Source organism: Plectropomus leopardus, chromosome 6 (assembly GCF_008729295.1).
Source record: "Plectropomus leopardus isolate mb chromosome 6, YSFRI_Pleo_2.0, whole genome shotgun sequence".
NCBI lineage: Eukaryota > Metazoa > Chordata > Actinopteri > Perciformes > Serranidae > Plectropomus > Plectropomus leopardus.
The window spans coordinates 17,751,122-17,854,065 of NC_056468.1; the positions used below are offsets into that span (position 1 = coordinate 17,751,122).

At 38.4% G+C, this 102,944-nt stretch overlaps 10 protein-coding genes across 13 annotated transcripts; 1 reads left to right on the forward strand and 9 right to left on the reverse strand.

Annotated features, from left to right (window-relative positions):
- Positions 1 to 2,552: 2,552 nt before the first annotated feature.
- Positions 2,553 to 7,197, reverse strand: cfap73 (cilia and flagella associated protein 73). The gene is made up of 7 exons (XM_042487495.1): positions 7,112 to 7,197; positions 6,872 to 7,004; positions 5,297 to 5,389; positions 5,015 to 5,206; positions 3,041 to 3,262; positions 2,769 to 2,927; positions 2,553 to 2,681 (listed from the first exon to the last, which is right to left on the reverse strand). Exons 1-7 carry the CDS (start codon positions 7,147 to 7,149, stop codon positions 2,553 to 2,555), a joined length of 966 nt encoding a protein of 321 aa, XP_042343429.1. The 5' UTR covers positions 7,150 to 7,197.
- A 3,412-nt stretch (positions 7,198 to 10,609) lies between these two features.
- iqcd (IQ motif containing D) lies at positions 10,610 to 12,706 on the reverse strand. Its single transcript, XM_042489076.1, has 4 exons — positions 12,020 to 12,706; positions 11,639 to 11,860; positions 11,467 to 11,538; positions 10,610 to 10,891 (listed from the first exon to the last, which is right to left on the reverse strand). Exons 1-4 carry the CDS (start codon positions 12,644 to 12,646, stop codon positions 10,610 to 10,612), a joined length of 1,203 nt encoding a protein of 400 aa, XP_042345010.1. The 5' UTR covers positions 12,647 to 12,706.
- Positions 12,707 to 13,807: 1,101 nt separating this feature from the next.
- tpcn1 (two pore segment channel 1) lies at positions 13,808 to 38,512 on the forward strand. Of its 2 annotated transcripts, none has more exons than XM_042487678.1 (26): positions 13,808 to 14,445; positions 17,649 to 17,785; positions 19,936 to 20,112; positions 20,202 to 20,315; positions 20,504 to 20,634; positions 21,083 to 21,171; positions 22,320 to 22,354; positions 22,469 to 22,527; positions 22,726 to 22,825; positions 22,919 to 23,035; positions 23,141 to 23,265; positions 23,349 to 23,397; positions 23,488 to 23,551; positions 24,216 to 24,260; positions 24,347 to 24,403; positions 24,490 to 24,543; positions 24,658 to 24,730; positions 26,371 to 26,478; positions 26,576 to 26,737; positions 27,138 to 27,253; positions 35,685 to 35,731; positions 35,836 to 35,904; positions 36,120 to 36,216; positions 36,462 to 36,601; positions 37,342 to 37,422; positions 37,508 to 38,512. In XM_042487678.1, exons 1-26 carry the CDS (start codon positions 14,355 to 14,357, stop codon positions 37,652 to 37,654), a joined length of 2,484 nt encoding a protein of 827 aa, XP_042343612.1. In that variant the 5' UTR covers positions 13,808 to 14,354; the 3' UTR covers positions 37,655 to 38,512. The 2 variants fall into 2 exon arrangements, with proteins under 2 accessions (XP_042343612.1, XP_042343611.1); XM_042487677.1 differs by lacking the exon at positions 13,808 to 14,445 and adding an exon at positions 16,127 to 17,513.
- Positions 37,581 to 48,131, reverse strand: slc8b1 (solute carrier family 8 member B1). The gene is made up of 15 exons (XM_042487679.1): positions 47,614 to 48,131; positions 45,687 to 45,839; positions 45,127 to 45,179; positions 44,648 to 44,705; positions 44,391 to 44,496; positions 43,454 to 43,621; positions 42,562 to 42,675; positions 42,402 to 42,476; positions 42,178 to 42,308; positions 41,923 to 42,064; positions 41,684 to 41,805; positions 40,316 to 40,469; positions 40,132 to 40,212; positions 39,967 to 40,031; positions 37,581 to 38,865 (listed from the first exon to the last, which is right to left on the reverse strand). The coding sequence occupies exons 1-15, from the start codon at positions 47,767 to 47,769 to the stop codon at positions 38,674 to 38,676; spliced, it is 1,770 nt and encodes a 589-aa protein (XP_042343613.1). The 5' UTR covers positions 47,770 to 48,131; the 3' UTR covers positions 37,581 to 38,673.
- Positions 48,132 to 49,172: 1,041 nt separating this feature from the next.
- On the reverse strand, positions 49,173 to 56,486 carry LOC121944344 (acyl-CoA dehydrogenase family member 11-like). Of its 2 annotated transcripts, none has more exons than XM_042488103.1 (15): positions 56,440 to 56,486; positions 55,247 to 55,542; positions 54,038 to 54,261; positions 53,831 to 53,930; positions 53,342 to 53,459; positions 52,950 to 53,092; positions 52,690 to 52,842; positions 50,994 to 51,088; positions 50,738 to 50,837; positions 50,511 to 50,651; positions 50,338 to 50,430; positions 50,152 to 50,259; positions 49,884 to 50,055; positions 49,565 to 49,631; positions 49,173 to 49,475 (listed from the first exon to the last, which is right to left on the reverse strand). In XM_042488103.1, the coding sequence occupies exons 2-15, from the start codon at positions 55,523 to 55,525 to the stop codon at positions 49,361 to 49,363; spliced, it is 1,908 nt and encodes a 635-aa protein (XP_042344037.1). In that variant the 5' UTR covers positions 55,526 to 55,542; positions 56,440 to 56,486; the 3' UTR covers positions 49,173 to 49,360. The 2 variants fall into 2 exon arrangements, with proteins under 2 accessions (XP_042344037.1, XP_042344036.1); XM_042488102.1 differs by lacking the exon at positions 56,440 to 56,486 and adding an exon at positions 56,036 to 56,409.
- Positions 56,487 to 56,956: 470 nt separating this feature from the next.
- Positions 56,957 to 70,385, reverse strand: morc2 (MORC family CW-type zinc finger 2). Of its 2 annotated transcripts, XM_042488502.1 has the most exons (28): positions 70,296 to 70,385; positions 69,547 to 69,700; positions 67,754 to 67,807; positions 67,599 to 67,633; positions 67,443 to 67,511; positions 67,079 to 67,169; positions 66,865 to 66,973; positions 65,575 to 65,734; positions 65,243 to 65,354; positions 65,006 to 65,131; positions 64,842 to 64,921; positions 64,658 to 64,740; positions 63,998 to 64,083; positions 63,617 to 63,757; positions 63,371 to 63,525; positions 63,006 to 63,134; positions 62,797 to 62,902; positions 62,498 to 62,630; positions 62,325 to 62,408; positions 61,554 to 61,817; positions 61,150 to 61,404; positions 59,890 to 59,988; positions 59,496 to 59,553; positions 59,261 to 59,399; positions 59,006 to 59,170; positions 58,806 to 58,899; positions 58,052 to 58,240; positions 56,957 to 57,902 (listed from the first exon to the last, which is right to left on the reverse strand). In XM_042488502.1, the coding sequence occupies exons 2-28, from the start codon at positions 69,612 to 69,614 to the stop codon at positions 57,834 to 57,836; spliced, it is 3,153 nt and encodes a 1,050-aa protein (XP_042344436.1). In that variant the 5' UTR covers positions 69,615 to 69,700; positions 70,296 to 70,385; the 3' UTR covers positions 56,957 to 57,833. The 2 variants fall into 2 exon arrangements, with proteins under 2 accessions (XP_042344436.1, XP_042344437.1); XM_042488503.1 differs by lacking the exon at positions 59,890 to 59,988.
- Positions 70,386 to 71,317: 932 nt separating this feature from the next.
- Positions 71,318 to 75,460, reverse strand: zgc:158398 (uncharacterized protein LOC568894 homolog). The gene is made up of 7 exons (XM_042488359.1): positions 75,319 to 75,460; positions 74,198 to 74,385; positions 73,383 to 73,638; positions 73,186 to 73,285; positions 72,910 to 73,051; positions 72,673 to 72,813; positions 71,318 to 72,528 (listed from the first exon to the last, which is right to left on the reverse strand). Exons 2-7 carry the CDS (start codon positions 74,357 to 74,359, stop codon positions 72,508 to 72,510), a joined length of 822 nt encoding a protein of 273 aa, XP_042344293.1. The 5' UTR covers positions 74,360 to 74,385; positions 75,319 to 75,460; the 3' UTR covers positions 71,318 to 72,507.
- Positions 75,461 to 76,532: 1,072 nt separating this feature from the next.
- plbd2 (phospholipase B domain containing 2) lies at positions 76,533 to 84,213 on the reverse strand. The gene is made up of 12 exons (XM_042488958.1): positions 83,980 to 84,213; positions 82,387 to 82,480; positions 82,123 to 82,281; positions 81,924 to 82,024; positions 81,606 to 81,820; positions 79,704 to 79,798; positions 79,401 to 79,561; positions 78,939 to 79,034; positions 78,026 to 78,097; positions 77,773 to 77,925; positions 77,519 to 77,681; positions 76,533 to 77,412 (listed from the first exon to the last, which is right to left on the reverse strand). Exons 1-12 carry the CDS (start codon positions 84,198 to 84,200, stop codon positions 77,242 to 77,244), a joined length of 1,701 nt encoding a protein of 566 aa, XP_042344892.1. The 5' UTR covers positions 84,201 to 84,213; the 3' UTR covers positions 76,533 to 77,241.
- Positions 84,214 to 84,366: 153 nt separating this feature from the next.
- On the reverse strand, positions 84,367 to 92,828 carry rbm19 (RNA binding motif protein 19). The gene is made up of 24 exons (XM_042488051.1): positions 92,699 to 92,828; positions 92,423 to 92,605; positions 92,222 to 92,335; positions 91,220 to 91,261; positions 90,701 to 90,926; positions 90,137 to 90,354; positions 89,984 to 90,043; positions 89,802 to 89,880; positions 89,612 to 89,683; positions 88,978 to 89,187; positions 88,765 to 88,895; positions 88,503 to 88,627; positions 88,274 to 88,370; positions 87,085 to 87,195; positions 86,785 to 86,985; positions 86,616 to 86,685; positions 86,368 to 86,519; positions 86,216 to 86,276; positions 85,867 to 85,946; positions 85,721 to 85,776; positions 85,249 to 85,365; positions 85,036 to 85,141; positions 84,811 to 84,931; positions 84,367 to 84,697 (listed from the first exon to the last, which is right to left on the reverse strand). The coding sequence occupies exons 1-24, from the start codon at positions 92,732 to 92,734 to the stop codon at positions 84,615 to 84,617; spliced, it is 2,751 nt and encodes a 916-aa protein (XP_042343985.1). The 5' UTR covers positions 92,735 to 92,828; the 3' UTR covers positions 84,367 to 84,614.
- Positions 92,829 to 94,689: 1,861 nt separating this feature from the next.
- slc2a11b (solute carrier family 2 member 11b) lies at positions 94,690 to 98,583 on the reverse strand. The gene is made up of 12 exons (XM_042488742.1): positions 98,506 to 98,583; positions 98,306 to 98,404; positions 97,866 to 98,026; positions 97,647 to 97,771; positions 97,374 to 97,503; positions 96,811 to 96,959; positions 96,293 to 96,480; positions 96,044 to 96,154; positions 95,447 to 95,548; positions 95,227 to 95,302; positions 94,997 to 95,124; positions 94,690 to 94,884 (listed from the first exon to the last, which is right to left on the reverse strand). The coding sequence occupies exons 1-12, from the start codon at positions 98,575 to 98,577 to the stop codon at positions 94,690 to 94,692; spliced, it is 1,536 nt and encodes a 511-aa protein (XP_042344676.1). The 5' UTR covers positions 98,578 to 98,583.
- Positions 98,584 to 102,944: the final 4,361 nt, after the last annotated feature.

Below are 102,944 nucleotides of genomic sequence, written 5' to 3' on the forward strand. Positions count from 1 at the left end.
TCTGCTCATTTTGTGCATGTGTCTGCATGTGTATGTGTGTGTACACATGACACACATTTACATCAGATGCATTTTTCTGGTTCCGCTGCTTTAACTGTCAGCATCGCCATTTTCGCCACACCTGGCAATTATTGTGCAAAAATAACAGCACACAGCATTTCCATTAAGCACGCTAATGGCACCTCCCTCCATCACCATGTTGCACCGTGCTTCCAGTACGAACATGTAATGTCAGATTACCATGACCTCAATCCTGTATGGTTCTTACTTACTGCAAAGGTGATAACAAGCCTTTGAAGATATTTTAGGTGTGAAGAAAGCCATGAATGTTGTGGTGATATTCATTGCTTTGTGATTAATATTACTAAAGGCAAAAGAGACTACTAGTTTTGGACTTTTATAGACGATACAACCATGTCATATATTCTTCTAAACTCATTGCCCAAAAATGTATCAGAAATGAGTCAAAGACTGTGGCCCTTACTTGAGATCTCTACCACAATACACCAGATAAACACGTGTCGTCATTATTTAATTGTTGTAAGGACACACACTTTGCTACCTGGTCTCTTTCAACTTGCAAGAAGTATGGAATACCAGTATTTTTTTAAAGCTTTTCCCATATTTTTCATATTTTTGTGTCTGTGTGACTGGGAGACAACATTTTTTTTTAAATAGATTCCACATTGAGGTCCCACACTGGGAGAGATTTCTTTCATTTCTTTGTAGGGTTCTTTCTGTAAAGTTGTCAGACATTTTTAATAACAATCTGAGCCTGTCATTGGCAAATACAAGCACTTTTAGTTGTTGGCAATCAACATTTTGTTATTGTTAAGATTTCTGGCAGACACACTGTTCTTGGTATCTATAGCCTTTTTTACAATGCCTGTTCAATGTGGTGACATTGCTGCGTTATCACAACTCATAGTTACAGTCTGGTCTTGCCTTTAAGCTCCCACAGGACATAGTAACAACACCTAAATTGTATAAACAGGACAACTGGCAGGATGAGATCATAGGAGGGACAGTGTGACATTTTAACTGTGTGTTATGTGTGTGACCCACTGCGGGAGATTTAGAAAGAAGCTGTTAGTGGCTAACTCGAAGAAAAAGAACAGCTGATGTAAATGTGCACAAATGGGGAAAGCAATAAGATCCAGGAGCTCCTTCACCTCAGAGCAGAGAATGAGATCATCCGCCATATAACGGGGACAGTAAATGGTTATCATTGCCATGCTGTGTGATTGTTGTTTGTGAAGCGCTGCCGACATGTATATTGTCATACTACAAGCTGACGCTGTTGTGTTAAACGTCATGTCCATTAGGCCTCTTTGTATTCTGTAATGCTGGCATGCTGTCTAAAATTACACACTGGAACAAACTGATGCTGTTGTTGTTTGGTTCTCTGTGAAAATACAAAGGAGGCATAAAGAAGGGACTTCATAGCAGCCTTATAGCACAATCTCTCTGTGGAAAGGGCTCATGAGAACATTAGGGTTTTTCAAATATAATGTAAAAGACATTTTGGAAGCTTTTGGTCGCACTTGTGGTCCAGAGGTGTATGATGTTGTGTAGTTTCCCTGGTTTGATGAAGGCTATATTTGTTACATGTCATGTTCATCTTTCCCCCCTCACAACGCTTACAGAAATTAGGCCTACATCTTTTGATCCGAAGTAGCCTTAATAATTTCACACAACTGATCTCGTTTCTGACATGTTTACAGCACAGTGTCATAATGTTTGCCTGTGTCTGTCACTCTAGTGTATGGCGAGGAGCATGGTGTGTAACCACGTGCTTTGCGTGCACTGTCCGGCATCATTCAAAGCGTCAGCAACAGAAAGGTGTGACATTGAGTGTGATTTTTGTGCTTACAGTGAAAAAATCACACATCTCCCTGTGGTAACACCTGTCAATCAAACTTCTGAAAGTCATGTTTCTGTGGTCACATCACTGAGCTTCATGCTGTGCGCACATTTTCAGTTGATTTTTAATCCTGTATGGGCAGTTTAAATGGACAGATTATGAGACTATGGGCCCCTGAGAACACACGCATGCAGAGCCGTGATTCTTGTAGTTTTGTTTTCAAATTTTGCAGCTTAATAACAAAGAGGAGCTCAAAGAGGATCCTACAGACCACTCACTAAACTTAATACGTTTATCAAGAAACAATGGTAGATTATTAGCATACTTCCCAGCATGCAATATTTTTAGCCTGAACTCTCTAGAAACCCAGTCTGTAGTTTAAATACAGTACATTTAGTATTACAGTATCTTTGATAGATTTCCATGTTTCTTTGATCAGCCAAAGATCTTTTTGCTAAATTCTGAACGAAAAAACCTCAAACCATAAGGTGATGTAAAATCAGATCAAACTAGAACTCCATCTCAAAATGATAAATTAGTTGTGTCATTGATTTATTGAAGTTCATTGTCTTCAAGTTTACAGTTGAGTTTTACATTAGAACTCATAACCAAACTTTATATGAACTGTTTAATGCTGTTTTAGTGAATTCAGCTTAAAAGCTGCTGGAAACTTAAATTTAGGGTTAAACTAAGCAGTTTTTTTAATATTAGTTGCAATGCGCTTTTTGGACTTTTCTTTTTTCTTTCCATCTTGCTTCTGCAAGGGAGTCTGATGTTGTTTCACTATGTCCTGGTGGTCTTTGATGAAAATCTTGGCCTAAAAAGAAGACAGCAGGAAAAACTGAGTTTTCTGTTGCTCTGGCTGTTTGTCTGCATGTCTGCTCTGTCGGGGGTCGGTACATACCTTGTCCAGCTGTTTCTCTGTGTCATTTATATCCACAGACTCCTCTCCCTCTACCTTGTCGTCTATCATTTCATATAGGTTGAGGGTTGCCATCTTAATCTTCCCGAGTGTTAGTGTTTTCTTTGCTGCTGTTTCCTCAATGTGGGTCCACTCCCTTCCCTGCGTGAAGACGGGGACAAATGAATGTCACACTGAAGGCAGTAATCTTTAAGCAACATTTGATTTGTTGTTAGCTCCGATGCTGGACTTTGACCCGGGGTCATGCATCTTACCCATATAAGAGCCTCAGAGCACGTCTTCTCTAGCTCAGTCTGGAGCTGGGACAGCTGGTTGTTTTTTTGCAGTCGCAGCAAGCGATGCTGGTCCTCTAGTTTCCGAAGTTCTTTCCTCTGCTGGTGGACCTGCTCCTGCGCCTTAATCTCTTTCTGATAGAGATGGTCTCTGAAGTGAAGAAGGCTCTCTAAATGACCCGTGAGCTCCTGCACATTATCAAACTGTAACACACACACGTTCAAGGTGAAGCAACCAAAGCTGAAGTTGATTATTTACTTAAAACATGTCCATGAACACCTCTGCATGCATCATACAAACTATTGCACTTTTCTGAAATAAAACTGTAGGGAGAAAGAGCCAGAGGTGTTATTTTACATAGCAAGGCTAATAAACAAAGTGAATGCAGGGTGTTTACGGGTGTCAGACATTAAAACTGAATGGTTTTAAAGACATTTTTCACATGCTTATTTAATTTACATTTTGCCACAGGTAAGTGCAAGTATTAAGTAAAACGACAGTGTTAGGTTCAGTGGCAGGTTTTAAAGATTTGCAACAATCAGAAATGTAGAGTTTGATTCATTTTGATAAAAAAATAAATTAAAAGATGGATGAATTACATTAAAGGACCAGTGTGTTTAGGGGGATATAGGAGATATTTTGGCAAAAATGGAAGTGTAAAAATCATGTTTTCTTGAGTGTATAATCACCTGAAAATAAGGACTGTTGAGTTTGTGTTACGTTAAAATGAGCTGTTTATATTTACATAGGGAGCGGGTCATTTATGGAGATCACCATGTTGCACCACCATGTTTCTACAGCAGCCCAAAATGGGCAAACCAAACTCCAGACTGATAGAGCCATTTGCGTTTTTGTGTCAACCACCGTAGTAAGAAGCTCATCCGCAAAGCGCAACGCTGGAGTTACACCGATTTGAAACTGCTTTACTGTTTCTAGTGGATTCCTCTGCGGATATTCCGGTTGAAACCTCCTGAACATCTGGATCTCCAGTTATCAGAGGAAAAGGTGAGCACACATTAGCATGCATTGGATGTGCAGCCTGCATGCCAAACAGCATCAGAAATGCATGATATGTAACATGAAACTACTTTATTCTGTGTTTCCACCAGTTTAAATCACTGGGTCCCTTAATTTTGGAGTGGAAGAGACCTCAGCAAATAATCTTGCTCTTGGAAAAAAAACCTCCTAAACATCTGGATCAGATATAAGGTGAGTACACATTAACTTAGCATAGAAAAGGGGCTGTCACACGATGTGGTGGGCGAGCCACTCATCTCTGCCCAACAGCGTCTGAGATACACTGATCTGTAACGTGAAAGTGCTTTATTTGTTTGTTTGTTTTTACTAGTTTTAATCACCTGTTCCATTTATTTTGGCGAGGAAGAAACCTCAGTGGATTATTATAAAAACCTCCTTAACAATTAACACTGAGGCCATTATGGCCGAGAGAAGTTAGACTATTAAAGGCCATGAAATCCCCTAAATCTTGCATACTTCACCTTAAAATTAGATCAAATGTATGTAGCAATTAAGACCCACAAATTCAAATTAAACAAAAAATTAAAATTAAAGGGCTATTTTTTTTACAAAACTGAATTTAAGAAATTTTAGGACTTTCAAGAGCCTGAGTGAATCTGTTTATTGTTTAGGACATCATCAAGAGTCAAGGTGAGTCAAGATTTAGGATAACAGTTTATTCACGCAAAAAAAGCTTTGGAGTAAACTTTCTCTTACAAATGATGTGTGTTATGCCAAAGGGGTTGCATGGAGGAACCTGTTAGCATTTTATGCTTCTAAAGCATCAAAAAATCAAATTTAACGTTTATAGTTTGGAAGTACAGGAGATGAGATGTTGGGTGTTTAAAAAAGGCTTAGTACTAAATGTATATTTTTATGATGGATAAAATTAAGAGTTAGTCATGTGCTTTTCTGCCATGTAAAAATCTATGCATTACCTTTGTCATTTTGACCACACACTCCATGAAGTCTGGATACACAGAGTGTCTCTGCACCTGACGCTGTAGCTCCTGTTTCATCTCTATCAGTTTAGCATGCTCCACCTTTAGCCTCTCCATCTTTCCAGCCAGATGAAGCCTCTCTGTCCTCTCCCTCTCTGCTTTCTCAACAGCTCGATCAGCATCTGCATCCTGCAGCGAGAGAAGGAAAGTTTGGTTAATTTAATAATATCTTGCTACAGTCTAACACAGGAGTCGTGTGACAAATCGTCCTCACTGTACCTTGAGCAGAAAATCACAGCTGGAGTGTAACTCCTTTACTTTTTCTAACTTCTTCTGCAACTCAACTTTGCTCTGTTGCACACTCTCCAACCTCTGCATAAAAACACACACAGCAGGCAAAAACAAATGATAAATATTTATGATGCATGGTCAGTCAGGACAGTGAGCATTAAGACGTATAATAACATAAACATTTTCACTCTCTGCCGTACTTCTCTGCCGTAATGTATGTTTGAATGTTCCAACTAGCAAATGAAAGGTTGAGGTCTCGGCTATAAATAAACATTTTAATGTACACAAATGTTTCCAAAATTTGGTGATTTGTGTTTTAAGTCATGTTTTGCAATTGCGCCAAACAGCTCCATCATGGGGATGATTGGCACAATAGTCACAAAAAACCCCCCAAAGCAACCAATAAAAACAATTACAACATTTAATTCAAACAACACCAACAACAACAACAAAACAGTAACAATTGAGTAACAATATAAATCACGATGTGATTAAGGTCTGTACATAATGCACTATTGTTTCCTTTATTATGTTAATCGCTGGCTGACATTACAGTCTTTAAGAGGCTATAGCGGGTTTTTAAAGTAGAGAAATGATATTGGTATATGAAACTAGCTTCTCAGGAAAAGGGCTGAACAACACTCCAAAGTAAGGCTAAATTTTGGGGATGGAAAATCGGCATGGCCATTTCACAATCGTTCCTTGACCTCTGACCTCAAGATATCTGAATGAAAATGTGTACCCATCAAGCCCCAAGAAAGTGCATGAAGCTCTGATGCAAAATGTACACAGTGGCCAAAAGTGTAATTACACTGTCTGGGGCGGTCATGTGATGCCCACTGGCCTAGAGAGACTTTGAGACTTGACATACATCGGGAAAGAGATGTCTGTAAATCAGTCAATAATTTTTTGTGAGTGTCAAAACCCCTGTGAAATGACTCATTTCACTATCTAGATTCAAGCCACGCAGTTTGATAGCATTTGGAAAGTCTAAAAGAACCACCAGCAGAAGTTACCCGCTCAGGCACTCTCAGCCACGCTCGGCCGCAGTTAGTCTCCAGTGTGCATGCCTTATGGGCCAGTACATCCGGGTATTTTATACCCACAGAAAGATCTTTTTTGCTTTGAGCGCCAATGAGCAGCTCTCATAGAAATGAATAAGGCCCCTCCTCCAACACTGTATGCAGACTTTTTTTAAAAAAAAAACCAAAACATCCTAATCCAGACAATATGGACTTCATAACTGGTTTGTAATGCTTAATGTAATGTTTAATGGTAATTAACTATTGAAATTTAGTGAATAATTATGAAAATCACAAATTGCAAAAATAATAATAATAATAACAATAACAATAATACTAATCGTTTGATAGCCCTAATATATATATGGTGGCAAGGCATTTTTTTAGGGCTGGCAGCAACTGCTGCCCAAATGCAAATCCCAGTAGATTTGCTCCTGCAAAGGACCAGAAAATAGCTAAGTGCAAACCAACCCCGGTCTCCCCTATAAGCTGCTAGACGTTAGAGGTGAGAAGTTATGATGGCTAACAGTTATTTCTTCACCTGTTTGCGCTCCTTGAGCTTTGCGTCAAGCTCTTCCTGCTCCCGGCGTTTCCTCAGCAGATCAAAGTGGGCAAAGCTCGTGTTATGTGAAGGTCCTCCTGTCACCACACCGCTTGCCCCCGCAGGCGACCTCCTGTTCACACACAAACATAGTAGAGAGTTATTAACATTGACCGCTCGCATTGATTCTGGCCCGGCTTCACACGCTCCTCCAGCGAGAGCCGCTCCGCACAAACTCACTGTGGACACCGCTCCTCTCCGCCGCTCCCACCGCTCATGCTGTCTCTGCAGCTTTACACGCAGATTCAATAACTGTCTGTAACTTTTAGCGGACTCTTCCTCCTGATGCAGTTTGTAAACTTTCAGCTGGCGCTCGGATCCACCTCCCACCGTTTCTATGGTAACACAAACCAGGAACTTTTAAAGGCACAGTCCGTCATTTCAGTGCAAAAGAAAAAAACAAGATTTTTATTTCAATTTAATCCGTAAAACAAACTCGTCTTCGAACGGAAACGATTGGAAGAAGGCCGTTGTATTTTTATGACCGGGCCATTAACCAGCTGATTAACAGAAAATGAATCAATAACAAGTGGTGGATGAAATAGGCTACATAAAAGCCTCGCTTAAGTGAAAGTGGCCTACAGAAAACGACTTTGGTTGAAGTTAAAGTCACCTTTTAGATATTACTTGAGAAAAAGTCTTAAAGGATCTGATATCTACCGTATTTATCCTTGTAGCAAATTGGTTCGAATTATTTCAAAAACATGGGTAGAAAAAAATGAGCAACTGCACAAGACTTGGCTTAAAAATTAGCAGGACATCTGAAAATAAATAAACAATCCAAATCAACTGAAAATATAGTTTTTATTTATTTATTTAAAAAAATGTAGTTTTTGGGTCATTGTTACCTTCTACTAATTTCTTGCAGTATGTGCAGTAAGTGTTTCACTGCCTTTTTCTTAATCTTTTCAAAAGAAATCAAACCAATTTTCTCAGGGTTCAAGGGTTAAATAGCTTGTGAAAGGCATCTCAGCACAGCACAATAAGAACCAATGTCCATCCATGTTTCAAAGGGTTAAGTATCATATGTAATTTTTAAGTATTGAAAGTAAAAGTACTAGTAAATGCAAGTAATAAAAAACAAGCAGACAGAATTCTGAGAATTATTAAGGTTAACATGCACACCATATTACACTTATTTGATGGATCTTGAAGGATGTAAAGAACAAAATCCAGTTTTCCCTTCCCTCCCATTTCATTCCCCTTCATTTGTCTGTTTGTACTCTCCTCCCTTCATTCCCTACTTTGTTGCAAATAGAGAGGTTGGGAATATGTCATGGGGCAAAAGTAATACATTTTATATACGAAATGTAATGAACTAAAGGTGAAAGTTGACAGAAAGATAAAAACTCGAGTAAGTACAGATAGTCCCCCCAAAAAATGCTTAAGTATGGTAACAAAGTATTATTACTTCATACATTTCACCATTGTCAAAAACTAGAATTTTTTTTATTTACTTGAACACAAATAAAACCAGATAATCCAGATAGATCCAGATAGTTGCCTATTAAATAAATGATAAGCTACAGGCTACTCTCAACTTAAAGGTAGGCATTAAGGCGAAGGATACTCAGTTTACATTGCACAGGGGCCACTTTTGCCCAATGACAGGAAGTCCATATCACAATTTTTTGCTTGTTGTTCATCTTTTGAGCTTTGTTGTCCCAATGCATCATTGCCAAGAGGCAGATCAGTGCAGCAGCTCCGCACAGGTCATGTGTATACAGTCAGATGTCACCAAATCCTACACACTGACCGTTTTCATCTATAGGTCTAAGTCAAACTCAATTAGAACTGAAAAGATTGGGCCATTTATATTTATCAGTTTATTAGCAGAAAATGAATCAACTAGATTTTGTTGTGCACACAGTAAAATTGCCTAAAATCCAGATAGTGAATAAATAATAATATAAGTGTCAGAGGAGGACAAGAAGCCACAGGCCTAAACAATGGACCTCCTCTATAGTTAAAGAGAAAAACAAATGATTCCTCAAAAAAGAAGTAAATAATTCAGGATGGGAAGTACACCAAGCAGAAAAATGAACCAATCAGCAATGTTGGGAAGCAACTAGTTAAAGGTAACTAGTTGCACAGCCTACATTCATTTACACTGAACATACACAGTCTCAAATGGAACAAAAAAAGAAAAAAAAAATTCAAGAGAAACATTTTATAACAGGTCCTTTGTTCTGTTCCTTAAAATGACCATGGAAAATCTTGCAGCACTTATCCAGCACTGGCAGGATTTTCTGTGGTTACCTTCTTTATGTAAACAGAGATGTTTTTTTTTTTTTTAGCAGTTGTCTTTTTTTTTTTCTTTTTCTTGTCAGTAGCATTCTGAAAAAAATGTGCTGTAATTTTGAATTAGACCAGGAGTTGAATAAAATTTAAAATGCACAAAATTCCCTTTCTTTAACATGTAACTAGTTACATGTTAAAGAAAGGGAATTTTGTGCATTTTAAATTTTATTCAACTCCTGGTCTAATTCAAAATTACAGCACATTTACTACAGTTATTAATTATAATGTTTGGTGATTACAAAGGGGATTGCATAATAATATATATTTTTATATATATTATTTTTGGTAAATGATTTATATGGAGAATAAAGCAATTATTTTGTTTCTTTGCATTTTATTGCCATGCAGGAATACCTTATTTTGGCATAGCTGATTTCTGGACTTTTTTTTTTTTTTTTTAATGTAATAAGTTACTTTACTTGATGAAATAATGACAATCATTACATTAATCAATACTTTTGAAACAGGGTAAAGTAATCTGTGACCCATTAGCCTACATTTCAAAAGCAACCTTGCCATCGCTGCTAATCAATTAGTGGATTAATGAACTGACAAACAAATTGGTAATCAATTAATCAGAGATCCCCTCCAGTTATGTTTCGAGGCATGAAAATACTAATTGTTAGTTGAAGCCCTAACATTAATACTCCTACACTATTAGTGGATTGAGCCTTGCAAAGTTTTAATATCAGACAATTTAGCAGCCGTCCTGGCTCCCTCTGTACAAATAAATGAAATGTATTATTGACAATTGATCATCAGAACATGAGGTCCTGTACCGCCACCCTGTGGTCATAAAAGAAAACTGCAGCTGGTACACCAAATGAATCCTTTGATAAGTTATTTCAGCTGATTAGACCTGTTTTTAGTTTTAAATTGAGTTGAGCGATGCTGGAAACGTGTTAAGGTCATTAAAGTCAGTGTGTTAACAAAAATTATAACAGTGATCCAAAACAGGTGACAGGAAGCTGACAGAGTCACAGAAACGTCACCAGGTCTGTGCACTCCCACAGAGTCCAGAGAAGACGACTTAACCCTCAAACAATTGTCTGGATTTCCACTATAAAAAATGTCATCATCTACTGCTATTTCAACATTTATGATTATTTTGATAATGTCCACAGCAACACGGTATTCAAATATTATATGTTGTTCACAAAGAGTTAAAAAGTGCTGCAGGTCTTTATATTATGTTTCTAAAAAATATTCTAATTACTAGTTTAAAACATGAAATACTTCATTAAAACAGCACAAAAATGATAAAAACATACAGAATATTGAGTATAATAGTGTTTGCCCAACAGGCTCTTTTTCACAAAATCTTTCCAAAACATTCATACTCAGCAGGTTAAGTGTGTGTGCCTGCGTGAAACTGGTTTATTTATTCTTCTTGCTTTTGCCTTTTTTGGCCTTCTTGCTTTTGCCCTTGTTCTTTAAGGCTTTGCGAGTGCTGTAGCCTCTCCACCAGGCTTGGGCCATTACAGCAGCTTTTGTCTTTAACTCTAGCTCCCTCAAATCCTCCTTTCTCTTCTCCTCTGCCAGACGACGCTTTTCCAGGATCTGGTTGCACTCCACCTCTAGGTCAGAAAAAGGTTTCTCTAGCTTCCTCAGCTCCTCCATATTTCTTTCGTAATCCATTTCAACCAACTCCAGGTTGGCCTGAGACAGGTGATGGTGGCAGTGATGGTGTTGAGGGGTGAAAGGATGGAGAGGAGAGAGGAAATGGTGGATAGTGATGAGTAGTAAAAACAAACAAAATTAGAAGATTAAACAAATGAAATCAGAGATGTTTTTCTCCAATCTAGAAATTTATTGTTAAAATTGTTTAATTAAATAAAAAAGGCAAACGTTCAATGATTTCAGCTTCTCTAATGTGATTTCTGATTTTCTGTGTTTTATTCTATTATATTTATAAACATTGTTCTGAATGTATTTTTACAGAATCATCTCAACAGATGCTCCTCTTCAGCTCATGGACTGACAAATCACCATCAACCGGTGAAGGCTGTGAGATGCAGGTGAAAGCTCTGGAAAAAGCTAGTAAATAGACCTTGTGTTCAGATTATTTGGTTAAACTACCCTACAAGATCAAGAACAGACTGCCATGTCAAACACCTTATTGACTTAGCCTCAATAGAACCATGAATGAATGTAAAGAGTATGCATGCATAATATGTATTTTTTTCCAGTTTCTTTTGGCAATTTGTGGTGGCATCTTTGTCTGAGTTTTGTACCTGGTATTTTTGTATTTCATCATCAAAGGTTTGGAGCAAGTATTCAATTTCTGTTTCCACTTTTTCATTTTTCTGCCAGGAAAAAAACATAAACAGTGACATGGGATTTAATTAAATTTAAATAGGCTGTGTTAATGCCTTTACTGTGAAATGTTCGAGATACCACACTGACCTCTTGGATCACTCTCTCTGTCTGCCTGTCTTCAAGGATCATATTGTTGAACTGACTGGTCAGCTGATTGATGTCCTGTTGCATACTGGCGTGCTTCATCTTTGCTGACTTGATGTGTATCTGACACTGCTTGTCAGCGAGAAGCAGCATATCCTCTTCTTGTCTGTTGTCCCCTTTCAGGGCACTCTGCAAATTTTTGATATCAGCATTTGCCTGAGAAATCTGGGATACAAAGGCAAAAAGAGGAAATGTGAGATACAATGGCTTAAATAAGAAATCTCTGTCTTTTTTCTTCTCTAACTGCATCCAGGCAAGTTATGCATGAGGTAGGTTTCTCTTGTAAGTGAGGGTCTTTTTTTTCAACATTTACTTTTAGTTCACCTCTGCATCTATTTCCTTAATGGCTGCTGCGACTCCTTCTTCCAGTGAAACCACGCGCTCCAGATCCTGGGCAAAGGATGAAGACACCTGCTTGTGGAGAATCAGCTCTAGCTCCTCCTCATCCAGATTGGTGAGCAGCAGCTTTTCTTCCACATGGCTGTGAAACTTCTTGAGCCCTCTGATTAGTATGTTCTCACCTTTCCCTACTTCCACACCTGGCTCTGACCTCAAGCCACATACTGCATGTGGACGGGCTTGGATGATCCTGAGCAGATCCCTGACAGAGTTCTTGATGTCCGTCTCAAGCTGAGCCTGTGCTCTCATCCTTGCTTCCCAAACTTCTTCTTGTCCCTCGCCTGACTCCTGCTTGAGACCCATGAGCGACTCCAGCCTTTCATGCAATATTTGGTGCTTCTGAAGTGCCCTACTCAACTCCTTGTCCACAACACTAGACATACTGTTAAGGAGGACAGCTGGAAGAGTGGCTGCAGTCTCAACTTGACTGATGCAGTTTTTCAATATGTTCGAGATGTGTTGAGCCTCAGGAGAGAGCAGCTTCCTCTGTGACAGCTCTTGGATCTTGAGAGCATCTTCTGGCTGGTTCTTGGCCAGCACTGTTGCAGACATACTGACACTGTGATGGCAGGAAAACAGTCAACCATGACAAAACATTAGTGTTGTAAAATTTTGAGACTTAAAAATGCAGTGTTTGTCTGTATTTACTTACAATATTATCCTCTTCCTTCACTTCTTTGCTTTCAGTACAGCTAGTTTAGTTCCATATAAATGTGCCTCTTTGTGCTCCCATACCAATCCACTTGTGCTTCTTTTAGGGACTGTACTTTATCAGTTTATTTTGTTTATTTTTGCAAAATCTTTAATTTCCTTTGGTTTTAAGTCAGCGTATTGTTTACATTTTGTAAAATAAAACTGAATATGTGGCTACTGGTAATGTGTGGACCTTGAATTAATCTGGACTAAGGAGAAATCTGACCCTATGACAGGACCAGTTAGAAATCACTGGTTTACAGGGTATTATATAAATACAAAATAAAATAATTTCCAGTAGTCTTAAGTTATTCTTAAACAAATATTTGATAAGCCTCCCCCTTTTTACACCAACCACTCCCTCCTCATAATTGATGAATAGCACCTTACATTAAGCAATATAGCTTGGAAATGTAATATTATGTAATACAGGCTACAGTAGCCTTCAGTCACATTGACACATTAACTACATTTGTCATTAGTTAAACTATTAACGACAGTATGCAGTCAAATTACATTGAATGAGATAGCATTAATGTAAGTTAGTAAGTAATAATATGTAATATGTAAGTAACATAAGTAACATATATACACTTACCGGTAAGTTACTTAGTTTTAGTTTTTTTAAGAAAATGTTTTAAGTTGATGAGGAGGATGACTTTACCCTGTAATATTTTAGATGTATATTATAAGATAGCGTATGTCGACTCGTACGTTGACCGCAAGCAGAACATGTTGACATTTGTCCTCTGTTGCTAAGATACCACGGGTGACAAATGAGGCATAAAAATAATGTGGACATCTATAAATACATTTATTTTTTAAATAAATGAATAGATAAATAATACATGAATCTGACAGAATGAGAAAAAAGAATGAGAAAGACGTTTTATATCGATGGTGGCTGCCCTCAATTAAACGGATTCACAGCATTATCTAGTATCTAGACCTTTATTTTGAAAAACTGGTACCGTTGACTCAGCCTGCCGTCAATTGCTTCAGTGTCGCAAATGTTTGTTGATCCATCTGCACTCTGTAGAGCTTTTGTAGTGGCGCTAATAAGTGTCCGGTTCAGTGTCTTGCGGGAAGATTTGATCCAGATACAGAAGTGGTGAACTTAGTTATCGGTTGAATGATATCAGAACCGGCACAGCGTCTGTTCTCCAGCAGAAAGCCGTGTGTGCGGTGACGATGCGGTGATGGACACAGACGATCAGTCTCAGCTTGTTATGCCGAGTGACAGCGAACCAGTTGATTTCGGTGACAGATGCCGTCTGTGACAGGACAAAGACCAAATCTGCAACCGACAGGCCTTGTGCGCAACTCGAAAGCCACCCGTTCCTATTTTGCATTTAAAGAGACACTTAAACTGGTTGTTAGCTCTCATCCCAGCAGCCTAAAAAGTATCGGTTTGTGTGCCCAGGACTAGCTGTGAGCACCAAAGATGTGCAATTGTCTTGCTGTTTTCGGAACTAAACGCGTACTTATTTAGCAAGTTGGTAGCTACGATTATTTCTAATTAAACGTTAGTTAATCGAGGCTGGTTGCAGCTTGTTTATCTGCAAGTATGGAGTCTGACGACGATGTGCCTCTCATCTTAACCTGGGACGAAGCAAACAGCGGGCTGCTCAACGAGGAGACTGAGAGAGGAGACGAAAGTAAGTTGTCATGTCCTCGTCCTCAGCCACAGGGGAGTTATGTAAACTGTATGTATGTAAGGGGAGGCCCGTGAATCATTGGATGTACAGTTAAAGCAAAAATCATTGTGATCATATCTTCTCGGTTAGGTCAAAGTAATGCAGTCTAATATTAACAACCTTGCAGCAAATTCCACCTTTTGACTGACTGATTGGTATTTATTTCCGACATGTCAAACAAATAAAACACAAAAAGATCAAAATAAAACAAAATAAGAGTAACTGAAATGGATGAATGTTCAAAAAAAGGAGGAGTAAGAAGTATAAACTTACTGTTTCCTACCCCTTCTCAGTGACTCCTCAATTAATTAATTATTAACTCGCGTGTGCACACGCACTTACATACATACAAGTATACACACTCATACACATATCCATATACACATACCTGCATGTAAACAGTCCTGTCATAATTTTATATTGAAAATTACATAACATAAAAAATATAGTGAAATATATAAAATAAAAACATATTTTTTAAGGTAATTTTGTTGTTTGTTTTTGTATTTCATATGTACTGTATATAACATAAAATATAACATATATAAGATTAACGCAAACTACAGCCTCAAGAACGACATCAAAACGAATCAACACCTCTTTAATAAGTTTAAATAAAGTTAGTTTATGTGAGGTTTTACCAGATAAACTGGCAACCAAATGTAGGCTGGTTGGTTGTTTTTGTATGAATGAAGGATCAAGTGCACAGAGACCAACAAAAATTCTCATTAAGCCATGCTGTAGCTCACATAAAGGTATATGTTTTTTAAAATGATTCTTGTCTGAGAGTTGATCATCTATTTTTGACTTTACAATTTATTGTTTTTGTTTTTATTTAAATAAATATTTATAGTAGTAACAGAATAGTATTTTGTATATGATAATATAGCTTTATAGTTTATGAGATTAAGTTCAAATTTTGAAAGCCTAACAGGGATAGGGGTTGCAAATTAGCCTTGGCTAGAAACCTGTATGCATAGCATCTACTTTCTTATGAAGGAATTTGTCATGCATTTGTCCTTGCCAAATAAACACATAAGAAGAATGCTCATCTACTCACCAGATATGCATCTGCAAAATCTGAAGCTATTTCATGTTGTTGACAGTCAGACACATACAAGCTGCACGTCCAGGCCACACTGCTTTAATGGAGAGCAGAGATTGTCTACCACGCTCTGACATCACGTGTGTGTGTATGTGTGTGTGTGTGTGTGTGTGTGTGTGTGCTAGGCGCGCAGTACGTATGGGTATCCATGCATCCACTCAACATAGTAATCCTGCTGCCTTTGTATTCCTCTCATATAAGCTACAAAATGACCCGTCTGAGAAACTGCTGCCTCAGCAGACCGGGTGCACCCCCTCCGCCCCTCCCTAGTGCTCATGGGCTGCATGTGTGTGTGTTGTGTGTTTGAATGTCTGCAGCCGGTGTGTAAGTGTTTCTCTGTGTGTAAGCGTACTGGATCATTTTGTCTGGCTCTGGAGGTGAACAGGAAGAGGAGAGGAGTTTTTTTCCTCAGGATACTTGGGAGTGGTGGACATGGGGGAAGTATCACACTGTTCTTGCTGATTGCTGTTGGAGCTTTCTGGAAAGAGAGGGAGTTTGAACCTTGACACTGAGAAAGACAGCTGCTTTGTATCACCTCAGCGACAAATCACATGCTTGGATAAGAGTGTGGTGTTCGGCTTTACTGCTGGTGGTCAGGAACCTTTAGATCACCACAAAACTAGATTTTATTTTTCCTGGGAGAAACGGTCATGATCCTGTTTGTGTTTCTGTGAGCCTGACCCCGCCGTGTTTTTGACGGAGAGCTCCGAACATGTTATTGTTCTCAAACAAATGAAGGGTTGGAGTGACACACGGCAGACACGGGGTGTGCTTCTGTCAGGATAACAGCCAGGCTGCCGCTGGACTGGAATTTGATCTTCGCACTTCAGATCAATCTGCTGCTGTCACGGTGGATGGAAACAGTCTGTGACTGCATCTCAGAGACTCATATGGTCTCCACGTTGTTTTATTCCAAGGAGTCATGCCTGAAGCAGAAACATGTGATGTATAGAACGTGGGAAGAGCATCCAGATAGACTGAACCATGCAGCTGCTGAGAGATACACAGAGAGATTGCCTATTCAAGAAAGATGCTGATTTATATGTATGAGGGATCCTGTGTTGATCTGTAATTTGAAGCTGTTAGAAAATACTTAGAGATAACCTGGATTTCATCTTTTTCAGTTGTACTTTTGAGTTAATTGGAAGACTAATTGTTTCTTAAAACTGCACTATCTGTGTTTGTGTTTTGTCCTTCAGTGGCTTATTGCTTTTTCATTGTTATTAGATATCTAGATGGCTTCCCTGTCTTTTGAAGTTAGTTGCTCTTTGTCGTGTCACGCAGGATTAATTCCTCCTGTGGTTTAACTGTCTGTCTCATGTCTGTGGTAGGAAGGCGTCACTGTAGACAATGTGACATCAGTGCAAACACGCAACTTTTGTACGGACAAGGTTCAAAGAACAAACTCTGCGGCAAAGCCAGGAGGCTAATGCGTGCAAGTGTTTAAGAATCTCTCATCAGGGCAACTGTAAGAGACACTTCTTGCCAAAAGACACATCCGATTGTCAAAGAAGTACTGAGCCTCATAAGCATTGTCAGGAGTTTTGAATGGTGCTCTGTCTCCAGTGTCACTTTGATCCCCCAGTTCAGCCTGAATGTTTCTGGATCTGTAAGGACTTGCATCCGGACTCTGTTTCTGGAGTTTGCATCAGGCCCGAGTGGAATGTTTGGCCATCTGTATCTCCAGATGTGTGTGGATGCTGGACCAAGACCAGAGCACCGTGAATGACACACTTACACACACAATTGTGCTGTGGACTTCAGGGATCTTGACTCATTCACACAGCTGGGACACAAAACAATCCAGACTGATTAATGGAGTGCATATGCAGACAGGCGGCTGGTTCCCATGATGAACAGATCCACAATGGGGGTCCAGTAGTGATCTCCTCCTATGCCCTCCAGATAGAACTAGACTGCACTGGTAGGCCCATAACCGCTATGTGTGTGACTGTGACCTGTATATAGACATATTAAAACACAACTAGTCATGCAGTTAGTTGTTCTTTTCCACATAGGCACTGTATCAGTACACTGACAATACCATGTATTCTTACAGATGGAGGAGGAGGCAATTATGACATAGTGAGCAATGCTGTGATCTCCACACCTGGGCCACAAAACCACAGAGCCCAAAATGTGTCCTTACGTCAAAGCTGGGAGATGAACTACCAGGAGGCGGCCATCTACCTGCAGGTACACAAAAGCAGTGGATTATGGTATTTGTTATTAACTGAGTGTACAGGGCAGCTGAGTCCACAAGGTCATATATTGGTTTTTTATTACACCCTCCACACTGTAGAGAGGGTTAAACTTTGTGCTCTGTCATTGAGTCGATGTTTACGCCATGAACAGCTGCTGGAAGTAATAAATCAGATAAGATATGAGGTACTTTAAAATAAAAATGAAAGTAGGGAGTATGTCTCCCAGCTGGCCTGGGAACGCCTCGGGATCCCCCGGGAAGAGTTGGACGAAGTGGCCGGGGAGAGGGAAGTCTGGGCTTCCATGCTAAGGCTGCTGTCCCCGCGACCTGACCCCGGATAAGCAGTAGAAAATGGATGGATGGATGAAAGTAGGGACGCACAAATATGGAATTTCTTGGTTGATAACTGATCTGCTCACAATTAATACAAGAACGTTTATTTGTACAATTCATGTGTAATGATGGTAAAGGTGTTGGGGTTAGGGTTATCTAACAGTTTAAGGTTATCTTTCAACATTCACATTTTCTTACCAGTATGCATCATGTGTATCCTTAAGACCTGATAATGTCTTGCATGAATTTCTGAGTTTTTCGAAATACTATAAATTAGGTTTTGTTTATATTAATACTTGCAAGCACTTCTTTGCTGCCTTTTTTTGGTGCATGTCTTTGCACATTACTTTTACCAACTGGTGATCAGTGGCGTTGCGTGGATCTGGCAGTAGAAATATTTTTGCTGCCGTCATATACTTGTGTATGTCCCTCAATGTGTGTGTACACGATGAAAAGAAAACAGGGACTTGCTTGTGAAATGATTGCTCTATAGCACCAGTAGTAGTCAGAAATTCCACAGGGTACTTTTAAGAGAAGCTACAATTTTGTTGATAGAAAACATTTACCACACTTGAGCACACATGAGCATTGTGAAAGGATAACTCGCATTTGGTTACTTTTTGCGGTAACACTATATGGTAACTTCTAATTATTATTTTTTACATTCAGTACAAGAAAATTTGTCACTGCGTCAGTATGTCATTTTTAATTTATGCTAATGCATTATGTTTCTCAGACCACAGTTACTGCTCCATAGTGGTGCGACAGTCATTGCATTAGCTGAAATCCAGTAAATCCAGTAAAGCTGCAAACAGCGATAAACAGGCCCTTGCGCCTTCCGGCAGGTCAAAGGTACTAGCAGGGCGATTGTTGACATGGTCATGCATTTCCGTGATTGTCAGATTGCAGGAATGAGGAGTGTAGATGTTATTTCCTTCTTAAAGTGTGTGGCACTGGAATTGAGGTATTGCAATCTTTGTACTGTGTCCACCATGCAAAGCTAGAAGACTGCCCACCAAACACACATTTTGTTGCTGTATATCAAGTGTAGGCTACACAATGTACATTTTTTGTAAACTGAATTATGTTTGTCACACAAAACCTACTTCCTGCCGCCAGTAGGTGGCCAGATTACTTTGACTCAATGTTGGCATGTAAATGTCCTCAGGCCAAGACTCTTATTAAGTGTTAAACATTTGGGCCAGATTAGACAATATGCATTGAAGCGACAGGAATTTCCTGTTTCATGTTAGTGCATGCAAAATGACCACCACACCATGACAACAGCGTTCCACAAAAACTTAAACAACTTTCCATCATTGAGTTACAAAGATAGTACTGACCAAATTTGAAGGTGATGTTATTCATTCTTTAGGGGGAGTGTGCTATAGTACAGCCGTGAAATGTACCAAAATACACTAAAACTGCAAAAAAAATTGCTTACTTGGTCTTAGGTTTGGGATATGACTCCATTAGTTGTTTTTCAAGTCTTGGGGTATTACAGTACATGCGCCTCCCAATTTTCATTTATCTAGGAGAAACGTACCATGGTTGCTACCTTATAGAAATTTTACGGTGGGTGCAATCAAGCCAAATGGTCATGCACAAGCATAAAAACATTTTTTTCACCAGTTCTGATGTGTTTGCACAATTTTGTGAGTTTTCAAGCTATCAAAAATGCAGTTAATTGGCATAAATAATAATAATTTCTTTCATTACAAGGGTTCTCGCACCAGTTAGTGCTAAGGCTCTCAATAAAAGAAGGCTTACAGTGTGTGGTTTGTATATGTGCTTTTAATTTCATGTACAGGAGGGAGAGAACAATGATAAGTTCTTCACGCACCCTCGAAACCCAAAGGCGCTGGCAGCGTACCTGTTTGCACACAACCACCTGTTCTACATGATGGAGCTGCTGACAGGCCTGCTGCTGATGATGCTGTCGCTGTGTGAAGCTCCCGCTGTGCCCTCACTGCGCCTGGACGTTTATGTGAGTAAACCTATGCACAAATACAAGCTTATGTAAGCTTACACATACAGGTTCCTGTAAAAGCACCTGCGTATTTGATGCCTCTGCAGGTTCATGCCACTCTGGAGCTGCTGGCTTTGGTTATGGTGGCATTTGAGCTTTGCATGAAACTCCGCTGGTTAGGCTTCGACATCTTCATACGACACAAGAGGACCATGGTGAAGGTAACTGATCCATGATGGATACTTTCTTATGGCATAACAGTCACTTCAGCATGCTGGTTGCTCACTCTTGTAGGTTTTGGTCCACTGAGGGAAGGCTGTCACCCTGCTGTCCACAGGCCCGATGTTATAGGCTGGGATCCAGCTTCTGTTCCTGCACATTGCTAATGGTGTCTCTTCTTCTTGTTCAGACATGCGTGTTGCTGCTACAGTTCGTAGAAGCCATAGTGGTTCTGATCAGACAGACGTCTCATGTGAGAGTGACCAGAGCTCTCAGACCAATATTCTTGGTGGACTGTCGATACTGTGGTGCTGTGCGCAGGTACATAATGACCTAAACAAACATACAGATTCACACAAATCCATAGCCAAATAGATATGTCAGCCTCCTCAATTTTAAAAGATTTCACGACAGTCTTAACCCTATCCTCTTTGTATAATGAAAGACACCAGAGAGTATAAAAGAAAGATTATTCAGAGCCCTTTCAGTCTCCAAAACATAATTCTTCTCATATGAACAAAAAACAGTTATGCTTCTTGGTAAGCTTGCAAAGCCAGACAAAATCTGGCAGGCATTAAGATTTGTGCTCCGTTTGAGCCATCAAGATGTCTTTGACAGTGTCTAAGAGTGGCAAGCATCTGGATTTTTTTGGTCTCTTCAAAGTTATTGTCCCCTTTTGTAGTATTTTATCCCACTCTTTGGAACATAAAGCCAGTGATTTAACTGTTAAACGCAGTCATCCCTGACAAGATTTCTTTCCTCCAATCAGAAACTTACGTCAGATCTTCCAGTCCCTCCCACCTTTTATTGACATCCTCCTGCTGCTGCTCTTCTTCATGGTTATATTTGCTATCTTGGGTAAGAATGCTTATTATTTTTAATCTATAATAAAAGGGAAAGTTCACATTTTTTGAATTGGGGTTTTTATGAGGTACTAATCCATAGTCGGTGTATCACCTACAGTAGATATCTGTCGGCATGCTCTGAGTTTGGAGAAGTGCTGAAGCTAAGCAATGTACTGCTGTGGGCTACAACAAAACAGATTTATTTTTTTTGTCATTTTAGCCTTTATTAGATAGGACAGATCAATAGTGTGAAAGGGGGCAAGAGAGTGGTGATGACATGCTGCAAAGGGCCTTGAGCGGGAGTCAAACCCAAGGCTGCTGTGTCAAGGACACTGATTTTGGGGCGCCTGCTTTATCCACTCAGCCACCAGTGCCCCAACAAGATTGTTTCAGCCACCTAGAATAAATCCCACAAAAAAATCTAAACCAGATTACGTGTACACTACATTGAGAGTATTTCACTGCTTTACCTTGCTGTCAGAAAGCCCATTCCAACAGGGAAGCTGTTAACGGCTTCAGTGACTCATTTATGCTCTCGTCAAAGCCACCATACTTCACTGAGAAAACAGCGATTTAACATCCCTGAACACATGAGACGCTTCTCTGCAGCTGCCACAATCACTTAGTTATTTTGTGTTATTGTGTGTCTTTGGTGAATCTAATGAAATCACTTTAAATGACAGTGCCACAATAACACAAACAAAGTGACTGATAGAGGCAGTGATAGACCAGCAGTCTGATTTTGAAGACGGCAATGCGGCGGCTTCACTTTTCCGTTGGAAATTGCTGTCGGACATTAAGGGTAAAGCTGTAAGACAAGAGGCAACCTTTCATGCTCACAGTCACACCTACAGGCAATTTAGAGTCACCAATCAACCTGACCTGCCCAACCTTGTTCCAACCTGGTATTGAACCAGGAAACCTCTTGCTGTGAGGCAACAGTGCTAACCACGACGCCACTGTGCTGCCCATGCCCACACACATGCACACATAAACAAATATACATTTTTTAGGTGGATAAAATATGTTTTAAAGGCTACTTCTTCCTCTGCCCTCTTTAATGAAAATTAAAAAATAGTTCAGGTTCAATCATCTGTCTTTGAAAGGAGCAGGGTTTTTTTGGTACTCTCAGTGCTTGACTATCTTGTTATCTTGTCCCAGGTTTCTGCCTCTTCTCTCCAAACACTGCTGATCCGGTATGTTGACTCTTCTGTGCCGGTCATTAGTTTGTGTGAGTTATGTAAGTTTTGGGGGATTTTTTTGTGTCTGTAGTGGTCACATTTCCTGATTCCTGTCCTCTCTCACCGCAGTACTTCAGCACTCTGGAGAACAGCCTCGTCAGTCTGTTTGTGCTGCTGACCACAGCAAAGTAAGTACAGCAGTGCATGTACTGTTCTGTTTTCCGTTTCATGTGTACACACACGGCATGCAAGCAGCAGTACTTCCCACTTTTAGAGCCCCTCACAAATGTAGTTTTTTTTCCCTTCACCACATGCTTAGGCCGATTCTACAATTTTTGGTTTTTATCGCATGACTTGTGTATCTCCTGCTTCCTTCTTTCTTATAGTTTCCCTGATGTGATGATGCCATCGTACTCCAAGAACCGCTGGTCCTGTGTTTTCTTCATTGTTTACCTCTCCATAGAGCTCTACTTCATCATGAACCTGGTACAAATAGCCTTGTCTCCACCACTTTGAACATTTCATTGCTATTGAAATAAACATGATTGCTCATCAGCTTCACTTCTCTGTTCCCTCAAGCTCCTCGCTGTGGTGTTTGACACGTTTAATGACGTTGAGAAGATGAAGTTTAAATCACTTTTACTTCACAAACGCTCTGCTATTGATCACGCCTTTCAGCTGTTAGTTAGCCGGCAGGTATGACCTCAGGGTTATGTCTAATTTTTGGTACAAATTATTCATCTTATATGAAGCACTCACAGCATCTACTTTGTGTCTGTGCTGATGTTGTTTCCTCTCCAGAGGCCGATGGGCGTGTCGCTGAAACAGTTTGATGGTCTGATGCGATTTTACAGACCTCGGATGTCTGCAAGGGACCGCTTCCTTACTTATAAAGCTCTTAACACCTCAGGGGCTCCGATGCTCAGGTTACTGCCCGACACACACCTTTTCATTTAAAATCCTTCTGCACTGTATCGCATTGTTACATTTTCTGTTTGCTGTGCTTCAGTCTACAGGACTTCTATAAATTCTATGAAGTGACTGGTCTTAAATGGAAGGTAAGCAGTCTTGCATTTGTACTGTACAGTTATATTTCACTCTAATTTGGTTCCTTTTAATGTAAAAATACTGCATATGTGTGTGTTTAGGCAAGACGAAGTGGAGAATATTGGTTTGATGACTTACCACAAACAACCTTCCTCATTTTCAAGGGCAAGTTCTCTTTTTCCCTTCTTTTCTTGTTCAGACTAACAGGCCTCCCCTGGCATTCAGTTAATTAATTAAAAAGCTGATAACACTGATTGATAACATCTATTAAAAAAAAAAAAACTCGATACCTCTTGCATTAATGTGACACAGATCAGGATAGCAGAACCAAAAACACTCATATCTGTTTCACAGCTGTCTGAAAGCTAGCTCTCCCTGTGTCCTGGAAGACATGAAGAGGTGCAGATTCATTGAAAACTGTCTTTGTAACCAAGATTTTGCAGCATGGCTGAAACCAGTACACAGCACTGCATAAGAGGCTGGGTGTACTTTCAACATGTATATGTGTATGCAAAAATTTTTCAAACTTGGCATGGTGGGAATCAAGGCAGTGAAATCACACAGTGAGAAAAACAAAATGACCCTGAATCGCCTCAGAGAACACCAGTTCTGTTCTAACCTTGCCTCCGCCATGAGATAGAAAAAAATTAATGTTACAATAAAATGGGCCCAAGCTGTAAGTAATTAATGCCAGTTCATAATTTTGTTTTTTGTAAAATTGTGGCATTAAAAAGTCTTAAATCTAACTTACCTTTGGAGGAGCTTTGGCCTAAACAAACCTGTCTCTGAAGTCTTTGTTCTCAGCACGTTTTTTTCTCTTGTTTAATAGGCATCAACCTGCTTGTGAAGTCAAAGGCCTTCCAGTATGCCATGTGTAAGTGAAACCATTTACATTCTCCCTGAGATACCAAGGCAAAGTCTCGCATCGTAAACTTTTTTAACCTTTTTTTGTGGCTGCAGATGCGGTTGTGGCCATCAACGGTGTGTGGATCCTCGTGGAGACGTATACACTGAATAGTAAGATCTTTCCTGATGACATAAACGTGTGTGACTGAGGGAAGTGTTTTGCATGACAGATTTCTTAACTTCCTGTTCTCATGCAGGTGGATTTTCCTGGTCCAGATTTGTCCCCTGGAGTTACATTGTTTTCCTGACCAGTGAGTAGAAAACCATCATATGCTATGAAATTGGTAATAGAGGGTGTCAAGAATTTAAGTTGTTTATATGCACTCATACGTATATTAACTCTCCCTCTGTCCTTTCACTTTTAGTCTATGGTGTAGAGGTGTTATTGAAAATAACTGGTTTGGGGCCAATGGCTTATTTCAGCTCTGGGTGGAATCTGTGAGTAATAACATGGATACTGGGTCACTGATGTATTGAAAGAGTACTGACTCCAAAACTTCAGACTTGTAGACAGGGTTGTATCGAATAGTTCAAAGCTTAATTTATGACATCGACATTCAAATTTCTAAGTCAATGTACGAATGATTGTACGAATAATGTGTAGCTTTTGTTTGCATGTCTATTCATTTTTCTTTAAACCCAGTATTGCTGGGGCAGCCTCCAGCTCATCTGGTAGGGTGTGCGCCCCATATGGGCTAAGGGCTTTGCAGCAGATTAAGATTAGGCTACACCAATATTGTTAGTATTATACTGTGTGTGGTAGGGATACACGATAATATTACCATGTCATTGGTATTGGTCGATATTGGCTTTTAAATGAAATATCAGAATCGACCAATAGGCTGATTTCATTTCATTTTCTGTTCATTTATTTATTTTTGTAGTGAACATGTACAAATCATACACTGAAAAGAGTTGTATTTTATGTCACCATCTGCTGGTGGGTTATCATGATAAGAGTATGCATAATATGATTATTAGACTACAGAGGGGCCTAGATGGTCACTAAAATTAGATGGGAGAAATAAATGGATGTATTGATATCGGCAAACAAGCCAATGTCATTCATCCCTAGTTTGTAGCATTAAATTCGACCAGCTTCTGTGTGGGATCGTTTCAAGCTTGTTTGGTCCAAAACATTTCCAGTAACTCCAGAGCTTTGTAAAATCCATAAGTCAAAATTTGTTGAAAAAAGATAGATGTAATGATTGTCAAAATTCACAACATGTTTTTTTCTCACAAAATATCTTCAGTCAATGTTTGTTGGAGTTTAGTTTAGTTTCAAAAACAACATTTTCACTTTGGTCGAAAAACATTTTGCTCTTCTGCTCCCTGAAACAAAAACAGAGCACACACCTGTCTAAATTACATTATACTGTACATTAAAGGTTCTGCATGTAAGATTTAAGGGGACATATATTGGCAGAAATGGAATATAGTAAGTGTGTTTTCTTTTGCATATAATGACCAGAAAATAAGAATTGTTTTCATTACCTTAGAATGAGCCGTTTATATTCATATATGGAGTGGGTCCTAGTCCTAGGAGTCTGCCATATGGCACCCCCCTATTTCTACAGCAGTCCAAATCAGACAAACCAAACACTGGCTCTTGCTATTAATGTTTTTTTGTTGGTTTTCTTAGTTCTACATGCTAGGCACATGGGAGAAGTTTTAGTCGGCTGTAATCTGCTACCGTAGCCACTAGATGCCACTAAATTCCCCACACTAGACCTTGAAAGCAAGTTGATTTAATATAAAATGCCAACTCATTTAGTCCAATAAGAAACTATTTAAATTTTGGATTTTGTTTCACCTAAATACATAAAAATGTTACGACGGCCACTTTAAAAAGCTTCATTTGAAAACCTTAATAGAGGGTTCAAATACAAAAAAAAAATAAATTCATTTGGTACATCCTTTATCGAGTCTGTACATTTGGATTCAGTACTCTAAACTGAAACTTCAGTAATTGTAATATATATTTTATATTTGAAAATACATCTAAAATTTATTTCAGCATGTACCAAACACTGGCTCTGTGTTTTTGGTGTTAATGCTCCCTGTCCTCATCTGTCCAGGTTTGACTTCTCTGTGACAGTATTTGCCTTCCTGGGCCTGATTGCCCTTGCCTTTGATATGGAACCATTTTATTTTATTGTAGTTCTCAGACCACTGCAGTTGCTACGGTATGCTTCTATTTCTTACTGTTAAGAGTATAATGTATATCTACAAATATTTCATATCGTGATTTATGTTAAAATGTTGCTCTGTTATCTTCCACAGGTTGTTTAAGATAAAGCAGAGGTATCGGAACGTGTTGGACACCATGTTTGAGCTCTTCCCCAGGATGGCAAGTCTGGGATTGACCTTAATCATCTTCTATTACTCATTTGCAATCGTTGGGATGGAGTTCTTTGCAGATGTGGTTTACCCCAACTGCTGCAAGTGAGTCAAACTTATTCAATTTATTAAGCAGTTTTGTACATATTGGCCAGTGGTGGAATATAACTAAGTGTATTTACTTAATTACTGCACTTAAGTACAAATTTGAGGTACTTTTACTTTACATGAGTATTTTAATCTCATGCCACTACAACAATACACTTCAGAGTAATATTTTGTACTTATTACTCTCCTACAATTTGATAATTTTTCTACCATTTTCTTTACATATCAAGATCTTTGCTTACAAACCATATGAAAATATACAAGTGCAACTGAAATGATTAGTCAGTTAACCAGTTGACAGAAATAATATTACCTGGTAAAGCAGTCTGGTTCCTCTTGAACTCTGGTCTTCTGCATTTTTTTTTGTTTATTAAACAACCGATTTGTTTTTTCTCAGCACCAGCACAGTGGCAGACTCCTACAGACTAATCAACATCACCCATGGAAACAAAACAGTGTTGGAGGAAGGCTACTATTATCTCAATAATTTCAACAACATCCTCAGCAGCTTTGGTAATTCCTCTATTTTTTTAAAGGATAAGGCTAGCAATATTCTATTAAAAACAGAAAAATCCCATAAAGAGACCAAACTCAAATATGCGTTAATGACCAGCCACAACAAGAACAATAGTTCTATTAATAATGAAAAAAGTATAATTTTAAAAATGAGTGCAGAGTGCTTCGTGCCAATGTTTGCAGAACGTTATTTTTTTTTTATCTGTGTAGAGTATAACATTATAACTGTAAGTTATTGTTTTTGATGTAAATGGCAATGTTGTGAATATCAATATTAATATATATCAATATATATCAATATTAATATAGCATTAACAACCATGTTATAGCATACAGTGTTAAAAAAACATCCAAAACCAACGCAAAACCCCATAAAATAGCAAGTTGAAAAAATGACCAAAAAAGCAAGGCTATATAAAATGTCAAAAAGAAATTACACGTCCCAAAAACAGCTGACAGCAATACAAAACCACCTTGAATACAGTTCCAAGATGGGCCATAGCACAAAAAATGGAAAAAAAAATTATGTAGCATGTCAAAAAAATGGCCCAAAATGCAAGGCTATAGTAAGGCAAAAATGTCAAAATTTGACACGTCCCAAAAACAGCTGAAAACAGTTGAAAACCATCTTAAATAGCGTTCTGAGACACGCCATAGGAGAGACAGTTGCAAAAATGGCCAAAAACACCATAATATAGCATGTTGAAAAAATGACCCAAAATGCAAGGCTATAGTAAGGCAAAAATGTCAAAACTTGACACATCCCAAAAACAGCTGAAAACAGTTGAAAACCATCTTAAATAGTGTTCCGAGACACGCTATAGCATAGACAGTTGCAACGATGGCCAAAAACACCATAATATAGCATGGTGAAAAAATGACCCAAAATGCAAGGCTATAGTAAGGCAAAAATGTCAAAACTTGACACATCCCAAAAACATTGAAAACAGTTGAAAACCATCTTAAATAGCGTTCCGAGATACGCCATAGCATAGACAGTTGCAAAAATGGCCAAAAACACAATAATATAGCATGTCGAAAAAATGACCCAAAATGCAAGGCTATATATAGTAAAGGCAAAAATGTCAAAATTGGACATCCCAAAAACAGCTGAAAAACAGTTGAAAACACTTAAAATAGCGTTCTGAGACACGCCATAGCAAAGAAAGTTTCAAAAAAACGGCCAAAAAACACCATAATATAGCATGTTGAAAAAAAAAATGACCCAAAATGCAAGGCTATAGTAAGGCAAAAATGTCAAAATTTGACACGTCCCAAAAACAGCTGAAAACAGTTGAAAAAACATCTTAAATAGCGTTCCGAGACACGCCATAGCAAGACAGTTGCAAAAATGGCCAAAAAACACCATAATATAGTAGCACGTCAAAAAAATGACCCAAAATGCAAGGCTATAGTAAGGCAAAAATGTCAAAATTTGACACGTCCCAAAAACAGCTGAAAACAATTGAAAACCCACCTAAAATAGCTGCCATGACACGCCATAGCAAAGAAAGTTGCAAAAATGGCCAAAAACACCATAATATAGCATGTTGAAAAAAATGACCCAAAATGCAAGGCTATAGTAAGGCAAAAATGTCAAAATTTGGCACATCCCAAAAACAGCTGAAAAACAGTTGAAAACATCTTAAATAGCGTTCCAGAGACACGCCATAGCAAAGAAAGTTGCAAAAACGGCCAAAAACACCATAATATAGCATGTCGAAAAAATGACCCAAAATGCAAGGCTATAGTATGGCAAAAATGTCAAAATTGACACGTCCCAAAAACAGCTGAAAACAGATGAAAACATCTTAAATAGCGTTCCAGACACGCCATAGCATAGACAGTTGCAAAAAATGGCCAAAAAACCATAATATAGCATGTTGAAAAAATGACCCAAAATGCAAGGCTATAGTAAGGCAAAAATGTCAAAATTTGACACGTCCCAAAAACAGCTGAAAACAATTGAAAACCACCTCCTAAAATAGCTGCCATGACATGCCATAGCAAAGAAAGTTGCAAAAATGGCCAAAAACACCATAATATAGCATGTCTAAAAAAATGACCCAAAATGCAAGGCTATAGTAAGGCAAAAATGTCAAAATTTGACACGTCCCAAAAACAGCTGAAAACAGATGAAAACCATCTTAAAATAGCGTTCCGAGATACGCCATAGCATAGAAAGTTGCAAAAATGGCCAAAAACACCATAATATAGCATGTTGAAAAAAATGACCCAAAATGCAAGGCTATAGTAAGGCAAAAATGTCAAAATTTGACATCCCAAAAAACAGCTGAAAACAGTTGAAAATCTTAAATAGCGTTCTGAGACACGCCATAGCAAAGAAAGTTGCAAAAACGGCCAAAAACACATAATATATAGCATGTCGAAAAAATGACCCAAAAAATGCAAGGCTATAGTAAGGCAAAAATGTCAAAATTTGACACGTCCCAAAAACAGCTGAAAACAGATTGAAAAACCATCTTAAATAGCGTTCCGAGATACGCCATAGCATAGACAGTTGCAAAAATGGCCAAAAAAACACCATAATGTAGCATGTCAAAAAAATGACCCAAAATGCAAGGCTATAGTAAGGCAAAAATGTCAAAATTTGACACGTCCCAAAAACAGCTGAAAACAATTGAAAACCACCTCAAATAGCTGCCATGACACGCCATAGCAAAGAAAGTTGCAAAAATGGCCAAAAACACCATAATATAGCATGTCGAAAAAAATGACCCAAAATGCAAGGCTATAGTAAGGCAAAAATGTCAAAATTTGACACGTCCCAAAAACAGCTGAAAACAATTGAAAACCACCTCAAATATAGCTGCCATGACATGCCATAGCAAAGAAAGTTGCAAAAAGGCCCAAAACACCATAATATAGCATGTCCTAAAAAAATGACCCAAAATGCAAGGCTATAGTAAGGCAAAAATGTCAAAATTTGACACGTCCCAAAAACAGCTGAAAAAATAGTTGAAAAACATCTTAAATAGCGTTCCGAGACACGCCATAGCATAGAAAGTTGCAAAAAATGGCCAAAAACACCATAATATAGCATGTCGAAAAAATGACCCAAAATGCAAGGCTATAGTAAGGCAAAAATGTCAAAATTGGCCCGTCCCAAAAACAGCTGAAAACAGTTGAAAACATCTTAAATAGCGTTCTGAGACACACACCATAGCAGAGACAGTTGCAAAAATGGCCAAAAACACCATAATATAGCATGTTGAAAAAATGACCCAAAATGCAAGGCTATAGTAAGGCAAAAATGTCAAAATTTGACACATCCCAAAAACAGCTGAAAACAGTTGAAAACATCTCTTAAATAGCGTTCTGAGACATGCCATAGCAAAGAAAGTTTCAAAAACGGCCAAAAAACACCATAATATAGCATGTCTAAAAAAAATGACCCAAAAAATGCAAGGCTATAGTAAGGCAAAAATGTCAAAATTTGACACGTCCAAAAACAGCTGAAAACAGATGAAAAGCATCTTAAATAGCGTTCCGAGATACGCCATAGCATAGACAGTTGCAAAAATGGCCAAAAACACCATAATATAGCATGTTGAAAAAATGACCCAAAATGCAAGGCTATAGTAAGGCAAAAATGTCAAAATTGACACATCCCAAAAACAGCTGAAAACAGTTGAAAACCACATCTTAAATAGCGTTCTGAGAGACACGCCATAGCAAAGAAAGTTGCAAAAACGGCCAAAAACACCATAATATAGCATGTCGAAAAAATGACCCAAAATGCAAGGCTATAGTAAGGCAAAAAATGTCAAAATTTGACACGTCCCAAAAACAGCTGAAACAGATGAAAAGCATCTTAAATAGCGTTCCGAGATACGCCATAGCATAGACAGTTGCAAAAATGGCCAAAAACACCATAATATAGCATGTCAAAAAAATGACCCAAAATGCAAGGCTATAGTAAGGCAAAAATGTCAAAATTTGACACGTCCCAACAACAGCTGAAAACAATTGAAAACCACCTCAAATAGCTGCCATGACATGCCATAGCAAAGAAAGTTGCAAAAATGGCCAAAAACACCATAATATATAGCATGTGTCGAAAAAATGACCCAAAATGCAAGGCTATAGTAAGGCAAAAATGTCAAAATTTGACCCGTCCCAAAAACAATCAAAAATAGTTGAAAACATCTTAAATAGCGTTCCGAGACACACCATAGCATAGACAGTTGCAAAAATGGCCAAAAACACCATAATATAGGATGTCGAAAAAAATGACCCAAAAATGCAAGGCTATAGTAAGGCAAAAATGTCAAAACTTGGCCCGTCCCAAAAACAGCTGAAACAGTTGAAAGGCATCTTAAATAGCGTTCTGAGACACGCCATAGCAAAGAAAGTTTCAAAAACGGCCAAAAACACACATAATATAGGATGACGAAAAAATGACCCAAAATGCAAGGCTATAGTAAGGCAAAAATGTCAAAATTTGACACGTCCCACAAAAAAATCAAAAATAGTTGAAAACCATCTTAAATAGCGTTCCGAGACACGCCATAGCATAGACAGTTGCAAAAATGGCCAAAAACACCATAATATAGCATGTCTATAAAAATGACCCAAAATGCAAGGCTATAGTAAGGCAAAAATGTCAAAATTTGACACACAGCTGAAACAGATGAAAAGCATCTTAAATAGCGTTCCGAGATACGCCATAGCATAGACAGTTGCAAAAAATGGCCAAAAAAACCATAATGTAGCATGTCAAAAAAATGACCCAAAATGCAAGGCTATAGTAAGGCAAAAATGTCAAAATTTGACACGTCCCAAAAAACAGCTGAAACAGATGAAAAGCATCTTAAATAGCATTCCGAGATACGCCATAACATAGACAGTTGCAAAAAGTGGCCAAAAAAAACATAATGTAGCATGTCAAAAAAATGACCCAAAATGCAAGGCTATAGTATGGCAAAAATGTCAAAATTTGACACATCCCAACAACAGCTGAAAACAATTGAAAACCACCTCAAATAGACTGCCATGACATGCCATAGCAAAGAAAGTTGCAAAAATTGCCAGAAACACCATAATAAAGCATGTCGAAAAAATGACCCAAAATGCAAGACTATAGTAAGGCAAAAATGTCAAAATTTGACACGTCCCAAAAACAGCTGAAAACAGTTGAAAACCATGTGGAATAGTCTGCCAAGACACGCCATAGTAAAGAAAGTTTCAAAAACGGCCAAAACCTCCATAATATAGCATGTCGAAAAAATGACCCGAAATGCAAGGCAATAGTAAGCAAAAAATGTCAAAATTTGACACATCCCAAAAACAATGGAAAACAGTTTAAAACTACCTAAAATAGCCTGCCAAGACATGCAATAGCATAGAGATGCAAAAATGGCCGTAAACACCATTGTGTACCATGTCAATAAAATGACCCAAAATGCAAGGCTATTGTAAGCCAAAAATGCCAAAATTTTACATGTCCCAAAAATAGTGGAAAACAGTGGAAAAGTTGAAAAAGCATCCAACTTGCTATTGTCCCCCCCCCCCCCCAAAAAAAATAAACAAAGAAGGAAGGCGAAAAATGTTAAAATTTGACAAACAAGGCCAATAATGTCATGATTCAACATGTTGAAAAAATGGCCAAAAAGTAATAGTATGTTGAAAAATTAAAAATTTTGACGTGAAAAAAATGGCTGAAAACAACATATTACAGCTTGTAGAATCACGTAATAGTATACAAAGTGGGGGGAAAAAAGGCCAAATTTAAGCATGTTGAAAAAATGGCAGAAAACGCAATAGTGTAGTCGAAAAATTTCAAAATTTTGACAAAAATGTCTGAAAATGATGTATTAAAGCTTGTAGGGTCACATCATAGCATACAGTGTCGAAAAAAAGACCATAAACTTCATAACTAGCATGTCGAAAAGATTGGCTAAAACCGTATAGTATAGTACAACGTTTTTATGCTTCAAATTTTGACATTTAAAAAATATGGCTGGAAGCGATGTATTATGGCTTGAAATGGCATTAAAATAAAGTGATACTATAGTAGGTCACCCAAAATACCATAACAAGTCATAACAAGTATAGTATGTTGTCCAAACTTTTGTAAAAAAAAAAAAAAAAGACATACTATAGTGTCGTCCAAAATATCATAAAACAGTCATACTACAGTATGTCATCCAAAATATCATAAAAAAGTCACACTATAGTAGGTCATCCAAAATAGCATAAAAAAGTCAAACTATAGTATATTGCCCAAATTACAATAAAACAGTCATAGTATAGTATGTCATCCAAAATAGCATTAAAAAGACATAGTATAGTATGACGCCCAAAACAGCACAAAAAAATAATGGTATAGTATGTTGCCTAAAATAGCGCAAAAAAATCATAGCATAGTATGTCATCCAAAAAAGCATGCAAAGTCATACTATAGTATGTCGTCCAAATTAGCATAAAGTAGTCATAGTAGTATCTCGTTCAAGATAGCATAAAAATAGTCATAGTATAGTATGTCATCCAAAATAGTATAACAAAGTCATAGTAAACTATGTCGTCCAAAATTGCATAAAAAAGTTATTCTTTTTGTTCAAAATAGGACAAAAAAGTGATAGTTTAGGATGTCGTAGTAGTCAAAAGTCATCGTATGTGACCGTATAGCATGCCGACAAAAACTCAGAAAGCATGTCAAAAAAGCATAGTATAGCATTGTGAAACAACTGGGAAAAGACATAGTATAACATGTTAAAAATGTCATAGTTCAGTATGTAGAAAAAAACTGAACTGAAGATATATTTAAGTATGTAAAAACTGATAAAATGTTACAGCATAGCGTCTTGAATTTTTTTTTTTAAATTCATTTCATATTATGACAACTTGATGAAAGTCACTGTATAAAATGTAAAAAAAAAAAAAAAAAAAAACAAATTTAAATTATAGTGTGTAGAAAAAATTCTAAGAAAAATGTCAAGGTATTGCATTTCCAAAAAACTAAATGCTGAAGTATGGTGTTTCAAATGAATTGAAAAAAAAAAGTAAACCATTTTAAAAGAATGTCATTACACAGCATGTCGAAAACAAATGAGAAAAAGTTTTGGAAAAGCATGTCAAAAAAGCATACTAAAGCATAATCAAAGTAGTTTTGGAACAACTGACAAAAAGTCATAGTACAGTGTGTGGAAAAAAAACTGAAAACAAGTCATAGTTAAGAATGTAAAATAACCTTTAAAATGTCACAAATGTCACAGTGTAGTTGTTTGAAAAATGTTTTTGTATAGTGTCAAAAAAAAAAGAAAAAAAGAGTCATAGTATGTTATGTTGAAAAACAAAGAAACTTAATATACTGTGTCAAAAAACTAAAAAAGATACACAATAGTATGTTGAAACAATTAAAGAAAAGTCATAATTTAGCATGTAGAAAAAAAATATTAAAATTATAATATAGAAATGACTTTAAACTATTATAGTGTGTTAAAAAATGAAAAAAAGGCATAGCAAAACATGCAAAAAAATGTTAAAGTGTGTGTCTAAACAAATGTTATGGTGCAGCATGTCAAATAAAGGGTATTAAAAAAAACTTAGAAAAAGTCCTGAAATAGCATGTTGAAAAAAGGCTTAGTGTAGCATTTCTAAAACATAGCAAGTATAGCATGTTGAGAAAAAATTAAAAAAGGTCATTATATATTATTTTGGATAACTGAGAAAAGTCATAGTATAGCATGTTGAAAAAAGCTGTCATTAAATAGCATGTCAAAAAAAGGCATAGTATAGTCCAAAAAAACTAATAGTATAGCATGTTGAAAAAAAATGTGATGGTAATGGATGTTAGAAAAACATCATAGTATAGCATGCCCAAAAAACTGACAAAAATGTCACAGCATGTCAGACAGATATATCATTTGAGAGGAAAATATCATAGTATAATCAGTCAAAAACAGTCACAGTGTAGTATGCATAGAGAAAAACCCTCAATTTAAGATGTCAATAAAAATGTCACAGTATGGTACGTCATAAAAGCCATAAAAAACGCTGAAATATATCACAGCATGTTGACAAAAAGACTCAGTTTATCATGTTGAAAAAAGTAATCTTATAGTATGCTGGAACAAAATTCATAGTATATCATATCAAGTGTGAAAAAACTAAAAAAAAATTAGTGTAAAGAGTAAAAAAAGCTGGAGAAAGTCAAAGCATAGCATGACGAAAAAATGGGAAAAAATATCATAGTTTAACAGGCCAAAGACACCTGAAAGACAATCATGGTATTATATGTAAATATTTTTTTAAAAAGTCATATATTAACAGTACTGTATGTTAAAAAAGGCTGGACACTGTATTTTTTAGAAAGCATTACTCCAAGAGGAATTAGTGGTGAATATGTGTGGGACTATTTAGTTAAATAGTAATTAATTAATTGCTTGTTTTGTTTTTCCTCCAGTGACGCTGTTTGAACTGACTGTGGTCAATAACTGGTACATCACCATGGTAAGATCAGGTCATCTGTCTGTGGTCTTTAATTAATGGCCTCTCTGCAGTCATTGATCAGTGGGTGTTGCTGTTTCACTGCTGCTGTGTTTACTCTGTCACAGGAAGGAGTGACCTCTATGACCACCCACTGGAGTCGGCTCTACTTCATGACCTTTTACATAGTTACCATGGTGAGGCCCGTGCAGTCAGATTTGTTTGGGTCAGGTCTGCAGAAGTACGCGCTGCATTCTGCCCTATGCTGTTAATGTGATCGTGTGTGTGTGTGTGTGTGTGTGTGTGTGTGTGTGTGTGTGTGTGTGTGTGTATGTATGTGTGTGTGTGTGTGTGTGTGTGTGTGTGTGTGTGTGTGTGTGTGTGTGTGTGTGTGACATTTTTATCTCTCCAGGTGGTGATGACCATCATTGTGGCATTCATTTTGGATGCGTTTGTGTTCCGCATGAACTACAGCCGCAAGAACAGGGAACCAGTGGAGAACCCAGAGGGTGAGACAGAGTGTGTGTGTGTTTGGGTGCATGCATGGATGTTGTGTATACATTTACAGAAAAAACTAAAGCACTTAAGAATAAAAGCCTTGTAGCGATAAATATTTTCAGTGTTCCTTGCACATATAATCACATCAGATCACTTTTGATAAATATTTGGCAGACAGTAAGGTGTGACAGGAAGTGTGAAGTGTGAATTAGCGTTCAGTGAGTTACTTTGATGTCCGTGTGTGCGCATGCTCCAGATGAGAATGGGATAGTGTTCGAAGTAGAGGTGAGTCGTGATGAAGCTCTGGCCACTCTGGAGCTGTACAAACAGACTTGCCCGGGACTGTCTTCCCTCAGCTCTCTACAGGGAGTCCTGCAAACGATGGACAGAGGAGGGGTAAGAAAAGACGAACACACACACACACACACACACACACACACACACACACACACACACACAATAAACTCTTAGGCCATATCCACAAGACTTCTTTTCACTTTGAAATGGCTTTTTAAAATGCAATGTTTTTGTGAGTGTTTTTTTACGCTGTTTCAGAAATAATCTCTGTCTATACTAACGCACCTGAAAATGTGTATCACATGACCATCAATACACACTGGGCATATGTGTGTCAGTGTGAACAGAAAGCGGTTGTCTACTCTGCGGTTGGTTAATTACAGAAAATACGATAGAAATTCAGAAAAGTAAGACTTGAGATCTGTTTGCTCGGATCGATGATGAGGTGGAGCCGTTAATGACAGGAGTATAAATCAGATGCAGATAGCCGAAAACACATTTGAAATCATTGCAAAGCTCAGATACTTCTTGACACTGGGTAATTTTGGTCGATTACTTAATGGTATCAAGCACTGATAAACAACCCTAGTGGTGACTGATCAGAGCCAATCAGGAAGGGAATGCGGATGTCTGCGTCACCCCTTAAAAAGTCTGTTTCTTCCAGTCCAGACTAAAATGCAACCTCAAAGTTTTCTAACCAAAATGAGTAGTGTGGACGCTAGGTGAAATTGTAGCAAATTTAAAAAAAAAAACTTTTAAGTGTGGATGTGGCCTAGAGTCCTCTGCTCTTCACAATAGGTCCCACTAACCTGCTTTTCCTCCTGCTTTGGTCTGCACAGCATTCGTCTCTGGTGTACCTTGGTCGAAGATCTAGGACAAAAAGTGACCTCAGCATGAAAATGTACGAGGAGGAGATACAGGTAAGCAACAGAGGAAATAATCCTGATTATCACGACAGCAGTTGGTCAGTTGGAACTTCCTCACCTTGTCTATGTCTCATCTCAGCACGAGTGGTATGCAGAGTATTCGAGGGAAAACCTGCCTCAGCAAGACCAAAGCCTGGATCGGGAAATGGACAGTCCCAACTCCAACCCGTCTTCCTTCCCAGAGCCTCAGCTCAACTCACAGACTGGACCTCACAGCGTCAACTAACGCACAGTTTGCAAGCAGTAAATACACACCATCATCTCAGCGTTTTTAACAGCAAAGAAACTCCCGTCACTCCAGGTCTTCTCCAGTTCTCCCATGCTCCCTGTCACAGTGAGAAACAAGTCCAGGGCTTTTTGGACTGATGTGAGAGTGAGACGAGTTAATGACTATTCTTTGTGGGAGCCACCGCCACAGACTTAAAGACAGCAGTGCAGGTCTGTTGCCCGAACAGTGAAGTGTTGCCCTCTTTTGGCCTTTTCCAAGACTGCAGCAGATAATAGGGGGGAGCTGGTGCTACTACCGGATGTTGTGTACGTGTACTGCTGTAGGCCTTTTGTGACCTCTTGTAAATCATGTAGTACCTAAACCAGATGCCTTAGTGAAATGGCTCATCTGATCAGTATTAATAGACATCTAAGACCAAAACACTTACACTCCTTTAAGCTAAACCCAACAAAACAATTACACAATATTTCCTGACTAATGTCTCAGCAGACTCAAAGTATTTAACTTTTATATAACTTCTTATTCTGTAATGTTTTTGAGTTCCAATTGTCAAGTGCATTTATGTATTTTGCTGTACTATCATACAATTAGTAACTGCTTATTTACTTATAATGTATAATTTAACACACCAGCATTATGAGGACCTGTAAAAACAAGTACCAAACCAAAATTATTTAATGCCCCAAAAGCAGCTTTGTACATTTTAACATTTTGATTTACAGTACTTTTAGTTCTTTCGCAATGTTTTAAAGTATAAATTTCTACATCCTGTGTTTTCCCTCTGGACTCACAAAGTGCCATCACAGTTCCAGCACAAACAAGAAGTTGAATAAAGGCACAGTGTGATCAGTTTCAGCTCTCCCTGAGCAGTCTGTCATTCATTTGCCAGAGCAAAAAGTGTACTGTTGATTCTTCGTATGAGCAGTGTATTAATATTATGTGCAGAATACGGTGCAGTTCTGTTCCAGTCTGTCGTGTTGCACGTCCCTCATTTCAGACTGGCCTTAGAGTCCAATCTATGTCACGTGGATCTTGCCAAACTCGGTGAGCAGCGCAATGAGAAGGAAGATGGCATAGAAGACCAGGAGGAAGATCCCATATGTCCGACCCAGGTGGAACCGGCTCAGTGGAACGATGACAAAGGACAGGGCCATGGACAAACCCAGAGATCCTGCAAGAATCCACGTCAGCAAACCCTCTGATTCAAACTGAGGAGGAGAAAGAGACAAAGATGCATAACATTCATGTTTTTATGTATCTGCGATTACTATATTTCTCTTTAGCCAGAATTATAAATGAATGACTTTTCAAAATTTCTTTATATTTTATAAAACATTTCCATAAAAGGCTTTAATTTATTTTTTTTTTAAAAGGCCTTAACTGGTATTAATATGTCTTAAGTTAATCTTTCAAAAGTCTTAAAAAAATGTTAGAAGATAGATATTAAGATATTATCTTTTTTCCAGATGTTGCATCATACAATTTTAAAATAATTAGTAATATCTATCTATTCTTTTACAATAATTTACAGAATTTAACATCATGCAGATCTGGACAGAAAAACCAACAAAACTCAGATTAACAAGCTCCAGTCAAATATAAATAAACACGATTTTCTTCAAGGAATGGATGCATACATATATGATATCTTATGTTCATTGTTTTCTACATGTTTCAATTAACTTTTTAACTTGACCCAAAAAAATGCTTTATGTTTAAATAAAAATTCGGGGAAAATTGTCCTTAACCCAAGTAAATGATGTCAGTTCATGTTTTATTTTTCTTCAATTTGGGGTATTTTAAAATTGGTCTTAAATTGCATTCCCTTTGGAATTAAAAATAAATAAAAGGCCTAAATCTAAGTTTCTTAAAGCTGCAGGAACCCATTATTTAACACACATTTTCCCTGACATTTGCAGATAAGCAAACTGCTAACACTTGCTGACTTTACTCGCTCGTTTCATTTTCCTGTTTCACTTCTGACGTGATAACAGGTTTAGCACTGACACATTGCTGGTCTGGTCTGTGTGTATCATGTGATGCTAGTCACATTTAAATGGTCATACAGCTCAATACTAGATTTCAAATGAATACTACAAGGAATGTGTTTTGCGTAATGTTAGAGATTTTTAAGGGGATTTTTTTATGAACAAATTTTCAACAATAGACAAAACAATGTGTATCCAAACTTTTAGCTTGTTACCAATTAAGGCATGCAAAACAGTTTCTTTTATAATTTCATAACTTTTAAACTTTAATAATAGCCATGGGAACCCTGAAATTCTTGACTGAATGTTTGAGGAGATTACCTGCACTTCCGAGTGTGTTTTAACCATCTGCACCAGACATCCTAAACCCACTCCAAACAGCATGTCTGAAGAAAATACAGTCAAGGACAAAGCCAATAACAGTTACACGTGTCCAAAAGTGGGGTTTTTATACTGACACACACACTCATATAAAAGTAAGGATACTGAAAATGATGCCTCCAAAGCAGGCAGATATGGCCATCCGTGGGTAACCCTGCCGGGCGATGGTGATGTCAGAAAAGCAGTCTGGAGAAAAAAGAGATGCATAAAGATCATGCGCTTAACATTTTAAGTACAAGCATAGATTTCTATATGTTTTTTTAAAAAGTACTAGTTTCACAAATATCACCTCCTATGCTGTTGCCCCAGGCCAACAGAGTCAGCCCCAGCACAGTGTTGCTGAGACTCAGCACCACACCGAGCATGTGCAGAAGACTGACCACTTCAGAGGCCACTGCGCTGATCAACACTGCGCTGACCACAAAGCCCAACAGAGCAAACAGCTGGAGGGGGAAAGAGACGAACTTAGAATCACATAAACAAGCACAACAGAACATTTCATCATCACAGCAGGAATATAACATCAATCCAGTTTGGTCAAAAAGATTTTATACAAGAGCAGTGATTCTAATGGTGAATGAACTGTGATGAATGTATGCTAAATGGCAAAGATTCACTTTACAGACTTAAATGTCAAAACACTTTTTGGATGGATTACCACGAAATATTGTACAGACATTCATGGTTCCAAGATAATTTATCCAGTTGACTATGACGTAGGGCCGTACCGAATAGTTTGAAGTTTTGTTTAAAACTTTGATATCCAAGTTTGAAGTCAACATTTAAATGGTGCAGATTTTGTTGTTTTTTGCATGTTCATTCAGTCTAAACCCAGTATTTCTGCACCGTTTTGTGATCCAAACATTTCAATAACTCCAGAACATGTCAAAATGTACTGAGAAATAATAGATGTAATTACTTACAAAATTCACACAATGTTTTTATCTGACAAAATGTTCTTTATCCGTATTGGTTAGCATTTAGTCTTTCAAAAAACATTTTTACTGTAGTCAACAAAATGTTTTCTCTCTCGCTTTCCACACAGAAATTAAGGCACACATCTGAATTACGGAGGAGGTATTAACATTATAAATAAACCATAAATGAACATTTATTCATCAAACAAAAGACTTTAGAAAAAGACTGATCTAATCTGATGAATAGCTTCATTCAAATTATGGGTTTTTAAGACTTGTGTTTACAGTGATGAAGTCATAAAATATGAAGGACAGACTTTCAAAGCTTCATTCAATAACCTCAATAGAAGCTTTGTATGTAAAAAAAATAAATTAATAAAATTTGGTACAGCCCTACTTTAATGATCCTGTGACTTTTCATTTAGTGCCACCATTGGGTTGCATTTTTTTACTTGTCAAGTATTTAACCAGAATCAGAACTACTTTATTGATCCCCGGGGGAAATCTGTGGCCAAATATCTGAAAAAAACGAAGGATATTCCCATCAGCCTCAGTTGAACTTAATGTTTGCATGTTAGTATTGTCATTGTAGGTCAAAGCACAGAGCAGTTTGAATGACTGTAGACTTTTACTGTTGTGAAAATTGGAAAGATTGCATCCTCTGATGTACACCCCCAACCAAAAATGGAGCATATTGTGTTTATATTTTTTGTTTCTTTTTAATCTCCATAAATGCTTACTGGATGATATTTAGGAGGACGGTCATTGGTGGTGGTGCAGAAGACAATAGCAGACAGGAAAAGTCCCAGAAGAAGCATCAGCAGCCAGAGAGGAAACTCTCCCTGTATCATATAACCTCCATCTAGACGTCAGTTATGGAAAAAAAAAGATGGCAATAAAATACATATAAATTAAGTTGATTATTTTACCATATATTTTGTCTATTTATGGCTGCTACAGCATGTCATGCTGCACTTACACAATCCAGACTGGAGGGTGAGCACACACACCAGAGGAGCGGTGATCAGATGAAGGCAATTCAGTGGACGACACCAGTTCCTGTCTTCTTTATCAGGGTCGACCACAGGGATGCAGAGCAGCAGCAGGAACTCTACAGGGGTCTGATGGGTGCAAGACAGTTTAAAATAGCTTTTCACTCTTTAGACGTGGTATACCAACCAGATTCAGTCAGACACTGAGCCCACTGTATCTGTCTACCATCACACACACACACCTTCAGTACTTTGAGGACTCTCCAGCTCCATGATTTCCTCCTCCACTTCCTTTGGTCCACCGGGTTCAGAGAACGCAGCAGGACCTTAGTTGTGGACTCTGAGTAAGGCAGAAGCGGCCTGTACTCCGACTCTGAAACACACACATACACATGCATGATATGGTCCTGATTATGCAGAAAAATCCAGCTGTACATTAACTTTGTGTGGTTTACAGAATTCCTACCGTACTCCTGTTGGATGGTCCCTCCATTCAGGTTGGGAACATCATCATCAGACGAGTCAGACGAGTGAAACTCTGCTGCAAAGACAAAAATATCATCACTTGAAAATGTGGAAAACATATATTGTTTAAATTCACCTGTGTGTGTATTTGTCTCTCTAACCTGGAACATGTGGAGTGCTCTGCACACTAGAGTTCACTGAATGTTTCTGCCGGTTGTAGATGTATGCACTGATGATAACGGTCAACACATACACCACATAGAGGCCCAGGTACCCTAGAAAAAGAAAGTGAAGCAAAATGAAGCTAAAAATATCCCAGTCTGTGTAAAAACACTTCAGACATACACAGTAAACTCTATACAAAGTCTACTGTTTGTATGGAAATATCTAAAAATGGGTGTGTTCCACCAGAGAGTAAGGGATTTTGCAAAGAAGTGTGGCTGGGTGACTCTTCAAACCGCACTTTGGGGTTGTTTTTAGTCAGAAAATAGCTGAGATTGCAGTCTGAGGTGTAGATTTTGGCAACAGAACAAGAAAACACTCAGACACACACCACCCTGCGAGGCTCTAAATCCTCTACATGTTTAAGTAAACAAAAGAGATTGTTCAGATGGAAAATCAAGGAGGATTTGTAATTGAATATAAAGATTTTAGATTTTATGAAACAGAGAAAAGCAACAATACAACGGCAAAATTGGAACTTGTCTTTGTCTCTGGGTTTATGGCCTAACCTTTAACTAAACTTATTGAAACCTGTTAACAGATAACTAAAGCAAACAAGGAAATGGATCTGACACAAATTTGCCGAGGCTGCAAAAGACTACCAGTAACACTGAAGTGAGTTACATGTGGTAAAATATTATTTAGAAGAATCAATCTTTAATATGCATACTGAACTGTTTATTCACAAATACACAATGCAAATACCTCATTAAAATATTTCCCCAATAAGGACCAATATGCGACTACCACTTTGATCAAGGAAGGCAAAACTTTCACTCAAAGAAATGAGTGTCTAAATGTGTGTGTGTGTGTGTGTGTGTGTGTGTATACCCAGTGTTTCTCCAATCGTTGTGGTTCCTCTGTACAACATGAGGAAAGTCCAAAACACTGCCACCATATAGAAGATGACATCGCGCAGAAATGGACGGGAGGCCACAGCGAAAGGTTTGACCAGCGCCACGCTGCCTGCGACTACTGTGGTGACAAATATGCCAGCTCCTGTGTACGGAGGGAGGGACAGAGATCAAGCATGATTAGGCAAAATGACAACTACGTGTTCATATTGAAAAGCCTGAGTTTAATATGGTGTGTGTATGTTTGTGAGCGTAATCTGTGTGACCAGATATCTGAATATGTGTACTGAATCTTCTGGTTTCAATTTGTAGTCCCAGGAATGTTGACCAATCAGGTTTCAGCGGCAGGTAAATAGTCCAATGCGTTTGGCTGTACAGAAGTGCAATCTCAGAACTTGAGTTAGCAAAATATAAGATTTTCACTTCACAAATATCATGGCCAGAAGGCTTCATGATAACAATATTATTGCAATGATTATAGAAAATATGAAGAAACAAAAGAATCGCACAAAAAAATGAGTTTCGGAAAGTGGAGAGAGTGTGTTATCACAACTGTACAAAACCATCTTAAAACAGCAATTCAGGGGGAGGCAGATAAAGTAAGAACAAAAAGAAACAGAAATGAATTAAGGCGCTGGATTATTTACACAATAATATCATATCTGTTTTATTAACACAATATCAATATTTCATGTTTAAATACCATCACGTCAGCACTGGTGTATCATGAAATCCTTACTGGGAACCCATCAGTTATTGTCTATTGAAAGGTAACGCTTTTTTTGTTGTTGTGTTTTTCTCCCAAAAAGAGGATCTGTATTCATATGCAGATATCTGAATATTGCCCGTTGCCCCTGGAGGCTTTTAGTTGTCAGACCAGTGTCTGTCGATGGTGTGTGTGAGACTTTGCCTACCAAATAGAGCTCCGACAGCCAGCCCAGCGGTGTGTGGCCGAGAGAAAGCTACCACGGCACTGAAGATGTCAGGAGCTCCGTTACCAAGAGCCAGAAACGTCACACCCTCGGCACAAACACCAGTCAAGGAAAATAATCTTCACTAAAAGATAATTGAACAACATGAACAGAAATCCAAGAAGTAGAAGAAAAATCACACACAGCGGAACAAAATGAGAGCTTCTGGGGGAAGTACAGAGGGCGCAGATAAAGGATACAGCCACGTTATGAGTGAGGTGCAGACTGGTAGAGATGGCTGACAGGTTTGGACAGAAACTGGGGAGAAACAGCGAAAAACAAATGAGAATGCTCATAAGAAATGCATTTTATATTAAACATCTGACGGCTTCTTTACCATTGGCATCATTAGTGTGAAAAGAGTTTAGTGTGTGAAGAGGGGGAGTAGAAGAGCAGAACAAACTGTGCTTCCTTTGAGGAAATCTTACAACTCAAGTGAAACAATGAAGAAAAACGCGCCACAGTCACGTGATTCTTCATATGACTTTTAAGCTGACCGCACAGCGGGCATGTATGTGTGTGTGTAGTCTGCACATGAGAGCTAGTAAACATGCTGTAACACTCTCTAAAGCTGAAACGAATCAATGAAAATGGATGATTTAGGCTCGCAGGCATGACCCACATAAAGGGGAACTTGTTGGACGCACATAAAAAAACTAGCAACATGAGAGACACTTACAACTTAGACGCTGTGAGTCCAAGAATGACGAACAAAAACAGCAGCCATATAATCTGTGGAGAATCAGAAAAAGTTAGAGTTTTCTTAACACACACTCAGAGGAGACAGGAGTGCTGCTTGAGTCTGTCACACTCAGACAAATGCTCTACAAACAAAAAATTCGGTTGAACAAGTCAACACTAAAAAACACGTCCTAGTTTGACCACACTGATCCTCTTGTTCTTAATCTGTAACACAAAACTATTTATCTCAAATGACAGGTTTTGCAAAATCTCACTTGTTTTCCCCACAAATAATGAGCTTAATGCTGATTATTGTTACAGTTTGTGTTGTTGCCTTGCAAAGAGGGAAATTTAGGAAGTTTCTTCACTTCTTTCATTCTTACAAAAATCCATTATTTAGCAAAGAGTGAAATGACAGAGCATGGTAAATCAAGAAGTATGATACAATCTCTCACAGCAAAGTCATCTTCCTCAAAAGATTAGCTGATGCCGAGCTCTGGGGTTTCATATCATCCACACCCAAGTGCACACACACATACACACACACACTGGTCTTACACAGAGAGTGATGGTGAGAGGGGTGAGATTGGGAGAAAGCAGACAGAAGGCCACACGGAGGTAGTTGATGAAGCCATCTTCCATGTTACAGTCTGGTGTGTTCTTCACAAACGTGCAGCGGTCTGCAGAGCTGACGTTCATCACAAGGTCACACTTAGTAAACAAAGAAAGACATACAGATATCAGTTCCCTAATTACATGTCAAAATGTCACAAATTATTTTTTAAAACAAAATGTGACCATCTCTCTCGACACTGTAGTGATTTATCAGAGATTCATAAATTCAAAATAACGTGGAAGAAGTCACTATGAATAGGACCAGGATAATATCCCTTCAGGGCTCATGTAAGTAATATCATCCCAGAGAAGGAACTGAGGACAAATAGATAATATTCCAGGTGTTTACAGGGGTTACAGTTTATTTTATGTTTTTTTAGTTTTTTTTCCTAGGTTATTTTCCTCTTTTTTACATTCTTTCTGTGAATATTAATGTAAAATTTATTTTTAGTTAATTAGAGCATAGGTTTAAATCAATCAGTAAGCAGTTAATTGAAAGTACAATTAACTGTCTTTTCGGAAAGGGATGGGATTAAATAAATTTGTACTTTTTCTAACTCTTTTTCAAATATGTACACCAAGTAATCATGTGTTTGACCATTTCTTTTGCTTTATGTTTTCATTGTTTGTAAATATTACTTTTTCTGTCCATCTGCTTGTTTGTATTATCATTTCTCTATTTTCTTTTACATGTTTAAAATAAATGAATAAATGAAATAATATAAATGCTTGACAAAAATAGGAACTTTTTTGCTTGTTGCAAAAAAAAAAGACAGAAGAAAACATAAATAGACTATAGAAAACAATGACCTAATCTAACCACAGATAATAAAGAAATCAATATTGTCTCACAATATATGCACTTCATTGTAAAATATAATGCACTCCGATACAAAAGCTCAGCCATAATTTCTACTGTTACAAAGATAATACTGCCTGATTTTGATTCTCGCTGTCAGAGAAGTATTTCTTTTATCGATATGTTCATTTTGGGGGATGCTTAAAAAGTTTTCAAATTAGACTAAGACACAAGGCTCCCTTACAAGACAGGGCCAACTCAACATTGGGAAAAGTTTAGATCCTGACTTAACCATTTTTACATTCCATTTGTTTAGCTGACGCTTTTATCCAAAGCAACTTACAATAAGTGCATTCACCCATGTGGAAACAAACCCCAAACTGCAAGAAACACGCAAGTACACTGCATGCATCAGGTGCAAAAAACACATTTTTTATACTTTTGGAAACAATAAGAAATAAAATGTCTCTTATTCTTTTTCATTTCAGCTTATATTGTGCTTTAGTGATGCATATTCCCCAAAACGGACACACAAACTAACTGTTACAGAGGACCTGGGTCCTATGGGGAAACTGAGTATCCACAGCCTCTGGGCAAAAGTCAGCATTGCCTGGTTTACTTTAGTCTGTATGAAGTCTCTGTGATGGGAATTTCTTGTTATTTTTAAATAAATACTAGATTTATTTTAAAAAGGAAAAAATAATAGAGACCTTCACGTGACTGAGAATAAAGTTGTAAATACTTACATTGTTTTCAGTGACACTGTGCATCTGGCTCAGTGTAGAGTACACACAGGCCATCAATATACTATCTGTACACCTGTATCTGGGGGATCTTGACATCTGCCCTGATGTGAAAATGCACGTGCCACCTTTGACAGAGCAGTTTAACTTCATTCATGAGACCACACCAATCATGTGACAGCTGGAAAAACCTGCTGACAACCTGCCAGCCTCAAACCAAAACTGTACATCAATATAAACCAGTTAACACAGAGCACACACACATGCACGCGACAGGTCAATTTCAGTAACATTCACATGTTAATTTGATTGTTTAAATCTCACCGACCTCATCGCTGCTGCTTGCAAACATCACGGCTTGTGGTGTGTTTGAAGACGGCCCGGGTAATCCGAAACCAGGCTGCTTCCCGAGGACATGTGAGCCCGACGTGACCTGCTGGTGAAACAACACCAGCAGAAGTGAGAGGTAAACATCACGAAACATGATTCACTTTATCCTGGAGCCGCTGCGTCCATGCTGCTGGACAGCACTGCTGTGGGGTTTTCTCTCCCGAAATCCACAAGTTTCACCTTAAACGATACCAGACGAAATGTTTCAAATAAACGTAATTTTTGTTGTAGCAGTAGCTTCACTTCAACACTTGTAAATGTTTCTTATGGCCTCTTTCAAATGCTGTTTGCTCAGACTCAAGGTCCGCGTACACTGTGTACACCTTCAGCTGAAACCCCACCTACTGTTTTTCCAACCAGACGTGTGCCGCCTTCACGGACTCCTCGTAAAAATCAGAATTTCTTTGTCCAAAATAGGGATACTGAAATACGAATTCTAACACCCCTCAAAAAATTTTTTTTAATACAATCACACACGTACAACAGTTACAAATATGGATGTTATCCATGTCAAGGTTATGTTGGGTAAGTATTTTTATTTTTATTTTTTATTTTTTTTGGGGGGGGTTCTTTGTTTGTTTTTTGTTTTGTTTTTTTAATATATTTATTATTTACTTTATTTATTTATTATTTACTCTATTTTTTCTCTTTCCTCTATAATTACTTGCTTATTTATTTTTTCTTTTCCTCTTTTTTACTCATTTCCTGCCTGCTTCCACCGTTAATACTGTTGTAAATACTTGCAGCTGTCATTATTGTAGTTAGCATTGTTGTCATCGTTTTCATTGTCGTTGTTGTTGTTATTGTTGCTGTTGTTTTTGTTGTCTCTTGTGTCTTCCCCTCCCCTCTGTGTCCCCCAACCTCTCTCTTTTCTCTCTTCCTATCCACTCTAACGTTGTGCTGTCCGGTAGCCTTGCCAATAAATCTCAGTACGGACTGCAACAGGAAGAAGTATGTCAAAAAAAAAAAAAGCTGCTTTCCATCACTTGGTAACTCAGCATTATTTGCACTCATTTCATTAAAGATATACAAATTGGCGCAACTAAACATTATAATACAGTAAACACTTAAGATCATTAATCCACGTGTTGTTTTAAAACAATTACGTGGTATAAACACTAAGAAAACTCGCAATGTTCACGTTTTTCATGGTATTGAAACTAACGCATGCAATTTCTCCCACAGTACCAGAAGGCAGCATGTGCTCAGTCCCTCCCTGCTCCTCTTGCTTCAGACTTGTGCTCAAGTAAATAATGTGTTGATCTTTGCCTGCACTTGCTTTGAAGTCTAAAACTGTGGGAGTAGGAATTTCAGTAAATGTGAAAACCCTGAGGTCATGTTTTATTTCAAACATGTCAACTTTACACTTTTTTAACTAATCCAGGCCTCCAAAATGAGTTGTATACTGTAAAATTATAAATCTATAGTTTGATATCATTGCAAAAAAATATGGATTTTAGATACCAAGATATAAAAAAATCAAACAAATGTTTCATATAGAGTGAACTACACTGTATTTGAATTTTGATTGAGAATTGAATTGTGTTTGATTTCTGTGCTTATACAGTAGTGGATTTTAATATGGTCATCTACATAATTAGGAAAAAAAAGGTAAATAAAGTGGGAATACAGTAATTAGATGTGCCACAGAATTAGAGTCCGTTAAATCCATTATCAGTGAACATTCAGTCTTGGGTCGGCCGGTCATACACCAACGCAGCATCAAGTGGCGCTGTGCTGGAATCATAGCAGCCTCTTGCTTGTCTAGTCGCCATAGGACACAGGTCTTGTTCACACCACCTGATAAAGGAACATAAACATTTTCTTGTATTTTTTTTCTTTTTAACAAAAAAGAAGAAGAAATTTGACCTCTCTTTTCTCTATTTTACCTGAGAGCTGCATAGGTGTCGGATGAAGAGGCTCCTTTCCAACATGCATGATCGATGAGAAGGGCACCTGTTAAGAGTTGAAGGGGAACTTCAAGGGTTTTATACACTTAAGTCTTTACATTAAAGCCTTGGGGAGTAAATGGATGGTAAATGGACTTGCGCTTGTGTAGCAAAAAAGACAATATCTCTGGTTCTGCGGCATCAATTTTGATATATTTTTTACTGTCCGTTGAGAGTCAGACAATGTTACAGGAGTGCAACTAAATCAGTGATGTACTCTTTTAATGGAGAGGAGTGTACATGTGATTTTGGTGCCTACCTATGTAAATGCGAGCCAGGCTGTACGCCATGTCTCTGGCTGCTAGTTCCAGGTAACCAGGTGCTCTCGTAGCTGCCAACCGAACAAAGTCCTCCAATTCAGACAGAGCACCATTTACTGCTTTCACTGCCGGGGCCAATGAGGAAACACCTGATGCACCTGCAAGCAGGGACTACAAAACAAGGAAAACAAGTGCACATCACCTTCCTGTTCAACTCATAGATGAGTTACTGAACTTGTTTGACGGGATCACTCCCTGACTCCTCACCTTGACATGGGTGAAGTAGGCATGAAGAACCATTCCTGAGCTACGCGCCACACAGCGCAGCACATCAAGAGACAGAACATTTGTGGTACCTTCCCATATGCTCAACACCTGATATTGAGAGATATAAGTGAACTCCAATATTGTAAAAACTGTAAAACATTGTTTATTTTTCTATACTGACTTCACCTGAGCATCACGAAGTAGACCAGGCAGACCAGTATCCTCGATGTAGCCCTGTCCACCGAAGCTTTCCAAACCCTCCGACACCACAGCCACCGCCTGAGAAAAAAAAAGAAAACCTGTTAAGAGTTTCTATCTAAACAGTGAGATTACTATGACATTTTTTACACACTATGCACCTGCTTCCCAGTGTACAGTTTGACCACAGGAGTGAGCAAACGCAGCAGGTGTGCATCAAGCTGCGTCGCCATGCCGCTTTCTTCTCGGCCCAACAGACGACACACATCCATCACAAGAAGGAACGCTCCACGAGTCTCCACCTGTCCATCAGAAGGAAACATGAGTGAAGCATGATGGGAAACTTTACAAATTGTTTGTGTAGTTTGTTCAGCCCTTGCAGGCTCACCTCCATCCTTGCCAGAGTCTGCATGTGCAGCGGGTGGTCTTTAAGAAGCTTTCCAAAGGCAGTGCGGCGAGTGGCATAGTCACGAGCTAGCTGGACCACCCTGTGAAGAAAAAAAAAAAAAAAAAAAAAACCCCCCCCCACACACACACACACACACACACACACACACACACACCCCATCATGAATGGGCTTATTTATAGCATGTTTTTAGAAATCAGAGCAGGATTTCGGGCTGTAGCATGAGTAGTTTCTTGCCTTCTCATTGCAGCTGCTGCAGAGACGCTGTTGTGGATGCGGGTTATCGTCAGCATGTTAGCTATGGAGGCTACTCCTCTCCCTTCCTCTGATAGCTGTAAACATAAAAAAGGAATAATGGTTTCCATTATCCCATAATTATCATTTTTGAACTGCCAAAATCTGTTCAAGTCCACTATTTTTAATGGTACACAATGCAGGATTGTCAGTTACTGTTTGTAAACACACTTGCCAGCGAGGGTGGAGGATAAAACCGACTCATTTGGTATTTTGCCTCCCTATAATTGTGTTGTTTCGGCACGATGTCTATGGATGCCTTACAGCCTGGCACCTAGTCACTACATTTTTACAATTCCTGACCTCACTGAGTTCTGTGTGGTAAATGTTCAAAACACAGAAAATATAAAAAAAATAAGAAATTAACAGGCAGATTCTCTGCAGAAACATACACCAACACACGCTTCTAGTGGGTCATAAATGATGATTGAGAGAGATTACTTCTGTGTGAGTCTATATATATTGTTTTTATTTTAGGAAAATCCTGCATAGTGTATCTTAAAATCTCTCCAGTCATAATAGTTGGTGAAAATAATTCCCTCTATGAACAATTTGAATTGTGTTATCAAAGGCTGAAATTAAATTCTGAAATATCCTTCTAATTAAAGCACAAATCTTATTTTTTATGAATGTGTAGGAGGAAAATCCTAAAGTGAATGAAAAGTATGTAATTTCAAGATGACAACAACACGCCATAATTAAAATGCTATGAGCCAAATGTTTTACTCTTGAAGAAAACCAAGCCTACACTGGATGGCTTTATAGCTACTTTTTATAGGACATGGCAACCATTTCTGACATACATGAAGATGCTAAAAAATGTGTAGTCTGCATTAACTGTTCCTTATTCAGAGCAAATTACAATGGTTATAGACAACTGTGACCAATGTATACTGTATCTGTCTGTATGATTATGTGTGTGTATTGGCAAAAGTGGAGTGTAGTGGCCAAAAAGGGCTACATGTAATTTTTGGGGATCTTTTCAAATTTTTTATCCTGTTTATTTTATTTGAGAATATGTGGGCATTTCTTTGTTTACATGTTGCTAGCGAATGTAAGCTTGGTAATTTTCATTTATTTTCACAGCAGCATTATTACACGTGTGTCCATGGATGGGACGTATTATTTTTGAAATATAATGTATAATTTGGAATATAATATATAAGGAAAAGTCACCCTTCCTCCAAACTGTTTTAAAGCTCAATAAACACAGACAGTATTTGACTGGAATTTCCCCCATAAGTGCGGGACACTGAAATCATCCAGGACAAACGGACCAGCATCAGTTATTTAACAAAAACCCTTGAAAGAATAAAGGTGTCAAGGATTTTAATGTTAAACAAGCTAGCATCGTCTCCACTGAAATACTATAGCATAAGGAAAGGGAACTCCGTCTCTTGTTTCCATACAATGTTGTTCTGTATTTCCAGATAAAAATGGTTATTGATGAGACCACTGTGAATTTTCTACTTGGCAGAATAACACCAGAAACATTCGGCTTCTTCCCAAAGCTTCTGCATAAACAAAGCCAGCTGTAACTGATCCAGCGCAGGTTCGCTCTAACACAGGCACTGATCATATCTGCATAAAAGATGCTACACTTTATCATTCCTTTAACAAATGATGACGTGTAACTGACCCTGTGTGCCGGCAGGCCGTCCAGCAGTAACTCAGCAGTCGGCATCTGTCTTGTGCCCAGCTTGTCCTTCAGTCTCTGAACCTCTATACCCTTCAGCCGGCCATCGTCATCTCTACTCACCTCTGCGTAAAACAAAGACAAACCCCTGCTGCCCTGTGGGACAGAGACGAGCACACACAAAAACACACACGGTACAATGAAATCACCTTGTAAGTCATTCAAGAGGAAGGATGACTGATGTTAGAGCATGTCAGCGGTACCGGAGTGGTTGCTCCTGTTCTGTCCTGCACTCTGGCCAGCGTGAGAGTCATGTCTGCGTCTGTTGCGGATGTGAACCACTTGAAACCATGTAGTCTGTATGAACTGTCTGTCTGGGGAACAGCAACTGTCTCTGTGCCACTGGCTGAGGAGATGGAAGACAGGGAGAGGAATCTCGTGATAAATTCTGAATGTCTTGTTCTGCACAAGAGAAACTGTATATTTAATTAAAATTGTTCAACAGATAATTCAAGTAATAACAGTTAATTATCACTGAGACAAATAGAAAATGGATAGTTTACCATTTAGTAACACTTTCTGAGTTTTTCTGAATGAAATCTAACCAACTGTCACAAACTCTTTTCAAATACAAACTGTGAGTGTCAGTACTGACCAACGTCAGATCCTCCCTGTCTTTCTGTCATCCACTGTCCAGACGTCCAGAAAAGATCAGGCTGACGGGTGGTCAAATGACTGTAGGCTTCATCTACTGGCCACGAAACACCTATGGACTTTATAAACAGAGCAGATAATCACTCGCCGTGTTTACAAGCTCAGAGAAGGTTATTTGGACATTTACTAACAGCTTACTCTTCAGCTGTAAAAACATAGGCATACAACGTCTAATTTTGGACTGAATTTGGATATAGCTAAAACAGGATGTTTCACTTCATCCTCCGTTGCCATGTTACTGTCTGTCATGCACATGTGCTCTTGTAGAAAAACAAAAGAGAAGCAAGCAGGCATCTTGTTTACATTAATGAAATATAGGTTACTTTCCTGCATGTAAACACAGCTACTGTTTAAAGTTAAGCCACCAAAACAGTGATGGTGCTCCTTTAAGAATGTAATATTAGTCATATAATTTATTTTTCTGACACACCTGGATGACTTTAGCAGCTCCGTCAGTCATGGCCAGAGGACAGGTGTAGAGTCCAGAGGAGGGAGAGAAGATGTACAACTTGCTCATTTGGTACACACGACTGAAACACACACAAAATCTCTCCTTAGTTTCTCATTTAGAACATCTTATCCTGTTAGACACTGCCAAAAATGTTTACTGAAATGGAAAAATGACAGGAAAGCTAACCTCCACTCTCCAAATGACCTCTCATAGCCAATGGCAACCAGCCCTTCCTGTGCCGACAGGTCTTTCATACGTTTCCAAGCTGAGGAGGTCACGATGTGATCCACTCTGCGACCCCACGGGTCAAAGTGCAGCAACCGTGGAGGAGAAACCTCGCACTCTCGGCCCCACTCGTCCACCTCATTTGCCACTCGCTCTCCAAATGCACACAAGTCTGAGAAAACTGCCTGTGAACGAGTTTATGTACAAACGGTGACACGAACAAGACCTCAGCTTGACAAGACAGATTCTGTCTTCTCGATTCCTCAAGTTGCCAAAAATTCACATGCTTTTTGTTGGAAATAGGAGTAACATGGATTGTGGAACAAAACTTACACATTAATGGCTGCTGCTGTGATTTAGTAAATTAGCTACTTGATGTTGCAGCAGCAAAACTGCATTGTGCAGACTGCATTAAAAATTTAACAGGTTCTTTACCATGCTTGCATATGCTTAACTGTTTTTTGCAGCACATACATACCAAAACAATTTGTTAGTTTAACATCAAACAATTGCATTTTAATATAGTAATATACCCCCTATACATACTTAAAGGTCAATTTTGTAGACTTTAGTGGCATCTAGTGGTGAAGTTGCAAAACTGCAACTTCACCTATGTGACAAGCATGGGTGTATGAGGAGATCTGGATCCAATCCCGACAAAGAAACGAGTCATTTTGCGGGGGTCCTCTTGGGACCATCACATGAAAAGCTCATAGGTGGTAATTCCTGAGTTTGGCCACTACAAAAATTGTGCCTTCAATGCCCAGCACACTTCCTGATCACCTGGTGTAGCATTTAGGAGAGTTAAGGTGGCCGAAAACACAAATGGCCTTATTTAGAGCCAGTGTTTGGTTTGTCCATTCTGAGTTACTGTAAAAACAGCATGACATTTCTAAACCCTTGGTTTCAGCGAATTAGAGGTGTAGAAAATCCAGAAATTACAGGGAATTATAAAATAATGACAACATGGTTTTGGAAGTCCCACTTCTGCTAATAGATGCCCATAAAGCCTACACACTGGACCTGTCACCTTCTGCTCTTTGCATCTAAAACAACTAATATGTTATTTCTCAGGTGTTACCAAAGATCCAACTGCAGCACAGTATTGCTTCATTTCTGTCTAGTATAATTAAATCAGCAGCTGAAGGAACAGGTTTGCTCCCTCCTCACCTCTTGGGGCACGTGTCTCCTCAGGTATCCTCTGAGCAAGGCATCTTCTAGAAATGGGTTCTTCAGCACTGGCCTTTCTTGAAAGAAAGATCCTATCTTGGCTCTGGAGAACGGCAGAGAGCCTGCTGCCTCCCAGAGCTGATCTTCATCAGATCTTCTTGTGCCTGGCTCAGCTGCACTGGCTGATCTGATGTGGATGAGAGGTCTTGGAGCGCCACACAACACCCTGCAGCAGCCTCCAGCTACACGTCTGCTCAGTAGGGCTGAGCACAGTGACATGGCTCAACACCTGCAGCCTGAAATAAGAAAAGGGAATCAGCACAGAGCCACCAGATGATGTATTCAGCTGTGTGAAAGCAGGGAGAGAAAACACGTTGGGTTCAATCTATTCAGCAATTTACAGCATTAATTACAATGCAAAATATCAAACATAAATAAAAGCAGAAATATACAGTATGCCTTTGCTCTCTCACATATGATGTTACTTAGAAGAAGGCTATATTTTAGTAATATTTCGGCTCTAACGCAATTTTTTTTCAGGGAAATGACAAAGTGAAGTTTCCAGTGAACTTGCTGGCTTTTGAGGGGCAAAAATATATTTTTGACATACAAACATAAGTGCTAAAATGTCCACATATTTCTTTTACAAATGTAGCAGATTACAATCTTCTTAAAAAGCGAGTATTTACCGTTAACCGGTTTAAGTGATATCCACCAGTACAAAATAAAATTTAATAAATAAATAAAATTTCTAGTAAAAAAAGAAAAAGAAAATAATAAGCAACTTACTAACGTCCTGACTGAGGATCACCAAAGTGGGTCAAAGTTCACAGTACTCAGTACTATCCTTTTTGTGCAGATATTAGCTTGTCAGTATTTCATTTTGATTTAATTACAGCCTAATGGTTAATCCAGTCAATAAACTGTCAACAAGATTATTAATTTAGGCCTTCATCTAACTGAAGAGAAACCTGAAGTGAACCGAGCTCTGCAACAGCTACAAATTGGCAAGTTAACGTTAGCTAACATGTATCAGGCTTTTCTATTTCTATATCCGTGTCCTTGGCGCTTTTGGTCGTTTTCCATCGATAGCTACTTTAATAATATTCAATCGCCTGCATGTAAAACTCATGAGCATCAAAAAACGTACGAGAAATCAATCAATCATTGCTTGAGAAATGGGACAGCCTTACCTGCAGTTAGCCCAGCACTGTTTACATCCACCACAGCCGCAACTCACGCCTTCAAAATAAAAGTCCCGTTCCCCGTTAAAGGGTCCGTTCAATCAAAATACACAAAAACACATTAAAGCATAAACTCTGTATAAATATAATCTTTTTATACAGTCTGTGCATTAAAGTGGTATGCTGGCAAGAAATTCAAAATTATTATTCAAGAAATAGTGTCTGTTACTCTGGGCCATCCATAAAAATGGACTATTAACAATTTTCATAAAAGATAACTGTTAAATTGAACAAATGAAATTCAGAACACAGAAATAATTTTTTTCTTTCATTTTACCAAAATGAGATTTAAATCATCTGATAAACTGACCCTTCCAGAGCTGTTTTTATGAAAATGAATGCTTAATTGATTGCTTTTTAACTTTTACTGAAAAATTTAGTTCGATTTTAAAATTAAGTATCCCTTAACAAATATTTTATTTTGCATGTAATTATGTATCAAAATAACCATATATTTATAAAAAGGTGTTGCTGAACCTGTTTTATTGTTTGAAGTAAAGATTTGTCAAAAATACAGAATCCTTTGTTCCAATCAGAACAAAAAGACTGAAAGCATGCACCGTTTAATAAAACATTTCCATGACATGTTAAAAATCTGTTCAAAAGGAAGAACACAGGCACTGAATTATGAACACACAACTTTTGCATCTAAATGAGATTTCTTTTCTTCCAAAATAAAACACTGAACAGTCATAATGTAAATGCAGGAGGGATATGAGGGAATAATCATACTGATAAAACCCAGTAAGTAGTTTTTGTTTGTGGGTGCGGCACACCACCCAACCGTAAAATATTAACCTGGTTTTCTTCTCAGACCAGGATGGAGGAAGGTAAGGGGCAACACTGACGTGTTTTTAGTGTACAAAAATAAAAGTTAATGTTTAAGTACAGGCTGCAATGCAGCATACAGCCCAGTCACTTGGTGCTTCCAAATCTCACCTTATGATGGACCAAAACAAGGAACAAACGTAGTCTGCAGCCGTCACAGCATTAGCTGACTATATAAAGGGAGCATAAAGGTATTAAACCTACACAAAGTATTTTAGAGGTCGATCAGGATAGGATGGCTTAAACATAGATTAACATATATAAGCAGGTATATAAAAAGGACTAAAGAGAAAACTACCGGCTACCCAACAATGTAGAAACACCAGAGAACCTGCCCGAACTCAAAGACCGAACTGCTGCTGACTGAACGCGATCAAAATCAAAACAAAACTCATGACAAACTTATCAACAGCCAACTCTGCACATGAGCATGAGTCCTCAGGTAGACGTCGGCAATTAATGGCTGGAATGAAAACTGCCAGTCTGTTAATGTGCGTGTACTCTGTCTGTCTTCTTTAATCACCCTTAGTGAGGAGGTCTTCTATGTAGGCGTCAAGCTCGTCATCTGTGTTTATGTCAATGTCCTAAAAGTGTAAAAAAGGTTATATTACTTACTGCAAACAGCAGCAATTACATAACAAAAATTCATGGACAGCTAAGAGGGAACAGTGTATTTTGTGATAATATGTCAAGTTTCTTGGAGGCTTGCTAAGTGCAGAGGAAGCAATCTTACCTCTTGTACTTTTTGCAGGAGTGCTACAATGTTTGTTCGTAGTTTCTGTAGTTTCTCGTCGGCCTCCCTCAGTTTCATTTCATTGCTGTTGCTCTTCTCTTCCACAGCTTTGGCCCTGGCATCAGCTCTGCTCTGGTACGAGTTACACAATGACTGGAGACCTGATTCATACTGTTGGAAATACTCTTTCTACAACAAGGAGGAGAAATACATCAATACAAAGGCATTCAATACTCCAGAAAGTTAACACATTCCTAGATCTGATATGAATTATTTCACCGAGTAGTAGGGCTGCGTGATTATGGCTGCATGCAGCACAGAAACAATTTTTTTTATACACTCTTTGCATATGACTTGTTCACATCTAAATTCAAAATACATCCAACTGTTGGATGATAAAGGATGATGATGGATGATTTCCATTTACAGGCTGCTGCTGCAGGGTGTGTACGCAACAAACACCTCTTTAAAAGTGGAGGCTGCTGTTATTTTAAGAAGCACTTGATTTGATATGAAGCGGAGGTTCTATGAGAGTCCTATGAGTTCTATTGTGTTTGTTTATTTGTGGGAATCTTAAAACTTAATCCTGATTAATAATCAATTCATTGTGTAGCCCTAATGCGTACTGTTGCTAGACAACCAATTTTCCACCAGATACAGTTCTGCATTCTCTAATATTTCAATTGCTTTCAAATTAAAACTACTTTTTGAACCCTAAGGATCAATCTATTAAAACATCTATGATTTATCTCACCAAAGGAAAGCCCACCAACTCCTCAGCCGTCATGCTATTAACATCGTCCTTTGGGATCCGAAAAGCAGGAGGGAAGAAGTAACGCAGCATTGTCCTGGAAAAACAAACGGCGCAGTGAACACACCACAGTGCTATGAAACTATGAGCCCTGGCTGTCATAATTTACACTGTGTGTGCTAAGTTCATAGCCATCGGCTCACCTCAACATGGTGACCAGACTGTCAGTCACCTCGCGACTGGTTCCCGGTTGAGTAGTGTCAGGCTCCATGGGTGCTGGCCCCTTCTCACCCTGTTGGGTGTCAGGCGTCTGAGAGATTGGAGATGGCGGCCGCATCAACCGGACCTCATCACTACCCTTGAACACCCTTCACAGACACACACATACAAGTATAAGAAACAAATTAACTCGTAAAGTCAAAAAAATATGCCCCGAATGCTGCAACACAGTTTCTTACCATCTGTCTTTAGGGGTGGATCTGGGTACGTAGTCAAACTTCACTTTCCAGCGAACACTCTTTTTATTTGCCTCTACAGCAATGACTTTGCCTGTGTACCACTCTTTGTTCACACGGACTTCAACCAGCAGGCCCTTATCTGTATGAAATAATACATAGGTAGAAACTCCTATTCGAGTGTTTGTTTTTCAGTTATATGTGTGACACTTCGGTGTGGAGCAGTCAATCATCTTACCTTTCTGAGCATTTTTAATGTTGATCTCTGGTTCCTCCTGTTGGGGCTTCTCAGATGTCTGCAAAAACAAAAAAAAATCTAAACCCCCACAACACTGAGACACGCTGTTAAATAGTAAGACAGAGTGAGGCTGAAAGAAGCGATGTGCATCCCTGTTCATGAGAGAAGTGGAAGTCCCATAGTGATCTCAGGCGTTGAGTGAAAAGTCATGCATGATTGCGGCTGTTAGAAGAGTACGACTTCAGTTTTAAGAGGATTGTTAGAGAAGAGAAGGATAATCTGACGAAACCCCCAGATCAGCTGAAAGGTTAATTTGTCATTGTTAGAGGGTGTGCAAGACAATGCAGCCAAGCGTTACATGAGGGTAGTAGAGAGAGGGACCGAGCAAAACTACCTTCGCTTTAGCCCCATGCTGTTGCATGGAAACGGATTTAGGGGTAGGGGTTGGTGTCTGCCGTATAGGAGCAGAAACTCCTTTCTTCTGGGTGTTAACCTGCAAGGTCAAGAGCAGAGTAGCTCTGATTGGAGTTTCAACCACCTACTTAGCCATCCAGCAATGCCAGCATTTCCATGTTTTCTTCATGAAATGAGCCTAAAACCAATTTCGGCGTCATCATCTTGCCATCCAAATACTGCAGGACGCTAATTAAGCAGTGCTCACTGTGGTTTATCATCACTTCGAATGAGCTTCGATTATCTGTCATCATATTTTATGTTGTCGTCATAACCCAACTAAAAAAATGATATAAAAACATCCTCAATTCCTTGAATGAGGTGATTCATCAGATCAAACAAGTCTTCTATTAAAAGTAACTTTCTTTACTGAATGAATTTAATTTACGGTGCTGCTAAACCGTCAGTTTTTGAACATGGTGAAAATACTGTTTTTGACAGGCTAAACGGCAACAAATATGGATAGAATGATAATATTTTGTTAGATAATAACATGCTGTGAATTTTATCAAGCTCATCAAATTTTGACTTTTGCACTTTATATCACTCTGAAATAATTGGAAATGTTTGGATCACACAAGCTGGAAGCAATCCTAATGGTAAGAGTGTAGCCTAATCTTTATCTGCAACTGTGCAGAAATACCAGGTTTAGACTGAACAGACATGCAAAAAAAAAAAAAAAAAGTAAAAAAGCTGCACAGTATTTGAATGATGATTTAGAATTCAAAGGTCAACATTAAACTTTTTGATACAGCCCTACTTCAAAGTCTCCTGATATAAAGATCTGCAGCCTTTGTAACCCTCTTTCCTGATTATCTACTTGATTTATATCTGTGACACTTCATCTGTTATGGAAGAACTTCTTTGGTGTTGTAAACAAATAGCTGCCCCAAATCTGTTTATTTCTGTCTCCTCTCCTTCACTTTGTCTCCTTTACTAACTCATTTCCAAGAGGTGAATCCCTTGTGAGCGACAAGTGTTTCTAAAGCAGGAAAGGCAGCAAGCTGCAGAAAACAGACAGCAGCACACGACATTTCAGCGCAGTCCTCACAGCTGACACAGCGGCACACAGCTCATGCTGCCATTTCATTCTGTATGTTGAGCGGTAGTAATGAGATGCACCATTAAACATCTGAGCTACAATCTCTTTGATGTGATCTTGAGGAAAGCCTGCTCGAACTGTATTCTGTTGTACGTTTACCTCTTCGTACTTGACGCGTTTAGGAGGTGAGGCTTTCTCCACTACTTTCCCACGGTTACCAGCTGCTGCAGCCATCTTAGATTTCTTTATCTGTGGTTCTTCCTCTCCACTCTCCTCCTCACTCTCGTCCTCGCTGTCCTTCTCCTCTTCTTCTTCCTCCTCTTCTTCCTCCTCCTCCTCACTGTCCTCCTGCTGTATGATTCTCTTGCGTTGTCCAGCAGAAGCTGGTTTGGCTGATGATGCTTTGACAGATGTCTAATCAAGGAGAAAGATATCACTGTTTCACACAGTTTTTTGGGCGTTTTCTATGTAAATGCAGCCATATTAAATAGTTGTATCAACCAAAGCTTCCTTTGTTTTTTTTTGTGGTATTGGTGGAATATTTCCTAAAACCTGTTACTTACCCTGGAGCTGCGGCTGGGTGGGGGTGTTTTGGCAGTAGCTTTGGGTGAAGGCTTAGCTGCAGACGGAGGAGGTTTTGCTGCAGGTGTTGGTGGTTTTGCTGCACTTCTGGACCTGGATGGCTCGACTTTAGGTGGTGGAGGTGGAGGGGCGGGTGTTCGGGTGGGGCGCTGAGAAGCTGCACGAGATGGAGGGGGGCTTTTTAGGTGAGCAGGGAGCGGAGGGGAGCGAGGGCGTGTTATGGACCTTTCAGAAGATCTTGTTGCCTGAAGGAACAACATGTAAAAAAGGAAACACAAACAAACAAACACTTCAGTGAGATACAGAATGAGATCTGGATCACCATTAACTGCAGTGTTGGTCAGCTGCTGTGTGCTTAATTTGTTGGCCAACATGTACAGGCACTTCGATGTCTGTATTGAATGGCTTTGCAGCACAATCAAATGCTGTCAAGCAGGTTACTGATCATACACAGTAAAACTGATTATTTATAGTTCTTGTTTGGAAAAGTCTGTGAAATTCGCTGTGACTCACTTTCATTAAATGGCAGCATAATTCTGACATTCTAACACATTTTAAATTTTTTTTTTTTTTAATACCTGTAATACATTTTCTGTTATTGCTCACATTTCCAGTGACATTGCAATAACATTTTTTTAATGATGCCAAGAGTTTAAGAGATAAAAAGCAACTGAGAGTAGTTTGACGGAAGTATTGAGAAAAAAATCACAAAATTAGATACCAACAAGAAGCACAGCGTAGGGAGTTTGTACCTGAGACGAGCTCTCTGTTGGTTTCATGCTGACCTCCAGCGGGAGCTTCTTTACATCTGCTGCAGATTTGATGGTGCTAGTTTTCTGATAAGATAAAGTACAATTTATTATGTCTTGATGTACTCAAAACAAAGATCGACACAATGAGAGAGAGATAGAGAAGGGTTAGATACCTGCAAAGCTTCTAGTTTCTCCTGCTGCTGTTTGATTTTCTCTGCTAGCTCTTTCTGTTTGTCCTCAGCTGTCTGTTTATCTTTCTTTAGAACACCACATGGCAAATTCTGTTTCTGTTCGGCAGCGTCACACCTGAAAAAACAAAATACACAATATATATAGCATGTAGGAACAATACGGCAATATCATGACAATGAAAACTGACATGCAGTACATGTTAGATGAATAATTCAACTAATACTACAGCGTGAATTGCAACATTAAAGCCATATCCTATAAAACAGTATTCTGTGTGGACCTGTCCTGGGTGCCGTCAGGGTTCATGAGACAAACCCAACTGTCTGGGTAGCGTTTGTCCACAGCATCCATCTGGAATGGCAGTGTTCTCCACTTTAAACATTTATCTGAAAATAAATTGCAGAGTCAGAGAGTCAGTGTGAGCTTGTAGCAAGAAGTTAGTTCGTTGAGATATAGCATGCGTGTTTTGTGTGCATATCTGAAACTTACCACACTGAATAGTTAATGGTATCTCCATAGCGCGACGTCTCTTGTATCTCTGCTCTGATGACGGAGGTGCAGACCAGCTGGCAGACAGGTATCCAAACTCATCCCAGAACTTTACTATGCCTTTCTGAGCTGCACAACACACACAGACACTCAGTTTTTCCAACAATATACTTACAGCAATATGTTATTTATTCTTAAAAAAATAAGTTATTCAACTGAATGTTTAAAGTGGGCATTACTGCAGTGAACACAAACCCTCTTTTTCCTTACTGCAGCTGTGCAAATCTGTTTTGTTTTGCTTTATTTGAACTGTGTAGGTGAAGTGTTGGCGACAACTGAAAATCCATCAGTAAAGAGAAACTCACCAATGTTACTGTCCTTCCAGTATTGAGCTAAATGTTCCCCCATGGATTTCAGTAAATGTCGATACTCCTTAGCATCTGCAAAGTCCTGTTTGTTGTGAGTGGGCTCCAGAATTAAATATGGGACATCCACTACTCCGACCACACCTCCACAGGCCCTAAAACACACAAAATCACATAACTATAAAATGTTTATTTAATCATTTAAACACTGTCACTTCTACATCTCTTAGTGCATATATTACTCACATGCCTCCCTCCAGCTGGGGGCCTGTTTTCTCATACATCTTGATGAGACGAGAGCAGTTGTAGACAAACATCCCATCCAGGTCCCTCTGTTCAATGTTTACTCCGAATATAAAATTCAACTCCTTGGGCTCCTTAAGTGCTCTGAGGAACAAGATAGTGTCTGAGACTTGTATTGGGCTTTCTTTTCAAGTAAGTATTCTACATTATTTCTATGCGTACAGAACTCAGTTTACAGGTGTATACATAAATTACACAGCAATTGTTTTGATCAACACATATTCCAACATTATTATACATTTCTTAAAATTTAAAACTTTATTCTAAATGATTGTAAATCTATGAAAAGGAGAAATAAGGTTTTTACAATGTTGTCTATCATACTTTTGTTTGGCTTCGAGAATCCTTTTCTTCATGTCATAGTCCCGTCGAAGCATCATGGCTGAATCTTGAACCTTCCTCAGAATTGCCTGGAGGAAGAGAGAGCGGAGGGAGACATCAGTCGAGACACAACAACAACCATAGATTTAGGTAGAAGTTTCTGAATATTGTCAAGTTCTAATGTAGAAACAGGCATGTTTTTGCTTAGACCTGTTATTATGAAGAAGGTGTTAATTGCACAATAAAATAGCAGCAGAATATCACTGGTGTTTGGATAAGTTCCCTTTAAGCCTCCCTTTCACTATGAAATTCTATCTGCCATCAGGTGCAGTCTTCCGGGAAAATGAAGACTCAATTTACGGCACAAAGAAAACTTTCTGCCACCAATAGAAAAAAAAGTACAGTGCATTTGATTTCTCCAGCAGCTATCTTTTGGTATACCCAGTTACCAAAGACAATTAATGTACATTTTTTGCAGTTACTATCGAAAGCTGCGCCAACAATAATACCAGTTAAAAAAGCTAGTGGAGGAAAGGCTAAAAAGTTATTGGTTTACACTTTAAGACAGAAATGTTGTAACTGTTTCAAATTAAAAACTTGTTTAGATAATTGCATTTGACAAATTATAAATTAAATACAAATTAAATATCCTCTTTGGCTTACCCGCGAATCTTTTGACAGGTCATCTCCTAATCTGGCCTCCAAAGCTATCTGCTTACTCTCCGCCTCTCTGGCTTTCTCTTCCGCTGAAATGGATAGCAAAGTTGTTAACTGATGTGTTTGAGGTAGTCATAACAAACATCATGGTAAAATGTAAACGAAAACACAAATGTCAACACTGACTCACCAATCTTAGCAAGGTGATCTGCTTTCTTCACTTCTTGCTCAGCACGAGTTTTGAAACGAGTCGATGTGTATTTATAAACCCTGTAAAAAAACAAAAAAAAACGGTAATGTAAGTCTCATTATTGGACTAAAGCAGCTGCAGACACACTATAGTTATCATATCACCTTGGTTTATATAAACAGCAGGACAGTCTCTTGGTCCTGACTTTATGTCCCTGGATAAAAATCCTCATGCGCGGGTCGATGTACAAAACAGCAGCGTATGCTCTAAATGACCTCCTCTCTGGCTTCCTGTGAGATAAGGAAGGGCGCAGCACAGCCATCAATAAAATCAACTTAAACAAAGGTTACAAAATGCAATTCCTTTCATCATGGGTTAGATGGTTAAATGGAGTCACTCACACTCCTTCAACAGGCGTCCCAGCCATCAGTATGTCCTGGTGATCTGTCTCTACATCCAGCTCTGGTTCTCTGTTGTCCATCAGCTTCAGATTATAGATGATCACAAGAGTGCCTTTCAACAAAATAAAACATAAAAGTAAGCATCACAATATCAACCCCCTCCACAACAATAAAAATGAAAACAAAAATCAATGTTAAAAATAATATTGACAGAGTCTAGCTTTATCCAGAGACATCTGAAGCATCACTTTCAGGAAATGCTTTACAGATCATTTTTACAGTGATATGAATTTAACATAAAGTCTTCACATGGAAGTGTTCAGCATGCTTACCACTGCTACTTTCTATTTTGTTGAACTGCTCCATCAGCTGCTGTTCATTTTTAAAAGGCGAGTATTTGAAGATCAGCTCTGTCTCTATGGCGTACTTCTCTGGATCAGAGGTCAGCGGTTCCTTGGTCTTCAGATCCCAGGAGGGGAGGGGTACAATCACCTGAAGAGAGACAATTGAAAGAAGTTTATAGATACCTGACAGGCTTCAAGTCTAACAAAAAACTCTCACTAATTCAAATTGAAATTGAAATTCCCTCAAGGCGTCCTTGAGATATTGTGTTTACAAGAATGGGCTGGATGGATGGACAACCCAAAAACACGATGCTTCAGCTATTGCCGGCGTGGAGGCATGAAAAAAGACCCATAACGTAAGCTAGAACTAATCAAATTTAATCACTTACTTTTCTCTATCCATTTGATCTTTTTAGAAAGAAATTGCCAATCTGCCTCACTGACACCGTTGTGAGCTGGGATAATTGAATAAATGTGTACATGAACATTTTGTATAACCTACTCTATATTTCTGCATGCTGTTATGTGTACATTTTGCTTTTTGTATATTTCTGGATGCCGCTATGTACTGGCTGTGAAAACACATACCCCTCTCGGCCAAATAAATCTCAATCTGTTCTATTGTTGCTGACTGAGATTCACATAGGTTGTCTAGCATATAGACTTAGCGATAAACTATTAAAAAAATCGTATCTAAAAATGAATTGCTCACTCTTTCACTTGAAGAAAACAGTATTTATCATTTAGTTGTATTGTCAATTAATTGAGGGGTTTTTTTGAGTATGTGGCAAGTACCTACATATCATCAAATATTTTAATAATGCACATTTAGTTTCACCATCACGTCACTTATCACTAAAAAATCTACCATCTATGTCACAGCATTGTATAAATACTACTGCCTTTCTAAGTGATCCGTGTCAGCCAGCTTTCTGTGTTCTGTGTCAGTTAGTCTGCGTTTAGTCTTGTCTCTGTCTGGCCTGACCCGAACGCTCGTCTTTGTTGTCTTAATTTCTCATCTTTGTTGTACTATTTCATCATTGTCTAAGTTCGTCGTTTTACTCATCTTCATTTATGTTGTACTCATTTATTGTACTCGTATTCATTATAATTGTAATCAGAATTGTATACTCATACTTTTGCTTGTATTAAACATTTCCTGTTTGAAGCTTCAACCAGTGTCTCCACCCTTCAGAATTCATCACAGAAAACTCATACTATCACTAACAATGGCATCCTCTGTTCAACAGCTCTATCTATCAAACAGTTGACTCTGACCTCATCTAGTCCCTCCTCTTCATGGAACGTCCTTGACAGGAAAAGGCAGGTCAGCGTGTTGTCCTTTTTTGTGAACAAGATGAAGTCTTTCCCAATACGCATGGAGCCGCTGTGAACACCAAAATGTTTTTAAATGATACGTGATATGATTGGAACACTATTGTACCAAATATACAATTTTATAATCACACAAGAAGTAGGTGAAATGTCTTACGATTTCAGTCCGTTTCCATACTGGCCAATCTGAGTGGACTCAGGGGATCGTTTACTTGACTTTCCAAACTGAATCACATGAGTTGCCTCATCTAGTAAAGGAAATATGTTCATTATCATCATTCACACACGATGTGGAAAAACTAGTCAATCTTCATTCTGACTGAATAGAAATGAAAAAGAACCCGCTCCCTCTGTAGATATGAAGGACTTAATCTAAACCAATGAAAAAACACATCTCTTAATTTTAGGTGATTATAAACTAATGAAAACACAGTTATGAATATTATCTTCCAGTCCTGCCAATAGATCTGACTAAATCCTACACACTGGACCTTGAAGTGATTTCATAAAGTAGCACTTACGAGGGTCCATTCCAATACCGTCATCCAGAAAACAGAGCATGTAGCCGCCCCGCAGCTCTGGTCTTTTTTCTGTCAGCAAAGCAGAAGGGGGAAAAGACAATGATTGAATGTGCATGCTTCAGTGTGTGAAAGTGGGTATGTTTTTCTGAGGTGTACCTGAGTAGATGTCTATTCGCGTGGCATTGGCATCTCTGTAAAAGAAATAAAATCAACTATGAGATGTTCTACTTGTAACAGAAAGTATATCTAGCTTTTTTAGACTTCATTATTTGTCAACAACAGTATGTTTTGTTGCTAATCATTATGAGTACCGTGAATTGTCCACAAGCTCTGCCAAGGCTCCAAATAAGAACTCGTGGGTTGTCCTGAAAACAGATCATTCATTTAATTAAATCACAAACTTGAATTTTAAGAGGGCTTTAACTTGAGTTAACAGAGCGAACTGGTCATAGAAAGAGGAAGAAGAGGAGATAGTTGCTGCCAAAATCTGATCACCACAAATTCTGCGTGGGATTGTTCTTCAGATAAACAACCTATATTTCCTTAAGTCTATTGAGGGATACTGTAAATGACAGTGCAAATAAAACAGAGGATTGCTACATGTATTTACTGGTTCTCTATAAACCACTCACATGTGTTTGAGCACTTATTCATAAAGTACACAGAGCCTCTTAGTTGGTACTAAGTACCACTTGATGACAACATCTTGTGATAAAACAACAATGAAGACGGTAACTGTGTCATGTGATTATAACTTACACCTATATTAAGTATGTAATACTAGTATAAAAGTCTCTTCTCCATGAACATTTAATATATATATAAGATATAATACATATTCTTTGCCAACCCTAGTTAATTGTTACTCTATCAAGTGTCACATGTAATGACAAATGCCCACCAAAAGTTCACCAGCTATTTTTAGTTCTATTAACAAGACTTAATTGTTTTAGTCCTTCTCTGGTGGTTAAACCCTTCCTTGATCTGTCCATAATCCCTTAGCAGTGGATTTGAAAATGAGCCCAGGATGTGATATCATCTGAGTTTCTAAATTTGTTGACTGATGAACTAAAACATGTTAAACATGGCCCGTTTTTTCTAGTCGAGCTACAACACAAGAAAATGTTTTGGTCTGCTTGTTGTAGCAAGGAGGACTGGATCCATCTTTATGGACAAAATGCAACTGTCTTTTCATGACAGTGAATACTGTGAACCTTTTTTTTTCCAGAATAACAATGAGTGCTATTCAGTGAATTTAGTATTATCAGACAGGTTTTAAAGTCCAAATAAGTCATGACACATATGGTTGTGAACAGAAAGCCATAATTCAAAAACACAATTCACTCAGACATGAACTGATATTTTGGATGACAGCAGCACCGGAAATGAAGATGTACCTGAGACTACTGATGACGGCAAAATTTGGTTTTGTGCGATTTATTTATCATATCACAAAGCTTAATTAGAGAATGACAAAGCCAGCTCAGATGACATGAGCTCTGAAAGTGACAACCTGTTAATCTTTCACTGCAGGTAAAAATGTCACAAATGGCAACATAAAAAATATATTGCAGTTAGTAGTTCTTAATAAACATGCACAGGAAATATTGTTTTATGGTATGTGCCGGGTATGTAATAATGTTAAAAAAGACCATTTTAAACTGCAGGAACAATTAATGCTGTAAACAAAAAGTACATGTTTGTAATTTCACACTTTATACACACAGACAGACGAGTTTAGTTAATGTTAACTAACAGTCATAATAACAAGAATCACATAACTGACATAATTAAAAAAAACAATGTTCCCTTCTCTTCTATAATCAGATGATCAGGTTTAACAGGATTTAACCTGTTTCTCTATTCAAATAAGATTTTAGCTTGGATTAGGGTAGGTATACAGAATATTTATAGTTGTGAGGTGCATCTGTACAATCAATATTGGGCGTTGACCTGTTGTATCCCTGCCACCCATGTGTGAGTACAAAAATGATTACATGGATGATCTGGTAGTCTAGTTGGTGGTCTGTAGTATTTTCAATCACAATTATGTGTAATCCCAAATGCACAAGCACATATTAATTTCCAGCAAGGAGGTACTTACGAATTTGTGTGCAGGTACTCAAATGTGAGCTGAGCCCTGCTCAAGTTGCTGTAGTTAGAATAGGCCATGGCCACGGAGAATTATTCCTGTTTCCTTTCGGATTTCCTGTTTATCTTCTTCCTTTCCAATCCACCTCTAGTCCAGAGCTTTCATCCTTAAGAGGACAGAAAACCATCTTAGGTCTTGTGCATCTACATATAATGTGCCTCACTCCATTAACTCACACCACGGACATGATGTGACAGCAGCCAATGTGGACACTTTACAACAACACGTAGGGTTCAAGTTAACACCAGCACCTTAATAAAAGCCTGTCCCCGTGTGATGGGGAACCACGTGAGAGGCCTGCTTGCTGTAAGAACAAAATATTATGGCAGAGAGCGCCTTTGGCCACAACCTTAGCTATGAACACACTGCAGCTTCAGCAGAAGACAGGTCTTGGTCCAGCTATTTCACAGCAACGTCAGAAAGACCAAATCATGTTTGGTGAAAGCATATGATATAAAGGTTTAAGACATTATGCCTCAACTGCCACAAACGTTTAACGGTAGGCTAACATGGGCTAACGGACATTTAGGTCTTTTTGAGTGTTTATGAGATAACGCTAGCTTGCTAGTTAGCTTCACCCTGTGGAAACATGTTAGCTAACGTTAGCCCCAGCGACTCATTTTCACCGACTTTGCAGACCGTTTGCCACTGTGTAACGGCTTCGCGTTGGTGTAATAATATGTCCAAAGAGGAATACATACTTTGTAACGTTATGTTTCCTTTGCCCTGGCAATAAACGATTCACAAGGCCGCGAAAAATCCAACCACTCCGACGACGTTAGTTACTTGGGCATCCTCCGGTCTACAGAAATCCCGCCTCTATTTTTCTGTACTCAGCCAATAGGAAGGCAGCTTGTACAGATTCTTAACGATGATTGGAGGAGAAGTCTTGCAACGTAACATACCAGTGGTGTCTCTCACTGAATTTATTTTTTCGGTCGGTTTTATGAAATGACAGGTTTAAAATGAATATATTCACCAGTGACAACACACAGTTACTGGAGAAAAATCTTTATCGTGTGTTTGTCAACCGATCATAATTAGCAATACAGACATTTTAACAGCAGGTCTGCTATTTAAAAAAAAAATATTTCCACACAAATAGGTCATTTTAACAACACCGAACCAGGCATAATGTTCAACTTTCAGAGATTTTAAAAAGTAAAAATAAAGAAAATACTCATTGGTTCCTCTAGGCCGTTTCAAAGCACCATTGCATCCTATGTGTAATCTTCCACATACCAATGTCAGGGTGGATCTTAGGTGGTGTTTTAATTTTTCTTGTTCTTATGGTTCACTCATATATTAACATACTTTTTGGTCATTCCTTGTAATAACTTATTTTTGTGGTATTTTTGTGTTTTTGTTTTTTTTTTTTAGTTGTACATTTTGATTTTGTATTCTTTGTTCTATGTTGTCTGTCTGTAACTTCTGTTGCTGCCTGTCTTGGACACTTTTAAAAAAGGATTTTTTTTTTTTATCTCAAGAGGGTTGTTTTCCTGATAAAACAAAAATAAAAATTCAGAGTCTCTGCAGATAGACAATCAATTATTTGGCAACATTAAACAGTAATGTATGTTTTACTTGCTCTCTTTTTGTTCTCCAGAGGGGAAATTTGCCAAGTTTGTAAGTGTTTTTTAGTCCACTGTCCTTTAGATCAGTAACCGCAAAAGTTTATTATTACCAGTATTGTGTATGCGTGCATCAGGTCAAGCCTAAAGAGTTACATTAATAGCTTTTATTCACTTGGGAGAACCACAAATGAAACAGACATGACATGTAAAAAGACACTTAATGCCAAGTTCTTCAACTCCCCAGTCAGAATCCAGAAAATGCCCCATATTTATATTTTTCACTAATAATGTTTAATTCTGGCTGAAACTAGGAAAATAATGATGGAAAACACAATGTTCCTGGTGAGACTCAGTTACTCATTGGTTTGCACAAACCTGACCACACTTTGCTGTGCTTACTGTCCTGCTGACTCTTTGTTATTAAGCAAATATTACAAACACCTTGCATCATAACAGCAGATCTTACATCCCTTTTATTTTGCTTAAATAAACACTGCCAATTGCTTAGAAATTTAATTAGGCGCAAGAGACATTTGTGTGTTCCTTCAACACTCACTTCTATAATGTGTAAGAAGTGATGTAACACATTGTAGGTGGATGCAAGAATATTTGTGGATCTGTAGATCTGGCACCTGGATTCAATGAGCTCTCAAAGCCAGACATGTAAATTAAAGTGGTAAAGCAGACAAAACTAGCCTATGGCCAAATCATCTTGGTCCAGCAAAATTTAGAGAAAATACGCATGCTGATAGGAATACAGTACATCATACCACTACCTTCACAGTTTAAAAAAATAAAATAAAATTTACAGTTCTGACTGGAAAAACACTTCACGTTCAGCTCTCACCCAGCTGAAAGTGACAAGTAAACGACCACTTTTCACAGATTATTCTGAGAAATATGGGACCTGAAGTAAACATGGCACGCACTGCACATAACAGACTGGACAGTGAATGTATGACCAGTCAACAATGAAGGTATTACCAGTTGGGGAACTGTTCCCATTACACTGTGGTCCCATTACAAAATATTCTCCTTAAAAGATGGATTAAAAATGTTGAGAATCCATGCAGCAGAAGCTTAAATTCCTTCACCTAGGATGCTACATAAATATTTACTTTCAATACCAAGCTGAGATAACCCTGATGACATCACCAGGGTTAGTTTCTCTGGCTTTTAACAAGCTCCCTCCTGAGCAACAGAAGACAGTATACAACTGTTTTCACAGGCTGAGTAGTACTCCCCGTGGGATGGGATGCAAAAAAAGCAGTGACATATATCGCTCTTCTCTCTCCACGACAAGCAGCTGATTCTTTTGGATGCAGTAGAAGAAACATGTTCAGCTGTCAACCAAGGGCTCCTTCAATTAAAGTAAAACAGTTAGGTTAGGTTAGAGTAGTATTTGCACATTTCACACCATATGTAGAGTTTAAGATATCTAGATGTTACTTATCAGTCAGAGACTCAAAAACAAAGTGGTATGGTAATAAAACAAGATACTTACATTTTGTAGATCCAGTCCATTCCAGTGGTAATGGCGTGTGAGTGACTGTGTCAGACTCGCAGCTACACACAGTATCAAACAGACTCCTAGCAGACAAAAACCGACTTCCAACAGATGTCGCACTGCCACAATCTGCTCCTCCTTAAGAGTTAAAGTAGAGGATGACTGACAGGATGACAACACAGTATTTGTATTACGACTGAGCAAGTTATGTTGTTCATGTGTGACTCACTGTACCTTTGTTAACATGACAGTGAGTGCTGGATCAGTCTCTGAGTGAAGACTGTAGCAGGTTTGTGATGCAGTTGGCAGCTGGTTACTCGCTTCCATGTGGATGGGTGAAATATTTTTCTCCGATGCAGGGCACTCTGGCGGAAGTCTTCATTAAAGTATATAGTATATGCAAGAAGAAAAACACTCATTGTGAGCTGATGGACATTTTGTTGATGTAAGTAGTTCGTGATTTAAATTAGGGGAGCTTAGAGACACACATTTGAGTGTGAATTAACTTACAGGCTCATAGGCAGGAGGTTTGTTGGAGCACTTATGGTGAGGCAAGTGTAGGAATTATTTCCAGAGAAAAAATCTAGCGTCACATTAACAGTCTCATTGCCTGGGGAGTAAAACAATTGGTCAATGAGAATTCATGGCAATATACACAAACACTTTTATTTTATTTTACAGCAAGGCCAGTGCACTGCAATACCAACCTCCAAGATGTAACTGACTGGCTCTCAATGCAGTGTGTAAACCCAGGTCTGTCAGAGAGCCACTGTCTGAGTCTGTACTCACAGCCAGAGGAACCTTGAGATGCAAAGTGGTGAGAGAAGGAGTCTTTGTGGAGTTCAGTGAAGTATTTGTATCCATCATAGGAGAGGGGGCTGGCGAGACAAGCTCAGATAAACTTGCATTGGCTTTCACACACAGCTGGAACTGTGATAAGGAGGATAGTAGATGGTTCCAGTCCTAAAACAAGAATAGTATTTTTTTTTCAGTCATCACACACAACACGGCAAAGACAAAGAATACTTACAATATACACTCTAAACTTATATTAAGTATATACGTTTTTGATAACAGCATAAAGTAAATAATGTATGGGAATAACTGAAAAGGTATTGGCAGAGGCAAAATGCTTATATATGCCTACCCTACATAAAATCCTGCATTAAATAAAGCTACCCACCAGAAAATTATAATAAAAATGAGAGAAGAAAAAAAAAAACAAACAGCCAGACAAACAAAAACAAAAAAAAAACTATTTCAATGTGTAACTCTCAAAAATAGCCTTAAAAGCTATTCGTTTAAAAATGTATATGTGAATATAAAAATATGAATATGAATGAAGTGTATGATTAGTAAATCAGTATGAGCTCAGGACATACAGAAACACAAGCATATATCCAGTCACAGCCAGCACGTTATGATTTATTTACACATAAAAACTCGTATTGTGAACAGATAACATGGTAGGATATAAGACAACTTCCATTCTCCAACATGAATTTAATAAGTGAGTCCTTACCTTCACTGTGTCAGGGTTAGGCAGAGTGTGGGTGTAGCCATAAGAGCTGAGGCCGATGAGGGTGGTAGCCAGGGTCAACAGACACAGGAAAAATGTAAATGCTGGAGGATTCTGGGATATATAATCTTTAAGGTTGGTCACAGGTTGCCAAAATCCCATCATCAGGCTCCAAATACACCTGCACAAAGCTGTAGACAGAAGTCAGTTACTGTAGTTTTACAGTCATTGTCTACAGTGATTTTGGTAGCTACAGTGGGACCTTTTCATGTAGTCAGTTGTTGTAACAGGGTCAATACATGTATTCAAATATTCTTTAAGCACTGGGGAGGGAGTTGTGTTTTTTATTTTGGCTTAGGGGAGGAACATACAACTTTAAATGGTTGTCTTTTGTGTCAATTTAAATACCAACTGAACCCTAAAACAAGCCTGTAGGTTTGAAGCCCATTTTTTTCTTTATTTTCATACAGTTTTTTTTTTTTTTTTTGTTGTTGCATTGACTAAAACACCTACATCTGTGTGAATATATAAAACATATGGTTAGGGCCTGTTTATAGGAAAGGCCATGCACGTACCCCTAGTCACTCAGGGAGGCTCAAGGAAAAAATATTTGTAGTTTTGGATAAAGTCAAGATAACATTTCTAAAAAAGTGACACTCCAGCCACTCCCCTCCTCTAATAAATTAATAACAGCCCCTAAACCAAAATGCTCGATACAGTGTCATTAAGACACTGATCATTTGTGATTCAGAAGGATTTAACAATCTTCATATCTTTCAGACGTGTTTGGATGAATCTACCTCTTTTTTTCAGTATAATGACATTCAAAAACAAACTGCAATTTAAGCTCTCAGTTGCCATATGCTTTGAGACTTTGTAGATATACAAAAAACAAGGCACTGACGGTTAACTTTTATAACTTTTATATATAACCGGAAAACCAACTTTCCACCGATGCTTACAGTACGACATATGTTTAACTACTCCAGAATAATCACAAAGCGATAGGAGACGTGTAACTTGTCCACCGTATCAGCTAACCAGCCTCACTGATCAAGTACTGCAACGTCAGGTTACTGTCGATGTAACGTTGCTAACTAACTAGCCAGAAGATAACTTCATACCTCGGATTTGCGTAGTCTCCTCCGATCACGTCGCCAGTTTTGGTAAAATACAGAGATGCTTGAGTGTCCTGAGGATTAGTAAAGCGGACTCCGACATTTACAGCGTTTGAAGTTCCGTGGAAGCGGCGCGAGGAAAACAACACGACAGCGCCGTCACTTTACGAGAGCTCACTGCTATGACGACGACATCAGGACGCGAGTCACGTGACTGACCGGAGTACACAAACACAAACTGGTTGCAGAGACTTTTTATTATAAAAGTTGATAACATTTTATGATTTACACCCACCACTTATGTAATACACACACACACACACCACACACACACACACACACACACACACACACACATACATATATATATATATATATATATATATATATATATACAGTATATAATATATATATCACACAAAGTGGCACTTGTCTATTTAGTATAAAATCTACAATCTGTGGCTAAACTGGTGTGTTAAAAACAACAGCACACCAATCTGGGCATCATTTTTTTTTAAAGAAATATGTCAAAAGAATTTAAAAAAGCATCATATCAGAATGATTAAAATGGGTTGTTCCATATCAACTTTTCCAGGACCACCAGCTCATGTCATGTGTTTTTAAAATTATTATAAATAATGATAATAAGATGTGAAAAACTTAATTAAATTAATGGATAAATTACAAAATTCTATAGTTTTAATCTAAATATTTTTAATTGTGAAATCATTTGGCCGTTTGCCTAAACTATCTTAATCCAAGCCAACAAACTGTAACTTGCAAATTTCAATAGGTATACCACAGGTAAAAAAAACTTTATATACATTACAGTACAGATATCTTCTTATGAAATAAAAACATTGCATGTAATATAACCAGAGGAAGTACAAACAATTAACTGTTTTCAAAAAAATATTAAATGATGGAGTAATATAACATGTTTTAATTGTTTATAGGCTATATCTGCAATTTTAACACTTTCTCATGAAAAAGGATTGATTGACTTTAAATCCTTATTTGAGAAACATAAAGTAAAAACATTTTAATTTCAGCTCCAAAGCTATATTTAGCAAGATCTGTGGCATTTAATATTCTATACAGAACCAAATAACTTCTAGAGGTTTTAGAAATATAGCTGAAATACTATACAGATTCAAAATTCAATTGCACAAAGAGAAAACTAGTGTAGATATTCATTTTTGAGAATTAAAGAGTCTTAATTTAGGTTAAAACATTTTTTATTTGATTACTTAAAAATATTTACATGGATACATGTCGCAATTTTTTCCTCAGCATTTCTTGGATGTTCAGTATACATTCACCCCAATACAATGAAAAATAAGCTGCTAGTGAAAAACAGCATTTGGAATAGAGCTACAGAATTTTGCCAGGTCCCATGAATTTAACGTAAATCTCATATGAATTTTATGTATTCATGACATGAACTGAGAAAAATTCTGAATTCTAGGTAAGTATGAATGGATTTACCCACATTATTTAACTCATGCTCAATACATGCCTTCACAGTGACATAAAATGTGCGTCTGTATCATTAATTGTATTTTGATTTCTCCACAGAAAAGTGGTGAAAGCCATCATAATTTAAACGTGGAATTTCGATTTTCACATATTTATCAAACAAAACATTACAATCAGATAATCTTATACACAACTTCCACTTTACAACAGCAAGGTTGTGCGTTTGTTCATATTGCCTCGAGTGCTTTAATTATGCATTTAGTGCAATTTTGTAATGCTGCAGCAACTTCCTGTATATTATTGCCACTCTCCTAAGACTCAATAACATGACTGTTGTGTTCATAAAAGTCTGACCCACTGAATTAAAATATAATTTCCCTTTGTCAAAACGTCAAACAGCTTGCAGTATCTACATTGATGATGGCACTTGTATATGTAGCGTAATATTAATTAAGAAGTCCAGGTGACTTTTATAGGCTTAAATGCCCAAATATCAGGGTGGCCCATGTGAACCAGGTCTTTGTAAGGTGAAGTGCTCCACTGGAAGGGTGGCACCTGGTCCCATGTTGGCCCGCTCGCTGCCAGCATACCATAGTCACGAAACATCCCGTAGGACGTCATCTACACAGGAAAACACACACGATGCATCAGATTTAGTAAACAACTCTTTGATGTGCTACAGTCAGTTTCATTTGAGACAAACACACAGAATGAGAAACATCAAAACCTTCATGTCTGTTCCTCCATGTGACCTCTGCCTTAAGGCGCCAAACGGATATGTTCCGTTCGCTGGGTTCAGGTCTGAGCGAGCGGAGATTGCATTCTCTCCGTTCCCGGGTGGATCACAGCCCTCACACTTTGACAATGGGTCTTCCTTAAAGTTGTTATACCTAAGGAGATACAGTCCATCTCATAAATAAAACATAATGTTAGTTATTACTATATAAAAATATAAAATCTATTGTCAAAATGTATTTGTACCTCATAAGGCGCACCATTGAGTCCACATCTGTGACAGCAGTGTGGTTTCTCCTGAATATCTGTGCCCGAGGATTCTGGTCCAGAGAGAACCACGGGCCGAACTTCTCAACCAGCTCATTGCAGCCGCTGGCATTGAATATCTCCTCGTAGTACCTGCATATTCGCACATATGAACAAAAGACAGCTTTACGTGTACCACAATTAGAAAACGTGTAACATATGTTAAAATGAAACTTTTAAAGTGAATACTTACGGAATGTTGTAACTTGCCCAGTACCCTTTCTCCAGCAGTTCCTGGGTTTTGTCAGTGTAAACAACAAACCCCCTGCAGCATTAAAAGATTACAAAAACTTGTTTTAAGTGACGAGTTTAAAAGTCAGAAATATAAATACAAAAAGAAACTTGTATTCAAGGGCGTAGGTTCGCATATGGACAGTAGGGAGTTCTGTGCACAAAATATAGGACAAATCGTGTCCCGTTGTTGATGCATTAAGAGATATTGCATCATATGTTTCAATACAGGACAATAATTTCTGATCAAATGTCTTTTCAGTTAGTTCAGGTATTTTACCTCCAGACAACATAGATATGTGTTATATGTTTAAATATGGAGATAGTTTTGAACATAAGCAGAAATGACTAAAGTCCAGGTCCAGGTTTAAAAATTATTCCTAATTAATCAGTTTATGATTGATGTGAATAGGTGCCACATGCACATTTAAAGAGGGTGCTGGCCAAAACGAGAGACACAAAGGAGGAGGGAGGAGTAAACTATGCCTACATGTCATCGACCTATTATAAATCTACATGTGGTGTTGACTCTGCAGGGAGGACATTAAATGAAAAGTTGATCCACAGTAGAATTAATATTTGAAAGCTATACAGAATTCCTGAGAGCTTTACTGCATTTTAATGTATTGTAACCTACTTTTATCATTTTAATCATCACCTATAACCTGAATTTTGTGGGTTTTTTTTTACATAAATAAAAATGTTTCCACCATAAATTCTTACATAAAATTTCACTAGAATGCAGGAATTCAAGTGTTTGACACTCAAAATTTCCTGCACGGGAACCCCCAGCATGATATGTGTCCCAAACATTGTTGAAATTAAACCTCTGCCCTTTCTTGCATTTTGATAAAAGATTTGGTGCAAATACTTACGGAATCTGCTCCAACACAACAAAGAGCTCCTCTTTAATGTCAGTTTTCCCTGGAGTGAAGTGTTTGTAGTCCACAATCATCCATTGATTGTTGTACCTACAAAGCATGCACGCCAACACACACACACACACACACACACACACACACACACACACACACACAGAGTCAAAACTGAACATACAGCCTTTAACCTACTAGAATTGGATTTACTGTATTTAACTAATTCAGCATTCCACATCAATCAACTGACTTCTCATGTGACTCCTCATTATAGTTGTCCTTTTCTTGTTTCCTTTACTCGTATCAATCCACAAGGCAATTTAAGGTCAAACAAAATCTAATCTTGCCATCAACAGGAGTTTTGCAGCAGACAGCAGAAACTGCATTGAATGAGGACTAGGTGGTGATAATGTTGGGTACGACTCATGAGAGCCAGTTTATTTTCTGTTGTGCAAAACTCACGTTCCACTGTTGTACTTGCTGAATATGTCGGCCCACTCCTTGCCTGTAGCAGCCAGTCTGTTAGCCACAATGTTTCTCAGCCACTCCATGACAGATTCTTCGGGCTGAACAAACTTCCAGAGAGCGGGGTTACTGTTTCCGATGGTGGTTTCCAAGGTAACCTGGAGACAAAAGACAGATTAAGAACAAGAAACTATATTAAGCATTCAGCTACTCGATTTGCCACCAAAAGTAAAATCATATCCCATATAAATACTGCAATTTATTCTAAACACTCTATTGTGACAAGTACTGCGCTCTCACCAAACCACTACTTATGATATAAAAGTCATCTCCAGAGAAGATCGATCCAGGATACGATGAGAAGGCCTGATTTGCTCCAGGTAGAAGATCCTCATCTGAATAAAAGAATAAATAAAAATCAAGCACATAGACTTATCTGAATTCATGTCATAGACAGCAGCAACACTGACAGACTATTACTGGAGCTTCAAACTTATTATGTCTCTTAAAAAGAGGCTTTAAATATGAGGCTAGAGCCAGTCGATATTTAGCTTAGCTTAGATCAAAAACTGGAAACAGGGTGAGACAGCTGGCCTGACTGTGTCCAACAGTCACAGCCACCACCTCTGAAGCTCACTAATAAACACATTATATCTCGTTTGTTTCATCTTTAAAAAAAAAAGTGTATATTCAGGATCCTAGGTGCTGCCAGCAGGAAAGCCTTCTCTAGAAAGTGGTTAAAACCAGCAAAATCTACAGTGGATGATTGGATTGACGTTATATATGACATCTTTATGATGGAAAGGATTACTTTTGCTATTAGACTGCAATGGGACAAGTTTTTAAAAAGACAGGAAAAATCAGATGGAGTATACTACACCTACGCTCTTTGTTTATTTATCTAAAATGAACATATTTTAGTTTATTATTGTATTTATTTATTTATTTTAATGATTGTCACATCCTTGTTTGTAAACTGGCTAAAGTATCATGAAGAACTTGAATTCACTTTTGCAGCATCTCTGAATGTATTTGTGATTTACAGAAGGCTTGGAGTAAGGCCAATAACCCTATAAGGACTATCTGTGCAGACCTTGTCAGAACTTAATAAAATGAGAATTTAAAAAAAAAAAGAAAAAAAAAAGTGTAAACAAGGATTTGTGGTTTTATGAGCCAGATTATTTCCTGGAATCTCGTCACTGTGAGTTTGCCAAACAACCAGTTGAGGCCCCTTGGAAGTCAAGATTCTCTGTGCAGCCAATACCCATATTACCACACTATTAAGTGTGCCACAAAAATATTTACCAATACATAATATGTCAAATGCAGTATGCCAAAAATACCAGGATTTTCTACCACATCCAGCGAAAGTAGAATACAAGCCAGCATGCTTCTCTGGCCTTACTGACCCACAATCCTCTGCACTGTGGAAGTTAGGTCACATTGACTAAGCCACAAACAGAGGAGAGCTGACTCAGTGACAAATATCAGAAGCCATGATGACTGATGGCGGCACTTCAAGTGACTGATAACCAGTCAAATAGTAATAATGAGAGTATTAATTGTTTAAGTGAATGAAATAATCATTGAGATAATCAACAACAAAAGGAAATAACTGTGACTATAATGTCAGAGAAATGCATGCATCATTTCACTGTCATGATAATGTTAGAATCTTACATGTTTGCATTTATAACTTAAGGGTAAAACTACAGACACTGCAAAGCAACAACAGCAGAGCTGTCCAAAATGGACTCTGTCTCTGGTGAGCTAAGTGCACAGCATTTTATCTCCAAAGTAACAGATATGAGCAGAGGGGTCAAAGCTCAGGGTGCAATGTTATGGCAAAAAAAGCATGTCTTGATTGTGGGTATACTCCATGCAACAGAATGTATTTTGTAAGGACGGCTGCAGCACCTACCATAAGTAAAAGAACGCAGCTTTTTTTTTTTACGTTTAGGCAAGTTGTTTCCCCTTGCTTCCAGTCTTTTTGCTAAGCTAAGCTAAACTAGCCAGCTGTTGGCTTCACATTTACTACACAGAAACAGGAGTGTCATTGGTTCTTATATCTCATTATGACAACAAATAATCAAAAATTCTCAAAATGTTGAACTGTTCCATTAAATATTAGTAATAAAGGACTCTGGAACAGAAGAAACGATGAACAAGAGACACACTTTTTTTTTTTTATCAGTAAACTACCTGAAGGAGAAACTCTGAAGGCAAACATGTATTTCTTCATGATGCGCAGCATGGCCTGGTAGTTGTTCCAGGTGTCATGTGACACCAGCAGCTCCTTATTGTTTGGCAGCAGCTTAATGAGAGCAGAACAGGAGCCTGATCCAAGAGGTTGAGTTTTGCTGGATTTGTTCAGAGCCGATTCCAAGTCCTCCAGATCCCCGCCCAACTGGAAAAGTCTAGTTGGACGGAGTACAGTGGACAGTGTGAGACAACAAAGTTTATGATCTCAGGAACCATTAAGAATCATGTTTGATTGATAAAAAGTCAGATACAACTTACAGGAAGCCAAATGGGTTGAGGGAGAATGGCCCAGTTGGAAATGACAGATCCTCATTGTAGCTGTCCTCCAGACCTTTCAGTTGCAGCAGTGCCAGACGCACCTGACCAGTACAAACAGATTGTAAAACATATAACTTATATATTAGATTTTTAATCAATGCAAGAGATTCGATTCATCCTGCAAATGCTCATTACGTACCTGGTGCCAGTAGGGTGAGTTTGGCTGCTTCCCCATTTGCTCCTGAACCCACAGCAGATTGGTTGTGATGAAATCCTTCAGGCGCTGGCAGTAAGCGGATTCAGACGTGAAGGGCCCGCAGTAATTCATCAAGGTGTTCATCCAGTGCTTATAGATAAGCTAAAACAAAAAACTGAAGTCTTAAGATTTAATCAAAGGTAGAGTAAGAAAGTAAACAGTTCTGACTGCTTGGTAAGTGGAGAACAAACAGGCCTGAAGAATGACCTGAGATGTGAGTGCAGCCTCCACCGCACCGGCAGCGTAAGCCTGGATACTGTCATTGTACTGACTGCTGGTGGTGATCTCCAAAAAAGACCAGCTGAAAGAGAGCACGTTGGAATAAAATACGAAATGAAAAAGATGAAACTTGTGTGCAGGCTTAAAATAATGCAGGTCTGGGTGCTTTTTACAATCAGTGGCACTCAAACTATATACTGACTAACTGCCTGTACTGTGGGTGATATGACAGAGAGCATAATTAGACTTTACCAACAATTAATCAGAGAAACAGAAAAAAGGAAGGTCATTGTAGATCTTTAGATCTCAGCTCGGCAGTTATTACTGCTTGTTATTCTCACTTTTGTCTTTGTAAAAACAGACTGTAGTATCACCGCCAGTATTTCCTGAGATATCTTGAACAGATATGCGATGACTTGTCATTTATGTTTTGCAATATGTGCTGTTTTGATTTCCTGTACTTAGATATTAATTCACTTTAAATGATTGTCAGCTGATCAGTGTTGCATTTTTTGTGTTGCTTTGCATATTTTCTCTATGTCCTTGAATCCTCATGTCTTTTTTTATTTAACCAATTCATGTATTTATTGGGTTTGTCTTATTTGCACAGAGCTCCACTGTTGGCTCATGACCTCTCCGGTCACATGTTTCACTTCTGCTATCTGGTTTTATGCTATTTGCAGACGTACAAAATACAGATTAAATTACAATTTAGAGCTGAGACGATTCGTTGATGTTTAATGAGTAACCTAAATGTCGACCAAACATGGTAAACATCTTCTACAGCTTCAAAAGTATGAGGATCCCATGTTTATGAGTTGTCATTAAAAAACTAAATATTTTTGGGGTTGTTTGTGACAAAATAAGCACCTACAGAGTTGATTTTGGGCTCTAGAGATTGGTACAAACACTTTCACTAAATCATATCATATAATAGAGAATGCGTCAATATGTACAGATAATGTAAATGTATATATGTTAAGAGAAAATAGAGAACCATACCATTGAGATGTAATAAGCACATGCTGTATTTTCACTGTTGTATGTCTGGTGCATATTATAACACATACACTTCCTTTGTTTTTTGTATTCTTTCTTTCTGTTTCATTACTTGTTTTAAATATATGTGTGTATTTAATTTATCTATTTTAAACATCTGTTTTAATTTCTTTTTTCATTAGCGTAGTTTTCTAGCAATAATTTCTAATATATGTCATTATCACCATTTTACATGCATGTTGAAGTACATGTACATGTATCTGTGCACACAGTTGTATTTTTCCTTTCTTTTAAATCACTATATCATGCACAAATGAAAAGGTTGACGTATATACCATATTGCAATAGCACAGCAAGTTAAGCATAGTCTGTTTATCAACAAATACACATTTTTACAAAATGAAAACAATCGTTTGTTGCAGCCTCAAACAGATTCATTTAATCTTATTCGCTTGTCAGTTTAGCTGCAGAGCTAAAGGCCGAACAAGAGGAAATGTTTTTGATATTTTGAGCTAAAACAAAAACCACCAGGAGTGCGATCAGTAAAAATGCTCTGAACAAAGAGCTGCAGTGTCAACTCACCCTGATGTTTTAATGTCATCAGTGAAGTTTGCCCAAGCCACAAAATCATCTCGATATCCCTCAATGACCGACAGCTGCCCGGTTTTTTTGTCAATGACAGCGGTTCGTATTTCACCTCGAACTGACACACACATAAAACACAAACCAGATAAAACCGCTAAAACGTTTAAAAACATTGTAAAACTTCCACCAGCAGACGACTTGTTTTGCCCGGCCGCCATGTTTACAGGAACAAGTCACGTGACAACGCGGGTGACTAGTCATCTGACACCAGGGAGGGTACCTTCAGAATAAAAGACCCAATCCATAGTTGTTCTTGTGGGTTGTTTTTGCTCGTTTTGTCAGTCGCTTACACAAGCACACAACATAAGACACAAAACTTGTAAATTATGGAATACATTTTTTTTATAAAAAGTGACATCCGTCCAATTTTATTTTTTGAGGCATTATTCTATACAAAACATGTATAATGTACTAAATCCAGGGGTTTTCCCACAAAAAATACAAACAGCTCATTGTGCACATGCCACTCAGGTCGGTATTTTGTTCACAGAGTCCTATTTATACAGGAAAACACAGGAGCACTGGTCAGAGTCGTGTCAAAGCTGTGACAGAGACAACAGCGTTCAGGGAACTCAGTTGTCTTCACCTCCTCCAGTTTCCATCGCCTCAAGAATGCCCTCCATAACTTCTGATTTTCGCTTCTTTTTGGTGGCCACTGACAGGATAAATAAAGGATAGAGGAGAACAAATAACAAGGATGACAGAAATGAATTAACAATACAGTTGCTTTGATTTTTGCATGTTTTATAAAACACATTCGGGGTTTACCGTGAAAATGTTGGGCTGTTTTCCGTCTCAGTGTCTCTACTGTTTCCTCAGCATCAGCCCACTCCAGCACAAGGCGTCTCCCGTAAAGATGGGTGCTGTGGCAAAGTGCAGCAAACGCTTTCTATAGAGAGAAGAGGGGCACAGCATTAATGATTATAGTAATGTACTTTAATAATTAATAATAATTTTATAACACCATGCCTGAAAGCTTACATATACACAAACCTTAGCATCCTGTTTGGTGAGGAAGTCAACAAAGCCAAAGCCTCTATGATTCCCTGAACCAGCTGCTTTCTTTGGAAGACGGACTGTTTTCAGTTCCCCAAAAGTGCTTAAAGGACAGAGGGAAGAAATCGTAGTTTTATTAAATGATCTCACTCTGAGCTTTTTCCACACATTGTGTAAATAAAAAAATAGGCTTGTGTATGTGATGGCTACCAGAAGAGTTCCCGAATTTCTCTGACAGTTGCTTGGAAAGGGACGTTCCTCACGAGGATCTTGGATCCTGTCTGTTTCTTCTCCTCTTGCTTCTTTTTGCGAGACACATTAGCAGTCCTGAGCACAGGGGTAAAGGGACAAACAGAAATGAGGTTTACACGTCAAACTGGAAGATAAATTCTGCCCCACAAACCCTTATAGTCAATATTTCAAATGAAAAACATTTACCAATAAGTGATATATTCATGCACATTTCTATTTATACGGATACCAATATTTTCAGATTGATGCTAAAGCAGACACCTAAAGCACTTAATTAGCAAGAGTCCTCTTTATTACTTAACAGTATTTTAAAAAATAAACTTGCCGTTTTACAATATATTAAAATAGATGTGAAATTCCAGATTTTTATCTGTAAACATTGTTATCATTCAACACAAAGTTCAGTAAAGCCTTCTGATTTACAGCGTACCTTGTGGCTCTCTCAGAGATCTTCAGCTCTAGCTGGTGATCATCCACAGTACAGTGCTGGTGGAGTTGAGACAAAGAAAACTTTAGCCAAGAACCAAAGTGTACAGATGGGCTGTGAGAGTTTCAACAGGAGAGTGTGGACGGTACCTGCAGCTGCCTCAGGGCTTTCTGTGCCGCCTCCGCTGTGTGATACTGAACAAAACCGTAGCCCATGGACAACATCTTGCCTGGAAATCAAACAAGCACTCTAAGGTCATTGCTAACTCTGATTCAGTGTGAAAAATACAACATTTACCAACTCTGATACAGAGATAGCAAAAACAAATTTTACCAACTACTACTGCAAAGCCTGAAAAAACACACACAGAGGACAGATGTTTCCCTTTAATAGAATCACATGTTCATCTATAAATCTTTTTTTTTCTGAACCACAGTATAAACTGCTGGTGAATGTTACTTTCATGTATGTTAAAAGACAACTTTGGAGATTCAAGACCTGTTTTATCTTTCTTTTTGGAGATGGTGCAGGATGAGATTTTGCCACATTTGGAGAATGTCTGCAACAAACAAAGACAGTAATATTAGTCATGTTATGATCAATTTATTCCGTGTTGTAAAAAGTGACTGAGAGTTACATTTATGTCCCACCTCCTTTAGTTTCTCCTCTGTTGTGCTGAAATTAAGATTCTTAATGAAAAGAGTGGAACCAGGAACAGATTCTTCTTCCTCCTCCTCCTCCTCCTCCTCCTCCTCCTCCTCTTCATCCTTCTCTTCTTTCTGTGCCTCCTCTTTTTCTAATACTTAGTGGACAGATCAAAAGATATTTTGGTTATTCCAGTAAGTACTAAAATTGTAAATTGTGCTGTATGTTTAAGACTGTGTTAAAGGGATTTTACCTGGTTCTGGTTTGGCTGCCACAAACACGCCCACAGGTGCCCACTCCAAATACAGCGGGACGTGATGGAACTGCAGTTTTCAGAGGTACAGTCAGCACAATAAAATCCTTTTAGGTGTCTCAAACACAAGCTGCATGAGCCAGCTTTGCTACTATAAAGTCATACACACCTTGCTATAAGCAAGCCGAGTGAAGGCACGTTTTGCCTCAGTTGGCTCGAGGAACTCGATGATGGCGGTGAGGCCTGAGGGCGGCAACAGCACGCGGCCCAAAGAGCCATGAGGTGAGAAAAGCTCCTCCAATTCTGACGCCGTCACTCCAGCTGGAAGGTTTTTCACCAGGATCACAGTTGTGCTCCTCGCGGCTGCCGCCTGCACTCCGGCGGAAACAACACACCAAAAATTATGGGTACAGTAAATCGTTTAAAGACAATTTAGAAACAAATAAATGGGAGTTCGTGACAGGCATACCTGACTAAAGGAATCCAGACTGACACCGTTGTCTAGAAGAAACTGCCGAGTCTCCTGAACAATCTGTGTCTCTCCCAGAGCCATCCTCACCGCAAGACTTCCCTTCGACTCCTGCAGAGGACAGAGGGCGTCAACAGGTGTAAACAAGTTAAAGTTAGGACTTTTTAATGCCTTTCTCACAGCACATTACATGACATATAAGACCAAATTTGTGATGGAAATGCACATCAAAGTGAAAAGATACTCTTTCTGTGCAAAAACACTGACGTCAGTTCAAAATGACACTGATGATACTCTCTTTGCTGAGAAAAGATAAACTAAGGAGCAGACTGGCAAAGAAGAACTCAGTTTCACGATGCAAACTCATAGTATGGTCTAAATGCATAGCAGGGGTAAAAACAGGAGCATTACATGTATACAGGTGTTATGTCTGTTCCCCCTGAAAAAAAGTAGCTTCTTTTTTGAAGAGATGTGACTAATCCAATCAGATTTTAAGGTCTTCTATTAGTTAGTGTGTATTTAAAACACTTTAAGACTTTTTAAGGACATACTGCTGCCCTTTATGGAGAAACTTTATATGTGCACTGCTCAGTGTGCCTAATGATTCGCGTGTTGATGTAGCTGCAAATGATGAAAAAGGATGCATTCACACAGACAACAGCACTCTCATTCATATAAATGGCTGTGTTGGCTCAGCTTGGGTGCCAAAAGACTGAGGACTACAGCAAAAACATGCGCAAAGTTGTCCAGCAAAAAAGTTAAACCTGGATCAACTTCCACCAAAGAGTAACGAGAAGACATCCAGCGAGATTCTGCTTTGGCCAACAGAATATTTGCAAGCATGAAATCCTGGTTAATTACTTTTTAACATTAATGTCATATTTTTACTGTTAATTACGAAAGATAAAACACATCCACCTAGGTGATTTTATAGAGCAGCAAAATCATTGCACTTGATTTTTTAAATTATTTTTATTATTATTCTATTTCATACCTATGCAGTGTTTTGGCATCTGATTACAAGTCTTCAAACTCATGGATCTGTTACCTTTGGTGCCTCAAGTATTTGCATTACCAAAGCATTGCTTTATTGAGAAATGGTTTTACGGTCTGAACACTCACTAATGCTAGAGTAAAAAACACACTTTGGGGAGCATTCATATAGAAGAAGAGCAGCTGCGTTACTCACATGGTCCAGGACTTGGCTTTTTGTGGTGTTGTATTTTTCAGCAATGGCATCTGCCACTGCACTTGTGCCCAGAAACAGGGTGTTCCAGTTGTGAGAGCTTGAATGAAACATTAAATTAATAAGAGGGATGAAATTAACCAGACACAAAAAAACAAAGAATCATCCTTGTGAGTAAAATTAACAAAATCACACACACGGACCGAGAGGGTTAATGTGATCATATGTATACCTGGAACTTGCAGCTTTATTTTTAGCATCTTTTTGCCGTTTGTAAGACGAAGAGCCGGGACCGCCAGCATCTGAGTCAGTCTTTTCCTTCTTCAATGTGGAGGGAAGCAGGTGAAGCATCCTCCCCTGAAAGAGCGAGAGAATTACTGTCGTTCTTCTGCCTCAACTTCATTCAAAAGTCAAGATGTACTTCTAACCCCAGAATGCACTGCAGGTCCTGTGGTCTACAGATGTATCTAAAACGTCAGCCGGAGATTAAATACCTGAAATATGTGCCCATCCAGCTTAGCCAGAGCTGACACAGCATTCTCTGGTATCATGTACGTTATGAAAGCGAATCCTTTCGGTCTCTTGGTTAGATTGTCAATAGGGAAGAGCATCTCAGATATCGGACCTGCAAGATTGCAAAATTAAGGATAAGGATAAAAGTGAAAACCTTTTGTGAACTTGTAATAAAGGATTTCTTTTTATTTCACCGTGTTTAGCAAACAGCTCTTTGATCTCCTCCTCGGTGCAGGTGTAAGGAAGGTTCCTGATGAAGAGGCGACCGGACTCTGCAACATCTTCCTCCTCCTCATCCTCCTTAAGCTTCCTGGTGAAGTTTCGGTCAATTTCTTTGTCTTTTCTGTCTCTCCTGCCTTTGCCCCCAAAGGCGTCAACACGGAAGACCTCAATGTAACGCCCACCTGAAAACATCGGCAGAGGATCCGTCATGTTAGCCAGGAGGGATCACCACACAGGGAGCTGATCTCTTTTTTTTAGTTTATTTGCACATAAATGTATATATAAAATAGAGACACTGTGAGGAACATTGTGCAGGAGAGGTTAGAAGCCAAAATGGCTTCAGTAACGAAAATTATACCAAAAAAGAAGAAAAAAAGATTAAATCAACAATTTCATAATTAATCAACATTTCAAGACTAAGCAGCAATACAAAATTAATAGAAATCTCTGAATTATTGTATTAATAAACACAAGTTGAGAGGCATTACAAAAAAATCAATGAAATGTTATTAATCTGAGCAACTCAAAGCCCTTTTTATTTCTTTCAATTTAATATACATTGAAAAATGATGCACAAACATGAGTATATGATATAATATTTTTTACCTATATAGTCTTTATTCTTCTTCAAGGCCTTTTCCACCTGTTCCTCAGAGTGCAAATCCACATATACATATCCTGAAACACACACATACGACTCCTGATACTTGGGCCCGTATACAGTCAACATAAACATAAATAATATAAAATATTATTAGTGTACATTATGCTGAGAAAAATGCTTGCAGTTACAAACCTGTTCTATTTCCACTTTCATTCTTTCCGATCCTGATCGCTGCAGGTTTCAGCGGCGTCATGAACTCTCGGACTTGTTGCTATTGATGAAAAAAATGTTACAATATGTCACAGATGCTGCACACTGATATTGTAGAATATCTCCACTGCGCCTCTGAAACCAGGAAATTCTTATTCACTCACCTCTTTCACATTGAACGGGACTCCTCTCAGCTTCACTGTGAACTCAGTCGTCGGCTCCGTCTGCAACAAACAGATGCTGGAGTAAACCAGAAAACAAATACTGTGCTGTATCGAAAAGTGATGTTTACATTGTAGATTTCTTTGATAAGTCACCTCTTGCTTGGCAGGTTTCTTTGCTTTGCTCGGCTTCTTCTCCTCACTCTCATACGCGCTGTCTGTGTGCTGCACATGACCACCATCATCCTCTTCATCACCCCCATCACCAGCGTCCTCCTCTCCACTCTCCTCCATGATGTCGTCAGTTTTTGCCACCTTTGAGCGCAGGTACTCCATATCTGATAGGCCAGACTTCAGTGCTTCTTTAGTGGCACCTGAAAGCAACAACAATGCCCATCGATCACGCACACACTTTTTTCTTTCTTCCCTTTTCAGTTCATAATGCATACCTCTGTTTGTAATGTAAAGCATTTGTAATATGGTAATACATGTTTTCATTGTTTGTAGTTTGGAATACTGTAACCAATAATCTGTACATGAACAATATGTATATATTTATTTCAATTAGTATATTGAGGATCATAGTCACAAAAATTTTGTGAGTAAAGTTTTAACAACTGGGCCAGTTCAGATGCTGCACCCTCAAATGGGAGTCGCCTAAAAACATAAGCCCTTAAAAAGACCCGCCCCCTTTTACCTAAACTAAGAAAAAAAACTAACCCTCATCTTCCTCATCCTCATCCTCATCTTCTTCTTCTTCTTCTTCTTCCTCGTCTGAATCAAAGTTTAGATAATCATCCGAAGCAGGCTTCTTTTTGCCCTGAGTTTTTGTCTGTCCACCGTCAGGGTCAGTTGTTCGCTGCGCGGTGTCGTTTGCCCAGGTTGGTGCTTGGCTTCGATTCTGATGTACTGACAGAAACTCCTTGAATCCCTGGTCTTCCTCTAGCTGTGACACGCAACAAGTGGACATTAAATATCAGATAAACACACAAAAAGAAAGTAACGATGGTAAGTAACGGCAGTCATTGATAAACTTATTATCAAATAGCAAATAGCTTAATTAAGTAAGAGTATTAAGCAAATAGCAAAATTAATCATTGCATAAAGTAAGTATAATATGAGGGTTAGAGTATATTCATGTAGATCAGAAAATGGATAATGTAAATACGTGGTTACATAGATAACTTACATTGTTAACATTTAACAACAGACAAACTGCTGACTGACACGTTTACTCACATTTCCAAGTGCACTGTTAATTTCCTTTTTCTGTTTCTTTTTCTACAGACAGAAACAAAAAAAACAACATATTGTTATACAAGTAGAAGTGACAGTGATGCAGAATTACAACTATTATATGGTGAATCATAAATATTTATCGTATTACAAACAACAATGAGAGTTCATACTGGAAGGAAATCAACAATCTTGCAGAGTGGTGCACAACAACAGCCTACTGCTCACCGTCAGTAAAACCAAGGAGCTGATTTTTTATTTTAGAAAGGAGGCAAAGAAACACACACCCCTGTCTACATCAGCGGAGCTGAGGTGGAGCAGGTGAACAGCTATAGATTTCTTTGATTTAATATCACTGAGAACCTATCTTGGTCATCGCACATCATCACCCAGGTTGAAAAAGCACAGAAAACGCTCTGCTTCCTATGGAAACTTACGCAGGCTAAATTCCAGAGCAAGATCCTGGTTAACTTCTACAGAGGAGCAATAGAAAGCACACTGACTGGAAACATCATAAACTGGCACGGTTCATGCACGGCCAGGACAGGAAGGCTCTACAGCGGGTGATTAAAACTGCCCAGTACATCACTGGTTCCCATTCACAGAGCATCAGTGACCTCGGTGAAATGAGGTGTCTGCACAGAACCCAAAGGACACTGAAAGACAGCAGCCACCCCAGCCACAGTCTGTTCACCCTGCTGCCATCTGGAAAAAGATACACAAGTATCCGCTGCAGAACCACCGGACGACAGAGCAGCTTCTTTCCCCAGGCTGTAAGACTCCTCAACTCCCTACTTCAAGGCTAAAAACATGTAACGGGATTTAAAACATAGTGAAAAAATGACTAACAACTCTACCTTGTACCTTGTGAGTTAACCCCATTATTATCCACTAATAATACAACTGAATATACTATAAACATCTAGAGCATAAGAGAGGTTTTAGCAGGATATCTTGTTGTTGTTTCGTGTAACTTCTGTCTGGTGACTTTGTATCTGCAGGTACCTTTTTGCTGTCAGGGTCAGCAGGAGTGGAGGGTTTGTCCGGACCTGAACTCTGGCTGTGTTTGCTCCAGGCTTTAGCTTTAGTGGGATCTCCAAAGGATTTGCACATCTCCACCTGAAATACATGACCAACAACCATGCGTGGATCACATATGGAGACATGTCATCAATGTAAACAGGGCACGTGTGACTGAGGCCATACCGTCACTCTGGATGTGTCCACGAAGCTCTTGTTGAAATGTTTCAGAGCTCTGGTCGCATCTTCCTCCGCTTTAAAACCCACGAAGCCGAACTTGCGGAACTTGCCGTCTTTTGTAAACTTGAGGGTGCAGTCTGTCACGGTGCCAAAGGCAGCAAACATCGACCTGAACCTCTCCTCCTTCATCTGCACACAACACACACACACACACTTCACTTACACCTTCAGGTGGACTCAAATTAAGCCAAACGCGTACTGACAGCCGGGCGGGTTACTTACCCCGTTAGGGAGGTTTTTAACGATGAGTCTCGACATAGTTGTAGGAGTTGCAAATCCACTAATTCACCATTAGCTAAGTGTTTTAAAAATATGTCAACAAACAAGCGTGGACTGTCCTCCAGGACGCCATGTTAAGTGGGTGGAGCTTCTTTCTTCTTCTTCTCTTTAAACCAGCTGATTTTAAGCCAGCACACGACCGCCCTCTGCTGGACTGGAGTGTAAACAGTTACAGAACGTGACCTCCCTCTAAAGGCTTAATGTGTTTATTTCAAGTTGTTAATGAAATGACTGTATATTTTCCTTGATCAGAGGTAAACATAAAATGACATTCATGTAAAAAGTGTTGCAGCTGCACATTTGAAAGAGGGCTTGCTTGTACTTTACTTGAGTTTCAAGGTAAAAGGGCTGCGCATAAGCCCATAAGACTTTATTGAGCCGTAACAGTAGTTCCACTTAACTGTGCATGGAAAGTCAGTGTCTGTCAGCATAAAACAGTCAATTAAACAGGTTTTTCAAACATTGTGAATCACCACAACCACAAGAGATCCTTGAGCATACAGTCATACATGTTTACACAAAATACTAGACTGTCCAGTAGTTTGTGAGATTTTTGAATGGGCCTAACTCAGTTTCAACAAAAATATTTGATTTTATGTTGATTTCCTTTCCCTTCACAAGCTGGGTACTTGTAAGACCTGTTCATACACAAGGCTGAATTTCTGGGGGCACCATGTAAATCCCTGTATGTCAATTTTTGTGGTAATTTTTACTGCAGTATCAGCACCACTAAGGACCAATATTAGCTGAAGTGAGGGACAGCTTTAAGGTAGGCCCTCCTTTATCTTGAGGCCCTGTTGTGTTCATGGGCCCCTGTGTCAAAATCTTGTTTAAACACCTTTCCTATTGTTGTTTATATTGTCAACACTGTGTGACCTGGGCTTTTTGTTCTGTCCCTTTTGTCACTGAAGGATATAGATCAGATTACTATAATGGGCCACTAAATCAGATACAGGATATTTTACTTTAATGTGTCAGTCCACATAATTATTCTCCATTAATTTTGTTCATCCTTAATGCATATATCTCCTTAAATTTGGGATGTTCTTCTAAGTGGCGAAGGAAGGAATTTCCTCAAAAAAGAAACATAATTCCACGTTTCTCTTGGCTACCTAATTTTAATCCTATTATAAGAGTAAGGAGTCTGAGCCAAATACTTATGACAGGTACTCAGTAGGATTACTGAAACTGAGTAGCCTTGTTTTCTTGTTTATGCTTCTGAGTACATTCTGAGGCAACTTTACTTTCACAGAAACAGATGTCTGATTAAACATAGTGTTATTTTTGGAACAGGCAACAATGTAAGAGAAGCCTTTTTCATGCTTTTGAGGTACAACTGTCAACCCCTCTAACTTTTAGAGCGTTTCGTTGCCACATGTGTTCAAGCGCAGGGTTTCATATGAGCTCTTTCTTAAATTCTTTTCTCGTTCATGCATATAATATTTTGGTTGTTTGAGAAATATTTAGGGCATGTATCAATATTTCTCCGACTCAGTCCAGCCATGAGACACAATTCAATGAACGCTTTGTTCTGCAGGTCACATGCCACACTTAAAGGCCATAACACTGAAATAACAGGCAGCTTAAATGGCATAAAAAGTTCACTTTGTGCTCATTCACACTGATTAAGAAGCATTTTTTTCATACACTGACCTTTATTGAAAAATCTCAATGGAGCACTCTGTATAAAAGTTATACAAATAATACCAAAATTTTAAAAGTTAAGATCACTTCAATACATATCTGTAAGTGAACTAAAAGAAATGTAATTTATACATCTCAAGGCAGCTCAAGCCAGGCACCATTTTAAGCATCATGTTACATTATAGCGATCTGTCGACTTTGTCCTTGGAAGTTGCTCATCTTTGTGATGTACATTTTGTGAAACATAAAATATTTAATAATTGCTTGTTCTCTGAGTAATGGGTTATATTTCATATGGAAGTTGATAACAGCATCATCCCCGCTCTGTCGCCACTGTGGGACTTTCTGTTGTTGGAGGACTGAAACTCATTTTGAATTTCAATGAAAGTTTTGTTCTTGGTTTCAGGAACGACAAGGAATATGTAAATCGCCGTCAAGGAGCAGACAGCCAGGAACACCAGGAAACAGTACTGCTGCAGCCCGAGCTGTGCAAACAAAACAGAATATGGGAGACCAACTCTATTAAACACTGAAGCTTTAACATTTTTGCCCTCTTTTGAAACATACCAGGTAACAATACATTTTTGGGACACCTACCAGAATAAAAGGGAAGAGCAGGCCGATGAAGAAGAAGCTGAACCAGTTCAAAAGCCCTGCGATCATGTTCGCTGCAGGGCGAGCAGTTTGTGTGAACAGCTCCATAGTCAAGATGTTGCTCACGCCACCTTTCCAGAAGAAGAACAACAAAAGAAACCACTGTCAGTTACAATAGTTGTGCAACAGCAGCTGCTGAGGAAAAACTTCAGCGGACGGAAAAAGTCAGTTACCTGGTCCTAAGCCAAAACTCAGGATAAAAGCAAATACACATGCCATGCTCAAGTATGGAATTACTGGGCTGGCATCCTAAGAGAAAGAAAATCACACAAAAGGAATTTTAGCACAAAGCAGAGGTCCTATCTATAATCAGGTGTAAGATATTGCACAAAACTATAGTTAAAATATATTTCAATTTTGATTTTTACGATGTCATATCTTGAGGATAATTACCTGAAAAGAGAGCGTTAGCGTGAATAAAATGCAGCAGATGCTCATCAGTGTGTATCCTCCCGTGATGAGCACTTTTCTTCCCAGACAGTCGATGAGCAAACCCTGTGAGACACACAGCATGTCACAAGACCAGAAACACTCTGCAACGCTTTTTCGGAATTTACTTTGACCCATCCTGGAATAATGTCTGTTTTGGTTTGGGGGCGCGCATGGAATGGGGTGTTTGGGAATCCTCTGCCAGAAAACTTTAAGCATCAAACACTTTGAGCATCACAACACATTTCCTGAATTCTGGAGATTTTTTATGCACTGATATGTGGGTTTTCTGCATACATTTATGGTGTACATTTCTGTAATCATTTCAAAAATAAAAGTCCTCTTCTTATTTCATGTTTTTGTTAGGGGGGATAAATGCACATGTTCTAAATATTGACGGAGAAACACATCTTCACACACACACACACACACACACACACACACAAAAGGTGAAGAAATATCAGTGGACCGACTGACCAAGCGACTTACTGACCAACTGACAGAGCAATTATGCGTGCATTATCGAGGTTAAAACAATTAAAATGTAAAACTCATACTTACACATGTTAAAGCCGTGATGCATTCACAAGCGCCAGTTCCAACAGTCACATATGGTATGTGATCATTGGGAATAGCAGACTGTCTGAACAAATAATCTGCATAGAAGTAAATCTACAGGAAATACAGACAAAAAACCTCATTACAACTAATATTGCGAAACAAAATCATTCTGACCAGGACAATCATGATGTGTCATTTTGATATCATCCCATGCCTAATTAAAAAACAGGTATATAATCATGTACGTACGGCATTGATGCCGTTCAGCTGCTGTGCAGTGTTGAGCAGCATGATGGTGAGAAGCTGCCAGCGGACACTGCGATCAGTGAAGAGCTCCCAAGGTTTCTTGGCCTGGAAATTAGCTAAATTATTCCTCTCCTTCTCAATATCCTCCCATGCACCATCACAGCCAGCATTACCGAGCAGTTGCTTCAGAGCTGCAGACGGGACAAACACATGACAAGCACGGTCTAGTTTTCCTCACATGCACCATTCCTCTCATCTGACCAGGCTACGGGGGCTATTTTTAAGATTATGATAAAAAGGTTTCCTGCATCAAACCATTTAATATTATCATGGCATTATCAGGATGTTTCTCACATGCTTGAACTCACTGCCAAGAGGAAAAATCTGACTGGTGATTCCAGACAATGGGAGTCTTCAACCTTTTAGACTAAAATGTCATGTGCACTGAATCAGTCTTTGCAGGCAAGAGATAAAATCACACAGTTTGAAAAGAAGTTGCAGAAGTTGTAGTGTAGGTTTACCTTTTTTACATCCCTCATCATCTCCTTTGTCAATGAGCAGGTAGCGCGGGCTCTCTGGGAACCAGGGCAGGATGAGGAGCTGCAGGATCGCTGGGACACACGTGGTGGAGAGCAGGATGGGCCAGTACTCTTCTACGCCCAGGAGCTCTCTGTGAAGAAAGCACACAGACATGTCTAAACAAAATCACGACAATTCAATTTGCAAACACAGATTCTGTGGAAAGGTTTATTTTGTCTGAAAATCAAAGTACTGCATTGAGGTGCAGTGGTAGTTCGCACCGTTGCCTCACAACAAGACGGTATGGCAAGGGCCCTTCTGTGTTTGCATGTGCTCATTGGGTTCTCAAGCTTCCTCCCACACTTCAAAGGCATGCAGGTTATGTAACTGGTTGCTTTAGATTGCTCGTAGTTGTGAATGGAGTGGTTGTATCTTTGTGTAAGACCTGTGATAGTCTGGTGACCTGTCCACATCGTACCTGCCTCTGCCAGTTGAGATCTGCTCCCTGCAACCCTGAATCAGATAAGCCGTTACAGATAATCAGCTATGTCCAGAATTTACTTACTTGAGGCCAACCACTTGTCCTGTCAAGATCCCAGCTGTGATGAAAATAGAAGTTCCCGTTCCCATGGCACCACGAAATGCAGTTGGAGAAATTTCCCCCAAATATAGAGGCTGAACACAAAGGCCAATGCCTGTGAAAATAAAACACGCTTAAAGCCACATTTCAATAATTAAAACAAACATTTATCTTTTTTTTGCACATATGAATTATATACAGATGTATTTCAATTGGGTGTAGGAATAAACTCTTAACATTTGTTTCTTAAGTATTTACCTGCATTAATTCCAGTGAGAAGACGTCCAATGATGAGTAACTCATAGAATCCTGTAGGGTAACTCAGACCCATCAGCAAAGCGGCCACTAATGCAAATGCATTATTGGCCAACAGCGCCCCTTTCCTGGAAACACAATCTTACATTAGAACTTTAAAACTGAAATACAATATGGATCCTCTCCAGCCAAAAATATGCCATAATATTTTCATGTCCACACCTCCCCAGCTTCACAGACAATGTCCCACCGACTGTTGCTCCTAAGAGTCCTCCTATAGTGAATATGGACACAATAGTGGACCAAAGCAGGGTGAGAACATCTGGTGAAATGTCTGTGTGGTAACGCTCCCCCCAGGTTTGGTTGATAAAATCGTGCACATACTGGAGAGAAAAAAAAACCCACAATATGCACATTCAGCAAGTGAAATAAAAATAACTGATCACTGATGTAAAATATTTAAAAGAGAAAAAAGAAAGATTTGCACATGCATTTAATAGACACCACTATGCAGTGGATATGTAGACCTACTGTTAATGAGTGATGGGAAAACATCGTTTCAGTGCAGTTACATCTGAACATAATCTTTGAGGTTTTTAACATGAGATCAAGAAAATGTTAATACTGTGCATGAATCCAGTGACAGACAGTAGGCTTATTACCCTTGTGGGTGCATTGATGACAGATATATTATATCCATACTGAAAGGTTCCCCCTATACACGCAGCACAGGCAGCCAGCAGAAGTGATTTGTTTGGAATCTGCAGTAAAACATAAACACAAAACAATTATTCGCATATAATGATGCAAGAAAGCTGTATCCCACCGCGTCTGCAGATCTTAATTTTTATAATCCACATACCTTTGATGGCTTTTTATCTCTGAATTCTCTCAGAAGAAGAGGCTGATATTCATCCGCGAATTTTGTTGACATTTTGTCGCTGATGAGTTCAATACTGTCAGCAGTTTGCGCGTTAAGAGTTTGCTCCCACCAAGAAAAACTGAGGCTAAAACATGGCGCGAGGAAGAGTTTATCCTGAGGATAATAAAAGTGATCTGTTGTTAGAGAGTAACCGCGACGCGAAGAGAATCGACTCTAACTTTCCGTGTTTATCGAGATTTCACGGCATCAGACCGCACAGTAGCGGCAGTGACAAGTTCACCGTCTCGCCTTTATTTCTCCAAATTTAACAGAAAAGAAGCATAAACGCGAAGAAAACGTGGAGCAAAACTGGTTGGATTATCCAGAAAACATAAAATAAAATATAAATAAGCAATTTTTTTTTTTAAAAAGGAGAAGAATGTTGTTTATTTCGGGAGCATCCGAGCTTCCCAAAAAGTCACACAGGAGGCGGAGAGTCCAAACTGACTGCTGAGTGATGAACAGACAGCAGAGCTCATTCAAAATCAAATTAGATCTATTCAGAGTAAAAGCACGTGTTTCCCAATACATGAGTATTTTTTTTATTGTTTTCGCCTAACAATATTTTTACATATTTGTATCTTTTATCAGTTTTTTCCCCCACATGTTATGACGTTTGTGAAGATGCCACACTTTATTGTGCATGGAGCATTTTAGGGATATGTGGTGAATAGAACTAGAGCCTAATAAAGATGAGGTGTTTTGTTGATGTTTTCATTGCTGTTGTTGTTATGTAGGTGGTATCCCAGCCAGCAGGAAACGTTCCCACAACATTGGCCAACCTTACCTACAAATTCCAGCATATTTATAAAAAGAAAACATTTTAATCTAATGCTCAAAACATATGTTAAGCATTTCAAATAAGGTCCCTATAATGTTAAATGCTGACAAAGACATTTTGAAGGCATCATTCTGAGGATGTTTTGGTGATGTTCAGAGGTGACAGATCATAGAATCATCTTTTATAAAACGTTACCACAATGTTACATGAAAACAAAGGAAGAACATTTTTAAAGCAGCATTCAGAACATGTTATTTTTTTAAATCAAAAAGTGATGTAATGATTTTTAAATGCTTTTTTTTTTTTTACGTTTATAGAGAATGTTACCATAACTTTAGGAGGAATGAACTAAAAGAAAACTTGGTGCTGAAAACGTTATTAAAACATTGCATTAGTTGCATTGTACCATTCTCAGAACGTTTTTAGAACCAAAAATTGCAATTTAAAAAAATAATCTGACCATTGCTGTAATATCATACATTTTCAAAAACAAACAAACCTAATAAAAAGGCTGTAGGCTGTTTGTGCATGTATGTGCATGGAGTAAAAAGGCTGAGAATACACTTAATGTACAGTAATGTAATAATCAGTCAGGTTCAGTAAACTGAGTGTTGACTCGCCCTGTGCTTCATACATTAGAAGAGCAGTCAGCAAAGTGATGTGACCATCTGCAGCAGCTACAGTCTGTCTGTGTGCTCATTTTAATAAAGTTAAGGGATTACCAAGGTTTGTCAGTTTAAAGGTCATAACTCGATGTTGTTATTGTCTAACATTAAGAGGAGATTGATGCATGTGAGAAACTGAATGCAGAATCATTTAATGGAGTACTTAATGTCTAAAACTGCCATACGAAGTAGGCTACAGTACAAAGGATCTACAACCAGAGATTTTTCACAACCTGGCAACCCAAAACTTGTTCTTATTAACTGTCTTTAATGGATCTACAAAGCATAAAAATACTATTTTATCATATAGCCTATTATTGAATGTGATCTATTAACATAAACTATTCATTACAACTTTTTACAGAAAGCCTTGTGGAGTGGTGCCACATAGGCCAATTTTGGATTACATTCACCTTTCTCTCCTTCACTTTAATTCGCGCACTTATTCATTTGAGCATCATGCAATAAGCGTAACAATAAATAAATAAGAAATAAACCTCATCACCTGTCAGGCAAAAAAAGCTCTGCTGTCCAGGCAAACGATCTCAATGCTCCGCAAAGCCTTCATCTTCTCGCAATAATAAAGTGATTAGTTTGAACTCACCCCTCTCTTTGATTGTGCAGACTCCTCACTTGAATTCATTTTGGAAGCTGCTGTAGAATAATGTTGAATAAAGCGTTTATAATGGATGCTCCACTTCAGTCTAGCATTTACATAACGGCAGCCTGTTGTAAGGTGCAGCATATGATCTCAGCTCGGAGGGGGACGACTCATTAACCCCTGAAAGCACATTCCTGCCTCATGCTGAAGCTAAAGGGGGTGCTGCTGCTGCTGACCCAAATACAGAAATATGAATTGCTGTCTAGATGAACTGAATGGGACTACTCACTTGATGTAGCCTACCAACTTAGAAATATATACAGAACTAATGTTCAGCATTTATATGCCAGAAAAGAGCAGAATCTGCGGAACACTGGAGACCAAGATTCATACAACTGTCTATAAATTGCATTTTCAGTAGCATAATATAATGTTTTGTTTAATATATTGTGATTACTAATAGTGGAATGTTGTGTTTGAGAGAAGCCATCAAATTTCCACTGAGGGAGACAATAAAGTTTCTATGTATGTATGTATCAGTCTATCTATCTAACTATCTATCTGAAATATGCATTACTGGTCAAGTCAGAAGGAAACACAAGGATAAATGTTAAAATTGAGTAATTAAGTAACTTAATTAAAATAATAAATCATTTTTTTTGTTTAAGGTGGCCTTCCATGACTTTATTCAGTCACAGCAATGATTATGACGTGTTGATAAACTTTAGGTCTCTGATAGAACAACTACTCTCTATATTTTCAGCACACTACTGCCAATATCAGCCTCTATTAGAGTTTTTAGGAACATGTTGCTCTGCACGCATTACTCAAAGAGTTGAGTAGTTTACCAGCCAAAACTGTTAATCCTACAAGAGCCTTTAAACATTTTGGTCATGCCACTGCCTGGTCATTTGAGCCTTAATGTGAAAATCCACCCCAAAATAGAATTAACACATTATTCCTTATTCCCACGCTTGTTATTCCCAAAAACTGTACAGTTCAGTTTTGTGAGCGGCAGATGGTGTGTGGTGAAGATGCCATCCTCAGACAGGTCCTGGAGCTGCTCCACAAACAGCAGATAGACAAAACTCTCATGTGACTTTAGCAGCTCCAGGAACATCATGTGATTCACAGCTGGAAGCACAAAATCCCCCCAAAAAAAACCCCAAATATCTCTGAGTTACCAGACTGAATGTACTGACTTTACACCTCTCCTATTAACACAATGTTTAACTAGAGTTACTGTCTCACAGTTGCATGCCTCTGCGGACCAGTCAAGTTGCAGTTACAGTTTACATGCATGACTGTCTAGATTCATATGTAACCATGACAAAAGCTTTAAATATGGATACTGATGCAAAGAGACCACAAATTCTAAAACATGGATACTTCACACATATCTCCCCCTCAGCAGCACAGAAGATCTAAGATCTATAAAATCACCACAGCTACGAGATGTCACCAATTCAGAATCTGACCAAATGTCTCCTCCTCTGTTGCTGAGATGTGAGATTGATTAATGGCTGGAAGAGTGTTTCTACAGAACATTATCATGTTGCAGTGAGGTTGACCCTTTGAATATAAAATGTTATCATGTTATCTTATCAGATATTATTGTAAAATGTTGTCATAATTACCATATGAATTCTTGAGTGTGAGTGTCGGGTGTGTATGAAAAGGTATACACAAAAAGTTGCACTTCAACTGCCAATTGCCTGATTGTGTGGATTAACAAACAAATAAATTACACACACACACACACACACACACACAGACACACACACACAGACACACACACACACACATATATATATATATAACGTATATAAACGTTTTCTGTGTTATATGACAATTTAAGGGCTATACATTTTTTTTGTAAATGTTGTTTATCTTTCTTTCTCTCATTAATTAGAAAAGTTTTAGAAAGGTGATGAGACGCATACATGCCTTTGTTTTGAAATATAATGCTCTTATGTTTTATAAATTTCTCTACTGCCATGTTATTTTTTGGGTCTTTAAACAAGTCCTATGATGCAAGATTTTCTATGCAGGTTTTTTTGTTTTACAAATTAAATTAATTTTGAACATATTTGTCATTGTTATTTGTATTTATTTATTTTGTATTATTCATGCATGCTATTTGACACCCCTGAATTTGGGCTGAGCCCCAAATGTTGACAAAATCAAGGGCATTTCTAGGATTTAAGGACATTTCTCAGATTTTAGGACATATCTTAGATTTTAGGATATTTGCAAGATTTTAGGACAGTTCAAGGATTTCAGGACATTTCTAGAATTTTAGGACATAATGGTCTTTGTTAGGACCTCTGCA

Coding starts and splice junctions, on each gene's coding strand:
- cfap73 (XM_042487495.1), bottom strand. CDS start 7,149: ATGAGCGGTGGGAGCGGCGGAGAGGAGCGGTGTCCACA. Junction 5,207..5,296: donor GCTGTGATTTTCTGCTCAAG/GTACAGTGAGGA, acceptor CTCTCGCTGCAG/GATGCAGATGCTGATCGAGC. Junction 2,928..3,040: donor GCTCTGAGGCTCTTATATGG/GTAAGATGCATG, acceptor GTCTTCACGCAG/GGAAGGGAGTGGACCCACAT.
- iqcd (XM_042489076.1), bottom strand. CDS start 12,646: ATGTCTGCAACAGTGCTGGCCAAGAACCAGCCAGAAGATGCTCTCAAG. Junction 11,861..12,019: donor TTAAGGAAATAGATGCAGAG/GTGAACTAAAAG, acceptor TTTGTATCCCAG/ATTTCTCAGGCAAATGCTGA. Junction 11,539..11,638: donor CAGAGAGAGTGATCCAAGAG/GTCAGTGTGGTA, acceptor TTTTCCTGGCAG/AAAAATGAAAAAGTGGAAAC.
- tpcn1 (XM_042487677.1), top strand. CDS start 17,405: ATGGAGTGCATATGCAGACAGGCGGCTGGTTCCCATGATGAACAGATC. Junction 17,514..17,648: donor GATAGAACTAGACTGCACTG/GTAGGCCCATAA, acceptor GTATTCTTACAG/ATGGAGGAGGAGGCAATTAT. Junction 20,635..21,082: donor TACTGTGGTGCTGTGCGCAG/GTACATAATGAC, acceptor TCCTCCAATCAG/AAACTTACGTCAGATCTTCC.
- slc8b1 (XM_042487679.1), bottom strand. CDS start 47,769: ATGTTTCGTGATGTTTACCTCTCACTTCTGCTGGTGTTGTTTCACCAG. Junction 44,497..44,647: donor ACCTCACTCATAACGTGGCT/GTATCCTTTATC, acceptor GTTTGTGCCGAG/GGTGTGACGTTTCTGGCTCT. Junction 42,676..43,453: donor AACGATTGGAGAAACACTGG/GTATACACACAC, acceptor TTCTTTTTCTAG/GGTACCTGGGCCTCTATGTG.
- LOC121944344 (XM_042488103.1), bottom strand. CDS start 55,525: ATGTCACTGTGCTCAGCCCTACTGAGCAGACGTGTAGCTGGAGGCTGC. Junction 50,838..50,993: donor GCAGCAGCTGCAATGAGAAG/GCAAGAAACTAC, acceptor TTTTCTTCACAG/GGTGGTCCAGCTAGCTCGTG. Junction 50,652..50,737: donor AGACTCTGGCAAGGATGGAG/GTGAGCCTGCAA, acceptor TCTGATGGACAG/GTGGAGACTCGTGGAGCGTT.
- morc2 (XM_042488502.1), bottom strand. CDS start 69,614: ATGGCCTATTCTAACTACAGCAACTTGAGCAGGGCTCAGCTCACATTT. Junction 67,808..69,546: donor GAGTACCTGCACACAAATTC/GTAAGTACCTCC, acceptor ATCTGTTTTCAG/GACAACCCACGAGTTCTTAT. Junction 63,758..63,997: donor ATTCTCGAAGCCAAACAAAA/GTATGATAGACA, acceptor CTTGTTCCTCAG/AGCACTTAAGGAGCCCAAGG.
- zgc:158398 (XM_042488359.1), bottom strand. CDS start 74,359: ATGATGGGATTTTGGCAACCTGTGACCAACCTTAAAGATTATATATCC. Junction 73,052..73,185: donor AACCTCCTGCCTATGAGCCT/GTAAGTTAATTC, acceptor ACTTTAATGAAG/ACTTCCGCCAGAGTGCCCTG. Junction 72,814..72,909: donor TCACTGTCATGTTAACAAAG/GTACAGTGAGTC, acceptor TTAACTCTTAAG/GAGGAGCAGATTGTGGCAGT.
- plbd2 (XM_042488958.1), bottom strand. CDS start 84,200: ATGGCGGCCGGGCAAAACAAGTCGTCTGCTGGTGGAAGTTTTACAATG. Junction 81,821..81,923: donor CTCAACCCATTTGGCTTCCT/GTAAGTTGTATC, acceptor CCGTCCAACTAG/ACTTTTCCAGTTGGGCGGGG. Junction 79,035..79,400: donor AGCAAGTACAACAGTGGAAC/GTGAGTTTTGCA, acceptor CATGCTTTGTAG/GTACAACAATCAATGGATGA.
- rbm19 (XM_042488051.1), bottom strand. CDS start 92,734: ATGTCGAGACTCATCGTTAAAAACCTCCCTAACGGG. Junction 89,684..89,801: donor TGAAAGTGGAAATAGAACAG/GTTTGTAACTGC, acceptor TGTGTGTTTCAG/GATATGTATATGTGGATTTG. Junction 89,188..89,611: donor GAAGAATAAAGACTATATAG/GTAAAAAATATT, acceptor CGATGTTTTCAG/GTGGGCGTTACATTGAGGTC.
- slc2a11b (XM_042488742.1), bottom strand. CDS start 98,577: ATGTCAACAAAATTCGCGGATGAATATCAGCCTCTTCTTCTGAGAGAA. Junction 97,504..97,646: donor TCTCACTGGAATTAATGCAG/GTAAATACTTAA, acceptor TTATTTTCACAG/GCATTGGCCTTTGTGTTCAG. Junction 96,155..96,292: donor AGCTGAACGGCATCAATGCC/GTACGTACATGA, acceptor TATTTCCTGTAG/ATTTACTTCTATGCAGATTA.